Below are 104,744 nucleotides of genomic sequence, written 5' to 3'. Positions count from 1 at the left end.
TGGGTTCCAACTATTTGAACCTTCATAGTTGGTTGCTTTGTTCAATAGAGTTTCCATTGAAGTTTGTTTTTGGTAAAGGAAGAAGACTAGTGCACTTTGCAAGCGGCAAGCTTTTCAAGGGCTACAACCTACAGTCGACGGCGGGCTACAGACCTATCAAACATTCATGTAGCTCATTTTATACTTCATTGAACCTTGAGCTCATACTCCTAGGTGAACTAGCCTTCCACACTCTCTCCCCCTTGTGTTCTCTTCAATTTGTGGATAATAAGTGAGTGTTTGTAGCTTTGCTTTCATCAAAGCTAATAGTGGTATCAGAGCCAAGCTCTCCATTACTTTGGTTTTTGATGTTCAAGAAGCTTCAGATTTTTGTTCAGGTTTTGCAAGATTTCCATAGCTTCCATTCTATTGCAAAACATTGTGGGTTCCAATTGTTTGAAGCTTTCATAGTTGGTTGCTATTTTCCAACAAAGTTTCCATTTAAGAATTTATTATTATTATTATTATTTTGTGTAAATGAAGAAGACCAGTGTAGTCTCTGGGCTACAAGATTTTCAAGGGATACAATCTAAAATCCCATCAAACATTCAAGTAGTCGGCTTCTATCAATTAATCAATTTGAACAATCGTCTGCTTCTTCAATCGTTGAGCAACCGATGATTAATCAGTTCTCCAATCGTTTAAGAAATCCATGATTAATTGGTTCTCTAATCATCTCGATCTCCAATCATAGATAGTGCAATTGTCTCATTTTTGCAATCGCGCGATTCTACAATTTTTCCAATCGCCTCTCTTGGTAGTAGAATCAATCGCAGGTTTTTCCAATCGTTCCATTACGCTAATCGTCAGTTTCTCCAATCGCTATCTTCTCCAATTGGTGCTAGAAGGTTTTTCCAATCATCCAATTGCGCTGGTTCATCAATTTCCAATTTCTTAAATCGTTGCATTCTCTAATATCTACCTTCTCGAATCGCTCCTTCCAACATGGACAGAGCGATTGCAATCGCTCTGATTTTCCAATCATGGCTTCTTCAATCATCCAGTCCAATTGCTTGATTGTAATTTTTTTGATCAGCAATTGTACTTTTACAATCATCCATTATACTTTTCTAATTGTTCGATTGTACTTTTCTAATTGATGATTGTATTTTTTCAATCCTCAGATTTAATTTTTCTAATCGACAATTATACTTTTTCGATCGATCGTCTCCAATTGTCAATCGTTCAATCACTCTAATCGATGATTCGATCGATAATTTATAGTAGCTTTTTAAAGAGTTCAACTATAACTCATCAGTTCAAGATTTCTTTTAGCATCTTCTCAAGTAGTCATGCATGGCCAGTAACTTTGAAAATGATTTGTTTGGTATTCTTTCCAAAGAGGATAAATCAGATGGGTCAAAATAATCAGTATGGAGTTTTATGGTTAGAAATGTCCTTGTTGCAAAGGGCTTCTTGAGTCACGTTAGTGGTGATGGCCTCCGTCCTTACACAATTTCTCCTACTACTCCTCAAAAGGGGTCAAGGCCAATAGACTGAACATTAAGTTTCTCAAATTACTATTGACCAAAGAAGATGGGATTCACATGCTGCTCAATCTTTGGCATTGATTGCTTTGTCAATTAAAAGGTCTATTATTTACTGCTGTGACCAAAGAAGATGGGATTCACATGCTGCTCAAGCTTTGGCATTAATTACTTTGTCAGTTAAAAGTTCTATTATTTCGCACATTCTCTCTTTTAATCCATGCTTGCTTAGAATACCCTAGAAATTATGTATCAAGCTAAAAATGATGCAAGGATTGCCTTTTGCAGAAGGCAACTTGATATGAAAATTTACAAAAAAAAGTATCCAATGAATAAACATTTAGCAAAATTATAGGACTTGAGAAACTTCTCAATATTAATGAAGTGATTCCTAAAAAAGGACATGATTAACATCACCCTTAACTCTTGTTTGAATCCTATCTAGGTTTGAATACTTTCCATCGGCTTTCATTGAGAGGTAGTATAGCTTTTTAGCTAACTATTACAGGAGGAACATTCCAGAAAGAAAGTTTCTAAGAGTTCTAGTAGTGATCAGTCTCTAGTAGCCAAGGATAAGGGTAGGAAATTTCAATGGAAGACCAACTCCAACAAAACTTATGAGGCTATGGGTGATTCCGATAAGCCAAAGAAGGTGACTTATCGGTATTGCAAGAAAAAGGAATCCAACAAAGGTTCCAACAGTTGTGCTTTTGACAATCAAAGTTCCAAGAAAAAGGACCCTACTAATATTGTTGTCCATTAAGACTTCTCACTAATGGCTATTTGTTATTATAATCCTAAATAGGATGCATGTCTCAATGTGCAACTGTTGGTTTCTTAACAGTGGTGCATAACTTCTTAACAAAGTCTGATCAAACTTATGGAGACTACACAAAGTGGTCACACTTTTATGTATGCCAACAATGCCTCTTACCCCATCAAAGGTATTGGTGAGAGAGTTCTCACTACTACAAGTGGCGAGGATCTTTATCTTTAAAATATACTTTTTATTCCATTGGAATTAAAAAGAATCTACTTTGTGTGCCCATTCTAGTAAGGGAGTCTTAATATTGAATTTACACATGATAAATGCATTTTTCAACAGAGAACATGATGACAAATAGATTGTGCTATTCTAAGGGTTTTCTTGGAGGGTTGTGTGTTTTTTTTAGAGCTACAATTACATGGGTTTTCTCTTTTGGAAATAGTGTCTCGTTGATTTCCTCTTGAGAGGCAAATGAAGCCGTATGTGAATCCTTAGATCTGCTTTGTATAGAAATAACCTCTTTTCCCTTGCCTATCATTCTAGCAATGTGTTGCTTGGCACTCTTCACAGCCTTTCTCTTCATGCTAGATGGGAAAGTAGTCTTTTTTCTAGTCCCTTCATTTCCTAGAGGAACTTGTTCTTGAGATGGGGATTTAGATGTCCAGTTCTTTTTGTTTACGATGTTACCATTGCTAAGGTCCACACCACCCAGGATTACTATAATGAGGCCTCCCAGGATTCAAATAACCTAGTACCATTGCAAAATGAGGCCTAGGTTACTATAATGAGGCCTCCCAGGATTCAAATAACCTAGTACCATTGCAAAATGCTACGAACATTACACCTATGTGAAATGAGTGTGGAGTCCAGATCTTAACCACCACCACCCAGGATTACTATAATGAGGCCTCCCAGGATTCAAATAACCTAGTACCATTGCAAAATGCTACGAACATTACACCTATGTGAAATGAGTGTGGAGTCCAGATCTTAACCACCAATGGTTTGTAAAAATTGGACATGTATGATAAGTGTGATGTCACTTGTTTGTTAGATCCTTCTAATCCAATGAAAGATGCCCAGTTGTGGCATGCTAGGCTTGGTCACAGTTCTATTAGTGGTTTAATGCTTTTGCAACAACATAGGATGTTAGAGGGTCTTCCTTAACTTGATCCACCACCAAGATATGTTTGTGAAGGATTCATCCTTGGCAACTTATACTTAGTGACGTGTGTGATCCAATGAAGATTACTTCTTTGGGAGGAAACTTATACTTTGTTACATTTATTGATGATTACATCAATAAATATACGGCTAGTCTTACCCTATGAAAGAGAAATCAGAGGTATTTTCTCATTTTACCACTTTGTTGCTATGGTTAAAAATGAAATTGGCTTAAAAATTTAAACTCTCCATTCACATAGGGGGAAATATATGTACCATGCATGGTTATCATCTATAAAACCCTCTCACAAAGAAGATTATTATCAGTGGAGATGTCATTTTGCAGAGGATTATGTTTATCCAACGATGGAATCATCAATCAGCATGCCTATGCAAATTCTCTGGACATGTTTGATGGGTAATTACCTGTGCTAGTTTCTCTTGATTCCCAACAAATTTCGCCTATTAATCCTTGTTTGTTACAAGGGAGTGCTCAAGGAATTGATACACCAACTTCAAATCAACTAGAAGATGCAGTAAATGTTGAAAGATTAGCAATCAATGAATCCGCTGCTCCTTTGTAGAGTAGAACCAAATCTTGTGCTCAAACCACTTCTTGCATTTCTTAGTTATCTACGTGATGTACATGAACCTCAGTCTTGTAAAGAGGCTCAAGAAGATCCAAATTGGTGAAATTCATGTGGATCTACCACTTGGCAAGAAATCTATTGGTGCTAAGTGGGTTTTCAAAGGCAATCCATTGACATATTTAAGGCCATACTTGTTGTAAAAAGTTATGCCCAATAGAAAGGGATTGATTATGATGAAAATTTTACTCCCACTTTTTGTATGACTACTATCCAATTTATTATTGTTTTGACAACTCATCATGTATGGAAAGTGCACTAATTGGGAATTAAAATGGCGTTCTTGAATGGTGACATGTAGGAAGAAGTTTATGTAAGTGAACCAGCTAGATTTACCCAACCTAGTCAAGAGCAGAAGGCATACAAGCTTAATAAAGCTTTATATGGTTTGAAACAAGCTCCTAGAGCTTGGTACCAGAAGATTCATGCCTATTTGATTGGACAAGGATTTCAAAATAGTCCTACATAAAGCACTATATATGTGAAAAAAGGACAAGAGGATTTCCTTATTATCATTCTCTATGTAGACATAACATGCTAGTGATGGGCATCAATAAGGATTTCATTAGAGCCTTCAAGGCTAACCTTACCTCAAATTTTGAGATGTCAAATCTTGGTCTTTTGCACTACTATTTGGGCATGCAATTTGTACAACAAGATGATGGTATAGTCATTAAGCAGTAAAAGTACATCATCACTGCTCACAAAAGTTTCAACATGGAAAGCTACATCATCACTGCTCACAAAAGTTTCAACATGGAAAGCTACAAACTAATTTCTACGCCGATGGAACCTAGTGTAAGCTTAGTCCATAGAATGCTCATCATCACTGCTCACAAAAGTTTCAACATGGAAAGCTACAAACTAATTTCTACGCCGATGGAACCTAGTGTAAGCTTAGTCCATAGAATGCTAGTGAACCATTCGACATAACCACTTATGATCAAGTTGTTAGATACCTAATCTATTTATGCAACTCATGGCCAAACATCCAATAGTGTGTCATAACTTTCAAAGTTCATTGCCTAGGAACTAAGCATTGGAGTAAGCAGTTCAACGTATCTTTAGATACTTGCTAGACACTTAAGTTCTTGGATTATTGTATGCCAAGGGGGCTAATTTATAACTACACGTCTTCAGTCATTCTGATTAGGTAGGAAATTATGATACATGATAGTCCACATCATCTGGAAACTCTTTCTTTCTTGAAATTCTCGTGCATATCTTGGCTAAGTAAGAAACAACCAACTATGGCAATCATCGTGTGTGAAGTTACATCATTCACTGTAATAGTTGTGATAGTTAACTGTGTATAGTTGAGCAGCAACATTTACTATGATAGTTGAATGTGTATGGTTAAGAAGATTGATGGTGGATCTTGGTGTCCCTTTAGACACCCCTACTATTCTCACTGACACTCAAAGCACAATGGCAGTTACAAAGAATCATATCTTTCATCCCAGGACCAAGCAGATTAAAGTGCATTATCACTATGTCGAGAGAGGCTCCATGCAAGTGAGATCAATTTGATCTATTGTAGTACATATGACAATGTGGTAGATCTTTTCACTAAAGCCTTATCATGTGAAAAGTTTAAGGCTATCCACAAATATTTGGGCCTCTTCCCTTTTGAGAGACTGATATGCAATCTCTGTAAATCTCACATTTGTACTACAAGGGGGTATGTTAGATATTTAGTAGTATTACACTTTGAGGTCATGCACTCATGCCATGGACACTTTTGTCCCACTAGATTTTTTTCCATGGCCATCCAGGTGTGAACAGACACCTTAGGGTTACCTAATATATAAGAAACCTCATCCTCAGTTTAGGGTTATTGTTCTTTCAGCACTATAACTAGTAACAATGCATTTTACTGCCTTGCCATCAAGTTTAGTTATACTTTGTGTTGGCACATGTGCATATATCAAACAACCAAAAACACACATGCGTTCAACCTTAGGTTTTTTATTGAACCAAGCCTCATATAAGGGGTGATAGTCTTTAAAGCTTTAGTGGGGCACGTGTTTAGCATATAGGTAGTACATAGAACTACTTCTATCCAAAACTTCTATGGAAGTTGTTGACCTTTAATCATGTATCTAACCATCTCCATGAGAGTCCTGTTTCATCTCTTATAGCAACACCATTTTGTTGTGGTGTATAAGGAGTTATACAATGATAATGCCTTTTTGTGCTAAAAAATCTATTGTTTCTTTTAGATGGAAGTTCCATACTTATCTGGTATTTTCGACCTCACCCAGTCACAAGACATGACTGCGTTCGCCTTCGAACATCTCATCTCTTCCGCTGCAACTCGAACAAGCTGAGTCAGACTCGCACGCCATTTTGAGGATTTATATTTTCCGGACACAGTAACTTGATCTCTTGCTCAATTGAGGGTTATTGTTCATTTTATACATCATTGTACCTTGAGCTCTTTCTCCTAGTTAACTAGCCTTCTACATTCTCTCTCTCCCTTGTGTTCTCTTTAAAATGGACATTGAGTGAGTGAGTGTTTGCTCTACTTTCATCAAAGCTAATAAACATGTACTCCCTACATGTCCTCTATTTATCCACCATCAAATTCAGGATGATGGACTAGATGTACTCAGATTGGTGTTTGATTTCTTTAAACCTCACACCAAAATGTCCAACAAACTTTGGGCCATGATCACTAAAACAATATTAACTATAGTAAAGGATAAAAAGACTAAAAATCTTCTCAATAAAAACAAATGATCAAGCTGCACAACTGATATTTTATCTATGTTAGTAATAGATCTCAACCATCACCCAAATTGTATTATTCCCTAAAAAAGTCCATGGTAATCCAAAAACAAAATCTATAAAAATAATATACCATTTATTTTCAGTTATTTCTAATGAATACAACAAGCCACTATATCTTAAAGCACTCAATTTTATTAGCTTGGCATTGTGACAATTTCGAACATATATCTCTCGACAACATCAGCTTTCATCTTTGGCCAAAAGAAAACTCTTCTTACCAAGTACTTAGTCCTTAGTATACCAAAATGCCCAGCAAAGGGTGTGTCATGACACTCAAACTCACACCATCATCCACATAGGGACACAAACCTTCCCTTTTTAGAAGAGCAAACCATTTTACGAATGGAATATACTCTCAAACTAGCAGTAGTGTTCATCCCAGCATGGACAATATCCCAAATTCTACCAGAGAATCTATATATCAGATAAAGCCCTTAAGAGAGAGTCATAAAGGTTGTGTGAATCAAAGATTCACATGTCCAATTCTACTCAAGGCATCAACCACTTTGTTGGTAGATCCTTTCTGATATAATGAATCATAAACTTAAAATCTTACATAATCTTAGACCAATGAGCTTTTCTCCCCATCAACTTTGAGATATTGTAAAGGCACTTTAGAGAACACATATACCACAAAACTAAAGCCATACAAATAATGTATATGCTTCTTCAAAGCATGAATCATATAAATAAAGCTCTTTGTTGAAACATTTAATTTGTGGGCCAATCAACTTTTTTAACTCTCAAATGCAATTGGCCTACCATTCTAGAATAGAGCTGCTCAAATAGCATAATCATCGACATCTGTTTGGACCATAAAAGTTTCACTTGGATCCAAATTTTGGAGCATAGAAGCTAAAATAGTATCATGCTTCAACTCATTGAAACATTACCTCCTCAATCCTTTCCACACACATGTACTCATTTTACAACCATACAAATAATGTACATACTTCTTCAAAGCATGAATCATATAATAAATCTCTTTCTCGTGTACTTGCCATTTAATTTATGGATTAGTACTCTCAAAAGTAACCAACCTACCATCCTAGAATATAGTTCCACCACGTGCCCCAGTCCATGTTGCAATCATGTATTGGTTTATGCATTTCCAAATTGGGCTATTATTACCATAAAATGGGGCAGCCTTTCTTTGACTTCCCTTCACTCACGTGGCCGCTCTATTCTTTCAAATGTTGTGCATCTTCATATTGTCATCATCATCATCAAATCGTGTGCAGATCTTTTGGCCGTTTGGAATATTATTATCGCATTTTAACGTTCTCATTACCTTCTTTTCATCTTTTGTTTACACTCTTCTATCATAGTTTATTTCGTGGTTCTTGCTTTCACTGCTTTCTTCGCCTTCTTCACTTTTACTGTTTTCATCACCTTCAGAATTCATTAGCAGACAGCCATGGTTGAGTTTGAGAAACTTGCTTCCATTCTTGATGTCAATTTGAATCTTAACTCAGTATGGATGTAGAAGGTGGGTCTCCTATAGTCTGCTTCGCCATGGAATCACTAGGTGCTTGGCCCAGCCGTTTTGGAGTAGACGCTGGAGGTGCAAAAAAATAATATTATTAAAACAACACAGGGAAGCATACCATTCACGCGGCACAATATGTTTCTCAGATATTCGGGTTTCTGTTGGAAGGGAAGTGAATGTCCCACCAGCGTAACTAAAGAAGATACGGAGTTCTACTTCAGCTCCAAGGGTGCACGAAAAGAATACATGCCCAACAAGCACAAAGAGATGCATAACAGATTACATTTTAGGTTCTTGATTGAAATGATAATTTTAACCCATAAAGTGACATATATGTCAAGAAGGACCATGGGCCTATATTTATATGCATGTATAGGAAAACCAGTTGCTTGGGCAAGAATTTTATATCAACAACTGAAGGCAGAACTTAAGAGTATTGTGCCGAATTCAAAGACCAACATTGGTCTATACATACAATTCATGCACCAAGAAGTTTTGCAAGGCATGCAGAGTTCGCATACAGCTGCATGTGCCTTTGGATTCATGCATAAAGACAACAGGTTTAAAAAGAATAAAGTACAAGAAGATACTGTTGTCCTTTTGCTATTGCAGAAGGATAACAATACAAGAAGATACTGTTATCCTTCTGCGGTTGCAAAAGGAGCTCAAGAGGAGAAACAAAGAAAAGAACTCGGCGAAGGAACTGTCCTTCCAGATCTAGCTGCAAGACACAGGAGCTCTAGCCCAATTTGTTTTTTGGATACTATCGAAGAAATTAATCTAGACATGATGCAAGCTGCTTGCAGATAGTGTGCAGAAAAGACAATAGCTCTTCAGCATGGAGTGGAATTAACAAAGGCAGAGCTACATCAAGTGAAAGTAGACCTGCAAAACATGTCCACAATCCAACAAAAAGTTTAGACTCTAGAGGCGGAGCAGGCACAATTTAGAAATATAATTGAGCTCCATGCTAAGGAATTATCACAGGCAAAGCAAAATAAAGTGCAGATGCAGCAGAGCAAATTCGAGATCTGCAACAAAAACATAAAAAAGCTAAGCTACAAAGACAACATTTGTTAAGCCAGCATATTTTTGTGATGCAACAACTCGGGAAACTTTGCAAGTGCTCAAAAGCAGAGTTAGCGCTCTCAAAAGCAAATGATGATGCAGAGATATATGAGCTGTTGGCAAGTGAAGTGGATAGATATGAAGCTTGAATCGGGGAGCTTATTGACAACCTGTATCCGGATACATTGAAGAATTCAAAAAGATCAGGGAGATGACATACCGCCCGGATGAGTTTTGACAACGACCACATGATGATGAATCTGACGCAGGCGGTTCCAGAGGAGGAGGTGGACCCTCTGGACCTATTTGTCATTCTCAGCAACAGCCGACCAAATAGAGTACACATAAAGATCAGGGCCACTATTTTAGTAATCCTCAAGGTAAGGGTGAGCAGGCAAGGTCCATTTGAAGATCCAGCTTTCACTCAACTGTGAATGCAGTACATTCTGATTTAGGAGCAAGCTCGAGCATTTCACCACAATGTAGAGCAGTTTAAAAATGACTAGAAGAGCATAATGCTTGAGCATTTCACCACAATGCAAAGTGGTTTAAAAATGAGGTTAAAGCTTTAAAATTGGCAAATCAGCTGGAAGATGAAAAAGCACATAAGTTTAGCTAGAATAATAAACTGCGGGAAAAAGCTGTAGCTACTTTAGAGCTTAAAGATACAATAATTAAAAGAAGCTGGAAGCATATGAAGAAAGCCTTCAAAGACTTCAGAGAATGATTGTAAAGAATATGTCACAGAAAGTGAAGGCAAGACAGGTGAGCTCAGAAATTCAGTGTAAGTTCTGAAGAGGGAGATGGAGCAATATGCAGTGTGTATAATGGAAGCAGTGGAGACATTACGCTCCCGCAATTTGCCCCTCCCCTCCAACTGGCACATAGTGTAGAATTTTGTGGTGCACTTCAGCAAGGATGTGTTGCCACTAAACTAGCAACCTTCGGAGGGATTATCAACAACAAGCTACACCAGATCAATGACAAAGTGCAGAGCGCCCAAGCAGATACAAAGAACATGCACACAAAGGTCAATCTTCTAGAGGTTTGACTCAAGAACAAAGACGAGGTGCCATTACCTGACCATAACCAGCCGAAGGCCGCAGAGCATAATAAAGATCATCCAGAAGCCGCCAATCTCATTCTTTTTTAGATTACTTACAGTCTCAATTTCAGTCTTATAAAATAAGCAAGCTCATCCATTCACCCATATTATAGACATAGATTTTAGAAACCCATTAGATAGAACTGGATTAGGATTTTAGGAAAATTTCTTTCAACAAATTATAAAATCCATCCATGCATATTGTAGACATAGATTTTAGAAACCCATTAGATAGAACTAGATTAGGATTTTAAGAAAATTCCTTTCAACAATTTATAGAATCCGATTTTGTTTTTACTTATCCTCATCATCATCAAGTGGGTTCGTCTTTCGGTCCAAGGTGGACTACCCACTGGTGTGCCATGTGTTAGCCCCCGTAGTTACCCTTAGATATAGTTATGAATAGTTATGCATTTATCCTTAATTATTATTCAAAACGACATACTGGAAGTGTGTGTCAGTTTGTACCACAACTGTTAACATCTTATGGGGCAAAGCACAAGCATATGTATGATTTAGAGCGGAAGAAACAATATACATAGATACTAATGGTTTCTGATTACCTATCTTCTATTTATTTGTGTTTGTGTTGTTAGTCATTTATATTCTTTGTCTGTAACATGAATAATAGTACATGGCGGTTCCTGCCAACACAATATGAGGCAGCCCTAGAGGTTGAATCAATGAGGATGAGGTTGCTAGATAACTTAACGAGTACCTTTGGATGGGGCATGTGAGGCCTAACAAATCACCTTGGGTGTAGCACTAGTTCTCATAGTACCTCTAGATGGGTAATCTAAGGCCTATCAAATCACCTTGGGAAGCACCAGTTCTCCTAGTGGACAAGAAGGATAAAACAAAATGAATGTCTATGGATTATAAGGGTCTTAACAAGTATATTATTAAGAAAAAATATCCATTACTAAGGATGAATGACCTTATTGATCGGTTTTGTGGAGTGTGATACTTTACAAAGATATATCTGAGGACAGACATCAGATTAGAGGATGAAGTCTTTAAGATTTAAAACCAGATGTATGACCATTATGAGTTCTTAGCATTACCATTTGGACTCACTAATGTGATAGCGACTTTCTCATAGAATGATAAACAATATCTTTTATCCATATTTGGGAAAGTTTTGTTCTTATCTTTTTAGATGATGTCCTAGTGTATAGTATAACCCTAGAGAAACATACCTAGCATTTGAGAATTATGTTGGATATTCTCAAAGAAAGCAAATGTAATTTCCTAAAGCAAGAGTTAGCATGCCTTGGAAACATTATTATAGCTAATTGGATTCTTTATTGATTATGAGAAAACCAAAAAAAGTGCGTAAATGGCCAATTCTAAGGACCATCACCCAAGTCAAATCCTTTCTAGGATTTGTGAACCTTTTAAACATTCATTTGAGATTATGAATAGATGGCTTTACCTCTTATAAATCTTTCTTAAAGGGTAGAGAAAGGCAAGTACAATGGACTAAGGAGTTGGATGAATGTTTCAATGTGTTGAAGCATGATACTACTTTAGCTCCTATGCTCCAAAATTTGGATCCAAGCAAAATTTCATGGTTAAAATGGATGCCAATGATAATGCTATTGGAGCATATGTGCATGACAGAAACAATGTACACTGGACCTGATGCCACATCTAGTAACCATCCAAAATAAGGCTTTCATCAAAAACCATTTATGCGTTTGATAGTTGCACACCATCCAGTGTCATTAATTCGAATGTGCCGGTGTCAAGTTTGGAAAACATCTGGTATGGGCCCGTCCACTGCAACTTAAGTTTACCTAGATGTGGACCCATTTTGGAATTAAACAATAAAACTGGATCATTAGCATCAAAACAGTAAAACTTTGTGTTTCGATCAATCCACAGCTTCCTCCGGCGCTGGATGACATCGGATGTCTAGATGCTCTTCAATTGTTTCTCCTCTAGAGCCAATAATTGTTCCAGTCGGTTTGCTTCGAGCTCTTCGGAAGATAATCGGGCAGTCATTGCCACTCTTAAACTGGGTACCACAAATTCTATTGGAACCACCGCTTAGACCATGGAAAACAGCATTTTTCCTATTGCTGACTTGTATGCTGCCCGAAACGACCACAATGCGAAATACAGCTTCTGATCCCAATCTGTCCGGTTCTCATTGACCAATTTCTTTAAAATTCTCTGTAAAATTTTATTAGCGGAGCATGATCTCCGGGTGTGAGTGTGAGCTAGCCGCTCCTGGATATGGTGCTGATGTCGAGCCCGTATCTCTGTGATCTCCCTCTGATGTAGTCTGGGAGTCTGGTAGCCTGGTGCTTTGGCTCGAAGGTCCACAGCGCGCTGAAGTGTAACCCCATCCTGTGTCAGGATAGGCACTGAGATAGATCTCTGGAAGAAATTAGTGAGCTGGAGCTGTCGCCCACCTCTCCCTGTGGTATGAGTCCGTAGTAGTGTCTCTGTGGCGCGCTCTCTCTAGCAAGAACTGGCCAAATCTGTGTTGGTCTGCGGACTCCATGATCTGGCGGAGTGAGGGATGTCCACTGAAGATGATGGTGTATCTCTCTCTAATGACACTATATGATGTGCATCTGCATACATAATGTTTCTCACTCTCAACCTCCTCCTGGCATAGTCTATATATCCTCTCTGCTCTGGGGATCCATGGTGCCCTACCTGCCTCAATCTTAAGCTGGTGTGATGACACTCTGAGCTGGCCAATCACCACTCGGGCACTGTGAGGCATGTGCACATCCATGTATCCAGGTCTCTGTATGAATCCATCCGCTGAGATACACAAACTAATCTCTGTAGTATAGCATCTTTGGCGGTAGAGGCTGACTGGGTGTAATCCAAGTCTCTTGAGTGTATCGCTGCCATAAATCCTCCCGATAGACTCTGTTCCTCTCACTGTGAGAGAGCTGGATGTGTGGTGCATGTATATCATACTAGAAAGGTGGCAGGTGATCTATGTCAAGACCATGCTAAGTGAGCCACTGTATCATTTGTGAATACCATGATCTCCTATCTCCACTCTCTGCGAGTTGCCTGGATGCCTCAAAAGCTCTATGTGAGAGTCGATTTGATGGCATATCTCTGATCCTCTGTATGAAGCAGATCGTTTGGAAGAGGGCCTCTACAAGCATAGGAGGTGCAGCAAACTCCATTCGGACAATGTCATGTGGGACGGAGGGTTTGTTGCGGATCATCCGTGAGAGCATGAGAATCTGAGGCCTCTCTATCTGAGACCATGTGGAGGTGGCAAGCCTAGGTGCCCATACTGTTGTAGCATACATCAAAGCAGGGGTGACTAGAGTGTCAAACAACCACCTTCGTGCGAGGCTCCTGAAAGTGTGCTTGGTGACATTGTCTCTCTAGCATGGCTAGAGCTACATACCCTCGTGTGAGTCTATTCCTGGTTGCCTCTGCCATAGTAAATCTTCCTGGCGGAGTCTAAATGTAATCCCCACGTACACATACGAGTCTACCACCTCTACCTGTCCTCCTGCTAGTGTGAAGATGGCCTGTCGTCGAACCGGCCTTGAGGTGTGGAAAATCATGGCCTTGGTTTTCCCAAGGTTCACTCTAAGCCCTCTCTGTATGCAGAAGTCATCGAGTGCATGGAGATGGTGCTATAGTCCCATCCACGACTTAGAGACCAGAATAATATCATCTGCATATAGCATAATGTGGACTGTGATACCTGAGATGTCTACCCCGTCCTCCCCACCACCGTGACCAATGAAGTCAGCCACCTCATCGATGTATAGCCCAAATAGTGTAGGAGAGAGTGGGCATCCTGCCCTGGTGCTTGCAGTCCCTCCTTCTCTGCATATGAGCTCAACTCTGCCTCGAGCACTGCGCCATAAAGTTTGGCCAATGTATGACCAATCATGATAGTCCTGTAGTTGCTGGGGTCTAGCATGTCTCCCGCTTTGTGGAGAGGCACGATGGTGTGCATAGTCCACTCAGCTGGTAGGCCCTCCACTAGTGCCTTGTTAAAGAGGTGAGCAACAAAGGGTCCCAGTGTGTCAGCTGCATAAATAAGATGCTCACTCTGTATACCTGTGTGGTCAGCCGATCTCCCATGCTGTAACCGACAGATAGCTCTCTCTACCATCGAGGCGGTAAAGAAAGTAGAGGTGGTAGGGCGGGATTCCTGTGGCTGTGGTATCAGTGGCTACTGAGGGATATGGTAGAGGCTCTTTGCATATGTGTGCCATGTGTGTGGATCCTCAATCGGGGTACGAGGGCGAGGCTCTCTCATCCTGCGCCATGCAGTGAGACTGCATCTCTGCTCATGAGTAGGTGGTATATATCCCAGTATTGTGCCTCCTCATATGCACGCCTCTTAAGGCGTGTGAGGATCCTCATCTATCGGCTCGCTTGTCTCTGTGTAATGGTCCCCAGTGCTCTCTGGGCACGAAGGTATCTATATAGCTCTCTGCACTCATCATCATACCACCGATTCTGGGGCATGCTCCCAGATCTATCTTTGTGTGCAATGTGTGTATGATGGGGAAAACTACGGGTGGCGGCCGTATGTAGCAGAGATTACAGCTGGGTGGCGAGTGTGTCTAGAGGTGACAGGGGATCCATCTGGAATAGCCCGTCATATACATGATGCTCATATATGTCTGCCAAGTCATGAGTGAAGTAAAAAGTTGGATGCGATGCCTGTGTGGGCTGTGTGGGTGCTGGTGTGGAGCTCGCCAGTGACAGTAAGAGGTACGTGTGATCCGCACCAATAGGACAGGGGGGGATGGTAAAAGATGTCACTGCCTGTGTGGTCTCCATGGACCCCATGATGTACTATCCCCCCTGATTGTGGAAAGCATGTCAGTGTGCCACTGTCTCATCCCGTTATAAATAAGGAGATGGTGTCGCGCTCCCAGCTCAAGTAAGTGATGACCATATCTGGTGTTATCCGGCCCCATGTCCTCCTGTGTCCTCCACCTCTAGTGTGTGCATCACCTCGGGGTGCTCGAAATCATAAATGTCGCACTGTCGGCTCTGTGTCCGTGCATTGAAGTCCTTCCCCCAGGTTGGAGTAGTGTATGATCTCATCTGAAAGGACTGCACATGGTGACTCTCCCATTGGCCGTATGTCCTCCTCCCCGCCTCTACTATCATCCTCTACTGTCATGGCATATCTCGATCCTCTAGGAGAGAAGTAGCATAGAGCAATGTATAACACCCTGTCTGCTGAGAGTTGCAGTCTAATCCACATGCATCTAGCCTCCTGGTCACGTGCTCCCACCTGTAGGCGCTCTTGTAGCTCTCGCTTCTTGAAGAGTACCGCTATACCTCCAGATCCTCTCGATGTACTCGGCCGTGTGGTCCCCCTGTATGTAAACTCCCACTGATAGCCCTCTACTTTGGATAGCCCTCTCTCTGGGCTCTGGTGCGTCTCTGTAAGTAGTATGATGTCCCGTCCCTCCATGACCTCCTCCATCTTCCTAGGATGTGTCCAAAGTGCTCCATTGCAGTTCCAAACTGCTGTGTGTATCTGTGAATCTGGATCCTCCATAGGCGATGTCCCATAGGCCGCTTGGCGCTAATCAGTGGCCTTGCCATCGATGATGACACGACCATCATGATAGAATGCTCTCTTGCCCTCTTTCCGGGCCTGTAAGACTCTCGGCATGCATGTTTTCCTGTGTTCTATCTACATCCTTGTAAGGTCGTCATCCAAATAGATGGGATCTCCCTGTAATCCTCGTAGAACCACCCTCTTCCTCATTAAGGTGACCCTCTCCGTCTCTCGTGCAAACTGTAGGATGAGGGCTCCCTTGCGTGTTGAGTCTTTCCCGGCTCTCCATGCTTTGGTGAAGGGGAGAGGGTCCTCTTCCCTATAGCCGAGCTTCATGCATAAAAGCTATCCATCTTTCTCGGGAGTGGAGTCGGGTGTCTCGACTATACCTCGAATGTTGAGGCGACGGGCATGCCTCATCTTCTCCTCCTCAATGGTGGTGTGAATGATTTGGTGTTCTTCCCTTTGAGTCTCCTCCCTCACTTCTTTACGGATGTTCTTCTTCACCACCTCAACCCATCCTGACTGCTTGGCTTCGAGTTTTTCCTCCGTGTCCTTTGTGATCTCCTTGGAGATCTCTTCTTTGATGGCCCTGAGAGTGTTGTCATTGATCTCCCCTTCTTCCTTCTCGGTGTTCTTGACGGCTAGTTCCACTTTCAATGCACTCACCTCCTCCTTGAGTGCTGTGTTCTCTTGTTCAAGGTCCGTGACCCGTGCTTCGAGGGCCATGATGTACCGGTGTAGTTTGTTCTCCACCTCATTGAGGTTGGAATCGGATGTCTTCTTGTTCTCCTTGATTAGTGTCTTCATTGCCGTCTCGAGGGCCTCGAGCTTCTCTTGGAGACTCACGGCCATTCCTTGAGATTACTCTGCAGCCCTTCCCACAGGCAAGGAGGAGAGAGAGAGAGAGAGAGAGAGAGTTATGTTGCTGCCTTGGGGGCCTGAGGAAGGGTGAGTGGGAAAAGGGCGGCACAGGGGCTAGCAGACAGGCAGACGGGCCAGCATAGCGCGAGCAGGGCAGCGAGGCGAACAGAATAGCATAGCGGGAGAGAAGGCGGCGGCGAGTAGGGGCTGGAACGGTGGCGAACAGTAGCGAAGCGAACAGAAGGCAGCAACAGTAGCGAAGCGAACAGCGGGCGGCAGTAGCGAGGCGAACAGCATCTACGAACAGTAGCGAACAGCGTCTACGAGAAACTCCTTGCCAATGACTTCTTGGCATTACTTCGGCATGTAGCTGTCGTCATATGCACAGAAAAAGGAGCCCCAAGAGATTTTACAAAATGAAAATGGTCATTTACCAGCATAACCTTGAATCCATCCTACCAGCCCTAATTTAGCCCACTAGCCTCAAGCACTTACCATTCATTATATGAGAGGTTCCTTATATAGCTTCACTAATGAAAGTTTCAACCAAATTGAACTCTTGGAACCCTACCAAAGAAAAGTTGAACTAGGCCATCTAGAAAACGCTCTTGTATCTAATGGACCAAGTGAGGTTTATGAACTCAGTTCTTAAAATGATATCCATATATTACAATTGAATACAAAATTGTTACGAGTCACTTCACACCCTCGGGTGGGTGCATGACTCGTGAATCTCCACCTTTGCCTTCGATAGATAACAGGACAAGAATAACCAAACTGCTGAGTCCTTTCAAGAAAAAAACCTTCACAATTACATCAATATGCCTTGATTGGGGTAACAACCTGCAACACGTGTTGATCCTGTCTTCCAAACTGATAGTGGTGTCCAACCACATCAAATTGATAACCACTCCTTCCTTTTCAGCTGGGCTCCAAGCCCTTATGGTCCCAAGTTGGCCCAAAATTCAATTGATTTTCAAGAACGAAAGCCCCCAAGAGAAATGAAGCAATCTCTCTAAGATTATCCCAATTTTCTGACTGCCAATGGGATGCTGCAGTGATCTTAGGTTGTCGCAGCAGGTTCCAGAAGTTCCCTCTCCATGCCAACAACATTCGTTGATGAAACATCAGGTACCAACTGACCAGAGGCAGCAGGCTCAGAAGGTAATACATCTTGTGCAGGTCCCAAAACTACCAGTGTAGACCTACAAATATCCCAAGGCAAAATGAAACAATCTGAATGCCTTTAACCTTGGGGCCATAACACAACATTAGAAGACACGTTTGGTTTCATGGCTAATTTGAAACCATACCTTGGTAAAGTAGACCGCACACTTGGCTTGTTAGCATGTGCCGTCAAGGGTGCTCTAAGATTAGGATGCTTATGCAATGCTTTCTCCAACTGCGCAGCTGGTAGCTGTTTAAATGATTTGTCAGTATACAGTGACCGAATAGATGTGAATACTACCCACGTGTCCTTGCACAAGGAAATCAGGTACTGCCCCCCAAAAACATACCTGTAGCAGAACATGGAAAGAATGCGGCTGCGTTTGGTCAGCACACTTCAGAAATCCTATCCAAAGATTGGGCCACTTCCATATCTGTAATAATCAGAAATAAAAATACAATGAAGCCTGTAGGAGTTGAAACACACCAACATGTAAGAAAATAATGAAAGGGTGAGTATGAGAAAGGAGATTTGTGAGAAGAAAGAACAAAGGACAGCTAACAATCCCGTGAAATTGGCGATTTCGCAGGCAACAGGCAGTTGTTGCTTGGAAATGGTTATCTCAGACTACAGATGTTGATAAGAATCAACATTTGATACATTTCAGGGCTCTGCATAACTCATACTACAATTACACAGCTACAAAGTCTAATTATATTAAGCATGACTGTTAAGCTCTTATAGTATGTCATTTCCTTACGAGAAATCAGCACACAAATGAGACAACCAAGCTCCTGTTAACCATACGTAAAAGCGTGAGAATCAGTGTGGTCAATGATGCATCATCCCAATTCAAGCCATTAGTCATTCCCTGGATTCGACTTTGTCACTGGGAGTTCCTTTTCCCATTGGAACATGGGAAGCAGCAGGAGCCACAACCCACTTTCGAAGTGGAGAATGGATGACCAGCATCCATTCTCCAGCGGCATCAACCATAAGGAGAGGAAATTCTCCTCTCACAGCTAGATCTCTTGGCACGCATTTGTTATGTCCCATCTCTAGACATAACGACGCTAGCACAAGGCCAGCCAGTTTACTTAAGAGTGAACTGGATTATGGGTTATATAGTTGGGTTGTGGCTCATTATTATGGGGTTTCCTCTATGGGACTCAAACCTTGGGAGGCCCCGCTCCGAAGGGCCCAGCTATATGTTAGCCCACTGGCTAGTCAATCAATGACAATCGTGAGGACTGGGGGCGCAGGGTCATGCCTTGAGAGTGCGGACTAGGCCGGGGTTAGGTGGTCTCTAGCTCAAGGGTGGCTTCCCATCCTATTCAATTTGGACCTATTGTCCTCTTAGTTTATGTTGATGCTGGTGACCATGGATTATAGTACTTGGATTGCTTCAATCTTGGGCCGACATAGTAAATATGATTCTTGCTTTGCAGAGTTTCACATTCTGAGATGGCCACTAGCAAATTGGCATGTCAGCTCTGCTGGAATGAATTCTAAGCAAGCTGAAGCAGACAGGTTGATTGGGTAATCGAAATGTCTGTCCATCCACTAAGAACAATGTCGTCTTTGACAGCCTTAATCATGATGTACAACTTTTGAGTTCAAGCCAGAAAGAACATAGGGATGTGAATCAGTGATCAAGCATGCTCTCAGAAACATGCCCTCCTATGCAGCTTTTTGGAAGTGGGCTTGTATCTGATTTATTCTGGAAAAAACAAGCTAAAGTCAAAATTAGACAAGGGAAAAAAAGTACCTGCTTAGTGACAAGACGAGAAAGAATCTCCATCACAAAGCTCACCTGCAGGATTTTCCTGCTTAGTTAATACAGAAAATCTAACCCATAGTGTGCCAACTAAAGAGGGTGCGGTAAAGTGCCTATAGCTAATCAAGTATTACCAAAGAACGGAAAGATCCAACTGCTAGAATCACAGTCCGCATAAAAAGCATCGGAACAGGTGTCTGCTCCACCTGTTTAAAAAAATGACCATTAGTAAACTCGTGCAATTTTTAACTGCGTAGAAAAAGCAGCTACACAGCTAGCCCATGAGACTCGGTCACAATCTTGAACCAACAAGACAGAATCTAAAATGCTGACCCCCTCCAAAAGATCCCTTCAAAAATCCCAATATTTATACAACCACTAAAAAACAAATTTACCAGCTGGTTTAAGACTTTTGCTAGGACTTGCTGTGTAAAAACAGTTCGCTGTTGAAAACAAACTGCACAAGCATCCTTCACCTGCAAAGCAAAAGAATGAAATCAAACTTTAACAATCTCTCTCTCTCTCTCTCTCTCTCTCTCTCTCATGATTGTACATCTATAGCTGCTAGACAGTGACTGCATAGTGAGCTGCATATGACTAGGATTAGCTTTTCATTTCAGTTTTTCTTTCCATGATACTCAGGAAATGGACTTGTTGTATACAGATTTGTCTCATAGGCCAATCTAGCCTTCCGTAAACATTAATCTCTCTAGACAGATCTGCTTTGCATTCTTGTATACCCTGCTCATATAGGTTGCATCCTCTAGTAGTAGTGCTCCATCCATCACACCCCCCCACTAGCTCAGTACTTTCATTGTTTATTTCATGTTCATTTTGTCCTTTTTTTTTTCTGGACATCCAGAAGACATTGACAGTTGTACATTGATTTGTCTCATAGGTCGAGTTCGGCCTCTAGTAGACGTTACTACAGCTTTCTTTCTTTCCTCTCTCTCTCGGAGGTACCAGCACCGTGGACTACTTGATGGGATCTCCGGCTTTGGCACACCTTCTCCCTGACTTCTCCATCCCACCACCCCCCTTTGAAGTTGACCATGCCTACCTCTCTTTCACTCTCAATTGCACACCACCTATCCCCTGCCACCACCCCCCATCTCACATTACACCCAAGCCCATTTTGATCACGAGCTTGACCCTGCCTATACCGGACACATCTTCGATGTGGATCCTATTGTCCCCCTACCCGCTACCCTCACATCACAGCTCACCACCATTATCCACACATCTGCCACCACTTCTTTCATCTACACGCGGCGGTCTACCACCAAGCCACCTTGCGGTTCCATGGCCCAAAATTGTTGGCATGATGACGAATGCCGAGCTACATGTTCCTGTCTTACACATGAGGTATGTATGGATTGGGAAAATCACCAAGTGTCAACAACTGCAACGGGTTTACCAACGCCTCACCCAACGCAAGGAAAAGAAATTCTACGCTCACCGATTCTTCTTAGGGCCAAACTGCAAAGAGGCTTGGAGAAAACTCCGAGAACATCGCCCCTCCCTCTATCATATCTCCCATCATCCACCTTTGCTCCCCCACTGGATCCCCGACTGTCATGTGCACAGTGTGTATCTACCGTGTGCTACACGCACGCAAGACTAGTTTCGAGGCTTGGGGAAGCTTGGAACTAGGCAGGCTGATTGATGAGCTGAGTTAGGGATAAACTAACGGGCGGGCACCCAAGTACGAACGGGCGGGCGGCCAAGTGTGGACGCCCGATGACCGGCCAAGAGCCGATAATAGGGTGGCCAAGGTTAGTTATTGAGATATAGAGAGTCTCGCGAGTTTGTGAGAGCTCTATGGTCTTGGAGCCTGGATCTAGTGCAGACGTGCACTTGCTTTACGCAGCCGAGGCCGGCAGCAATCTCGAGGCCCGCGAGGGCAGCTTCGTGGCGGTATGGGACGTCGCGAGGAGGAGATTGGTCGGTACGTCATCCTAGTTAGCTCAGCTCGTGGCTCGGTGGGGACAACCAAGACTGTGGGCTCGCCCACGGCTGTCATGGTTGGGAGGTGAGTCACGCCTGCACCCCCTTGTTTGTTTGTGTGTTCGTTTGTTTGCAGGATTCGAGTTTCGAACCAAGATCGATCACGAGGAGATCCGTGGGGATTTGACAGTGGTATCAGAGCATAACTCGTGAACGAGCAAGTCGGTAAGAGGTTGAAGAAAGGTATGTGTTAAAAGCTTGCTGTTTTTTTGTGCATACTGCAGATTTCAAATTCAGTATGTGTTTTTTCTTCATCAAAGACACCCATGTTGATGGGAGGTGGTAGTTTAGTAAGGGTCGCTTGCTTTGCAAGGAAGAGAAGTCTTGTTTGTGCAGTCGCATGAACTGCAGGGAGAGAAACAGAAAAAGCACGTTTGCTTTTCATGAACGATAGAGAGAGAGCGAGAGACGGGTTGGATCGCCTATTTGCTGGCAGGTTGTGCGCTGGCGGGTGATCCTTGACGACGTGTTGTAGGCGACACTGCAGGAGGCGACCAAGCCTGCCAAGCCAGGCCGCTTGCGCAGCCAGCCCAGGTAGCGCAGCAGTGCCTACGCCAGGCGGCCAGGCCTGCGTAGCCAGCCCACGCAGCGCCCAGGCAAGGCCGGCACGCTAAGGCCCACGCAGGCTGGCGAGGCACACGCTGGCAAGATGGCACAGGTAGCGCAGGTGACAGCCGCACGTATGATACACGCAGGCGCCGGCAGGCGACGTCAGCAGCCAGCTGGCGCCGGCAGCTCCAACCGGCAGCTAATCTAGGAGCCAGCAGTTAATCCTGGAGGGGAAAAAAAAAAGGAGAAAGCACACGTTTTTTTTATGGGCTTTCTCTTTTTTGAGTTTAAATTTTTTTTTTAAGTTTTAAAAGAACCCTCCTCCAAGGTTTCCAAGGTGTTTTTTTTTAAGAAAATAGAATATATATATATATATATATATATATATATATATATATATATATATATATATATATATATATATATATATATATTTATTCAAGAAAAAAAAACACAAAAGCAAGGAAAAAGCCAAGCATAGCTTTTGGGAGCTTTTAGTTTTTTTCGGGAAACCTTTATAAATCCCCTCAAGTGGGCTTCTTGCCACACATCTCTCAAGTTTTGAAGCTCTCAAGCTCTCAAGTTCGCTTGCACTTTTATTGTGCAAAGCTCGAATTTTCTCTCCACATACCCTCTTCACGATGTCGATCCAAGAATCAGAATTGGAGCCCCTCGTGGAACGCGAAGGCTTGCCGGCTATACGGAAGGTACCGATGCCGATCTTTTTGACGATTTTGACACAAAATCAGATTTCCAAGAGATCAAAGTAGCTCTCGAAGCTTCTTCGACGAAACGTCAGGCACAAATCGCAGCCCAGATGCAAGCTTTGCAGAACTCCATCGCTCTATTGACCACTACCCTCTCTACTTTCTCGGGTATGGATACCTTGGCTTCAGCTTTAGGTCCCAACATTACTCCGGAACCATTCGGGGGTGAGCAAAAGCAGCGAACCAAGGAGATCGTGGACACGTGGCTACATAAGTGGCAAGTTCACTTTCAGTTTCATCCATATGATGATGGAAAGAAGATCCAATTAGCAGCAGGTTTGCTGTCCGGCAAAGCTTTGCTTTGGTGGAAGGAACTCAACCCTAAGCCAACGACTTGGGCACAATTCGAAGACGTTCTCAAGAAATAATTCCTCAAGAAAGAGGAGGTTTTCAGCTTTGACCATGACCTCGCAGCACCTCACTTATGAGGTCTACCTCATAAGTTTCGTGACTTGCAGATGAAAGCTACAAAGATGGATCCCACTACTCTTCTGGGGTTTTTCGTAGCTCGTTTACCAGACTCGTACCGATTACAGGTTAAAAATAACAAATGTATAACTTTGGACGAGACCATTCATTCAGCTCGTATCTATGATGATACGATGGTCTCTTCCAAGTCGAAACCTGTTACCGAGCAGGGGAACAAGCATAAAAGAAAGTTCTCCGCACCTATGGCTAACACGACAGAAGAAAAGTCTTCGGACCAACCTTCGAAGAATTCAAGTTCGACACCAGCAAAGAAGAAACGACTCCTTAGGGCTTTAAAGCTCAAGAAGGAAGGACGTTGTTTTATCTGCGAAGAAAAAGGACACATGCGTAACGAGTGCGCGAAGCAAAAGGGTACCAAGTCAAACACAGGACCCAAGCCAAAGGCAGCTAACCAGTTGTCTTTGACAGGTACGTCAATTACTGTACTTTCTCGCCCTAGTACTTGTTCTGATTGTCTGTTCAATTCTAAAGTATTTGGCTTGCATGATCTTCTCCGAGTTTATGGAGAAGTGAATGGCCATAAGATTCACATTCTTTTAGACCCTGGCAGTTCGCATAACTTTGTTAACTACAAACTTGTGCAGAAATTGAGTCTTAATACGACACTTAGCGACCATACCTATGAGGTACGTCTACCTGCGAGAAGGCAAGTTTGGGATCGCAAGGTGGAGATGCTTCCAATCCAAATTCAAGACTACAAAGATACTCTGGAATGCTATGTTATGCATCTGAAAAATGTAGACTTGTTATTAGGGATTGAGTGGTTTAAGACTCTTGAAGTCCAGATAGATTGGTCTAGTCACCTGAACGGGCAGTAGATCATCGTATTGACTTAATCCCTGTCCGTAGATCATCGTATTGACTTGATCCCTGCTGCTCATCCTGTCAGTATTCCACCTTATAGGATGAGCCAAGCTGAGGAAGATGAGTTGGCTAAACAACTCGAAGATTATTTGAGGATGGGCCAGATCCGTCCAAGTAAATCACCTTGGGGTGCACCTGTGTTGCTTAGGAGAAAGAAGGACAATACTTGGAGAATGTGTATAGATTACAAGAGATTGAACAAGCTGACCATTAAGAACCGTTATCCTCTCCCTAGATCAGATGACCTGATTGGCCGGTTAGCAAGAGCGAAATATTTCAGGAAGATAGATTTACGTATTGGCTATCACCACATACGTATTCATGAAAGGCATGTCGAAAGAACCGCCTTTCGGACTAGGTATGGCCATTACGAGTTTCTCGTATTACCTTTTGGGTTAACCAATGCTCCAGCCACTTTCCAGCAAATGATGAACGATCTTTTTCGTGAACATTTGGAAAATTTGTGGTGGTGTTCCTGGATGATATTTTGATATATAGTCGTACTCTTGAGGATCATGTCAGACACCTCACGATTGTCTTATCTATTTTAAGACAGAATCGACTATATGCTAAGTTGAGTAAATGTGAGTTCTTTATGACCGACATCATTTACTTGGGACACAAGATCACTAGAGATGGATTGAGCATTGACTATGATCAAGTTCAGAAGGTTTTGGACTAGCCTATACCACGAGCAGTGAAACAACTTCGTTCTTTTCTCAGTTTTGTAGTTTTTCTTCGAAAATCTGTACGGGAGTACTCTCAGCCCACACTACCGATGACCGACTTATTGAAAGGTCATGGACGTAAGTCAAATCAGCCTATCACTTGGAATAACGATTTGGATATGGCCTTCAGACTTTTGAAAGATAATGTCAAGGAAGTACCTATCTTAGCATTGCCTGATCCTAGTCGGCCTTATGTTCTTGAAACTGATGCCAGTGACTATGCTATCGGGACTGCTATATTTCAAGATGGTAGGCCGGTTGCTTTTGAAAGTAAAAAGCTAGACGACACTCAATCTCGTTGGCCAACCCTTGAGAAGGAGCTTTATGCTGTGATTCATGCTCTCAAGGTTTGGAGACATTATTTATACGGCTCCAAGTTTGTGGTATTGATTGATCATCAGTCAATCAAGTATGTGTGTGATGCGGATGATTTGAGAGGAAGGAAAGCTCGTTGGGCAGAGTTAATGCAAGATTTTGATTTTGAGATCCGTTATCGGAAAGGGTCCATGAATAGTATTGCAGATGCGCTTAGTCGGATTAGAGAGGTGAATACTTTGTCGTTCACCGAGATTTCTACTGACTTATTTCAGTCATTGAGAGGGCTTTGCAGGACTGATAGTTATTTTGGTCCATTTTGACAGAAGATGCAGGACGAGAGCTCATTGATTGACCAAGACTCGATGACTGAGCAGTCTACTATTCAGGCTGCAAGAGGCCAGTGGATGATTCGGAATGGTTTACCACAGATCCCGGACATTAGGTCCAAGATTCTTAAGGAGTGTCACGATGCCCCTTTTGCTGGACACCCTGGGGTACACAGGACACTATCATTAGTGAAACACACTTTTTATTGGCCAAAGATGTCATGTGCACAGTGTGTATCTACCGTGTGCTACACGCACGCAAGACTAGTTTCGAGGCTTGGGGAAGCTTGGAACTAGGCAGGCTGATTGACGAGCTGAGTTAGGGATAAACTAACGGGCGGGCACCCAAGTATAGACGGGCGGGCACCCAAGTGTGGACGCCCGATGACCGGCCAAGAGCCTATAAAAGGATGGCCAAGGTTAGTTATTGAGATATAGAGAGTCTCGCGAGTTTATGAGAGCTCTATGGTCTTGGAGCCTGGATCTAGTGCAGACGTGCACCTGCTTTACGCAGCCGAGGCCGACAGCAATCTCGAGGCCCGCGAGGGCAGCTTCGTGGCGGTATGGGACGTCGCGAGGAGGAGATTGGTCGGTACGTCATCCTAGTTAGCTCAGCTCGTGGCTCGGTGGGGACAGCCAAGACTGTGGGCTCGCCCACGGCTGTCATGGTTGGGAGGTGAGTCACGCCTGCACCCCCTTGTTTGTTTGTTTGTTCGTTTGTTTGCGAGTTTCGAACCAAGGTCGATCACGAGGAGATCCGTGGGGATTTGACACCGACCCACCACCTACACCTTCACAAAGGGCATGGTCAATGTGAAAATAAAGTGCACACACAATAGGGACCAAAAATAATGAGTTGGTCCCCCCCTTTAGGGTATCTTGGACTTTATTAAAATATAAAGGCTTGCCAACCCAAAAGACCTCTCGCGCATATACGACTTTAGATATGCATGAATAATGATATCTGACTTGTTCTTCCCTTTGATAATATAAATGATTTTATCGTATCATACCATCCAACCAATGTCCAATAAGAGTGGAAACATCCAATTAAATCATCAATAAGTGAAAGCCATAAAGCGGATCTATAGTGTGTCCACACATGAGTCACTTTAGAAAACCAAGCGTCCATATAATCTCTCCCCGGTCGTGCCCAATCAAAAGACAATATAAATTTGACCAAATAATAAATAACCCCAAACACAACTATATATGTTTATCAAAGATCATACGTTGTTGATATGCCTTTGAGAACAAATGCAATAATGCAAGTATTTGTCGATGGCATCTCAAAACGCTATTCAATGTCTTAGTCACATATGAATAAAACTATAGAGCAACTATACAACTGCTAGTCATACAACTCCATCTATGAGATGTTTTGCATAAATCGTGGGAAGAGGCTCCATCATGGTCAAATTTTGATTACTACATGTATAAACCCTAAGCACTTGAGAACTTTCAGAGGAGTCTCTTAGAGGACACAAGCACACCTACGAACACCAACCCCCTCCACGGGCAAGACGTGTAATCACGATGAATCATTTCTAATTGAGATAGAGGCTACAGCTTGGAAAGGGGAGGCACAAGAGACTAGACTGCACAAACTAGGCAACATGCAAGAAATAGAGGATGAAGAGCATACACTTTTTGTCTGTGTGGGCTGTCAATTTAGGATATACAAGGTTGTGGATGAGCTTCTGAGTTCTCGCTATGCTAGATGTGCTTAGCAACCAACAATATGTAGTAGCTATGACCTCCTACCATGGTCGCAGCAAACGTTTCAAGGTTTTTTTCACTTTCCAAATTTTGTTCATTTTGCGAAAAAACCTTTCATCCCTTGAAAACTTTTTTTTGAAAATTTAAAATATTGATTGTCTTGAAAAATAGTTCAAGCTTTTAGAAATTGAAGTAACATTTCAAAAATCCCCAAATTGGATTCGCTGTTTTTTGCAATATCACATTGATTTAACTCAAATTGAAGTGAAATTGCAAAAATTCATGAATCCTATTTGGAAACTTTTGCAATTTCACTTCAATTTTGGTGTGACCGATGTGAAATTGCAAAACCCCACTAGATTGGATTTGGGAATTTTGAAATGTTACTTCAATTTGAAGAAATTGAAGATACATTTCAAAAATCCTCAAATTCAACTTGGCATTTTTTGCAATTTTGCTTCAATTTTTCCAAAATTTGGTAAACTCCCAAATTGAAGGTGGAGAAGAGGAAGAAGAAAAAGAGGACCGTGGAAAGAGGAAAGATGGAAGGAGGAGAGAGGAGATTGGATACACTAGGTCATGGGCTGCAATGGGATTGACATAGGCTGAAACAACCTTGAATGGGGTGCATACAAGGAATTGAAACAAGATAAAACAAGGCGAAAAAAGGCATGCGAAATCGGCAAAGCAATGGGGAAGAGGAAAGGGGGGGCCCACAAATTTGAGCGGAATGTGTTTTTTTGGAAATTTCGTGAAGTAACAGGTTTGAAAACATTCCGAGGTAGTAACCCACGAAATGTGTGTTCTTGTTTCCTTGGCTACTACTTGCCCAAGTGCTTGGTCATCGAGAACCACACCTCATAGCATCTGCAAGTTACATGGGTTTGGGAACTTGAAAGAGAGGAACACTATCTTTTCAAGTATCCTCTATGTGTTAGGGGACAATTTCATTGCCTCTTCAGACAGTTTTGAACCTATCTCATCTTTTATCCAGTATATTGAACACAATGATTGCACCCATTTAAATTGGAAATGAGGAGGCATTGAGAGCGTCTACTTCAGACTTCAGTACCTCAAGTTAAGTTGATACAGAGATTCATCACCTTCATCTATCAAAGTGCACATGAATCCAAATAAACGGGCAATCATAATCCTGGTTCAGAGAAAAGGACAAGTCCCTAATTATCACAGGATGGTATATGAGTGCATGCAATTGTGACCTTTATATCAGACTAAATGTTGCCCAGAGAAGAGAATTGCCAATGTCGTTTGAGTTATCACAACCAAATGCCCAAGGCCTCGCACCAAACAACCACAGGCCACCATCTGACCCATGGTTCATCTAGAGACTCTACTTGCCGGCTCCCCTCAGTAACAGAATCTGGGACCATGCTAAGGTCGTCTTAATGTTTCCTTATGGCATGTCATGTGCATCACAAGGACATGGATCTCAGCATTCAACTGTCTCTTAGGCAAGACAATGGGGAAGAATATGGTCCAATTTGGTGCCCAAGACATGTGCCCATGGATGGGATAGCTTTGGGACATAGTATCAACACGTTTAATGATGTTTTTTTGACCTGTAAAGTGCTGGCTGACCTGAAAACAGCCAACATTCACAAGGAAAATGCACGTCACTCTACAAGAAGGGAGTCTACAAGACAAGAACCTTTTTGTATGCATCATAGACAGGTATGCATGAATCAGATCCCAGATCCAAGAACCATTGTAAATGTAGTATGTTTAGCAATATAGAGTAGATTATAGTTACATCACTTGTCTTCTGTGTGTCTGCAAGTTAAGTAGGATTGGTGTTAATCAAGATCATGCTTAGCGATAATCAAGATCACGCTTAGCATTAATCAAGATCCTGCTTAGCGATAATCAAGATCATGGTTCCGCAACACATGTGACACTGACGTAGGTCAACCTAGGACAGTGCTTAGCTATAGCAAGTGTCTTTTCCATGCTTAATTAGGGTAAGGGTTTCATTTCAGGGTTTTCCTGCTTTGCAATAGTTCATCTCTTACATCAGTGTTTTCAGCCCTGCTTCAAATTTGCATAGCAAATAAGGGTTTGCATTTCTGTGTTTTCAACTCATTTTTGCATGTAACATAGTTGAATGTAGACTAGGATCAACAAAGTCTTAGCCTAGGTCTAACCTAGGTTTAAAAATGCCTTTTTTTGGATACTCCCTCCACAAGAATTTCACCCAAACAGAGAGGATTGCAACCTTGACATAAAAGTTCAAACAGGAATGCGAAGAGATAGATGTCCACCATCAGCTAGAGTCAAAGAACGCGCAAGAGGCGTTTCAGTGAAAACAAGACGAGCTCCAAGAGCAATACCATCAGTTCGATGAAGAGACTATACAAACGGATCTGAGAGGAACGAGAAGCCCGAGAATGTAAGGAACGATGACGGAAGGAAGAAGCATGGCACCAATGGGAGTTGGAATGCGTGCAGAAAGTTGCAAGTGAGTTTGCAGCCAAGTGCATGGCAGCATTGGCAAAGACCAGGATGGAGAGTCACCTACAGTTGAGGAGCAGGAGCATGGATTCAAGTGAGGGAGAGCTTCCAAGACAGGAGGAGCTCTTGGGAAACGCTATCGCAGATGGGGAGACTTCAACAAAGGGACCACTGCCTGAGATGCAAGAGCCAAAACCAGTCCCCCAAACCTGAACAATAAAGCCAATGGGTGGATCTCTAAGAATCCCGTTTGGAGGATGAGATCAGCTCAATGATTCCTAGGGAGGTGGATCTCTCCAAATCCCATTCGAAGGATATCATCAGCCCTTCAGAAGAGTCTCTCCGAGAGTCTGATGAGGAGGATGAGGCTATATGTGGTGAAGACGATCTAGTAACTGAACTAGAGTGCTTGGAGGTCGTGCTGGTGGATATGGAGCGGTCCGGCCTATGGATGGAGTGGACTAAAGGTGCATGTTTTGCCACAATGTTCCTAGTTTAGCAAGAGGGGATATCGTGTGCATCACATATGTGAGTGCTACATGGACATGGATCTCAACATCAGCCGTCTCTTAGGTAAGATAAGGGGCATGAACCCTATATAAAAGGGGTTTCAACCCTCGTTTAGGAATCTCAGGAGTGTGCAAGAACCCTAGCTTGGAGTGCATGCCAAAGGCAGTCTACGGTCAAGAAAATGCATCTACCAGGAGGTCACAAACCAGGGCGACCAGCAACCAGGAAGAAAACAAACCTCAATCTACAAGTGAAGGGGTCTCCAAGACAAGAATCTTTTTGTATGTGTCATAGATAGGTATTCATGAATCGGATCAAAGATCCAAGAACCATTGTAAACATAGCACGTTAAGCAATATACGTAGATTAGGGTTACATCTCATCTTCTCTGAGTTTGTAAGTTGAGTAGGATTAGCATTAATCTCTCTTGCTTAGTGTTACACAAGATCATGCTTCCGCAACGCATGTAACATGACACCATGGATTTCATATGGGCTCTCATGTACTCTATCTTGTAGGGACTAATTTTGTTTGTTTTAATCCTTGCCATTGTGCATGATAGCTTCACATTAAATAATATCTACGGTCTCATAGACCCTTGTGGTCTTTTCCTCTGCACTTGAAGATTGGACCATCCCCACAGGGGCGGGGGGGAGGGAGCGGGTTTGTGGTGTTGGGCACAAGGGGTCCATGATGCCAACCCGTTTCTGAGGGCGGCCAGCCATGGAGGGAGCTTCCCCCCTCTTTTTTTTCATTGTAACTTTACCTCATGAGAGGTCTGCTGAACAACGTTTTCATACTAATAGGTACTTTTCTTGGGGGGTGAAAAAACTCTTGCCGCATGTCCTTAAAAGGACGTTTTGCTTTCATCTTTAAAAACATGGCACTTCACCATGTCTATGTTTTCGGCATATGACTACGTAACCCCACATTAGAGACCTTTGTTAGGGCTTCATGCTCACACGAGTCAGACCAATTCTTTCATGTAATATATGAAGCTCCTTGACTAATAAGCCTGATGTGGGCAAGCACATCCAACCAAGGAGACAAATCTAGAATACCCTTAAGAGCAGTAGTTACAGGAGGCATCAGCATGATAGAGACAAGACATCATCCAAGGCCCCATACCAATAGACAAACAGAGACATGTAGCCACGATCATACAGAGATATCAGGATGCACTTCATAGACTCTTATTGCAGAGCCAAGGAGCATATGCTATATGGGTATTCACAGGTATTCTCTCACAGAACTATGTGCATATTTGATTGAAACTTTTTAAAAACTGCACAGACAAAGTTACCACGGATAAAGGTATATGATCTCGTTCTGGGTCAATCCCATGAATTGCAATAAGAACCTCTGCTGGTGTCAAGGCAGGACCAGTGTGCACTGAACCCTGCAACATTAATAATTCTAAGATACTTTTTTAAGAGAAAAATAATAATGTAGCCAAGCTCTTCCGGCTTGACAAGAACACAAGCACAAGCTATATATACCTAGATGAATCCAGGAACATGCCCAAATTCACCTTATAAGAATGTGCAATTTATAACCTCATGGTAGTCATCCACAAGACAATAAACCATCAACTCCATCATGCATAGTATGGACTGGATACTACAACATCCCCACTAACGTCATCAGTGCCCAATAGTGGGTGTAGAACTTGGTATCAATATATGCTCCCACACACACACTCCCCACACACGCACGCACGCACACACGCACACACACACACACACACACATGAGTGCATACATTCATACAAAGGTCTGTGTACTAAGTTTCTGTCAGAGATCCGGAGATACAGGGAAGACTCAGCCATAATGAAGCCTAGCACTAAGGATTATAACAAATAGAAAGGATTATTACAACAAAAAGGCAAGCACAAGCTAACTTGAACATCTTGAAACTCTTGCAGAAATGGAAACAACCTGAAGAATCCGGTCCAAGGCAGCTTTGAAATCCTCAGATGGAAGTGCAACAAGGTGGGGAAAAATAGGCAGGACCTTCAAGCAACGTTGAAAATTGAAATAATTATGGTCAGCATCCCTTAGTCAAATGAGTGAACATAGTTTGACACAAATTTGATTCTACATGTCTATACCTCCTCTTTTGACAAAGATGACAAAATTGGAGTGAGAAGCCTTGCATCCTGCTTAGAACACGAAACATAAGTTCAGAAAAGCCACAAAATCAGAAACTAGAAAATTAACCTGAAAAATATAGTTTCCCACCGCATAGCATAGTGGTGAGAGATTCAGAGTCTCAAGGGTAGGCCCTAAGTTTGAATCTTGCTAGCTACAGCTGGGAGAAACATCCCGAGTGGGAGGCGGGGTGACTCACTTGTGGATGCGTGAGTCACTCTCCAATAATTCAAAAAAAAAAAGATTTTGTCGACATCATAAATTACCTTTATTTTGGACCCATACAGCTGCTTAACAGCAGCGATCAGTTCAGGTGAGGGTGCACTTGACTCTGTTAGCAAATGCAACACCTGACAAATAGCATGTCACTACATGACTGAGACTTCGGAGAAAAAAAAAACAACACACTAAATATACCAATGGAAAGTACAGGTTTTTCCCAAACTTAAAAAAAGCCAAAGTGCTACTTGACTCCATAAGAATCTTCTCACAAAGCTTCAAATCATCAACGCCATCATGCATAGTGTAGACTACATGCTATTACATCCCCACACACATCACTAGCACCCAAGAGTTTCATGCATAAGATATGACACCATAGTAGACACATCTTGATAGATAACCATCGAACTTAGTTTCTGTCACTTCTCCCATAATGAAAGCTAGCACTAAAAAGCGTGTGCATGCACGCATGGATGGTAGTTGATTGGGCAATTGCACCGCTTTTAACAGCAGTCCCCAGAACATGGATGGGCCAGGCTATAGATCAGCACGATTGCCACCATCCATTAGCACCTTACGCCCTTTAACAACAGTCCCCAGGTGGGCCATAGAACAGCATGATTGACCACCATCCCATAGGCAGCCAGCATTGTCGTCCCGTCGTTAGAGGGGATGATAAGTAAGTGATATGTGTAAGGGGCTTAATACTAATGGACTACCTGCATTATACTTCATTAGCACAAGACCAACAATAGACCGACAATCTGACACTAAACAAAGGTAAAGGTGGAGAGAGACCCACCAGCAGGAGAAGATTCTTGCTGCCCATAGGAGGATCTGCGATTAGATGCAAAAGCTCTGATGAAGAAGGGCCTATTGTTCGAACAAGAACTGGCATATTCCTATGAGCTGCCTGCACAAAACATGCAATCAAAACTTTTTCCTGTCCTAAACTCAACTCAAAATAGAACATGCAATGCAATTCCACATAAACAAAGATGTTTGCTTTAGGTCTAGCAAGATAAGTTTAAGCTCTCTTTGTTTGCTTTAGGTCTAGCAAGATAAGTTTAAGCTCTTTGCAACAAGCACACAACTACCATACTAGCATTACCACGACGACGACAACCAAAACAAAAGGTAGAAACCGCAGTTTTATGAAGAGAGGTACAACACCATATAAGCCTTTTAATATCATACATCACAGCCCCACTTAATCCCAAAAAAAGAAAGCATGCATATGAAGATATCATTACCCATATGTATTAACACCTTATAAGCCTTTTGATGGAACACATCACAGCCCCAGAAAGCCCAAAAAAGGAAGCAGGCGTAGGAAGATGTCCTAGACCTCACATGCATAACAGCATGTAAGCCTTTTGATAGCATACATACTACAAAATCCCAGAAAAGAAAGCATGCATAAGCAGATGTCGTTTACCCATATGTAAGATACCTTATATGCCTTCTGATAATATACACAGAAAAGGAAGCATGCTATGAAGATGTCATATGCCCATGTGTATAAACACCTTAAATGCCTTTTGATAGCATACATCACAGCCACACAAAGGCCAAGAAAAGGAAGCATGCAAATGGACACGATACGCGTGCATAAAGGGACAACTACTACGCACATAAATGCACAGCCTTACACACAAGGCTAGAAAACTGCAATGATATAGAAACAGCTTGCACATACCTGCCTTACTGCTTTCGGTGCATGTTCATACACACTGAAAACTTGTTGAAGAAGCGGGACTTTCTGCACACAAGGACTGTTGACTTAAACTGGGCTGATGACAAATACTTGAAAGATCAGCGTTGACAGATTTGTACCTTGGTACAAAGGGCAAAATACAAGGACATGCAACGTTGTGCCTCTTGTACTGACACAGGGCTCTTGCTTGCTCTATGTTGGTCCTCTTCAAGAGTAAGCCCATTGGTTGATTGTTTCTCACCACTCATTTCTGTGCTATTTTGCCCTTCCTTTGTGACCTGATTAAAATTTAAGCCGCTTTTAGTCACATACTTCAGCATTTTTATACACCCATAACACTAGCATTACAAATACTCAATAAGCCTAGACAAAGAAGAACAAGCTTAAAAGCAATTCCATTGTTTTTATATGGTCTTTATGTAACCCGGTGTAGACCAAACAACACTCACAGAAGCAGGATCTTTCACTAGTAAAATTGAAGCAAAAAATGCACAAAAACAGAGCTGGAGAAGAACACTGAATTACTATTGCAAATTGGTTATTGCAGATCGCTTGTTGCTCCCCACCCCTGTGATTCAGCAAAAAACTTCAATGGCTACAGACTCCTACCGCCATTCAGGTTTAGATCAAAGGACAATATGCCGGTGCATCGTCCCGCAGACACAGATGTAACCCTGCTTGGGATGTTTTTGGTTCTCTCTCTTACTCACACTGGAAATAAATCATACACTAATCACATAATTAAAAGAAATGAATACAAATGAAGAGGTGAATCCTAATTCATGCCCAAAGGCTCCAAGCAAAAATGAATATGAAAGTAGAATCCATTGTGAAATGAAAAAGCCTAATACAAAGCTCAAGCTTGAAGCGTTGTCCCCTTGAGAGAGTCACCAGCCCTTCATTTATACAGAAGTACCCAAATTGCATGGTTGCCATGGCCATGTATCCTGCCATATCACTACCCTAATCCTCACCCTCATCCTTATCCTTTATCCAATCTAAGCACACTTTCATATGGCCTTTCGCCCTTAGTAAAAATGAACATATGAACATGGCATCCCACCCATGTAGCAAACTTTCTCAAAGAACCCTATGCCCTTTAAGCTCCGAATCAATGCTCGATGAGGAGCTCCCCCCCCCCCCCCCCCCCCCCCCCCCCCCCAAAAAAAAAAACAACAACAACAAACCCACACCAAGTACTCACGTAGCTTCAAAACGATACCAAGTGCAAAGTGGAGTGACCATCAGGCCCATTGAAATCACATCATCCAACAACTTCATTGCATGATTGGGTACATCCGAGAAGAGCAACCCTTTGGTAGATGCTCTCAGTTGGAAAGGGGTAGTTTCCATAATCTTTACCACCCATCCTACGGTCTAACCTAGTACACCTTGAGGAGTTTGATTTAAGCCACATGCATCACAAGTTTCAGACTCGGAAGAGTGAATGGGCTTAAGCACTAGAAGCCACATGATCAATCCAATTTTTAATTCACAATGATTGGCTCTTTTACAAAAACCAACTAGGTGGTGCTAAAGACTCACCACTCGTGGACATCAGGACATGAAAGCACATCGGAGAAGCTCGGTCAATGATGAGGTGTATTCACTTTGTGGCACAATGTCCAGTTTGCCTTAGGATATCCTAAGATGTCCCAAGCAAACAAGCAAGCAAGCTGGTTTGTTGCAACCTTTGCAAATTCTGAAGTCCTTTCCAAAAACTCTCCGTGGATTTAGTCACAAACTTACCTCCAAGCACGAGGACCATGAATGTGACTTGCTAGACTATCGTAGATTAATTTATTTAGTTTGTTAGGATAATACCTTGCAAGGCCAATGTAACCGTTGAGGATGTTGCCCGTTTGTTTGTTTATCAAATATTGGTATATAGTGACCAGAGTGTTCACCAATCATTTTTGACATACCCTATTTGATAACTTATGAACTAAACTACAATTTTCCAATGCATTCCACCCACAAAAAAGGCTAGTAAACAAAAATCTACAAAATGCTTCCATTGGCATCCTCGAGTGCTATATTAATGTCACATGCACCTTGCACTTGGGTGCCACGTGGACATACTAAACCTAATAATGTGCAAGTTTTGGGTCTAATTAAGTACAAGTTTTGGGTTAGTGTTGTGCAATGCGCCCTGTTGTGGGCCCTAGTCCAAGGACGTGTCACGCCAATCGCCATCATGATAGGCTTAACTAGGTCCGCGCAATATTGCCTGCATGAACCCTACACAATTTTGTAGCCCGCTTGGAGTTGATATATACACAAATGTATGGTAACTTATTAGTCGACGTGCTGCGCACTAAACATCAAGTGAGTTAGTTAGAAGGCAAAATACAGCTCTTCCACCTACATTTGAGTCACCCAGGGAGTGGAGGCATTTGAACCCTTCTTGTATCAAAGGAAATTCCACCTATGTCTTATGGGCTAGAGATCCTGGACAAAAAAAATGTGAGGTACAAACTTCCCAATAGAATGGAAGTGAGAATGAAGTGAACTTCTTGATGAAGAGGTTGCGTGTGTGTTTAGGTCCTCACACAAGGTGATCAACTTAACACCCGGACTATCGTGTGTATTGAACCATTGATGGGATCGTTCTAATCATAAGGAGTTTTAGGAAAAATATTCCATGGGAAATCTTAAAGAGGAGAAAAGGAAATGATAAACACAAGAAACAGAAACAGTGGCTCGAAAGAAACACAGTTTCCACATTTTTGCCACAAGCGGGGACCTTTCCAAGAGCACAGATCCTTAGGGCCGAGGGTAGCATTGGATCCTGGTTGCTGCAAATGTAGACGGATGATGGAGATGATGCAATTTTGCCCTCCAATGTGTGCAACAGGTTGGAGTGGAGTATCTGTTAAGGAATGCTCAGAGTTGTTGGCAGTGCTCACAAGAAGATGGGACTCCTGCAATGCACCCGCAGCACTAGGGTGCCACATGGTCATACTTGTATAGAGAGCATAGATACAATAACCTTTTGGAGGTTTAGGGATAAGCACTGAGCATTTTGTGAGCCCTAGTCCACGGACGAATCGCCTGTTTCCATAAAGTTTGGGTCATAAGACAATCAGTCCCAGGCATTGTCCCACACACAGATGTAACCCACTTGGATTGTGAGTTGTACAAGTGTGCACACATCTTATTAGGCCAAGAGCACGGTGCCAGACACCAAGGAGTGTGTATATCTTAACCCACAGGCCAGGTTACAGCCTGTATGCAATTACCGGGCAGCATGGGTACCATTCTGGGCAGAGGCAGGCTGATCAGGCATGCCTGGCAGGATGGCCAGCAGCCAAACAGGCTGGACAGGCGGGCAGGTCATCCAGTGGCCAGACAGGCTGTAAGGGGGTCAGGAACAGCTGGAGCTAGGAAGGAGTCAATGCGGCAGGTGTGTCTACATGTCAGGCAGCCCTTTTACAAAAGCCATGCCCTTTCTCATTCCTCATCTCTCACACATTGAACCACCAGTACACAAAAGCACCAGAGATCACCAGCACAAATCCCTAACCCACAAGAAGTAGAGCGTCCAAGATCTTCCAGAGCCCAAGACGCAGCCGGGTTGTGCAAGCACGGGATCAGCCCCAGTGAACATAGTCATACCTTCAGCTCAGCCTAGGACTCAGCCCACGCTCCATCCACATAGGTCCACACATACTTCATAGGGATCATCTTGTTCCATTCATTTACATATCCAACAATACAATCGCATCATCTCTTCAATTGAAGTTAATTGTACATTATAAAGTCAAGCACGACTTAATTAGCTGAAGGTAGATGAAGAATAAATGAGGCCTTGCCCTAGCAAGGGTGGGATTTGGTGGTACGGCACACCAGGACTTGCGTGAGAGGTGATGAGGATGGGAGTTGATCTAGCCTCAGGCTCAGGGTGCTCCCCGAGCTCCAAAGGGATTGGGTGGTGAGCTAGCCAACCCCTCCAAGAAAGTCCATTGAATTAACATATATATGACTTCAATAAAAGAATACTGACTAACTCATACAAAGAAAAGGTAAGCCATGATGCTTACTAATTTAAATACTACTGGGGAAATAACAAACACACATCACACCTGTTCGATAGGTTTCTTGTGAAACGACGTGTCATTGCCCACTGAGCCTGTTCCTCCATCTTGATTAGGATCCCTTCCCAAAACAGAGTGCAACATGCTGGTTGCAAATTCCTCGATTCTTTGTGCAACATAATGAAGAGGATACAGTTTGTTAGCAACCTGCCATTCAAACACCAAATCTCTTTCTTCTCAACCCTGGAACATGTCAAAAACTTCAGTAAATTGAAACAAGATGTATGTGAGTGCATGCAGTGGCTAATGATGCATAGACTCACTTCTAAGATGCAAGGAGGTGGCAAAGTTCAGATCACATTACCAAACGAATTGCCTTTGTTCGCACTTCGTCAAGCTCATGAACTGCACACTGTAAAGAAATTGTGTTACTGCTGAACTTTTTTGTAAACAATCAAGTGCACACGCTTAGTGCAATCATGCTCCACACTCAGATTTCTTTGACTAAAAGTAGGTTGAGATAGATCTAAATTCTCATGTTCATAAGGGTGTGCTCATGATCAGGAGAACAAGAAGAACAAAAGACAACCTTAAGGGCAATCTCTAAACACACTGCTCGAATCGGAGGTCGCAGCAAGATTAAAATCCAAACAGCACTTAAACCTTGGGTGATTCGATCACCGTTGGGAGGCTCCAGTCCCTCCGTACTTCCCATGGTTGGGTTACATAAGGATTCCAACAATTTTAGTGCTACCTCAGGAAGCATTGGAGCCTCACCAAGCAACTTGCTCAATGACTTATCTGTAGGCGGAAGAGTATCCCTTAACCCTTGTGCCTGCAGAGAGCATCTAAACAAAGTGAGATTCATAAAGCATATAAATTCTGAAAAAATTTCCTACAAACTTGATGAAGAGTACACCAAAGAGGACGTAGCTCACCACAGCAATGAGAAAATTGTCATAAACTGTTGAAGTGACTGTTGCAGCATCCAAGTCACCCTGTTGGGACACTTTCTCAGCATACAGCTGGTAAAGTGTGTGCATTGCAAGCTCGTGGCCCTACAAGACACAAACCGAGAAAGGCATCAAGCCCTCTGAAGCAAATGTTGATGGTGGATCAAGATCAATCTCCTGAGAAATTGTGCAAATTGAGTACCTTATGGTTTTGATAATCTGCAAGAATGTAATTCCGCAAAATCCTCACAGCTTCTTCATCCCCATCTGACTGCAACCAGCAAAGCATATGATCAAGAAAAAGAGGGACTTACAAGCTTGACAGAGTGCAGAAAGATGACGAGGATGGAAAATCACTCAAGATCAAGATGCAGACCAAGCTGCAGAAAGACACTTACCTGAGCAACTAGGCGAGCCAAAAGACAGAAACGTAGATCACTCACACCAGCAGATGCTGCTAGTTTATAGCTTTCCAAAATGCGTAGCAATATCACTTTCCATAAAGCCAGTTGCTGATCCGCATCAAGATACACAAACGGCATTGCTGTTGAGGAACCCTGCATTGTAGCTCCTGATGTTGCAACTGAACCTTCAAGCTCTGTGTTTGAAACTGGAGCAGATGGTCCTGCAGGTGCAGATACAATAGACACTACAGGTGCAGCTTCTGTAATATCCATGGGTTCAACTGAGTGGCTATGATCTTCTGTGTCTAAGGGACCAGGAATGGAGGAAGGCTTTGCTACTGTTGACAAAGATATGGCAAGACTACTTTGTCCCTGGATGGGATGTGAAGATTCCATAGCTGGTGTGACCACATCGCCAACCATGGAGTCACTAGATGTACTCCCAGTTTCCTGACTTGAAATGGTTTCACTACTGCCTGGAGGGAAACTTACATGTTCGGTAGTGGTGGACATATTGACGTTTTCATCCTTAACTGCCCAAATAGTTGGAGAGTTAACTGCCACTGTAGTTGCAGGGCTACTTAGACTGCAAGGTGAGTCAGCTGCTGGCTCTTCAATTTTTATTGAAACACCTGCTGAAGATTGAGACACTCCAACTGGCACTGCAACACGGCGGGGGTCCATACGCCGTGGATCCTGAAACCACACTTCAGAGTGAAACCCCTAGATCTAACACCACAACCTATACTAGGACCTGAAGAAAGCAAAGGCAGAACACGCTACTTACTCTACGTGGATCACGCCTAAGGTCTGATGATGTCTGAACAGGTGGAGACAGCTCCAGTGCAGAGGTAGCAGACGTTGTTGTAGGTCCCTCTGGCCTCAAAGACCCAGCTGTGGTGGATTGCATCCCAAAGGTTGAAGCTAATCCTGTACTTCCAGTTGTGTTGACCGCGGGTAGTATTGCAGGTGCAGTTGGTGGTAAATTTTTCATATTTTCGATAACTACATCAGCAAGCATGTCAGCTGGGAGACTTGTGATCAATAACTCGATCGATGCAGTTGCCCGTTCACCTTTTGCAACTAAAGCTCCAATAATGGCAATCATTTGCTGCAATGGTGATAGCTCACTATCAAGGGTCACGCCGAATGATTCATGAGTGGCCCCAAGACTTTGGCCCCCACTGGCTACTTGTGCATCTAGTGAGCCTGCAAGCACGGTATTGGAGGTAGTCCGGATGCGTTTGCCTGCACTGGCATCCAAGTCACTCAATATACTTCCATTCTCCTGCAAGGGCCTCTTGCGGTCCATAGCTTGCGACCTCTCTTCCTACATTTAGTAACAAATACATTTTTAAAAAATGCCTCTGCGATTGACACATCAAAAATCAGTAAAGTATATGGAAGGGTAATAGTATACAAACTACAGCCAAAAGAGCAGAAACCGCATTAACCTTGGTTAAACGTGAATCACGGAATGCACGCTCTTTCTCAGCATTTCGAAGTGTTCTGTCGGTCTGCCGCACAGCTGCTTCAGCTACATCCCCTGCATTCATTGCTCTTAGGGCTGATACCAAGCGCTCCCGCCACTGCCAGTTAAGAATTATGTTGTTAGTTTGATTCCTCGCCTCTACCTCCCTCTTAGCAACCACAATACATAAATCTCAGCACCTCAAAATCAGAAAAGAGAATACAGCAAGGGAAATAGGCAAAGATAAAGAATTGTGTGGGCAGCCTTGTTAGAAGTCATCTCCTGTCTAGTTTTATACACCAGGGCCTTTGTTGTGGGTGTGCCCGCCCTTATGAGGTGTTTTCCCATTTTTCCCCACTCTCCGTATTTTTCCCCTATTTTTTCCCATTTTTCTGAGGCTTGGGAGGGCTGCCAGAGGGTGCCAAGAGCAGTACAGTGCTGGCCGACTGGATGTTTATCAGTCGTGGGCACTCTTACTGCTGGCCGACTGGTTTTGATCAGTTTTGGGCACCAGATTGCTGGCTGACTGCATTTATGCAGTCGTGGACCTTTTTATCAGTCATCGCGGGCTTTTCTTTATGCTGGCCGACTGCCCTCTAGGGAGGTATATATAGGTCCTCAGCCCCCATACCTCATTTGTATCATTTCTCGGGATCTTCTTGTGTATATAGAGCAGAGTTACACGCCTACATCTCTCTCTCTCTTGTGCTGTTTTTCTGCCTGCGTTTTTGCTCTCGTGTTCCCATATTTGGTCATCATCTCCGCTGCGTATTCTGACATGGTATCAGAGCCCTAGGCTCTAGATAGGTCTTGGGATTTGTGTGAGCAAGAGGGGGCTGTTTTGTGGCTGATTGGTGGACTGTTCTGGACTGTTCGGGCAGAGGAGAAGCAAGAGGAAGGCGGGCTGATTTGCTGGACAGCCACTTGCAAGTATCAGTTCTTCTTTGTTCCCACCCACCCACCCTTTTCAGAGTACATCCCCGCGATGGCAGATCTGTATGAGATGGCCGAGAGACATGTGAAGATCCCGACACTCCCCACGTTCCCGGTGGACCGTCAGTTGGACGGGATCAACTACGGCATATGGAAGGTGATGATGGAATCCGTTTTGGAGTCTTACGACCTCGCCGATTTCGTCGTTGTTGGTGTTCCACGGCCGGAAGTAGAGGAAGGGGAGTTACCGTCAACCCGAAAGGACCGGGAGGCCCAGACGCAGATGTGGGATCGCGTTAACGCCAGGGTCCGTTCGTTTATTTTCCTCAACTGCACACCGCAGGTAATCAATCATGTAAAGCATATGACGCTGGCCAGAGGTATATGGCAGCATTTGGCCTCCCTTTACAATAGGGTATCGCCCATGAAGAGGATTTCCTTGGAAGTACAGATGCGGGTTATGAGCCCTGCAAAGTCGTCAACGATGCGGGAGCATATTAACAAGCTGCAGGCTCTTCAGCAGGAAGTTCTCCAAGCTGGGAAGGAGATATCGTCAGAGGACATGGCCATAACGTTGCTGTCACATTTGCCCTCTTCGTACTCAGCATTTTACTCGTCTTTGATTACCAGTGGCAGGCTCAGCACCATCACGTGGGAGGAGCTTGTGCCCATGGTCCTGGACCAGGAGGAACGATTCACGAACCCTCCTCAGGGTGGAGGTTCGGAGGCCTTTACTGACCAACGGTCGAAAGGCCGTAACTCGGGCAAAGGGAAGGCTTCATCAGAGAAGTCTTCTGAGAAGATGTCCGACGCTGACCGCGAGAAGCTAAAGGCAGAGAGGACCTGTAATGATTGTGGCGAGAAAGGCCACTACTGGAGGCAGTGTCCCAAGCGGAAGACCGAGAAGGGTGAAGACTCCTCAGCAATCATGAAGACTCCGGCTTTTGTGCACCTGGAGGTGATGGACACCGACGTTTCATTTTCTTCAGGCAGGGAGGAGATTGGAGGACTCTCCGCAACGGATACTCGGGAGTGGATTCTCGATAGTGGTGCTTCCAGGCACATGACTCCTTCCCGTTCCGGTTTACAGGATCTCTGCAAGCTTTCTGGTCATATTCTTATTGGGGATACGTCCACTATCCCAGTTCACAGTGAGGGCAGGATGGAGATAGTTCCCGATGGCAGAGGGGGGAAGCATTCCTCCCAGGTGTTGTATGTTCCGGCACTTGGTTTTCATCTGTTGTCAGTGCATCAGGTTTGCAAGACTGGCGTACGGGTGGAGTTTGATGAGCATTTTGTTGCTCTCCGGGACAAAGCAACAGGCCAAGTGGTTTGGGAAGGCGGAGTGGAGAATGGAGTTTACAAGCTTTCAGCACTCTCTCTCCCAGGTCCTCAGGGTTGTGATGAGTGGCAGTCTGGTAATGGCTACTCAAGTGTGGATACGCTGCAGGTGCGAGCTTTCCGAGACCAGGTGGTGGATAGCTTGCCAGTAGATGGCAGCAGTTGGCAGGAACTTTCCAGTACTGAGGTTGGTAGTTCTTGTGTTCGTGAGTCAGAGGAAGCTGAACAGGTCACTTATGCTCTGATGTCTCGTCGTGTTCGGGACATAGAACTTCCAGTAGTTGAGGATGTTCTTTCCACGGGGACCTTTCGGAAAGCCAGGCAGGTGACAGGTGATTACTTGCAGAAGGAGGTGGTTTCTCCAGGCTTTGTGGTTCCGGATTCAGAGAGGGTGGTTGACAGGTTTCATCAGGTTTCCAGGACTTGCTTGTGCACCGTAACAGGTGTTGATCCTTGTAAGCAGTGTGATGTCTCTTTGACTCAGAAGCTGTATGGTTCATTGATTTGGTTAATGGACACCAGATTGGAGGGGAGCTTTCTGATGAGGCGGTTGAGCTCATGGTTGCAGATGTCTCTTTGGGAGGCAGGATTGCGTTTCCTGTGGTTTCTACAGCATGCGAAGGATCATGGACTCTTGTACACAGGAGGGGGATTGTTGGATGGAGTCCGACTCCGCGGTTGGAGTGACTCAGTTTGGGGAGGAGATTCGGACACGAGGAGATCTACTTATGGCCCAGGAGCAGTTTTACGGAGCAGGAGGAGGTTACGTTGCAGGTTTGGGCTTCCACTGGAGGAACCCATGGTCATCCAGAGGCACTTTGTTCGTGAACAGATCGTTGCTGATGACCTCTTGCTGGAGTTCTGTTCGACGGAGGACAGTACGGTGGACCTCTTCACGAAGTCGCTCTCAGGATTTGCTCAGGCGGCACCCCAGCTCCCAGTGGTTGGTTACACAGCCAGGAGCTGAGAGGGGGTGTTAGAAGTCATCTCCTGTCTAGTTTTATACACCAGGGCTTTTGTTGTGGGTGTGCCCGCCCTTATGAAGTGTTTTCCCATTTTTCCCCTCTCTCCGTATTTTTCCCCTATTTTTTCCCATTTTTCTGAGGCTTGGGAGGGCTGCCAGAGGGTGCCAAGAGCAGTACAGTGCTGGCCGACTGGATGTTTATCAGTCGTGGGCACTCTTACTGCTGGCCGACTGGTTTTGATCAGTTTTGGGCACCAGATTGCTGGCTGACTGCATTTATGCAGTCGTGGACCTTTTTATCAGTCATCGCGGGCTTTTCTTTATGCTGGCCGACTGCCCTCTAGGGAGGTATATATAGGTCCTCAGCCCCCATACCTCATTTGTATCATTTCTCGGGATCTTCTTGTGTATATAGAGCAGAGTTACACGCCTACATCTCTCTCTCTCTTGTGCTGTTTTTCTGCCTGCGTTTTTGCTCTTGTGTTCCCAGATTTGGTCATCATCTCCGCTGCGTATTCTGACACTATGTTCCCAAAGCGCTCAAAACCCAGAACTTAAAATCAAAGGAAGCTGTTGTACAATAGCTGCAAAGGTGGGTTTAAGGGGCCAGTGGCTTTAAGATTTTGCAGTTCAACCTCCAAAACAACCATTATTGTGATGCATTAATTGGAGCAAATTGTTCTATTTGCAAGCCTGCTAAACGCTAAAGGCTGAAAACTGAAAGAAAACTACTGGACTGATCTACAAAAAACCTCGGTAGGTCTTAAAAGAACTCTGCTTGCTGAAGAACATGTTCTGCTGTCCCAGGCTAAACTGCTCTTGACTTCCCCGGGCTTGTCTGCTATCCGATGGGTTCCTCTGCTGCCCACATGCAGCCCATAGCGAGGTGTATCACAATACAGCACTAAGCATAGCTTTTGAAGGGCATGATTGCCTAGCTTTCTCAACTCACACCCAGCTTTGTCACATAGAAACGCCAAATCACCAGAACTACACGGTATACCGCAACCATACTCTACGTCGAAACCCCGGCTTTCCATACCACCGGAGCCACCCGTAGCTAGAGCCATGGCTAAGGCCTCGCTTGGCCTTAATTTGTAAGAAATGTTAAATATATAATAGTGATGAATGTGGGAATAAACACGTGCTGGTGGTTGTGTAAAGTAGTTATCCTCCGCGAAGCATGACCAACAGAAAGGTGCATCTCATATGGTTCTTGTCAGCTCTGCCCAGATCCAGCAGCCTGAGTTCCTGCAGCTCACTCTTCCGTCGCTGCCTCTATACTCCATCCTCGGCAGCTCCACTTCACCATCGTCATCAGCTGTCATCACTGGCAAAACTTCCACCACTGCCCAGTTGGCTCGGCCTATCTGCGCCAGCAGCAGCAGCTGCTGCAGCTGTCTGTCCTTTCCTTGAGGGTTCTCCTCTGCAAAGCACGACCATCAGAAAGGTGCATCTCATACGGTTCTTGTCAGCTCCGCCCAAATCCGGCGGCCCAAGTTCATGCAAGTCACTCTTCCCGTCACTGCCTCTACACTCCATCCTTTGCCATCCTTGGCAGCTCCACTTCGCCATCATCATCAGCTGTCATCACTGGTAAAACTTTGAGACCTAAGTATGCATCCTATTTCTGTTATACTTTGGCGATCGCATCTTTTCTCTCGTCGTACCTCGGTGCCTTGTGTGCACAATCCAGTTCTCTAGTACTTTCTCACAAGTTTGTTAGTGCATAAAAGTTCCCATTCAGGGGGCAACTCTCTTGTTTCATGCACATAAATCTACTTCAGGAAATCCCGTATTGTGAGGATGTCACAAACAGCACTAGTTTTGACCTTTCTGGGTTAAGTGGATTCATGATAACCGAAGACCGTTTATGGTCCCAACTACTCATTCATGATGAATAGTCTTTTGATAGCCAAGGGGCTGTGGGAGATTCATACGGGGCAATAACCCCATCTGCCAACAATAGCAACCACTACCTCTTTGGGAAGATCAACCACAACAAGAAGGGAGACCCAAACTACAACTCAAGTGGTGGCAAGTAATCCAGCACAGCTGTTACGTCCCAAGGCTAATGAGAGTCAAGACCTTCAGGTTACCTTAACCATAGCTGTGACCACTTCCTACAGGAGGCCTACATATCGGAAAACAATATACACATATTTAGAACACTCAATCTAACTGATATTAATCAATGGAGACAACATCAGCAACACAAATACTGAAAATACTGAAAAATACAAATGACACCAGCAGTGGGGCCGGAAAGGGCCGGCCCCTCCCTCGATACTTTTTGTATTTCTTGGAGTATTTATATTTGTACAAGTGTCACGGGCCTGACAAGCCAGATTTCTCCACAAGGGAGTGAAAACAACCAAATAAAACTGGTTCAAGTCGATCAAGAGGTGTTGGTCAGAGTAGCCTCAAATCATAGGCTCATTCCCACCTTCACTGGGTGCACATTTGCCTTTCACTGGTCTTCCAGGACCGTGCACAAATGGGCACGCCCATACTAACGCAAGCAATAGTGATACACCATGGAGGGAACGTATCTCGGTTCTCCCATGTAAGCTTTGTACCTGGTTTTTCCTCATACCCTCATGACCTTTACTGGCTCCTTTATAGGTGAGAGCGCAGTCAGGGCAATCATGGGAGAAACCACTACCCAATGGCCTTCTAAGGTGTATGCAACTGGAGAAGAAACTTGCCTACACAAAGCTTTGTACCTGGTTTTTCCTCATACCCTCATGACCTTCACTGGCTCCTCTATAGGTGAGGACGCGATCACGGCAATCATGGGAGAAACCACTACCCAATGGCCTTCTAAGGTGTATGCAACTGGAGAAGAAACTTGCCTACACAAAGCTTAAAATAACAACATTCAACTTTAATTGTTATCTGAATTTGAAATACAATATTGAAACAAATACCTGGTATAGATTTTAATTCAAATCTCAGCAAAGAAGACCATTTCCTTTTTTGTTGTACTCCAAATGGGTGCAATTAGCTGATGTAATCAGAGCAACCAGCAGGTACAAATGTGGCAGCCAGCACAGTTGCAAGTACACGTGGGCAGCCTCATTGTTTGCAAGTACAACAGGGCTGCAAAGTCAGCACTTCAGGTACACGTGGAAAGCCACACTGTTTGCAAGTACAACAAGGCTGCAAAGCCAGCACTTCAAGTACACGTGGGCAGCCACATCAGCTCCTTAGGCGGGTACAGCAGGCATTAGGAGGCGGGTACAGCCCGTACAACAGAGTAAGGAGGCGAGTACAGCCGATACAGGGAGGCGGGTACAGCAATGCAAAGAGGCGGGTACAACCGGTTCAAGGAGGCGGGTACAGCACAGTAAGGAGGCGGGTACCAAGTGTGAAGGAGAGGAGAAAAGCCACCAACCTCACATGTGGGTATTTTTCCAAAAAGGTTCCATGCAAAAGCCTTTTTTTTTTAAGGTTATAAAACCTTAAACCAACTTACTACTTTGGGCACCCTCATAAGCAAATGTCCAGCCCCTATTTAAAATGGGTGTGAACACATTACCTTATAAATATTAAGGTTTACTCTAGTTTAGGGATTTCACCTTTTAAAAAGGCCAAAATGAAAATACTTACCACCTGTCACACGCCACACCACCGAGTCAGGAAACAGCACTCCACGGTACACTAGGGTAGCACGCGAGTTTTGTGCAATCATTGTCTTGAGACTTATACTCTCTTTCACTCAACCATGGCTGCTCCACAGTTTCAGCCACCATAACTGAACCCTAACCCTAACCCTAAAATACCAACAACAAAAGCAGTGCTATTTTCAAAAAGCTCTCCGGACCTAACTTCCCTACCTCGCAGAAAAAGATCTACTTCTCACGCGTGATGGTGTTTGGAACATGGTCAACGCACCTAAGGCATTCAAGGTGCAGTTTGGCAAGACAAAAACAACAAAGAACTGGCACAGATTGGCCTTGGTCTTGCAGATAGTCAAATTAATCATGTAGACTTCAATAAAACTGCAAGAGAGGTATGGGACAAGCTTGAAAACCTGTTTGGCAATAAAATTAACAACTCCAAGGTTTTTCTCAAGCAAAAGTTCTTTGGCTCAAAAATGAGTGAAACTATTAATTTGGGAGAACATTTAAACAATTTGGGCTCTCATTCAATAATTAGCTAGCTCTCACATGCACACCTTAATCCGGTGCCACGTAAACATGAGAATTCCTTACAATCACCTTAAGGACAAAGTTAGAGGTCATATATGGGCACTTTGGAGCCATTTTGATGGCCCTATAGGTGCTCGGAGATGCCCATAACATGCACCAATGGTTGGGACATATTATGGACACAATATGTACACATTTTATGACATTTTTGATGACTTTTATGGCTTGAAAAGTGAAAACCGACTTGATTACGACTTGCTATCACTTTCCTATATAAAGGCAGGTCATGGGGGTTTTTTCCCTTGGATATCAAGTGTGAAAGGACACTCTATATATAATATTTTGTACTTCTATATTATATGGATGTGACACACATGCAAGGGTTGACTTGCATTTTGTGGCTACCACACTTTTGGCTCTCTCTCTCTCTCTCTCTCTCTCTCTCTCTCTCTCTCATTTCTGTGTGAGCTTCTCCATCCTGCACCTAACCCTAATGTGCAGGTTTGTGTGTGTGAGTGTGTGAGTCCAACACCAACAAGCATTTCATCAACGATGTATTAAAAAATCTCACTAACTACATGCTCATGACATAGAGAAGTAGAGAGAAGGAGAAGAGGGATACCCTTTACCTAATCTACTGTCACTATATATTGTTGAATGAATGAGTAATACAATGATTGTCATAGATCCAATGTAGATCTAGACTATGAATACTATGCTTGAACTAATGCTATCGTCCTCCTCTGTCGCTAATGGAAAATGATGATTTGGAGATGTACTTGGCTGATCTAAACTATTAGATTGCATGTCCTTGGTCTTGCCTCTGCAATCTCTATCTTTGAATGATTATGAATGAACATGGGAAAAAGTGCCCTTAGTTAAGCCCTGTTCACACATAGCACTACCATAAGTGAGCATATGCCTACAAATCCCCCTTGTAGTGGAAGTGTGAACCTGTACAAGGTAGCAGATCACTCTCTGTATGAGAGGAAGCCCAAAGCTTTGCGGAAAGCTTCAAACTTTTCTCGAGGTAATGCCTTTGTGAATAGATCTGCAACATTATCTTGTGTAGGGCAGTAAGATAAACTGATCTCCCTTGCATGTAACCTCTCTCTGACATAGTGATAATGAATCTCAATGTGCTTGGTACGTGCATGAAATACTGGATTTCGTGCCACGGCCATAGCACTCTGGCTATCAGTGAGAATGGTGGTGGATGTCTGCTGACACTCACGAAGATCAGCCAATAATCTCCTCAACCATACACAATCTAGTGTAGCTGTGAAGACTGCCCTGTACTCAGCCTCGCAAGTAGATGTGGCAACAGTGGGTTGCTTTTTACTCAACCAAGATATGCATGAACTGCCAAGAAATAAACAATTTCCACTGGTGGATTGCCTGGTATCATAATCACCAGCCCAATCTAAATCACTGTATGCCATAGAAACATGGGACGGGGAACGGGAACGGGGACGGGGACGGGGAACGGGACGGGAACGGGGCAAAAGGCCGTCCCGGGGACGGTGGAAAAAACGGCAATATGAAAACGATTGTTTTTTTGCAAATTTTTTTAACACACTTGATTTACACTTAGAAACCAAGACATTAAGCACAAAATTGCACCAAAAAGAGGAGAAATGCATAGTCGTATTAGCAAAAAACTATAATGGGGCGCCGATGGCGTGATAAACAAAAGTGAGTGTACAATGATCAATCTAAACAAAAATGCCAAATGGCATAATGAAAGGCCCAAGGAGGGTGTACACTCAAGGCCAAATGACTAAGTGCCAAGATACAAGACTCAAGAGACTAGGCAAGAGGCTGAAAAGGGTGAAGATCAATCGTGACCTCCTCGGTGAAGTCCTCCATAGGCTGGTCCTCAAGTGGGAGGGGAGGGGGAGGTGGGGGGGACAATGCCTCGGGCACAACCTCAAGCTCCTCTAAAATCTCGGCCCTCTGCTGATCAGAGAGATGTGGGTCCTGCTGTGCCTGCTCCCATTCGGTGAAAGGATCTGCCTTCTTTGTCAAGCCCTTGCAAAGCATTCGCAAGTTGGCACTGACAAACACCAAATCATTTGCACGCTGTACACCAAGGCGGTTCCTCTTCTTAGAGGCAATGTGGCTATAAACTGACCAGAGTTGCTCTAGGCAACTGCTACTGCAAGCCTGTGAGAGTACACGCACAGCAAATTCCTGCAACTTTGGAGTTTCCGCACCATAATCCTCCCACCAAAGTGCAGACCCTACCTTGAAGCGGTCCGCCTGTGCATCTGCCAAACCAAAAGCCCCCCGCTTCTCTCTATAAATCTGCAATTGGTCCTTGATTGTGCGGCGATCCTCCTCACTAGTGTAAAGGCGATCCAAGGTTTGTCGAAGGCCTTTGCTCACCTCTTTGTCCTTGTGTTGCCCTTTGCCTTGAAACTCAGGATCAACAATGTAGGCAGTAGCATGGAGGGGAGAGTGGTAGGCTTGCCACCTTTTCAAACATAGGGATTTGACCTGTTTATAGTGAGGCTTGACTTTGAACATTGCTTTTAGCTTCTCTGTCATGCGATCCATTGCCTCGTACACTTTGCCAATGCATGGTTGAGTGGAATCCACCACCCTAAGGAGATCAATAATCGGTTGCACCATCTCCACAAGCGCCTTGGCCTCCTCCCACCATGCCGCATCATCCGCCCTTTCCCTGCAAAATTTGCCGACCGTCGTGGAAGCCTCTGAAGTGCGTGCAAACTCATCACTGAGGAAGAGTCCCCTCAATGCCCCGCTACATGTACACAAGCGGCCTATAGCATGAGAAAGTTGAATGCAAACCTCGTCTCGGAATACTTAAGAAGAGAGAGGCTTGACTTCTTGGAAAGCACGTGCTGCACCCTGTGATGGTTAAGGACAAAGGTCACTATTTTGTTGGCACCCTCAATGACAGGTGCAACCCAATCCAAGGCCCCTATGTCTTTGATAAGGTTGTTGAGGCAATGGGCCATGCAAAAGCACACGGTGATGCGAGGATAAGTTGCTTGGAGAATTGTCCCCGCCGCCCTATTTGCCGGTTCTCCATCCGCACATATGGCAATGACATTCTCCGCCCCCACCGTCTCTAGTGTTGTTGCCCACTCCGCAGCAAGTATCTCGGCACTCTTCCCCGTCCCGGAAGCATCATGGGAGTCGACAAAGTATGTCTCCCCTCGTGAGTAGGCAACAACTCCATGGATGGAGCGCTTTCTAGTGTCACTCCACCCATCAACGACGAAGGTAACACCATTTTCAGCCCATTGCTCTTTCATGTGGTTGGCCGCCACCTCCACGCTTGCCTTCTCCTTGTCAAGGAGAGAGGTGCGGATGGTCTCCGAAGAGGGGGGAACATAAGAGGGTCCATACTCCGCTATCAATTTGCACATGGCCCGAAAGTATGGAGATCTATCCAAAACACCATATGCAAAACACAAACAAAATTCAGATTTTTACCATCATTTAGTCTTTTAAGTTTTAGTCTTTAAAGTTTAGAGCATGATATTTGAATTTTGAATAGTACATGAGCATAGTGCCAAGGACTTACCGTGCCGCCCGAAATGCTATGTGGTCATGAAAGAAGAATCGTGCCACCGCCATGTCCACCTCCTCTTTCAATTGAGGGTTCCAATTCTCATCAAGAGTACTTTGGCGTCCCCGGGAAGCGGATGCCTCTCTTGATGAACGAGGTACATGCGGCGTTGATGTCCTCACAAAGGATGTGGGGTCGACGGCCACTTGAGGATTGCGTTTTGCCAACTCGGCCGCCTCATAAACCACAAGCTTTTCAAGGAGCTCCTTCTTCTTCTCGGCCGAAACCTCCTTGCAAAATTGCACTTCGTTGCCGGGCTCATGCAAGAAGTGAGCACGCACTTTGTGGGCACCGCCGGTTCGCTTGTAGCCGCAAAGCTTACATACCCATGGTCTTGAACCACCCCCTTGACCGTATTGCGAGCACTCTACCTCATCCCACCAACTCCATCGATGTACGGCGGGCCTCCTTCTTCGTGATGGAGCGGGTGTTGAAGTGGTGGAGGCGGCGGCGGACCCGGGTTGAGGAGAGGAAGGGGTTTGAGAAGAGGATGCCATAGTGATAGAGACTAGAGTAGAGCTTGAGATGGATGGTAGAGCTTGAGAAAGAGTCAAGATGGAGAATTGGGATGGAGATGTTGGAGAAGGAGAGCTTGGACAATGGAGAGGGTGAGCTTGGAGAGGGAGAGCTTGGATGTTGGAGAAGGAGAGCTTGAAGAGGGTGAGCTTGGAGAGGGAGAGCTTGGATGTTGGAGAAGGAGAGCTTGGAGAGGGAGAGCTTGAGCCTTGAGCCTTGGGTCTTGGAGAGGGAGAGCTTGGAGAGGAGATGGCTTGAGGAGAGCATGGAGGTCTCTTATATAGAAGATGGGGAGCCATGTGGGAGAGCTTGAGCCTTGAGGAGTAGTTGCGCAACACCAAACGGCTAGGAGAGACAGCCGTTGAAGCCCCGCCAACGGTCAAAAAATGCGCCAACGGTCAGTTTGACCGTCCCCGTACGGACAGGGAACGCCATTCCCGGAACGTTCCCGGGACGCGTTCCCGACGTCCCCGTTTCGCTGTCTGGCTGCCGTCCCCGTCCCTCCGTCCCGCGGACGTCCCGCCCCCGTCCCAGGCGTTCCCCGTCCCTAGGGTCCGTTCCCCCCGTCCCATGTCACTATGCTGTATGCATAAAGCTGCAAGCTACCCCCCCGGGATAGAACAAACCAATATCCAGGGTACCTTGAAGATAACAAAATATGCGTTTGACTGCTTGCCAATGCTTTGTGCCTGGGCTGTGCATGAATTTACTCAACAAAGACACCCCAAAAGATATGTCTAGCCTCGTGTTATACAAGTAAATGAGACATCCCACTGCCTGGCTGTAAATGTCGGCCTCAAAAGGCTCTCCAATATCATGCATAGTAAGCCGTACACCTGGTTCTACTGGAGTAGAAATGGACTTACATTCATCCATGTGAAACCTTTTTAGCAAACTTTTTATGTACTTAGTTTGCTGCATAACAATGCCATCATTTGTATGCATAAACTGTATGCCAAGATAGTAGTGTAAAGGTCCCAAATCTGACATATCAAATTCAGCTTTGAAATCTGAAATTTGTGCTTTGCTAGTACCTGTAATGAGCATGTCATCTACATACAAGATGACTATGAGAATATCGGCACTGGTTTTCTTCACATACAATGTGCTTTCAGCTGGACTATTCACATAACCTTGGCTGGTTAGATGAGCATGTATTTTATCATACCAAGCTCTTGGAGCTTGCTTTAACCCATACAATGCTTTGTGTAACCTACATACTTTATGTTCCTCACCAGGAACTACAAAACCAATGGATTGATTTACATATACTTCCTCCTGTAAATCCCCATTTAAGAATGCAGTTTTGATGTCCAATTGATGCACTTTCCATCCTTTATGTGCAGCCAATGCAATCACTGATCTTATTGTGGTCATTCTCGAAGTAGGAGCAAAAGTCTCTTCATAATCTATTCCCTTTTTCTGGGAGTAGCCTTTAGCCACAAGTCTTGCTTTGTACCTGTCAATAATACCATCAGACTTCCTTTTGACTTTGTACACCCACTTTGTTCCAATGACATGCTTGCCTTTAGGCAATTCCACAAGATCCCAAGTATTGTTCTTCATGATAGAAGAGATTTCAGCTTGCATAGCTTGCACCCAATGCTCATTCTGTGACTCGCGGCGGGTGCCCGGGGAACTAGGACCTTTGACACACTTGTTGATACCATCAATGCATATTAAAACATTTAAACATGGCCACAACCTTAACACATATCCATCATCACTTTGCATAAAACATAAAGCTAGACAAAACATCCACAAATGCTGAAAGTGGAGCTTGCACGTGTGACACCGCATAGAGGCAGGAATGGGCCGACCCCCCCCTTGGAGTATTTTATTACCCAAGGAGAATGAGGGCCTTACTCTCCCCACAGGAGATGCCGGATTATCCACATACAAATGCCATAACACAGCCCAACACGAGGCAACCAAGCCGAAACATAGCCTGTAGAAATGCCGAGCCAACAACATAATCCATATACCTCCATGTGGATACTGATTTTTCCCCAAAAAACCACGGGTCTTCATGCAATAGAGCTGGTACAGCAAGTACAACTCTCCATTCAGCCGGTACAGCAGGTACAATGGCTGGTACAACCGGTACGATGGCTGGTACAGCCAGTACGATGGCTGGGACAACAGGTACGGCAAGTACAAATGCTGGTATAGCATGTACAATGACTAGTACGACAGGTGAGGTGGCTGGTACAGCAAGTACAAAAGCTAGTACAACCGGTACAATGGGTGGTACAGCAAGTACAACAAGTACCAAGGATTGGTGCAGCAAGTACAACAAGTACAAGTGTCACGACCCTGTGTTTTTCTCTGGACAAGATGCAGATGTGCACGGGGACATGGTGGACAGTGTGAATGGCATCAGGTGGGAGTGAAGATGGAAGCCCATGTGTGGACAACCCCAAGTGTGAAAGGGGGCAAAGGAATTTTAACTTAAAAGGTTTTAAAAACCTTTAAAGTAATTTTTAATGCCATTTATGAAGAAAACGTGGCCCATAAGCTATATTGGGGCCACGTGTGCTTTTTGGGGAAAAGGAGGGGCTGTCAGGCAAAGGAGGCGCCTATCTTGGTTGACGTGCGTGCTTCTTTGCTGAGGAGGGCTGGTCGCCTGAAGATTTATGTGGGCTGCACACAGAAGAGTTCATGTTGGACTGTACGGACAGCTGTACGGACAGTTGGTTTTCCATGAACATAGACATCATGTCGATGGCGTTCATCTGATGGAACTTTCAGCTTCTCTTTGCTTTGGATTCAGGACTGTTTTGGGACAGTTTATGGGCTGTTTTTGTGTGGCTGCAAATTCAGCTATGTGTGCTTGGGTTTTTGGCTACAGGCACAGGTCTTTTGGTTATGTTTCTTGGCATGGGAGTGATGCAAGCTCGCATGGCTGCGTGCTCATGGAGCAGATTGTTTTCTTCCTGCTAGAAAGGAACAGAGGGACCTATAGTTATGAGTATCTCTATGTTGCCAGATGTTTCATGAGGGAACAGGTAACTAGATGTATGGAAACATGACATAAGTTTCAAAGGGAAACAAGCCTAAGGGTTTCATGTGGAAACAGGTCGTAGGTTTCTCGATGAGGAAACATGCTTTTGGGTTTCTCCAGGAGACAGGTCACATGCAGGCAGAAGGTACAGGAGTGGACACATGTATGGTACAGTCTTGCTACTGATAGGACAGGGGACAGGAAATCCATGACAGAGATGGATAGTACCCTTGGAAGGTAGAGAGGGTTTGTACATGTGTGTCGACTGTATGGTATGCTGTGCTGTGATACTCTTTTGAGAGACAGTTTGGGAGACTGTGTTGTGATGCAGAAGCACTGGATGTGTCAGGGTGTGATGCTGTTCATAGTGTGAGAGGCTATGGATGGTTGTGGCAGCCTTGATCATGGGAGAAAGCTTCTGTATGCAGGCTCAATGTGTGAGAGTCTTTTGATATGAACAATGGCTGGACTTGTTTGGGGATGCCGAGTGGACAAGAAGCCAGATGCAGGTTCTTTGCAGGCTTCAAGGGTTCTACTGGGACGGCTGAGTTTCCAGCCTTATATTGTAATCAAAGCTCTTTTAATCAATTAAAGAAATACCGCAAGGGGCGCCACTGCGATTTGGGGCCAATCGGTGTCCGTGTACTTTTTGCAGGAGCACTCTAGCCCCCCTTGTTTGTTTTCCTTTTCTAGGTCCTCAATGGTGTTGAAGTGTTTTATGTGCAAATGTTTGTTCCACCGCCCTTTGGTTTATCAGAGGCCGGTTTACAAGGTTCCGTTTGCCGGGACACATCGTCGACTTTCTCAAGGAGGCGAGTCCGTGGTTGCTTTGGTCGGGACAATCGCCAACTTTCCTAAGGGGGCGAGCTCGTGGTTGTCTCATGAGAGTCACATCAAAAGCTTTAACATGAGGAAAGTGAAAAGGAAGTGCAGGACACAGTGCAGGATTTTGTGTCTTTGCCTATTTGAGGTGAAGAGCAAGAGCTGAGGATGAAGTTCAGGAGAAAAGACACCAAGAACAAGAAGCAGTTGAAGTGTTATGGTGCAAGAGATGCGTTGAAGGCTATGGCTTTCGACAGTTTGTCACCAGTGGTATCTTCACGGAGGCTTCATGGGTTCGGAAGACAGTTTCTTTCTATGTTAGTGGTGATCTACTATGCTTCATCGAGGACTTGTGCTTACCACTTGGGTGGAGTGCAAGCAGGTTTTGGGTGCCTGAGGATGTATCAGATGAGGCTCAGATGGAAGCAGAGGAACTTGACGAGGTTCTTATTCCCGAGCAGATACTGGCACATAAGGTACAGGGTAAAGTTTCCCGTCGCTATCCTGTGAAGTTCAAGAGCTGTTCACTGATGGATACGAAGTGGATGGAGGAGGTTCACTGATGGATGCGGAGTGGATGGAGGAGGGTGACTTAGCAGATTCACCTCAGGAGTTGCAGCTTTATCTTGATGCCTATGAGTTGGAGTCGACTCTTGCTACGGCTCATTCAGGTTCAGCAGAGCATAGGTCTGGAGCATTGCCTGATGCTCAAGAGGGGGGTAGCACCTCCACTCCCTTGTTGTTACAGACAGGCTCATTTGTTATCTTGGAGTCGCTTGGTGACATCTTTGTATTCACCCGAAGGTACTGAGGCTGACAGTACATCTGCTTATGGGACTTCTATGATCTTGTGTTCTAGACACATGAGATGGTAAAGTTGGGTATGGTTCACAGTTGGCCGCACCTTGAACTCTAACTGCAACTATGGATAACTCTATGGAGGACATAAGTCTTGCGAGCAGTCCTAGAGTTGGTTTGGTTCATGGAAATATGGATCGAACTCTGTTTGTGCATGTATGCATACACTTTTTGAGGTAGAGGTATTTTTGTATTCTGGTGCCATTGGATCCTGGTACCATTGAGAATACATTGGGAAATACTCTGCATTGTGTCATGTGCTGCATGTATGTTGGTATGATACATCAAGTGCTTTATTATGTTCATGGATGCACCATTGGGTGTAACTCCTGCGGGATGGCCATGAGACATATGTGGGAAAGTACTTGGTAGATGTAGTGTTTGGATGCATTGAGTGCTTTCATATGCTCATGTTTTACCTTCAGTCGTGGGTCCTGCGGGATGCCCATGGGCGTAAGGCTTGCGAGCAGCCCTTAGACTGTTACTTTGGAGTAGGTAGAGCATTTTGAGGAGCATATTGTTTGCGAATGCATATGTGTGTCATGAATATGTTTGTCATATGTAGAATGATGCATGGTTTTGTTTTTGGCTAACACAGTTAACGTGTTTCCATTTGGTTTTAGACTTTTGCTGTAGGTTCTGAAGGAACAAGCAAGAGGACAGTGTGGCTTATTGTGCAGGATGATTATTTTATCATCCAGATGCATTGGAGAGCCATTGTTTTTGCCATATGGGGAGTCTTTGCTCATAAGATGCTTTACTGTGCCATTGAGTGCAATCGAGGACGCTTGCCATTTTTCAAGAGGGGGGTATGTCACGACCCTGTGTTTTTCTCTGGACAAGATGCAGATGTGCACGGGGACATGGTGGACAGTGTGAATGGCATCAGGTGGGAGTGAAGATGGAAGCCCATGTGTGGACAACCCCAAGTGTGAAAGGGGGCAAAGGAATTTTAACTTAAAAGGTTTTAAAAACCTTTAAAGTAATTTTTAATGCCATTTATGAAGAAAACGTGGCCCATAAGCTATATTGGGGCCACGTGTGCTTTTTGGGGAAAAGGAGGGGCTGTCAGGCAAAGGAGGCGCCTATCTTGGTTGACGTGCGTGCTTCTTTGCTGAGGAGGGCTGGTCGCCTGAAGATTTATGTGGGCTGCACACAGAAGAGTTCATGTTGGACTGTACGGACAGCTGTACGGACAGGACAGAATCTGGCGTTGGACAGTTCTGCTGCAGGCGTGTACAGGCAGCGCTGGACAGAGCAGCGCATGTTCTTCTCTATGCGCAAGGGGCTGGACTGCAGGGCCTAGTCGGTCGCATGGTGGATGCACGTGGGCTGAATTGCAGGTACAAGGCAGCAGCGTGGAAGAGAGGACAGTTGGGCAGTGGTGGCTGATCTGAGCGTGGGACTCTCCCCCTTCCTAGTGAAAAGCTGCGCAGATAAGCAGGGCATGAGAGGCTCTTTTGGAAAGAGGGAACTGCAGGAGAAACAAGGGCGTACATGTGGGGACAGCCAGTACCGCTTTCTCTCTCTCTCTCTCTTTCTCTCTCTCCCTCTGCTGAAGAGTAGACAAGGGTTGGTTTCTCTTGCTACAAAGGTGGACAGAGGTTGGTTTTCCATGAACATAGACATCATGTCGATGGCGTTCATCTGATGGAACTTTCAGCTTCTCTTTGCTTTGGATTCAGGACTGTTTTGGGACAGTTTATGGGCTGTTTTTGTGTGGCTGCAAATTCAGCTATGTGTGCTTGGGTTTTTGGCTACAGGCACAGGTCTTTTGGTTATGTTTCTTGGCATGGGAGTGATGCAAGCTCGCATGGCTGCGTGCTCATGGAGCAGATTGTTTTCTTCCTGCTAGAAAGGAACAGAGGGACCTATAGTTATGAGTATCTCTATGTTGCCAGATGTTTCATGAGGGAACAGGTAACTAGATGTATGGAAACATGACATAAGTTTCAAAGGGAAACAAGCCTAAGGGTTTCATGTGGAAACAGGTCGTAGGTTTCTCGATGAGGAAACATGCTTTTGGGTTTCTCCAGGAGACAGGTCACATGCAGGCAGAAGGTACAGGAGTGGACACATGTATGGTACAGCCTTGCTACTGATAGGACAGGGGACAGGAAATCCATGACAGAGATGGATAGTACCCTTGGAAGGTAGAGAGGGTTTGTACATGTGTGTCGACTGTATGGTATGCTGTGCTGTGATACTCTTTTGAGAGACAGTTTGGGAGACTGTGTTGTGATGCAGAAGCACTGGATGTGTCAGGGTGTGATGCTGTTCATAGTGTGAGAGGCTATGGATGGTTGTGGCAGCCTTGATCATGGGAGAAAGCTTCTATATGCAGGCTCAATGTGTGAGAGTCTTTTGATATGAACAATGGCTGGACTTGTTTGGGGATGCCGAGTGGACAAGAAGCCAGATGCAGGTTCTTTGCAGGCTTCAAGGGTTCTACTGGGACGGCTGAGTTCCCAGCCTTATATTGTAATCAAAGCTCTTTTAATCAATTAAAGAAATACCGCAAGGGGCGCCACTGCGATTTGGGGCCAATCGGTGTCCGTGTACTTTTTGCAGGAGCACTCTAGCCCCCCTTGTTTGTTTTCCTTTTCTAGGTCCTCAATGGTGTTGAAGTGTTTTATGTGCAAATGTTTGTTCCACCGCCCTTTGGTTTATCAGAGGCCGGTTTACAACAAGGATTGGTACAACCAATACAATGGCTAGTACAGCAGGTACAACGACTGGTACAAGTACAATGGCTAGAAATCATAATAAATGATTAAATACCCTTGCCTTCAGTATTTCTTCGCGATGGAAGCCTCCAAAACAGTCCCCAACAGCCGTTATTCTTCATGGGCAGCCTTCAAGAGAGAGAGAAAGAGAGTAGCCATCATTAGGGCCGCCTACAACGGTGGTGGAGGCTAGTGTGCAGCAAGAGAGCCTCTATTAATGAAGAGAGAGGGCTCCAATTTATAGATTTGGGCCTTCCATGAGCTAAAATGGCAAGAGAAGGCTACAATGACAAGTGGAGAGCCACACAATAGCTGAAGTGACAAGTGTGAGGCCACTTGTCTCACTTTGATCCACTTTCTAACAAGTGTCAGGCCACTTGTCTCACTTTGGTCCACTTTCTTGCCACATGTCCCAATCTAAGAGATGGGTCCTTCCATGAACTTTCTCTCTAAAAATATCCCAACTGGTAGACATTCTGTCATAGGCACTTTGCCAACTCTTGGTATCTGCTCAATTCCAGATGTAATGACGCGAGCAGAATTTCCATCAGTCAAGCCAAAAATAGCAACTCTCCTAAATTTTAGGAGTGTGGTCTTTTGTATTCTAGGATAATCCCCCATTCCCAAAGCTTGTACTTTCCAAATATTTAGGCATCCTGGAGTCCACCAGACCCCTTTCATACTGGGAAATGTCCAAGCTGGTGACACATTCTCATGTGCTTCTTCATAAGAAGAAGGCTCTTCTGAATCAAAGAGACCACCCATGGCTAATGCAGACTCCCCACGATGTATATTCAATGCACAGCTGGAACTAGCCCTTGTTCTACCTGTGAGTGGAGCTGCAAGTTTGCTTTCTTGCAAAGTTTTCAGCAACCATCTTGGCACTGACTTGGCAGTGTCTATGGCTGTTTGCTCTTCCCTGCCAAGATCTTCCACTTCTTCCATAGAAGGGGGCTTAATGGCTGGCTGTTCCACATGTTCTACATGAGGAGTTTCTTGTGTAGGGGCTGGCTGATCTGAATCCCCCCTAATTGCAATGGGTAATAGTCCATCAAACATGTTATGTATGCCTGTATCATTACTTTTATACAAGCTGTACATGGGCTGTTCTGAATTTTCAGCAAATACCACATCTTTACTGACAAAAATCCTTCGTGTTGTTGGATTATAAAGACGGTATCCTTTGCTCTCATTGCTGTAGCCCACAAAAATGCATTTCATTGCTTTTTCATCTAGCTTTGTTCGGAGTTGTTCTGGCACATGTGCATATGACAAACACCCAAATGTACGCATATAATCCACTGTTGGCTTTCGGCTATACCAAGCCTCAAATGGTGTTATGGTTTTCAAAGCTTTTGTTGGACACCTGTTCAACACATGAGGCAACTTTTGTGCTTTCACCATGCATCTTGCCATCTCCATGAGAGATCTATTTTTCCTCTCAGCTACACCATTCTGCTGCGGTGTATAAGGCACAGTACATTGGTGTTTGATGCCCTTTTGAAGCATATAATCCTTGAATGCATTTGACATGTATTCTCCACCTCTATCGGAGCGGAGTGTTTGGACTTTACATCCACACATATTTTCAGCCATTGCTACAAAGTGTCGAAAGCATGCAAACACCTCCGCTTTCGCTTTCAAAGGGTAAACCCAAGCAAACCTGGAGTAGTCATCAATGAATGTGACGAAGTAAAGATGCCCCCCTATGGATGGTGTCCGCATTAGACCACATACATCACTATGTATGAGCTGTAATTTACTTTCAGCTCTAACAGCTCCATCTTTGGAAAATGGTTTTCGTTGCATCTTTCCCAAAATACACCCCTCACATACATGTCTTGGTGGAGACTCAAGAGGCGGCATATTATCAACCATATGATGCTTCTGCAAAAGCATCAAACTCTGAAAATTTACATGCCCAAAACGAGCATGCCATAGCTCTGCATCATGCATAGCAGGAGTGTGGGCAGCCATTGTATTTGCATCATAAGTACGCTTGTCATAGCTGTCCAGCTTACACAAGCCTTTGTATCGTGTTCCAGAAGTGACTATTTCATAACCCTTTGATGGGTCTTTTACCAAACACTTCCCATCTTCAAATTCAACCTTTAAACCTTGGTCGTTTATGATTGAGACGGAGAGCAGATTTTTCTTTATCCCTGGAACATACAATATATTTTTCATACATATATTGGCACCATTGGCTGCAATAAGTATGACATTGCCAATTCCCTTTACTGGATATGTGGTATGATCTGCACATGATACAGTGCAGCCATTTGAAGCATAAACCAAGTGCTGAAATACATCTTTGCATGAAGTGATGTGGCTCGAAGCACCACTATCAAAATACCATGATACATCCTGTCTGTCAGATGCAATGCAAGACATATCATTGTCTGAAGCACTTGGTGTGCCACTAGTGCATGTGACCAAAAAAGTGTACTCTTCCTTGATTACATTAGCTGATTTGCTGGGCTTTGTCATCAGAAGAGTCTGCTACTGCATTACCTGCTTCTTTCCTTTTCTCTTTTGCAATCTGCTTCCTACATTCACTGATGTAGTGTCCAGGCTTATGGCAGTAGTGACATTTGCCCTTCTTTTTGGGCTTGTTTGCATCCCCTTTGTCAGACTTTTCACCACTAGAAGAGGGCTGCCATGACCAGCCTTGCTAGACTATTGTCCCCCAACCTGATACATTGCTTCCAATGTGTCCCATGCAAGCTTCGATGTCTTGCAAGAACGAATGTGCAGAATAATAGTCCTTTTCACTGAAAGGGCTATCAATGACATGGCCTGTGCATCCCTAGAGTTCCATCTCTTCTGCTCTTGTGTGGGAGCAGGTTCTACTTCAGGAGCTCTTTGAGCACCTCCCCTTTGAGGCGTGGCTGGCTGTATGGTAAGTGGGCATGTGTCATCACCACACACAATGCCCCAAAGCCCTTTGGCTACCAGCAAATTACGGATCATGAAACTCCAAAGGGAGTAGTTAGATCCATCCAACTTGTCCTCTTGGGTGAGCACACCAAATACATCTGTAGCATTTTGAGCCATGTCAACAAAATATACCTACAAGCAAACCAAGCACCAATGTGCACTGCCAGGCAACCAAATTAACTGTGTGAATGTTTGCCTGCAAACTAAAGCAAGTGTAAACCTGCACCAAATTGTCCAATTACACACAATGTGTATACATATGCGACAAATCACAGCTGTAATGCCCAATTACATGCTCCAATCTGAAAAGCCCCAATTTTTATGCACTCCAATCGCTTCAATGTGGAGTTAATTGGCCAATTTTCACAAAAGCCCCAAAATTTTGCAACTGAAAGAGGCTCAATTTGCTGATTTTGACCTCAATTTGGAAAACCCCCAAATTGCAAGCAAAGCAACCTGTCCAATTTTTCAATTTGGCCTCAAATTGAGAAATCCCCCAAATTGCCTGAACCTTGGATCACCTGCAAGTTTTCAAATTTTCCTGGCAATCAAAATTTGTTGAACCTGGAGCAGAGTGCCTGCAAAGCTTTTTCCCCTTTTTTTTGTTTATTTATTTCGAACATGTAAGTACCTTGAAAACAAGTACCTGCACGTGGAGGGGTAGTACTTATGTGCAGGCGGACGAACTGCAGGCGAGAAGAGGCGAAAACGGGAGGACGGAGGGCCTGGCGGAGGCGGAGGCGGCGGACTGGGCTCGGCGCCGGAAGGCAGGCAACGGACGGAATCTGCAGCTTCGACGGAAATCTGCATGCGACGGACCGACTGACGGAAATTCACAGTTTGCTGCAGATTTCAGGGATAGAAATCCACAGGCAGCCCCCAGCTCTCATACCAATTGTTGGTGTTGGACTCACACACTTACACACACAAATCTGCACATTAGGGTTAGGTGCAGGATGGAGAAGCTCACACAGAAATGAGAGAGAGAGAGAGAGACAGCATACATGGTTGCTTAAGATTAGTTGGAAAGGCCAGATCATTTTTAAGTTTGGTCGGTCTAGTGTAAAAATTAGTCATTTTAAAAAGTAATTTTTTGACAGCAAGTAAGATACTTATGATGTTTTAGGGTTGACAAAGGAGAGCTATGGAGGATGATGGACCTCCATGGTGTATGTGCAAAACAGAGAGGGAGTGTGTGATGTAACAACCTGAAATCCCCACCATCATATGTATTCTAACACATCTCCTCCTCCAAAAGCATCACATAAAAATCCTCGAATAAAAGAGGCGATTTTTTGACATGATTATTCAAAGAAGTGACTAACCATTATACTTTTGGGCACCTGAGTGTAAGATCTTGGGTCATCGTAGTGATCTCAATCGTCCCTATCTAATCATACAAGTTCTTAATCCTAATGATGAATTGCTTCGCTGCTTCTCCATCAGAGAGATTTTCTCCAATCCAAGCTAATTCTCAAGGTTATGAACCCTCGTCTGATTAGTGGTCTTATAATGATTCCTTAGAGCCAAGGTTCTACAACCGTAGACACATGTTGAATCGGGGTCATAACAGAACCATTGACAAATCTTCCACTGAAACACAGAGAATATGTACCCCTCCTCCTCCACGCCAAAGCAAGAGCAAGATCCGATGGATTTGTTTGAGTTGGATCTGCTAGATTTAGCATAGCAACCGGCATCCCATCCAACCAATTAACTATCTACCACAACTCATATGAAGACAAGAAGGCCTTCATCTTGAACTTCCAATGAGTGTAATTCATATTATCCAACTTTCTTTCATTGCGAAACAGTGGTGGTTGTGCTCAAGAAACATTTCCTGCACATTGAGCCATTTCTTCAAATTACCTTCACACAGCAGCTTGTCACAAAGCCTTGATCAGAGCCCAAGCTCCAATACCATATAAGAAACTACAACTTGTGCATTAACACAAACAGTACGACCTTCATAGAAAACAAGAACTTCGCAAGATAGAGATTGCAAGGATTACAACTGATGGCAACTACCTCCCACCCATGTGCTCCTGTGGTGAAGCTTAGATGGCAATATGGAAGGACACAGCGACGGAGGACTGTATGCACTATGAAAGAAGGACACACAAAGCAGTGAAGATAGATCTAAAAATGGAATCTGATGGAAGCTGCCAAACCCATCCATATATAGTACCCAAAGGCAGTTGTATGCTAGGTTGGCTCCTCTAGGTTGAGTTTGACTAGACCCAACATACCATATTACCCAACTGGGGTAATAAAACAGACGCATTCAAGGTCCCACAGCCCAGTGTGTCTCAACTCCCAAAAAGATCTCCCTCTACCCTTAGTATGGTCCGATATGGGTAGATCATCCATGATCCCGCAATTGCATGTAACCTATTTAGCATGATGCCAAACCTACCTAAGCCACCTCTTAACCATCCGGCCACATATGGCCCCACCCCAATATCCGAACCGGACTTTGCTACGTGTCCGTGCTACTCCACCACATAGCGGGTTCTCCTCATAAGGAAGCCTTACGATATGGAGCTATTGGGTACCCATGCAGTCAACATGACGAGAGTGGTGCAATGATTTCCAACATGATCCCCTTGGGAATCACTTATATCAGGCTTGGACTATTAATAAATATAGCTAGTCGTAGCTTTTCAAATTGATTCTTGCCAATAAGCACTCATAAGTCACTCATATTCATTGTGCCTCCCATTCTGGGTCACCCTGCATATAAGCCTAGCCTGAAAATACACGCACCCACATTATGATCTTTAGGGTGGTAACATACACCTGCCAAGGGGTGGTAACATACACTAGGGGTATTTGATAAATAAACATGCACTAATTATATGACTGCTAATGGAAAGGATTCTTGAACTCTTATATAAAAAACGGCGAAGGACTATGAAGGCAAGCTTGGCATTCCAAACATACCCCATCAGAACTTCCTAGTGGTACCTCTTTACTATTACAATCTCATTCTCTGTATGATTTGGCAAAAGAGGAGCAGGACTGAGGTCGTGTATGCTGCCTACCTTCAATAAGCCCGAGTACTTTCTTTGATGATAGAAGAAAAGTGTGACTGCTACTCTGCTATATTCCTTGCAGCAGATTTGCACAAGGCTAGAGGCTCGAGTGCTGGCTACACCTCTCAAGGAGTGGATTTTCATTATGCTATGACAGTGAATCTAATCATCTTCATCATTAAATAAGGAGGATAAGCAACTGCTTATTAGGAAACCCACCATGAAATCTAATAAGCTGGCCTATGAGCAAAAGCTGTGCTAGTAAAAAAGCTTACAACTCACCACTCCCAGCCTCATGGTGAGGGTTCAATTTCCCACTAACGCCTCCTACAAGGAGATAAGCCCATGCAAAAAAACTTCAAGGAGTTTTAACCAAAACAAATAATAACAAGATAAGGTCATCACCACCCAAAGCATTTGTGTTTGCATACACACTGAAACAGCAAGTTGGTGACCAGCCCATCAACAAAGATGTTCACAAGGCTTAAAGACTAACACCACAGCAATAGTAGCACTTACAAGTCCAGCTCCAGAATGTGTACACTTGAGGAGATTAAGTAAGGCGTTTTTAACTGCATGAACGACACTTGCCCTTTGTGGTCCTCTTATCCCCTCGCAGGTGGGCCCAAGTCCAGTCAAGACAGGCACGACTCGCCCATACATGGCAGACCTCCGCTTAGCAATAGAGGCCAAACTGAACAGCAGATTTCCATCAAGTCAGAGATCAGCAACTCCTTGCATCACATTACTTACAGATTTCTGCAGCCAGCTAACCTGTTCACAAGCACGATGGCGACAGGCCCCAGGAGCTTGGGGAAATCTTGTGCTTGAAGTTGGTCCAGTAAGTGTGCCAGGTTTCCATCAGCTTCCTGCGCCAGTGCTCCGGCATCAAGAACTGGATGTCCTCCAACTAGCCAAGCAATATTGAATCCACGCCCTACTCAAAAAAAAACATTTGAAAAGTTCAATACTACAATGCTGGGAAAAGCTCTTCCTCATGCGTAAGCAACTTGTCACTCACCATCCCAGTTCTGTTGTGGAGGAGGCAGCAAAGAGCCATTGGGATCGGGCGTGAAAAGGAAAATAGTCATTTCTATGAACTTTATAGTCAGCAACCGCACACCATCATTCTTGCCCTGCAGCCCCATCTAAAAAGCACATATGAGCAATAGCAACAAGTCTTGAAGGCAGAAAGAAAAGCTGGATACCAAAATAGCAATGCTATGTTGCACTAGAGGACCTCTCGAGCGGTTGCATAAATAGCATCCTTGAGAGTGGTCATACAAAGCCAAGACTCCTCCAGCCTTTTGTCCACGTGTCCAGCACAGATGCCCTTTCACACCCAAAAAAAAAAAAACAAAGGTGAGAGCTGGATACTTGCAAATAGATGAGCAGGTCTTTGGGAATGAAATGCAGTGCTCAATTAGCTACATAATGAAGCTCAAATGTATGCTACCCTTCACATTAAGATCACCATATTTGCGCACACACACACACACACACACACAGAGAGAGAGAGAGAGAGAGAGTCTGGTACCTGCATAGCCATTTGCTGGAATACATTTCTGAAGAGATTTGAACCAGCTGAGATGGCACGCCGTACAACTGCTGGTATGTCATCCCGTATCAAAGCTAGAAGTACAGGAACCATCAATACTGTATATTCTAAGTGCTTTAAGCCTATTTCTTCTATGATCCTGTCAAGCAGGGAATATACTTAGTTAAAACCTTCCAATATATAATTTGATAACAAAGCCTTGAGCTTGACAAAAACTATCTTGAATTGTTTAATAGAAACTTATTTCAACATACATGCAAGAGCTTGATAGAGGTTTGATCTTGAGCTGTTTTAACAGCAAGATAATTATGGACGTCACATGTGTTTTGAGATTAATACTTTCTCTACACAACATTGCATATGTTATGAGCTCTCCTATCGAGGAAAAAACAGATCCAAAAGAAAATGGACCTGTTTGTAGGTTACAAAACCAAGGGATTGAAAAGCACGTGATAGAAGAAGGTTGCAAAACCCAAATGTTACATCCCTAACGGGGCCTTCGGCCAATGTTAGCTAGGGGTTAGGATACCCTGGGGTTAAGCGAATGTGCTAAACCAAGATTAGGGTTAGGGCTTATCCGGGTGTAGGGGCTGATAGGACCCAGGGCTAAGGGCTAGCAAGGATGAGGTCTAGCTTCGCCTAGAGTCAATAAAATGCTAACTGGAGGCTAATTATGGCTAAGGGCTTACTAATAAAAGCAATGGGCCCAATATAGTCTGGTTATTACTATATAAATGAGTTTGTGTTCACTTATGCTTATTATGAGGTATGCACCCGGAGAGGGAGGTCTCCAAGGCACGAGTAGCTACAAGCAAGCAGGCAGGCACGCAGGTGTATGGGATGCCAAGGCGCACTATCGTGGATTGGCTAACTCACGACAAATTTGACCTCAGGATCGGGGCGTGGTTCCGGAAGACAACCTACGGCTCAGAGGAGAGTCGCTAGCCACAATATATCGCAATCTCATCGATCTCGGATTTGATGCGGTTATTCTAACCCTAGCAAGGTTTCAAGTATGTGGTCCTAACATTGGTATCAAAGCCAAACCTGTTCAACTAAGTGCTTTTGAGGCACAATAGCTATGTGGGAATTACAGTGTGCTTTTCTGCCTATGTCGTAGGGTCACCTCCAAGAGCTTCCACAGGTGGTGAATCTGTGTGCGCAAAGATTTTACGTGGAAGGGAGGCAATCATGAAGCGAAAAATAACCGAGAATTTCTCTCCCAAAAACAAAGTTTTTTCATGATTTTTTCGCAATTTTTGGTGCTCCTTTGAGGACACGAGTTGTATAGGATTGTACGACCTGTGTCCATATAGGTTGTACCAATGTACGGGCATCTGTACCATGTCCATGAAGCCATACAGAAATCCATAGCGCCTAAATAGAGCCTAAGATGGTTATTTAGGCATAAGCAGAGCATGGTTTTTATCCCCAGCTTTCCTTTTCAGATGACCGATTACCTTTCTAGGCCTTTTGTGCTCTAGGTCATGCATGTGTGCATGGCAGAGAGAAAGGGGGAGGAGTCAAGCCCTAAGGAGACGTGCGAGAAGGCGGTGGTTGCATATATCTTGCTACAAAGGAGATAAAGAGTGGGTTGTAGCATGTTCAGAACGTACAGTAGGCTATTCTACATGTGGGTATGCCCACGCTTCTGGTGTGGCTTCAACAGTGAGCTTTTGGGTGTTGGAAATTGAAACAGGCCTTCGTAAGGGCTCTGGCATGGGTACTTAGCTTATCTTCAAGAAAACAACAATTTCACGCGTAAAACCTTGAGAAAATCTGAAAATTATCAAAAGACAGAGAGTAGAGAGAGACAACACCACACTAGGAGTCAAAATTGCCTTAGGCCGACCCCCACCCTCACCAAGTTATATAGATAAAACTCCTTGGAGGAGTCTTGAATACAAGTTCTTAGAGCTAGAGAGCTCTCTTGTCTTTTTACACGTCTCAACAATGAAAGAATAGCTGAATTTATAGTTCTTGCCAAAAAGGACTTGAGAAAAGCGCTTTAAAACTCACTTATAGTCCAAAAAGCATCTTTTTAATAATAAAAGCTCCTCTCTTTTTAGTATTTAAAAAGCTTTCAATCTTTTGCTTTCCAAAAGCTAGTCGCATCATTCCAACTGTAAGGTGACCTTGCGCTGTTATCTTGCCATGCCACCTTTTTTTTCCCACAACACTTTTTTCCAAAACTTTTTTTTTGTGCGCACGCGTTGCATTTCCGCATATCGGCAACCTGTATTTTGATGCTTCGGTGACATCCCCCAACTTATTAAACAGTTGTCCTCAATTGTTAGGTCTTTCTTTTCTCTGCTTTTTTTGTGGGCTTAGCTCTTCTCTCTCTAGCTCGAGACATGGTTCTTCATGCGGAATGTCCTCTTCTCTTGTGCTTGGCTTGGGGAGCATCTTGCCCTCACGGTTTTCACCCTTCACATAGAGTGACCTTGGGTTTGTTCTCTTTGGCGAGTACTTCCACCCCTTGCACCTCTAGTTTCCCAGCATGATTCTCTTCCTGTCAAGATCAACACGCACCCGTTACATGTCAGGACTCAGAAGATACAAACACGAGCACACATGCTCGTCCTTGGGTTTAACGGGGCGTCTTCGACCCTTGGCACACATACACAAATATGCTCACAAGCATAAATCAAATAAATAAATGAATGCACAAACAGTTCCTTGGTTTTGGCACCAATTTCTTGGTTTTTACACCAGTTCCTACTGTAGTCCAACAACCCATGTCAGTGTCTGACTATGGTAGACTAACAGTATTCAAATTCATGTACTCAGTTCTGATTTCCTTCACTAATAAATAGTGCCTCCATGAGATGGCTAGTCCCATGACTCGTACAAAAGATTTAGTGTTGTTCAATCTTAAAGTTGCTCGGCTTCTAATCAGTTGTCCTTAGCTAAAAAGCTTCCTGATATGTCTGTAAGACCTATGGATACTCCGCAAAAAAGTTCTCATCCACCCACTTGGCATCCATAGCCGAATAATTCTTAGACTTGACAAGGTACTTTTTAGTAACCTTGCCATGTGATCCCCTTCATTCCTTATGAAAGACAATCTACCCTGGTTGAAGAACTTCCTTTAGCTCTTCAACTTCTGGTGGATCCTCGTTCACTGGTTCCAAAGGTTCAGGACCCTTATAAGCTCTTAGGAGACTCACATGAAAAGCATTGTGAATCCTCCAATGATCAGGTAATGCTAGTCTTAAAGCCACATCACTAATCTTTTCCAACATTTGGAAAGATCCATCGTACCTATTGGACAACTTAGGATAAACCTTCTCTTTGCCCTTCTTCTTGCGAAGCGTTGCTTTCTCAAAGTTCAACAATACCCAATCACCTCCTTGTACTCCACCGCCCTTCTATGCTTATCTGCAGCCTTTTTCTGCTTAGCCCTTGACCTCTCTATGGCTGTCCACACCTCTGCAAAAGCCGTATCCAAATCTGTGACATACTCATCTCCTACAAAGATCTCATCCTTAGTCCATAGAAGTGGTGATAGTATAACTTTGCCATAAACAACCTCAAACGGTGCCTTTCCTGTGGACCTATGCACTGTATTGTTGTAGGCAAACTCTACTAGTGGAAGATACTTCTCCCACTCCGTTTTCTGTTCTACCACATAGCACTTGAACAAATCCAATATGGCTGAATTTGCTCTCACTCTGGCCATCCGTCTAAGGATGATACGAGGAAGAAAATTCCAATTTCGTCCCCATATTATCAAACAATGCCCTCCAAAACAAACTGGTGGTCATGGGATCTCAATCACCAACAATAGACTTGGGCATTCCATGATGTTTGAACACCTTATGCGTAACGAAGGATTTGAGGCAAAAAGTGATTGAAGAGTCACATGCACCACCTTATGCAGAGCATAGAGATATTTCTTTTACAATGCAGGCATTGGAACGCTACTTCTATTGGCCTCGCATGAGAAAGGATATTGACAAGTATGTATCCAAGTGTTTGACTTGTCCAAAGGTTAAGTATAATCATCAAAAGACTCCAGGACTGCTTATGTCTCTACCCATGCCCGAGAGGCCATGGGAAAGTATAGCAATAGACTTCATTTTTGACTTGCCAAAGTCAAAGTTTAAGAATGATGGTACTTGCACCATCATGGACAGGTTCAATAAGCAAGCTCACTTCATTCCAGTAAGGAAGACCATCAAGGCAATCCACAGTCGTGTATCCATCATCAAATATCCCTGTTTCAAGGAATAGTGATTAAGTATCTAACCATCTTGTAGCTTCCGCATAATTCATTATTCCACCAAAGTCTTCATCATGCACATAGTGATCTCTCATGGAATCCAACTCTCTATGATAGGCAATGGTCGTTGAATGTACATGTGATCTCCTAGATAGAGCATCTGCAACCACATTCTTCTTTCCAAGTGTATGGATAATCTGAAATGAAACATGGACAAAAAGTTTGCCCACCTCATATGCTTCTCGGAAAGCCTAGTTTTAGAAAATATCTCAAACTTTGATGATCCGTCTTCACTATGAAATCAGCCCCAAGCAAATAATGCTTCCATGAAGTCAAAGCATGAATTACGGCTAGGCGTTCTTTCTCATAAACCTACAAGTGTTTCTCGGCATGTTGCAGCCTTTAGCTCTCAAAGACAACCACATGTCCATCATGGTCTTCGGTCTTGGGAAAATAAATCCCAGCCATCGAATTATATATATCGTCACAAGGCCAGATGAATCTAAACTTACGAATAATTTTAAAAGAAAGAAGATAATCACCAAAATAAATAAATAAAAAGGCTTAATAGAGACACTATGAGGACAAAAGGATGGAAGGACCAAAAATACGAGAGATCAGAGTAAAACCACACAGCATGAAATATGTGAGTGAATATATATAAAAAGGTGAGTGCAGATATGTACAAGAGTCCTCAAATGAGAGGTGACTTTGAGCAAAAAGAAGACCAGTGCAGAAGCAGAGAAGGACGTCGGAGCTGAAGCACGGTCGATGACGAAGGCTCGCGTCGATGTGAGGCAAAGCACTCGAGGTGATAGTGGCAGCGGAAAAAGGTAACGTCGATACGATGATGGTGGTGCAGTCTCTGATGACACAGGTGCTGCGTACCTGAAGCAGAGAGGGCTGCCGTCCCAAGTGGTGCAAGCTCTGGTGACACGGGTGCTGCGTACCTGAAGGAGAGAGGGCTTCGTCCCGAAGTAGCAAAGAGGGCTGCTGCCCCGATGTAGCAGAGAGGGCTGCTGTCCCGATGTAAGGCTGATGTGAGGCTGAAGATAAACGCTAATGTTAGCCCAGATGTAAGCGCTGAAGTAAGGCTGATGTCAGCCCAAATGTATGCACAGATGTAAGCCTGAGGATAGGCTCATGTAAACGATGTAAGGCTTAGATGATAAACACTGATGTACACCTGATGTAAACGCAGATGTAAGCCTGAGGACAAGCTGATGTGAGCTGCAGCAAAACGCAGGTGTCTACTGAAGCAAAACGCTGATGTAAGCTAATGTATAAATGCTGATATGTGCTCTGAAGTAGGCGCTGGCATATGCTGAGGTGAAACGCAGATGTGAGCTGATGTAGGCCTGATGCAAGCGCCAGAATACAGCCTGATGTTGGCTGATGTGAGTCCTCCAGATGGAGGCCTGGACCAGCAGAGGAAAACGCACAGTGGACCCCTAGGGAAGGCGGCCAGATGGTACCTGATATGGCAATGAAGTGGTACTGCCTTGATGAGGTATGAGGCAATGCTATTTATAGTAGAGAGGGGTGCTGGTCGGTCACCATAAAGGTGTAGGCCAGCAGCCAAGACAAAAAACCTCAAAAATATAAAATATAAAATAATCCAGAAAATCCCTTTTTAGGGCTAGAAAAGTGATGTTTCTTCACAGACACCCGAGAAAAAATAATAATAATAATAATAGTAATAATAACTTGCAAAAATAGACAAATACATAACTAAATCACACATGCCCACATACACACACACAAATTCTTTATTGAACCACAACAAAAGAATTTCTAACAAACAAGCTGAACAAATTTTTTTAATGTGACTAATTAGCAAAACAAACTTTAAATGACTAATTCACTAAAACAAAACAAGCATAGTTGTCACGGTACGAAAATACGATACCATATGGAAATTTTTGGTACAATATGAAATTTTCGGATACCGTACGATAAAATACGGTTTTTATTTTTTACACTTACAACCTATGGCGCTTCAAGCTTGAATGTGAGGGAAGGTTGGGAGGGGAGGAGTCTACAGTGCTTGAGGAACCAGAACATGGATATGTGTCTCTCCCAGTTGGATCTCCCGATTGTCTCCAAAAAAGAACCTGGATGGGTAATGCAATACCAAAGGTCTCCCAGTGTAGCGTTTATGACTAAGGGACCTTCCTTGCACAAATACGAGCAATGTGATAGGTTTAGGGACTCCTCTCTAGATCAAAATGGCCATGTCCAAATCTTCTCCCTCCTACATAACTTGAGAATCTAACTGTCTAGCCTACCTATACCAAGGATCTCCAAGTGATGTAGCAAGATTCTCTCATCCTACAAATCAAGTGTACACTACCAGTCTACCTCGCCAGATTTTTTAGGTCTCTCAACAACCCCATATGGAATGCTGAGTGGACATGAAAGTTGCGAAGTATTGCGAGCATTTGGGATCTTCGTCAGGGTTTCTATATTTTTTTAAAGCATTTGGAATTTTTTTTTCAAGGAAAAAATTTTTTTAGGGAGGGGAGGGGAGAAGAAAAAAATAAAAAATAAAAAATAAAAAAAATCGTACCGTACGAACCCATTCGTACCGGTATGAGAAACAACTATGAAAACAAGAAAAGACAAGAATACCAAAAGTGCGAACTTTACCTCAAAGATTGTCCAATCATGAAGTATAAGATCATCAACTTCATCATGCATAGCATGGACTAGGTGCTACAACATCCCTACTCACGTCATTAGCGCCCCAAAGTAGGTGCAAGTTTACATATATATAAAAAATCGTCCTAACCCCAGGAGGACACAATTTTTATACAGAGACCAACGAGCTAAGTTTCTATCACTTCTCCGAAGGTGAAGGACAGACTCAGCCATGATGAAGGCTAGCACTTACAACTAGACCAGCCCGACTTTCTATCTATGGTGGCCGACCTGCTCTATCCGAAGTGTCTCTCCATCGCCTATATAAAGGCACCCCTCTTCATCATTTTGCCCCTTTGTTGATACACTCATATTCAGCCAGTTTATACCTTATAGCTCCTGCATCTCCTGCATACTAGTTGCTGCCTTGAAGACTCTCACTGCAGCACACTCAAAGAGAGGTTGCAGCTCCGTGTTATGCTTCAAAAAAGGAGACAAATTTTTTGGGCATTACATTGTGTTTAGTACTTCGATTTTGTCCATGTTGTTCCACCTTCCAGGCATTTAATGTTTTGACATTAGTTGATCACAATCTCGTGAATTGTATGTGCATCTTTGGGTCATTAAACACGCTTCCACACTTGTGTGTATCTGAGTTTGTGCACACAGCCACACATCACCCTCTTGTTTCTCTGACAAGATCTTCATGTGAATCATTGTCCCATTGATGCACAATGTTTCTAACTAGTTGCCTATGTCACATTTGTTACAAATGGACAGCCTTTTTCTCTTTTTTTTAACAACACATGGCTGTCATCCTTGTTGCGACTGTCGTCTAAGCCTTGCTGCTCTCTCTTGTGGGTACCTCTATCATGAGCAAACTTACACTCGGACATTGTTGGACATCGGATTTTGGAGCAAGATGATTCAGTGACAGTTTGGACAGTCCTATTCCTGCAATTGGAGCTACAGCACCCAATCCTTGCAACTCTCTGCAGCCACAAGTGCCAATTTCAGCAAAAAGCTTGTTCTTCCTTAACCAGCATTTCACAGAGATTCTGCAACAACTTGGATTGACCAGTATTGGGTAGGCAGGTGCATTCAGGCGGGCCTGTTAAGCATGTTCCCAAACACATGTCCATCTTCCTACCAGCTGAAGGAATAGGCCCTGGACTTCCACTAACCGGGCTTGCAGAGGCAAATCGTTCCTAGACTTCATTAGACTTTAAGGGACGTTAACAAAATTTGATACATTGTCAAACTCATATAAGAAATATAAGTACTTGCACCAAAGCTAGAAAAAGGGGGTATCTGCTCAAATGCCCATAAAACCCTAAATCAGATTCTAGCAAAATTTGAACAAAGAATAAAAGAAAGGGTGCATACTGGGCAAGGTAGCTCCTGACTGAGCTGGCTATGTCGGTCTGAAATTCCATGAACTGGGGGACAAACTCTGCAAGAAGTAACGTATCACGGTACATAACAATCTCCTTCACGCGTTTGAGCAAGTCCGTCTTTGCAGAAATATCCCCTTGCATCCTTGCATCGTTGAGAAGGGCCATAACCTGCTCTCTAAGACTCCCTGCGGCCATGATGCCCACCATTTCCATACTACAGCTTCCAAAAGCTGAAGGGAGGGAAAACAATGGCCACTCACTGAAAGAAGGTGCTGCAGATTCCACTTGCCATGTCTACTGATGCCTTCCCTCTCCTTTTTAGAGGCTTCTGCCCCGAAAAGTTCCTTAATGTGTCTGCGTGTACCCTAACCCGCGTCTGGGTAAACCTTAAATCGTGCCCTTTAAAAGCTCCTGTGCTGTTTGAAGGTTTCTCCGCAGCAGTTCTCGGTCTGTGTAAACCCCTATGCCCCAATCCGCGTCTGTACGAACCCTAATTTACGGCTCCGCAAACCCTAATCCATGTCTCTGAGAAACCTAATCCGGCGTGTGAACCCTAATCCACCTCTGTATACGCATCTCTGCAATCCCTCATCTGCGCCGGTTGGGCCTGCCTAAACCTTCTGTATAAATCCTAACCTTCACATGGTGCCATGGAACCTTACCGCTTCGCAATCGAGGTTCTGTAATTAAAAACGCTTCCGAGGGCAAAACCTTCTTAAGGCAACTTTGGCTAAACTTATAGCATGGGTATGTGTGAAATTTCCTATTTAAATATTAATATACTAGTATACCATACTATGTTTATTAGTAAAATAGGGCACCAAAACCTTATTTTGGCTACAATAATTAATTAAGCATGGGTATGTGTGAAATTTCCTATTTAAATATTAATATACTAGTATACCATACTATGTTTATTAGTAAAATAGGGCACCAAAACCTTATTTTGGCTACAATAATTAATTAAGCGTGTAGATTTCCTTCTAGGTAGTGCATATCCTCGAGAGATCAAAGTATTTCGACCCTGTAAATTTATTTCACGACATGATCGTGATAAATTTCTTTTGCATGACATATGAAAATAGTAATTTTAACATTAAATCATCTTCCATCATAATAGCACTACGTGCTCACGTGGTGCTCATGCTCATGCTTGCTCTAGATCTTGCATGGATCGATGGAAAGCATATTAGTTGCATTAGTTAAATCGTTTAATCATCGTCAATTAGTTGTATTCTCTACCTAGTGCTTTTGTGTATGACATCACCTATGTTCTACTCTGCAAAGCCTGTGTGGCCAGAGAAAGAGCGACCTCTTCTATGCTCAACCAAGTCCATAGCATACACATAAAGTCTAATCTCCTCCAAGTACTGAGTGACAAATTAAGATAGAGAGTGGGTGATCTTGCTTGATATATTGTGGACAGCTTGTACAAGCAATAGAGAGACTAGCTTGGCTATACATGAGGGAGAGAGAAAGGTATAGGTTGTGCCAAACCTTCAAATTCAATGAGAGAATGGGGGGAGGGGACCCTCTAGCTAAAGGGTGAGCAGAGGCATGATGTGGGGGGTGGGACCCGATGTGAGAGGAGGGGGGCACATGAGGAAGGAGCTATAAATTCTAAGAGCGCCCACAAATAATTTAGGATCGTAAAGGGAAGGACCTCGAGGTCCCTCTAGCTAAAGGGTGAGCAGAGGCATGATGTGGGGGGTGGGACCGGATGTGAGAGGAGGGGGGCACATGAGGAAGGGGCTATAAATTCTAAGAGCACCCACAAATAATTTAGGATCGTAAAGGGAAGGACCTCGAATAATCTTGCCTCTATTTTTATGTTTTGCTAAAATTGAATTCTATGTGTGAAAATCATAATTTCCATGCGTAGAAGTCTATTTAAGTGCACAACATGCCACATATAGATTATCCATCAATGTGGTTCCAGCGTAGTTTGACATATGATAGATAAGGTTTTATTTCTATGCATAGAATGTGAGAAGTCGCAACAACCTGTCATGTCCAAGCACAACCCAAGCCATTTAGCAATGCACCACGAGCATGCCCCCCCCCCCCTTCCCCCCTTTTGTGCATATAGAGAACCCTTCACTAGGATCCCATCTCCCACTATGCTGCCCCCCCAAATACCTAAGGGAGATGACTATGACAAGGTGACACTAAAGCCTATATATGGCTCTTCAACTTCCCATGTTCTTGAATTTGGGATAATCCAACACACCTTACAACCATTTTAATTAGGTCCAACATGGTCCTCAAGCCACCCAAAGACATGAGCAAGGGCTGCCCACCATGAATAAAAACCTAAGCTTTGATACCATGTGAGAAGTCACAATAGCACCAATATCATCTTGAATCATCATAAATGGTATTATTACATGATTAGTTATTACTACTACATGAAATGGTACTATCATGAAAAAAACACAAATGGGATTATTATAGGATAAGTTGTATCATCATGAAAATACAACTTGAAAGACGAAGACCTTACCTTATGTAGATATACCCAACTGAAATGCATGGTTGTTCTTATGTCGAAGTAAGTTAGGAGAATCTCTACTTTGAGGTAGGATATGATCTACATGGAAAATGTGTATTGACTAGAGACTTTGACCACGGCTTGCATACGGTTGGTACGATCATATATTGATAATTATGATTTCGAGTTAAGTCAGAAGGAGTTTAATAAGCGGAGGCATAGTTATTATAAATTCATGTTGGTATTTTTAGAAATTCGTTGGACCACTATAATGAACATCGGCATATTAGACTTTTTTGAGTCAAACAAACTCGCTACATATTTCTAATGCTAACAATTTTGACTCTTGAGACTCATTAGACATAATGATGACCGTACATATTGTATTGTTAGAGATCGTTTGGAGTTAGTTAAATTATTGGATTACCTAGAGATCAATGACAACGAATATTTTTAGACTTCAAATTTATTGTGTTGAGACTTGTTTATCAAACATGACGTATTTGTTGAACTATTGTGCACTAGCTTGGAATCTAACTTACAATGGACTTGTGAATCAAGGTTGATCTTGTGACAATTATGTAAGAATAATTATGCTTACCCAATTATCAAAGGGACCCCACAAGTGTGGAACTAACTTGGAATCTAACTTACAATGGACTTGTGAATCAAGGTTAATCTTGTGACAATTATGTAAGAATAATTATGCTTACCCAATTATCAACTGGACCCCACAAGTGTGGAACAAAATACAAACAAGGCCAATATCAGTCTCAAAAAGACTTAGAGATAGAATGCATCACTAAAATGAAAAATACACAAATTGACACAAATTACAAAGAATTGATAACACATTGCTTTCATCATGATTTTCTCCATTGTACTAACTTGTGTCTGACATGGTATTAGCCTTCATATGGATTACAACACAAAAAACAACTCATAAATCAATAATTTTTACATACCCAACTTCCTAAAATCATGAGTTTTTTAAACTTTGGGCCAAAAAAACTTTAACGACTCAAAATATGATTATGTGGCCTAGGCTAGTGAGGTAGACAAATTGGGTTTTGCCACCCTTATAGATTAACTTGAGTTGCAAGTAGCTATTTTTCCACCCATCTTTTGATACTTTGTAGATATGTGGATAATTACTTCCACGGTGGAGTTACCTTCTTTGGTGAAGCTAAAGGTTTGAAACCCTTCTTGGCATGAGCTTACAAGGAAGCAGTGGTGTTTGTGGTTTTGGATAGTGTTAATGATAAGGCATGGGCCTACAATAGAGGGGTTATAAGGCTAGCGAGGTAGACAAATTGGGTTTTGCCACCTTATAGCAACTTGAGCTGCAAGTAGCTATTTTTCCACCCATCTTTTGATACTTTGTAGATATGTGGATAATGACTTCCATGGTGGAGTTACCTTCTTGTTAATCCCATTTTGGATTAACAAAGATGCTCCTCCAATTGACGACATTAATAAGTGTTATGTAAAGGCACTATAAAAGTTGTACATTTTGAGATACTGGCAACCCAAGGCCGTAGTTAGTAAGTTTTGGGTGCATAAGTGTGAATAAGGGCCAAATGTATAAAAGGAAATTTCTCATAATGAAAGAACACAATCCCCCTTTGTGTTATGAGAGCTCTTGCTTTGTCTTGTGTGTGTGTGTGTGTGTGTGTGTGTGTGTGTGAGAGAGAGAGAGAGAGTGAGGGAGAGAGAGTGAGTGAGTGAGAGTGTACTCTTTCTTGTGCATAATCCTCTTCTATACATGTGTGTGGGAGACTGAGAGATAGATTATATTGCATCGTTGGTGAGAGCGACTCCGTGGTGAGACAGTGTGGAGGTGGAGATTGCAGGAGAGGAGCTTCCAAAAGCGAGCTTGGGGAGCCTCAAGGGACGTGAGCTTGAAGCATTGGTAAGTACCTAATGATAGTTGTTGTTTATTGCTTCTTTCGGCTGTGAATGGGTAGAGTTCTCTCTTGGGAGGTGAGGTATCCCATAACATTTTTGGCTCCGCTATCGGGGAAACACCATTATTTCTTCCATCCTCTTAGAGCTCCAGCTCCCATTATACAAGATTCACTATTGCCTTTGCATTTGGAAGGTGCATTATGAAGAAATTGTGTACATAAGGTTTGAGTGGTAGAGAAGGAATTATAGTAGTTCTTGAAAATCGTGTGTTGGAAGTGTGGGTGAGTACTTGGTAGTACCTAGAGGAAAGCTACACTTAGTTTTACATTCAATTTTGTTGTTTTCCGTCACCAATTCCTACAGCATGAGCTAGTAGTCGGTGACACATAGTGTATTATTTTTTCTAAAAATCATGAAAAATTTCACGGACTGCTAGTTCACGAATTAAGGGTTGTCAGACCAACGATAAGGGAGTACCCTAATTGCACCATTGGAGTCTATCCAACTTGAATTAAAGTAATTCTTAGTTGAAAATTCGAAACGTGAAACATAAGTTATCGTAAACGTGAAAAATAGTTCACGATGTGAACTGCAATCTGATACTTCACGACGTGAACCATTGTCTGTTGTTTCATGGAGATCTACTATTTCATGACTAGAAAAGATAGTTCGACAGAAAACCATGTGAAATGGTTGGAGTAGTGATTTCTCCTCATGCATTTGAGGTTCGGGAAACTCATTGGAGACGACCTTACCCTCGACGACAGTGAATCAAATCACGGAAGTTCTTCCTACCAAAAAGTGTTGGCTCAAGCCGCTTGGCAAGCACTCAATTGAGTGTTTCAGCTTGGAGGAATCTAACCACCATAGAAACAAATAGTGAGGAATCCATGAAAGAAGGGCTAAGATTCTCTGGCCTTGGAGATGAAGAAAAGCCCTCTTCTCCTCCAAGATCCAGCGAAATCTTTGATATGGCCAGGGGATTTTTTGGTCTCCCACATGGCATGGAAGATGAAGCGCAATCTGTAGGCATGGGCCCGTTCAACAAGCACGGGACACGGTCTAAGATCAGATTTACCAACCCAACCTTCTAGCCCTAGGAATGCTAACACAATGAGGATTAGTGGGATGACCCCTCGGGTTAGAAGGGATAAGGAAAGCACCTCTAGAACAGGTCGAGTCTTCTTCCCATGTCGGAGGAAATGGAATCGGACTTGAAGAGGGCTAAGGCAGTGCGACAATTGCGGCTATTGAGCTTAAGAAAACAAGAGCTTGATACACAAAGAATGAGGACGGAACAGAGGATTTGAATCCATTTTGACCATGTGACAAAGAACCACAAACATCTAGAAATGCCACTGATAGCATGTGGATGGGAATAACAGAAGGAGTAATACCAACTCTAGAACCCATCAATGAGGAACCAAGGGCTGACGAAAGCCTTGAAACACAAGAAGAGGAGGACAATCTACCCAGGGCATCTGCAAGAGGTGAGGATCATCTCTATACAAAAGAGAGAATATACAAGAAATGATCAATGATCCCATGTTCTTGCAGAGCATGGAACTCCTAATCCAACAAAGGCGGGCTGAGACTACTAACAATAATCCAGGCAATGGGGAATTACCCGGACCCATCCATAGACCCAAATTGAATAGAAGAACCTATCCAGGAAGAGGACATGGTCTAGGTAGGGGGGGTAGCTCCTTGGAGGCCAAATGTGGATCCCATCGCAGATCTAAACGTAGTCACAAGGGCGGATGTGCTGAATATGGTTGTGGAAATGGGTCGAGGTATGGTTAAGGAACTAGGTACTGCCTTGGAATCTAGACCATCCCAAATGAAGCCACGTATCATTTCAAATCTTGTGCAAAAATTCTTGGGATATGGGGACCTGATCCAACATGTAAAGGTATGTGAGTCCACTTGTGAAGCTTATGGGCCAGTGAGCGATGTAACCACCATGATACATGCTTTTTCTCTAACCCTAGAAGGGAAGGATCACGAATGGTATCGAACCTTAAAACTGCAGAATAAATTCAACTTCACTCGGCTTAAAAATGTGTTCATACCAAGCTTTGCTTGAAGTGGTGACAGATGGAGCCTTGTGGCTCAGCTCCACGCGGGATTATGTTTCTCGGCTCAAGCACTTGAATTCAAGATGCAAGTTGAGGGAAAAGCTAATTGATGATCGGTTATTGCCTTGCTTCCGGAAAAGAGTCCGAGATCATAAGATGCATGATTATCTAGTGTTAGCCCGACCAGCTACTCTATATACTTGCTGTAATCTGGCAATTGAATATGAGGATAATATGTTTGAGTTGCCACAACCACCAGAAGATGCCAAGGTAGCTTCAGTAGTGGCAACATTGCGAGTCTCCAGTCATCAGGACATAGGAACCAAGAGCAAGTAAGTTGGAAATATGGCAGTGGAAGAACTTAGTAATGCCATCTTGGAGAAATTAAAAGTCCAGGGATGGGAGAGAAGCATCAGGGAATGCTCATCTCTACCCCCGGAGAGAATCGATTTGGTGCTCAATTTGTAGACAAAATCACACGAGCACCGAATGCCCTCACTTAAGACTAAGGCAATTACTCTATTGTGCTTCACTGTCAGAGATTGGGGAACCATGACACTGCCATGTGCAGATATTCGAGGATCCAGCCCTTGGCATAACTTCCTACACCCAGAGTGCCGCTAGCCTTACCAGCAACACCACTAGTGTAAACCAATATGATTGCAGGGCAGCCAAATACGTCCTACCTACACCCAGATTGGGGAACCATGACACTGCCATGTGCAGATATTCGACGATCCAACCCTTGGCATAACTTCCTACACCCAGAGTGCCGCTAGCCTTACCAGCAACACCACTAGTGTAAACCAATATGATTGCAAGGCAGCCAAATGTGTCCTACCTACCAAGAGGGATGTTTCGAATGAAAGACATGTCACCTTTGTCGCCCCGCCACTTGTTCTACCACCACAGCCACCACATGCCAAAATCAAGCAGGTGTTGATTGAGGAGCCTTTGGATGAGGGAGAAATCATGCGTGAGGTAGAAGTCAATAACAACTACTATGAGGAGCCCACGAAGATCACACCAGAGTATTATGTCTTATAGAACAGCATGCCAGTACCAGTGTTTCAAACCAAGGTACAATGAAAAGGAAAAGACATAAACTCAACTATGAGAAGAGGACCCATATAGTGTTTTCATTGTGATGGACCTCATTGAGTAGCGAAGTGTCCTCTAAAGAATGTGGTTAATACTGGCCAAACCCAGCCCAGCACAGGCCAACGTCATGCCTTCACTTTTATGTGTTAAGTGTGGTGTCAATCATTTGATCAAAGACTGCCCATATCGTGTTAGTAGTTCCGCTTCTCCCTCTAACCATGCCATGATCAAGACTATAAGTGTATAGCCTGGGAATATCACGCCACTTACACAAGCATAAGTGAAACAAGTGGACAAAGGGAAAAACCTAGGAGGTGTTACAACCTCTAAGACTGGGAGAATGAGGAGAGTGAAAAAGGTGGTCAAAGGTGATACCATGGCCATAACTTATGATGTATCCGAAGAAGATACCATTGACACTAGATCCACTCAATTGAAGGAAGAAGGTGACCAAGTGTTGAAACATGATGGGCATACCCAAGAAACTGCAAGGGAGAGACTAGAAACCCCTAAGGGGATTGGATAATATCCAAATACTGAAGAAGAAATAAGGAAACTTAAAGAAGCTAAGGCCCTGGTGTTGAGGAGATCCAAGAATCGAGCTGTTAAAGGAAAGGAGATTGGATATGCCTACTCCAATTCTTGAAGAGTCAGAGGAAGGGACTCAAAGTGACCTCATGGCAAGAATGTTTGAGGAAGCAGATTAAGATTTGTCAATCCATTCGTTCCCTAGGATTGAATATGCGACAAACACGTGTAAGGATTCCTCACTTGCCAGGGAACCTAGAGACATAGGTAGTCTCGCAGCCATACTGTCCCACAACTGTCAAAATGCCGTTAGGACCATTGCTACACAACACGCCGGCATTGTGTGCAGATGTTAAGGATTGGGTAGAAGGAAGATTGAACCCAACGTCGACTATGAAGGAGAGCCATTCACCTCTGGCAGAGAAAAACCTACTGCATGAGGAAGAAGGAACACCCATATTTGTCAAAATACTTGTCAACCAATTGGGCCGGTATTATGAGAGTGATGAATACAAATGCCACAATTCCAATCCACCGTAACGGGTATCGAGCACTTGCTATCCTAGATGGAGGTGCAAGTGTGAGCATTATTACCAAACGGTGTTAGGAAAAATAGAATTGGAAAGAGCATATCTAATCATCAAGATGGCAGATGGAACATCCTCAAGACTAATGGGGCTGTTGAAAAACGTTAGGCTTAAGGTCTTTTTGTTTTGCTACCATCATACATTTGTTGTAATGGACTTTCTATGCCAACTGGATTCATATGACATTATAAAGGGAAGCCAAATTGGTAGATCAGGTGTATGTTCGAAAGGATTCGTAGATTCTAAAAATTGATCTACACACGTGGAAGGCACACCCCATGGAAGGGAATTTTTTTGGAAATGATTGTCACTAGAGAGCGAACCACATCCTTACAAGTTTGCTAACCAGTTGAGGAGAATTTATGGGAAGAGGAAGAGGCTAAAATGTACATGTCGCTTCCACCTCTAGATTTTAGTGGAAATTGGATGCATGATTGCCACTGTAGATGTGTTGCCCCCCAGAGGAACCCAATACGTTGAATTGGGAAACATTCCTACCACCTTAGTGCGCATGGTAGATGTGCAACCTAAGGAAGAGGAAACAGAGGATGAAGCCTCCAGCACATAAGGGTCTAGATCGCAAGGCCGCAATCGCATCCAGCGCTTGAGGAGATGTCGTAAACAAAAGACGTATATCGCTTGACGAAATGCCCTATTACAAAGTAAACCCACGGACACCGAGTTGCTAAAATATCTTGAGGTCACTAAGGTGCACGAGGAGTTTTCTAAGAACTGGGGTGAGGAGTTAAGTAAGATAACCCTTGAAGGAAAATGAGAGGAAAAGGCTATGCCGCCACAAGAGCCGAAAATGCCTAAACTCACTAAGGTAGGACATAGAAAACGAAAAAAGGCTCTAGCTGAAGCCAAGTGCAAGGCAAAAAAGGTGATGGCTCGGATAAAAGATGAGGAGGATGACAAGCCAGACCTACTCTCAGTGCTGGACCATTTCAAAACATACACCATTGATGAACAAGCCAGACCTACTCTCAGTGCTGGACCATTTCAAAACATACACCATTGATGAACAAAAGGTGGTCCAATTAATGGCCAAAAGAGTAAAGGAAAATGGCCAATCCACGTCCTACGCAATGGATGTTGAGGAGGTAGACATTGTAGAGCCAGGTTGTAGAGCCAGGGGAGGATACCAAACTTGTCTAAATTGCTAAAGACTTAACTGCGGCTGAAGAAGAAGAGCTCATTGCTCTTTTAAAATAATTCAAAGACTGTTTTGCTTAGAAATATACAAAAATAAAGGGTGTACCACTTGAGGTGGTTCAACACACTATTCCGATCAAGGAAGGATTGAGACCAACCAAGCAAAAACTATACCAGATGAATCCAAAATATGCAGCAATTGTAAAGGAGGAAATTGATAAGCTCATCGCGGCTAATTTCATCTATGAAATTGAGCACACAAATTGGCTTTCACCAATTGTGACTGTGCCAAAGAAGAATTGAAAATTGAGAGTCTATGTTGATCTCAAAAAGGTTAATGCAGCCACCAAGAAAGACCATTACCCACTAGCATATATGGAACATATATTAAAACGGGTAGCAGGTGAAGAAGCCTACAGCTTCTTAGATGGATTTTTAGGCTATAATCATGTGTCCATAGCACCAGAAGACCAGCACAAGATGGATTTCAATACAATGTGGGGGACATATGCTTATAAGGTTATGCCTTTTGGCCTTACCAATGCCCCAACAACTTTCCAACGACTGATATGCACGGCCTTAAAGGACTATTGCAAAAGTAGCTAGAGGTATTCATTAACGATCTATGTGCCCACTCATGCTGGATTGAACACTTGGCTTGCTTGAGGAAGGTGTTTGAGAGATGTCGATTATATCATATATTTTTGAGCCCTTTAAAGTGTCGATTTGGGTCAAGCAAGGTGTAATCTTAGGGCACATTGTGTCTAAGAATTCCACTGATGAGAGCAAAATTGATTTTGAAATTACCTCCACCAACAAACTATAAAGGTGTACAACGGTTTATAGGACATGTTGGGTATTATTGACGCTTCATTATATTCTATGCTAAGATTACTAGGCCATTGTATAGACTACTCATTGTCTTTGAATGGACTAAGGAATGCGAAGAGGCATATGATAAGTTGAAGAACACACTACTAGTACACCAATCGTGAGACCACCCAAATGGGATCTTGTATTCTACGTGGACATTGATGCATCAAACTTCGCTATAGGATACGTATTGGCGCAACCTGGGGAATTTAAATTGGATTACCCATTTTATTTTGCCAATTAAACTAAACGATGCAGAGATAAACTACACCACCACTGAGCGGCGTCAAGGACTGGCCATGGTTTATGCTGTAAAGAAATACCGACATTATTTGCAACAAATTTGTATTCTTTGTGGACCATTAGGCCCTATTATATCTAGTGAACAAGCCTTGCACCACGGGAAGAGTTACACGTTGGTTGCTTTTACTTTTGGAATTTGACTTTATGGTCACAAAATGAGAAAAGGAACACAACATGTTTTGGTGGACCATATGTCTAGATACCAAACGGAGAATTCGCAACCAGCATTGACGATGACCTCCCAGATGCTTTTCTATTCAAACTTAACATGGTGCCTGAGTGGAGTGAGGAAATATCCGACTATCTAGTTCATGGGTTCCCACAAGATCGACCTTTGAACAAAGATAAGATACATCGGCTTATTAAGCTGGCCGCACCTTATCAAAAATTGATTGCTAGAGAATTATATAAGCTAGGCAAGGATGACATCCTCAGGAAATGTGTGTGAGAGGATGAGTTTGTCCACGATCTTAGAAGAAGCACACACAGGAATAGTCGAAGAAGCACACACAGGAATAGTCGGAGAACATTTTGCTGGAGAAGTGGTGCTTCAAGAAGCGGGACTGTGGTGGCCTATGTTACTTGGGGACGCCATAGAATTTGTAAAGAGATGCGAGGAATGTTAACAATTTTCTTTTCCACAATAAAAGGACAGGATGCCACTCACCCTTGTGATTGTGAGACAACCCTTTGAGAAATGGGGTATTGATTTTGTTAGACCCATTAGTCCAATAGTGCATTCATCTCACAAGCCCGTTATGTGATCGTGGTGGCCACGATTATTTCAGTAAGTGGGCAGAGACGAGAGCCTCTAAAAGAGCTGATGCTCAGACTATGGGGGCAAGTTCTTATATGAAGAGATCATTTCCAAATTTGGCTGCCCGCTTGAATTGGTCAATGACCGGGGTTCACATTTCATTAATGAGGTGATTTAACAATTACTTACAAAATTCCTTGTAGTCCATCGTAAATCATCACCTTATTACCCACAGGCAAATGGCCAAGCAGAGAGCACAAACAAGATTTTATTTTATTTCTATCCTAAATAAAACCTTAGAAGCTAGTCGCACAGATTGGGAGCACAAGTTGACTGCAGGACTATGGGCCTATCGTACATCATACAAGGTAGCGATGGGATACACTCCCTTTCGTCTAGCTTATGGCATTGATACAGTAATGCCTATGAAATTTTTAGTTCTATGCCTGTGAATTGTCGTACAGGAAAGGCTCACAGAAAATGAGTTAGCCGAGACGTTGGTTGACTTGGAGAAACTCGATGAAACCCGACTGATTGTATCGCATTATGGTCGAAAACTACAGAGAAAACACTGGTTTGACTATAACCTGAAACAAAAAGAACTGGAAACGGGGGACCTCGTCTTTATGTATGGTGTGGGAATCACCAAGAAAAAGAAACTAAAATACAGAGGGTTAGGACCTTTCAGAGTGTTTGAAATCACCCCTCAAGGAGGGTAAGCCCGAATTGAAACTATCGAAGGGGTGCAAATGGAAGGGTATATCAATGAAAGCTTGGGCCCAAGAATAAGACCAAATGAAAATTCATGAGACAATAAACTATAAACTTTGAAGGCTTCTTTGAAACATGGTGTGGAAGCTTTTAAGACAATTACAAAAATTAAAAGTCTAATAGCAAAACCATAGATTCAAATGTTGACCATTACAAAGATCACTTGACAATTGAAAGAACATAAGCAAGAGATCAACAAAGGCTAAACAAGCTTGTTAGCTGGTGTTAGAAAAGCATTTTCTCAATGCTCTGACCTCGTGGTGTTTATACGGATGACAAATGCACTCTATTTTGTAAGGCCCCCTTTATGAGGAGTAGCCATTGTGGTGAGCACCCGGGCACCCACTGGTAGTTCCCAATTTAGACACTGGGGTGGCCAAGTGTGGCCAGATAGTTATTAGGAGATGACTTGTGTAGACTTGGCACTTTGCCAAGTCGGATGCATGATTATGTAGACTAAGTGACCACATTATGTGGGGGTTGGATATAACAAACCAAGGCCACACTGTTCTTGGGTTGTGGGGAGCTCATAGTTCATATTTTATAGTGCATATATCCCGTTGTGGTGGATACATGTGGTCGTGGGTAGGGTACAACGACCAACTTGCTAAGTCTGTTTTTCGTTTTCTTTTTCTTTTTAATATAAAGGCTTTTAATCTTTGTTTTGGTTTTTTTGTCTTTTTGTTTTCTTTGCGTAGGTTAGGTGGACGCGTGCATAACGAAAAAAGAGAAAGCATTTTTTCAAAATAATAATGTGTGTGTGTGTGTGTGTGTGTGTGTGTGTGTGAGAGAGAGAGAGAGAGAGAGAGAGAGAGAGAGAGAGAGAGAGAGAGAATGTAATGTGGGTTCCTTGTTTTAACTATAAAAGAAAACGAAAATGAAAGAGAGAAAGAAAAAGAGCGTGTAATGTGTGTGTGTGTGTGTGTGTTTTTAACAATCAAAAAAGTCAATACATATTTACATAAAAAAGAATAAAAAGTAATTTATTGGATCTCACAAATAGAAGAAAAATGAATAGAAAGGGGGGATTTTTTAGAAGGCTAGTAAAAAAAGGAAAAAGTGAGTTAGAGGATGGAAAAAATAAATGCAAAGATGGACAAGTGAGAGACATAAATATACAAAAGGAGGTAACAAAATTAATATTCAACTCAACTAAAGTGATGTTTGGGGGTGTTTATTTATTTTTCCTTAGATGAGAGCTTCACCCATTACGCATGCCAAAAGTCAACTCCCCTCTTTAAGGCTTATGTTTTTGCTCATGGATGTAGCATTTAGAGACTGAGTACCCATTATGTCTTTATACCTTAAGCACCATTATGTCTTTATACCTTAAGCACTTAGTGCACCTAGTACCCATCATCTCCTATACCTTAAGTGTAGAAACTTAGTATCCATCATCTCTTTGTACCTTAAGCACTTAGCGTAGAAACTATCATAAAAAGACATGTACAACATCATGTAAACCACTTACAAAGGCATTCATGCTAAAATTATGATATCCATGTTATGTTAACTAATGATTTAATAGTTTTAAAAATAAGCTTAACAAGTATAGTCAACCTTCATTATTGCAAGAGCTTCAATAGAACCTTCTAGGAAAATCAAAATTGGTATTCTTCCCTTGTGCTCCCAAATTATAGTAAAATGGGACCACAACAATAGTTATTGGAAGATGATTTGGGGGCTCCTTTATGTAGCAAAGATTTATCACATCATTTGTTCCCCAAATTATTTTGCTAGCTCATTGATCACATAAATTATTTAACTTGAGTGGAACTTGGTGCCAAAGGTTGATGTGATAAGACAAATGGAGGTAAGGGTACCTTAATGGTACATCATGTGTCCTATATACATTCCTCTTTGAGTGTTGTACTAGTAGTTTATGTCTGAGTGGGATTCACAATTGTGGCTAGTCTTGAAGGTGGAGGTAAAGCAAGTGGGGATCTTGGCTAATAAGCAACACATATGCTCTAAAGTTCTCGCCACCCAGTGGCACGTAGCATTGGACTCGAATGAGGTGTGACTACACAACTAAGTAACATAAGACAAAATAAAGGAAAAAGTGTGCATGAATTTGAACCAAAGATGTGAAGACAAGGAAGGAATGAGATATTACTTATCATAATTTCTTATTGGATTACGTGATCCTTGTATCCATAATCATGTGATTGCTTGTGGATTACAAGATTGAGATGCTTCTTATGTCAACTAATCATGTTAAGCTAGATGATAACTAGAAAGGTAAGATTGAGAATCAGTTTTGTATCCCAAGAACAACCCAATCCAACTCACAAAGAACAACTAATTGCTCATATGTCTATTGATAAGCTATTGTAGCACTATTGGAATCGTTAAAACCCAAGCTAAAGATACCACATGATACATGCAATTGTATCCTATAAGGTATCATATGTTGTATGCCACCAAAACCACATGAGTATTGAGTACACTCAGGCAAAGGTGAGCACTTTACCGCATGTGTGCAATGAGGTAATCACAATACTAGTTGGTGTCATTATCCTACAAATTCTCTTTGCTTATTAACCAATATCCTCACTGGGCTTACCTCTACCTTAAAGACCAAGCACAATTGTGAATCCCACTCAGACGCAAACTACTACTAGTATAACAAGAACCCAAAGATTATATTCCAACTTCCTTTGCCATCCCTTTTCGTATCTCGTATGCAGCCTCCACTAAATGCAAATAATTCATCCACTTCTTAGGTTCTCGTCCACAAAAGACCCAAAGGATATCCTCAATCACCTGATTTACCCTCTCTATATATCCATCATTTTTTTAGATGATATACAGTGCTAAGATCCAAAGAGGTACCTACGGCTTCGAATAATGCGATCCATAATTGAGATGTAAATTTGGCATCTCTATCACTTATAATCTCCTAGGTAATCCATGCGATCTGGATATCTGAATCAAGAAAATCTTAATGTCTAAAGCCATATAAGTTTTCTTTCAAGGATCAAGTTAGTAACTTTTATTAATCAATCTACCACTATTAGGATGGAGCTATGAGTTACTCAATCCACCACTATTAGGATGGAGCTATGAGTTACTCAATCCACCACTATTCGGATGGAGTCATATCTTGTATTCACTAAAGGCAATCAAGTGATAAAGTCTATACTTATGCATTCCCATTTCATCTATGAAATGTCCAAGGGATGCAACTTCCTTGGCATTTTTACTCTTTCGGCCTTGACCTTTTGGTATGTCAAGCATTGACGCACATGTTGTAATACATCTCTCTTGAGTTTAGGCCAAACAAAAATTTTCTTTACTGACATGTAAGTCTTTACATACCCGGGGTGTCCCACTATAGGGTAGTCATGAGTCTCACTCAATATTCTTCTCTTTAAATCTCAGCTCTAAGTCATGGACATTGAAATTTCTCTCACGTGGCCTTAACTTTTGGGATTTATATGCTATGGGGTGTCTCTCCTTCATTAGATTTCCACCAATAGCGAATCTATTAGCATCAATGAGCAAAAGGCTTTCCAAACACTATTATTGATAATCAAGACCTACCCTCTATATCGGTAGTCCCCCATGATGAAGCCTTTACTCCAAGAACCCCTCTTTGACCAGCCTCACTAAAGGATTCAAAGGTTTATGTCACAAAAACTTCATCATCGCCAAACCCTCTTGTAAACATCCCTAAGGCAGTGACGACAACACCAAAGGTCATCACTATTGGAAGACAAATCAAAACAGATGTGACCTTAACATCAATAACCCCTCTATTGTAGGCCCATGCCTTATCATTAACACTATCCAAAACCACAAACACCATTGCTTCCTTGTAAGCTCATGCCAAGAAGGGTATCGAACCTTTAGCTCCACCGAAGAAGTGTTATGGGCTACCGCACCTCCCAAGAGAGAACTCTACCCATTCACAATTGGAAGAAGCAATAGACAATAACTATCATTAGATACTTACCAATGCTTCGAGCTCACATCCTTTGAGGCTCCCCAAGCTCGCTTTTGGAAGCTCCACTCCTCCAATCTCCACCTCCACGCTGTCACACCGGCGAAGTCGCTCTCACCCCCACGATACAAGGCAATCTACCTGTCACTCTCCCACACACATGCATAGAAGAGGAACATGCACAAGAGTACTCTCTCTCTCTCTCTCTCTCTCTCACACACACACACACACACACATAAGATAAAGCAAGAGCTCTCATAGCACAAAGGGGGATTGTGTTCTTTCATTATGAGAAATTGTCTTTTATACATCTGGCTCTTATTCACACTTGGGAGTCCAAAACTTACTAACTACGGCCTTGGGTGGCCAGTATCTCAAAATGTACAACTTTTATAGTGCCTTTACATAATACTTATTAATTTCCTCAATTGGAGGAGCATCTTCGTTAATCCAAAATGGGATTAACATCCCCCCTACTTGATGTAGGTTCTATCCTCAGAACCTTTACCTAGGTCGAAAGACCTGGTCTCGCCGAACTCTTGTCTGTAGAAGTTTTGACGGGATTGAAGCTTTTAAAGGGTTCTTCAAAATACTGAGAGTGGGATGTCCAAAACCCGATGTTGACCATGTCTTCGAACATGACATGCATGTAACCTGAAAGACACCTTAGGTGATGATAATAAAGCATCATGCCTCTTGTAGTTGGGCCTCTGTTCATGTCAAAGCAAAGTTGCTCTGCCTCAAATCCATTGTAACTTTCCTTTGGTTTGATCGATGTGAGAACTACAATCAACTTCATGAATCTTACAACAACTACTATATCTAGATCTGGAATTCTACACCATGCTTGTATCCATGTGAGTAATTGCTATCATTGACTTGTTATATCCTAGAATGTAGATGGCGAGAAGTGAGAGAAGTTGTATAACAAACATGAGAGTACCATTTCTTTGCATCGTGAAATTGGAGTGGAGTCAGCCGTGTTTTGATTGGCATGAATAAGGGATCCACTCGCGTTATGTTGGCGGGGAGCACTGGTATTGTAAATTGTATTATGGGACTATCATATACTCTTTGTACCAATCCGACTCCGTGAGGCCGGGGTTGGTATCATCTGTTTGGATTGCCATATAGCCTCCCCTTGTATGCACTGGTGTTGTTTGCACCATCTATGAAAAAAAAAGCTGATCATGAATGTGATAATTCGGATCTCCCCAGATTAACCAAGTGTGGATTGGCCAGCTTTGTGTGATGAGCCACTCTGCTAAGGTGGGCTGATCTGAAATTACTAAATCGAGTGGGGAGAGGTTTTGAAGACTAACTGGGTAGGGCTTGAAGACTAACTGGGTAGGGCTTGAAGACTAACTGGGTAGGGCTTAAAGGCGGTGTGTGTAGGGCTAACTCTGGAACGGCACCTGATATCACCCTTATATGTTCCCTTTCTTTTGCTTCCTATTGCTCCAAGACTTGTTGGAAGGATGTGATGTCCTGGGCTACCTCTTCTTCCAGCCGATGCATCGCTGATTCAACCAGTTAGAGGGTGCCCCACATATTTTTACTTTTCTTTATCTTCTTACCACATTTAAGCTCTTGAAGTAGTTTCTTAGTCTCTTTCAAGACCACTTGTCCCTCCTACAACTCTTCTAGAATGAGGGTAGAAAGCTCCATGGATCCCTCAGATTAAGTAACCTCTGCCTCCTGAGTGCCTTGGGGAATGGGAAGATTAGCTACATGGCTAAGTACTTTGGCTAGGACAGACAAGGATTACACACCTTGGATTGGTGTGAGTTAAGGTAATTCTCCATTTCTTGGTGGATATACCAAGCCCAATCCTCCTGTTTTTCCTCATGGACCTTCGCTATGTGATTGAGAGGGACCATGTTATATGTGCCCACTGGCTTTACTTACATGAGCTTTGACATTACTCTACAAGCTTTCTCATTTACTTCATCCTATATATTCTCATAGTCCACCCCATTCAAGTTAAAGGAAACCCTCTTCAGCATGTCTTCCATGGGCATCTGATCGATTGTATGGACATGTGTCGGTAGAGGGGGTAACTATAGAGATTCCCGTATCATTTCCTTTGTGATGAGGACCTGCTCAATGGAGCCATCCGCCTTTGTGACTCTACCTCACTTGGTATTTCTGTTATAAGACTTTAGAAATTCCACACATAAGTTAGGGTTGATGGTGTGGGGGGGAAGGACCTCTGCCATTCTGCCAAGTTTGACCTTCTCCAGCTTGTTGTTCTTGACATCGGTATCTTCTAAGATCTTCAAACACTTCGGGCTGGGATACTAGAATATAATCTTCCAGTGAGCTGTCTGAATGTATTTGTGGATCACAATAAATTGTACTTTCTGTGCATACGGCCCAAGGTAAGTGAGCTTGGTGCCACATGGTGCTCTTTTGCTCTTTTCTACTAGTGGCCCTATGGTACTAGCCTAAGTTACGGCCGAGTTCTCCTCCACCTATGGTTCAGAAGTAGTGGGGAAGAGGCCATCTGTAACATTTGAAAAGAACACCAGTCATTGTGATTGGTAGGAGCTCACGGTCCTCCTCTTTTTTTTTTATAGTGTGTGTGTGTGTGTGTGTGTGCATGCATGTGCGTGTGTGTGTGTACAGTGATGTTTGATGGGAAGAGTGTTAGTGGGGTGAGCAATGAATTAATTAAGGGTGTGTACTAGTGTTTGTTCAGAATTAGTCCTAATTCGTGAAGTAGCAGGCCGTGGAATGGCCAAGCATGAAGTAGTTGTGCGTGAAAGGTTAATCCATGAGGTGTTAACCCGTGAAGGGCTTAACCCATGAAGTGTTAGTTCGTGAAAGCTTAACTCGTGAAATAGCAGTAAGTTATTTTGTAAAATAGCAGATTTGTGGTGTCACGATTATCAGTGTGAAATGAGTGTGAGTGGTTAGCACTTGGTATGAGCAACCGTCTTAAAGCGATCGGTGTATTCTTATCCAAACCGAGAGTTTAGTTTGGAATGCGTGAAATAGCAGACTGCTATTTCACGAGTCAATTTCCTTATGTCAAGAGAGAGGATTTGGTCGGATGTGTCACCTTCTAAGTGGAGGGATGATTAAAACAAGAGGGGGAAACGATAGACGCAATCGATTAAGAGATGTAAAATGTAGAAATGTGTACGAATGTGGCACCTAAGAACCCAAACAATGATTTTACGCAAATGAATGAAACAATCGAAAGTGTGCGAGGAGCTCCTACCTGAGAATCTATGGTCGCAAGCAAACAAATGAGGATGAACACCAACAACGATCGCACTCCAGAAGATGATAAAGATGATGACGCCAAGAATAAGTGATGGAAGCCTGTTGATGAAAAATGCACGAAAAATTAAAAAAAGATGTATTTGTGCACCGATGGCTATCTTGATTAGGTATGCCATGTGTCCATCTATGATTTGATTTTTTGACATTTCACGGCGTGAACTGGCATGAGTCGGTTCATGATGTGAATTATTTTGAAGTGTTTCACGATGTGAAACAATCCTGAACATTTTACGACGTGAACTAGCCTAAATCAATTCACGACATGAAACAGCTTGTACCCTCATCATGCATACAAACATTCATACCCTATGGTATCCTATATGCTCAAACACTCCAAAGCCACATGTTATGCATTTTGAGAAGTCGAAGTGTACACGTGAAACGAATGAACATGTTTCACGGCATGAAAAGCATACCCCTTTACCTTGTACCCAGTTTCTTGGAGTTGGGTACCCCTCGTCATCCTCCTTCCTGTTATTGCCAAGGGAACTAATGTGGTCCTTTGGAGCCTGTGGGTATGTGTTGTTGTAACCGCTTAAGTTTTGAGTGAGAACTTTTGATTTTTCCTTCCATCTAGTGGTGAGAAGTACATCCATAGAGTCTTGGTGAACCTGTTTTGCTTCCTGTACATGTGGGTGCACATCTTCTTTACCTTGGTTCAGCTTTTCCTCATTGGTGGATGACATTGGCAGTGTCGCACTCCCTTGTTTACTTCATTAAACTTGTTTCTTTCTCCAGACCAACTTTGGTGCTTCCTTATAGCACTTGATTTAGCTAGGACCTCATCCTATCTGTGCTTGTGGCTCTCTTCTATTCTTCTAGAGATACATGCGGGATTGGGTTTTGGATTGGTTTTTGGTACCCATACCATTTCATTTCCTTGATAATAGCCATGTGCTGCTAGTAAGTCTTTTCAGACCCACCTGAATGCTGAGTTGTGTGCGGGCTTGCTTGGAATATAGCTTCCTGTCCTTGGCTAGATTTCGTTGTCTCTTGCTTGTAGCATGGCTTTTTTGCCTTGATACCCATGAGATTTTGTCTGTCTCATAGTATCCTTGTGCTTGAACCCATTGTTTTTTGCCTTGATACTTTTTCTACCTTTGCTTTGGTTCTCTTGAAGAGGGATGATCTTTTGATGTGGATGCTTATTCTGTTAAGCCTTCTATTTTTCGTCGCATTGGAGACTCCATGTCGCATGCCACTGCCTGTTTTCCCTTATTCAATGGACTCCATATAATGGCATGGTGATGGTGTCTTTGCCATCATTGAGTTGTACTTCCTGTTTTGCCCATTGGACGTGACAGTTGCTGGCGCAAATCCAGGATCATCCAAGAAGCATTTCCTCTTCCATGGTTCTTGCAAGCATAACAAACACCTTCCTGACCAAGGGATTATTTCTAGTTGAGATGTTTATATTCAAAAGTCCTATTGTTTGTGTAACAGATGGATGCACATTGCGAACCTATGCATTAGTTGTCTCTAGGGGGTTTATATTCAAGAGATGTTTATAGTTGAGATGTTTCTAGTTGAGATGTTTATATTCAAAAGTCCTATTGTTTGTGTAACAGATGGATGCACATTGCGAACCTATGCATTAGTTGTCTCTAGGGGGTTTGTTTAAGGCTACCCATGTCTCATAGGAAATCAAGTTATGACTTGACCCCGTATCAATTAATGCGATGCTTTTCATGTGACCACCCCTTGTAGAGACTTTTACACTGAGTCGTGCAGGTTTAATATCCAGGTCGTCCTTGTCAAGCAAGATGAGTGAAGCCATGTTTACGTGTAGCGTTCTCCCTCGGAGTCTTTGTTTTGCTTTGGCTTCCCTTGCCTTGGATTCCTCTTGAGCTTGTTTGATCTTTTCCTTGACTAGCTCTTTCTTTTGTTTTAGGAAATGCTCTTGTGTGAGCATTTCCTGGGTCAGGGGTCCATAATATTGATGAAGGCTATGTAACTAAGGGGGAGTATAGTCCTTTTGTTTGATACATGTGTGTAAAGGTCTAAAAGGCCTAAGTTTATTTAAAAATTTGGTGAATGTATGATGGGGAAAAAAGGTGAAAAGGTAGTCCCTCACCAAGTAGCATAGTGGTTAGAGTGTTGGAGTCTCAAGCAAAGGACATCATAAGGGGTCTAGTGAGGACCCACTCATGCATGTGTGTGGTGTGTGTAAATAAAATAGGTCCATACCCTTAAATTCCAAAAAAGGTGAAAAAGTGTCAAGATTCTATAAGTCATAGATGTTATCATGAGTTTACATTGAGAGTCCCAGTCATGTTAAGACTAGAAACATCTCATGTTATGTTTTAATAATGAGGCTAGCATGGAGACTAGTTGGATATTTCATCATAGTGTGAACTAGTTTATTGTTGGAGTGGAGGTGAAGGTAGTAACACACACATATATGTAGCAAGCAAGCAGAGATGGAGATAAGCACAACACTCCAAGTAGATTGACGTGCATGAGTAAAGTATAACTCGTAAGAGTACGTACATACGCTCAGGGGAAAAAAACTCCTAAAGAGCGTGAAAGTGTCTTGGCCCATTATTAGCATACGTCTATACATCATTAGATTGACGTGCATGAGTAAAGTATACCTCATAAGAGTATGTACATACGCTCAGGGGAAAAAAACTCCTAAAGAGTGTGAAAGTGTCTTGGCCCATTATTAGCATACGTCTACACATCATTACCATATAAATAGCTATAAATTCCCCCTGTGGTGATGATGTGAACATGTATAGGATCATGTGGCTTATCAATCCCCAAATGGCAATAAGCCCAAAGCTTTATGAAAAGCTTTGAACTTCTCTTATGAGAGAGCCTTCATGAATAGCTATAAATTCTCCCTGTGGTAATGATGTGAACATGTACAGAGATCATGTGGCTAATCAATCCCCAAATGGCAATAAGCCCAAAGCTTCAAACTTCTCTTATGAGAGAGCCTTCATAAACATATATGCCACCACAAAGTCATGTGTAGAGACATAAGCCAGGATAATCTCTCTTGTAAATGAGCCTCTCCTTGACATAATGATAATGACCTCAATGTGCTTTTTATAACAGCATGAAACACTCGATTCCTCATAAAGTAATTATTGCACTTTGGTTGTCAGGAAAGATAGCGATGGGAGAGTGTTGCCCAACACTAAGATCTACCAAAAGTAACTATTGCACTTTGGTTGTCAGTAAAGATAGCGATGGGAGAGTGTTGCCCAACACTAAGATCTACCACAAGGCATTTGAGCCATACAAACTTCACATATATACATGAATCACTAAGATGAAAGCAAAAAACCACTAGTAGACACACATGTTATAACATCTACCCCAATCAAAATCACTAAAAGCATATAACTGAATATCACCCCCCTTAGCATAGAATAGTCAAAGGGTTTGAGTGCCCTTTAAGTATCGAAATACTCTCTTAGCAAGGCTTACTTTTGGGATTGTGCATAAACCTACTCAACTACGAGACCCCAAACTAAATGTAAGACTTTGTATTACATAGATAAATGAGGCACCCAATAGCCTACTGATAAAGTGATGCATCAAATGGTTCACCTGCATCCTGGGTGACTAAGCCTAGCACATGTCTCTATTGGTGGTGAATAAACCTACTCAACTACGAGACCCCAAACTAAATGTAAGACTTTGTATTGCATTTGAGTGCCCTTTAAGTATCGAAATACTCTCTTAGAGAGCGAGGCTTACTTTTGGGACTGTGCATAAACCTACTCAACTACGAGACCCCAAACTAAATGTAAGACTTTGTATTACATAGATAAATGAGGCACCCAATAGCCTACTGATAAAGTGATGCATCAAATGGTTCACCTGCATCTTGGGTGACTAAGCCTAGCACATGTCTCTATTGGTGAATAAATAGACTTACAATCTTCAAGACCAAACCATATTATAAGCAATCTCTGTATGTACTTTAATTGCAACATCACAATACCATTATCATGTTGTATAAAATGTATACCCAAATAATAATGCAAGAAGCCCAATTTTCCATCTTAAATGATACATGTAATTCATCCTTGAAGGTTGAAATATTATCCTCATTAGGATCTGTGAGCAACATGTTCATTACTCCTCTTTACATAGAGGTACTAAACTGTTACAAAAACCATTTGTAACCAAGTATGTGTTTATCTTTTCATACCATGGGTTGGGATCGTGCTTAAGGCCATAAAAAGCTTTTCTCAACCTGCATACTTTAGACTCATTCATCCTTGAAGGTTGAAATATTATCCTCATTAGGATCTGTGAGCAACATGTTCATTACTCCTCTTTACATAGAGGTACTAAACTGTTACAAAAACCATTTGTAACCAAGTATGTGTTTATCTTTTCATACCATGGGTTGGGATCGTGCTTAAGGCCATAAAAAGCTTTTCTCAACCTGCATACTTTAGACTCATGTCCCTTCTCAACAAAACCACGAGGCTGAGATACATAAACCTCCTCATGCAAATCATGATTCAAGAAGGCAATCTTGATATCCAATTGATCTACATTCCAATCATGATATGTTGCTAATGCAATAATACACCTAATTGTAGCCAAATGAGACATGGGATAGAAAGGTCTCAACATAATCTATGCCCTTCTTAACCCTTTGTATAACAAGCACTGCCTTGTAGCGATTATTACTACCATTAGCTTTATGCCTAAGCTTGTAAACCCACTTCATACTAATGGCCTTTTCCTATAAGGTAAAGCTACTAAATACCAAGTGTCATTTTTAAAGATTGATTCATACATCCAATGATAATTTGTATGTGCTTCCTCAAAGGAGGCAAGTTCCTCTTCATTGCATATACTGGCAATGATAGCATGATCCACAAAAGAATAAGATGTATGATGAGAATTTCGTTTCTTTTCATTACATATACTAGCAATGATAGCATGATCCATAAAAGAATAAGATGCATGATAAGAACCTGCAGGTGTCCTAATAAGTAAAGTAGTTGTCCTACTAGGTAACCTAATTTTGTGAGGACAACTAATTTTGTCTTACAATATTTGCCATTTTGGTATTACTCTTGGATACCTCTATGGCTACTCTTTGCTCATCCATTTCATCATCCACAATTGCCTCATCAATAGGCTAATTTATTGTCTAAAATTTGAGTGGATTTTTAATCAGTAAGTATGGATAGATTTGTAGCACCTTATTGAGTATTCTTTGCTCCATATGGTTGGCTGCTTGACATTGTACAAAGGTAGGAGTGTATCAAAGATGCCCTATGAGCATACATTTTGTTGTTTTTTACATAAAAGCATGGGTTGAACTAAGTTCTCAATAAACACAACATCTCTACTCACCAAATTTTGCTTTATGGCTAGATAGTAGAGTCTAAACCCTTTACTTTGTAAGCTGTATTCTACAAAAAATTCATTTTTGTTGCCTTATTGCATTGTTGCTCAGGCAATAAGAGCATAAGCAAGACAACCAAAGACATGCAAATGAGCCACAGAGGGCTTCCTACCATTCTAAGCTTCATAAGGGTAATTGTCTGCAAGGCCTTTTATGGGGCATCTATTTAGCACATAAGCATCACACATAACTGCCGGCCAACCAAAAAACATGAGGCAAATCCTAGCCTTTAACCATGTAACATGCCATATCCATGAGAAATCTATTATTCCTCTTGGCCAAACCATTTTGCTGAGGTGTGTAAGGTATGGTGCATTGATGTTTTATGCCTCTTTCAACCATATATTCAAAGAGTGCCCATGGCCTAGAGTATCGAACACCACATTGATGCCTCAATCACTCCAATCATGAACTGTACAACTACCATCGACAAATCTAACCACTAGGCTTACCCTAGCAATGGCAAAGGCTATTAGCAAGTTCTTTTCAATGCTTGACATAAACAAGACTTCTAAGAGAGTGATTGCCCCACCATTTGTAGTAGTGAGAACAACCTTAGTCCTTTCACTGGATATGAGGAGTTGTTTGAACATGAGATTGTGTCTCCCTTGAGGAGCAGACTCAAGGGAGGAAAATAAATCACACTGAGAAGTAATGTGCTTACTAGTGACCACTATCAAAACTCCATACATGTTGATTTGTCACTTGCATGCATACATCATGGATATAAGGGTCATAACTAGAGAACACAATCATCTTGTGCACTGACTCCTCCTTTTTAGCATTTGGTGTGCTGATGTATCAGCCACCATGCCTGACTCTTTCTTATTCTCTTTCTCTAGATGCTTTCTACATTCATTAATATAATGACCCAGCTTACGACAATAGTTGCATTTGTCTTTTTCTTGGGCTTATCACCCTCCTTTGCGCATCCTTGTTAGAAGCTTGGGATGATTCTACCTCTCACTTATAATTGGGGTGAGAAAAGATTTTGCCTTTACCTTTTTGACTAGCACAACAAATGCCTGATCTCCCACATGCATACTAGTTTGGTTTTTTTGAGATTCCTCTTCTTGCAAGAGCATTACAACTAACTCATCACATGGGGTTACTCTTTATTATGAGTTGAGTGTGGATGTAAAGCCCTCATATGAATCCGATAAAACTATGAGAACAATAGACACCAATGAACTATCTGGATGATCTTTGATCTTGGTAAGGAACCCATCCATTAAATATCCCTCATTCATATGCTTGGACTCTAAGTGCTTCTGCATTTACGCCACTTGTGCCTTAATATGCACCTGGTAAAGCGCAGCAAGTGCATCCCAAGCTTGCTTGGTAGTTTTACATGAGAAATAATGCTCCTTTTCATGGGAAGTTCCACTAATGCAAATGCATGTGCATCCCTACCGTCCCATGTGGCTTTCTCTACTAGGCAGATGCCACGACTACATCTCAACTAGTGTCACAATCAAAAGTATATGTACTATGTTGTGCTAGTGAGATAGAGCATGCCTCAATGCCAGTAACAACATTCAAAAGCCCTTTTGCAAACCAGTACATGACATATCATATATGACCACAATGGGTCATTTATCGTATGACGTATGGTATATGACCACAATGGGTAGTTTTCCTCATCGAGCTTATTCTCAGCGAGACGACGGCAGAAAGCATCCCAAATACATCATTATCTACATCAGCTTTGTTCTTTCCATTTGAAATTATCACCTCAATATTGGTTTTTTTTAAAATCTTGGCAAACTCTCGTCAAATAGAAGGTGATCTTTTTTCTCGCAAGTTACACAAGTGCAAGTGTTTCAATCTTCCAAACATGAGGCTTTCACCATTGAAATGTTTGGAGAAGGTTCTCATGTGGGAAGTTATGATATGCACATAAAAATGCATCCATCATGCTCATGTCCAGAAGGATCAAAAATTAAAAACCCTACTTAGCATGCAAGCACTCTACTTTGTTTACATGAGAGTCATGGGATTGAGCCAAAATGAAAATATTTTTACCCACCACCAACATAAAGAGAGGTAAGCGAATATCTACGCAGAGAACAAACTTACACTAAATTTGTTTAATGGATAACTCATGTTCCGAATATAACCTCATAGATGTATGGGATATGCAAGAATGTTATGGGGGTATCATTTTATCGGAATACTTTTATTTTGCTTTTGATTGGAACGTTATGGTTCATGGAATTAGTGTAAGAGTGTTTTGGGCTATCATTTTAATGGAATACTTTTATTCATCGTTTGAGTGAAATAATGGACATACTCATGTGACGAGAGAGAGAGAGAGAGAGAGAGAGAGAGAGAGAGAGAGAGAGAGATAGAAATTCTAGAGAGAGTGGAGGGAGAGAGAGATACCTAGAGAGAGTGACATATAGAGATGCTAGTAAGAGCATAAAGAAAGACACGTAGATGTCACACACAAGCAGCAAAAAAAATCTGCCCATTATTTTAAAACTACTTCGCCATTTTTTGGAAACTTCTCGCCAAAACAAATTCCCCAACCCAATGCCACTTTGCGATAACTTCAAAAACAAAAAAGAGCAAAGCTGATGTAGACGATCATGGGCACGCACACATGTTTTTGGTCGAATGTGCATCAAAGACTTGAGCAAAAAATTCCCATAACATTTTACCCCCCCCCAAATCGAGGTGTGCTTACAAGAGTGTCCTCTATAGTGCCTTCATGTCAATGCTGACATATCTTCAATTAATATACATTGATGCAACTCCTTACATAGTTTAAGTGCCAACTTTAGCTTTCTTGAAAATCTAGAAACCAAAAGCTATCTCCCAAGTCCAAAGCTTCACATGGCTTTTAAAAAAAAACCTATGTCCTTAACAAGACTAAATCTAAATGATATTTACAAAGGAAATCGATGACATCCGAGATGAAGAATTTCTAGTTCTTTCTTGATCCTTTTGCATCTTTTTCCTGTTATGTATCTTGTGCGATGGCCATCTCGGGTCATGACATATTATTTTTTAATGTGTTTGTCTCTTCGTAGGCATTGTTGGTTGACTTAAGCTCATAGGAGTTTGTTGTTGTCTTCCTAATGTCTTAATCTGTAAGTTATAGCCTGCAAACAAGCACAACTCAATGGCCATATAGTAGTCACACTGTGTGGGGGATAGTCAATGTTCTTATCCACAGCCCATGTATTCATGATGTCATTATTGCAAAATCACATCATTTGACTAGTCTTCCCAGTAGCGCATTTTCCCTCTCATTGA

At 42.9% G+C, this 104,744-nt stretch overlaps 1 protein-coding gene across 3 annotated transcripts; it reads right to left on the bottom strand.

The window, feature by feature from the left end:
- Positions 1-17,594: 17,594 nt before the first annotated feature.
- Positions 17,595-77,061, bottom strand: LOC147632748 (uncharacterized). 3 transcript variants are annotated; one of them, XM_086807594.1, is made up of 27 exons: positions 76,298-77,061; positions 68,026-68,185; positions 67,729-67,821; positions 67,510-67,624; positions 67,263-67,425; positions 67,008-67,182; positions 41,578-41,712; positions 40,911-41,453; positions 40,118-40,819; positions 39,922-39,990; positions 39,705-39,824; positions 39,356-39,601; positions 39,131-39,178; positions 38,815-38,973; positions 34,849-35,007; positions 34,712-34,774; positions 33,815-33,925; positions 33,057-33,140; positions 32,751-32,798; positions 32,578-32,652; positions 31,944-32,039; positions 20,290-20,370; positions 20,029-20,100; positions 19,886-19,930; positions 18,467-18,550; positions 18,263-18,366; positions 17,595-18,154 (listed from the first exon to the last, which is right to left on the bottom strand). In XM_086807594.1, exons 1-27 carry the CDS (start codon positions 76,519-76,521, stop codon positions 18,013-18,015), a joined length of 4,116 nt encoding a protein of 1,371 aa, XP_086663720.1. In that variant the 5' UTR covers positions 76,522-77,061; the 3' UTR covers positions 17,595-18,012. The 3 variants fall into 3 exon arrangements, with proteins under 3 accessions (XP_086663720.1, XP_086663722.1, XP_086663721.1); XM_086807596.1 differs by having other exon boundaries at positions 18,263-18,359; XM_086807595.1 differs by lacking the exon at positions 31,944-32,039.
- Positions 77,062-104,744: the final 27,683 nt, after the last annotated feature.

This window comes from Cibotium barometz, chromosome 13 (assembly GCF_041138505.1).
Source record: "Cibotium barometz isolate CiBa-2024 chromosome 13, ASM4113850v1, whole genome shotgun sequence".
NCBI lineage: Eukaryota > Viridiplantae > Streptophyta > Polypodiopsida > Cyatheales > Cibotiaceae > Cibotium > Cibotium barometz.
Note: the sequence above shows the minus strand (reverse complement) of the source record. Positions and strands in the feature narration are given on the sequence as shown.

Bases quoted from the DNA above. Each gene is read 5' to 3' on its own strand.
- LOC147632748 (XM_086807594.1), bottom strand. From the start codon at position 76,521: ATGGAAATGGTGGGCATCATGGCCGCAGGGAGTCTTAGAGAGCAGGTT. The intron at 67,426-67,509 runs GTGAGTGACAAG...TTTTTTGAGTAG, and splicing joins TCCACAACAGAACTGGGATG to GGCGTGGATTCAATATTGCT. The intron at 18,551-19,885 runs GTACTTTTTTTC...TGATTATTACAG, and splicing joins CTCGTCTTGTCACTAAGCAG to ATATGGAAGTGGCCCAATCT.